The 130,057-nt window shown below is 39.9% G+C and overlaps 3 protein-coding genes across 5 annotated transcripts; 2 read left to right on the plus strand and 1 right to left on the minus strand.

Annotated features, from left to right (window-relative positions):
- The first annotated feature begins 1,183 nt into the window (after nt 1-1,183).
- On the plus strand, nt 1,184-22,199 carry myoz2b (myozenin 2b). Of its 2 annotated transcripts, XM_057843104.1 has the most exons (6): nt 1,184-1,348; nt 3,099-3,221; nt 6,934-7,100; nt 7,334-7,427; nt 15,042-15,204; nt 15,268-22,197. In XM_057843104.1, exons 2-6 carry the CDS (start codon nt 3,140-3,142, stop codon nt 15,491-15,493), a joined length of 732 nt encoding a protein of 243 aa, XP_057699087.1. In that variant the 5' UTR covers nt 1,184-1,348; nt 3,099-3,139; the 3' UTR covers nt 15,494-22,197. The 2 variants fall into 2 exon arrangements, with proteins under 2 accessions (XP_057699087.1, XP_057699088.1); XM_057843105.1 differs by lacking the exon at nt 3,099-3,221 and having other exon boundaries at nt 1,189-1,348; nt 15,268-22,199.
- Nucleotides 22,200-30,059: 7,860 nt separating this feature from the next.
- usp53b (ubiquitin specific peptidase 53b) lies at nt 30,060-98,062 on the plus strand. Of its 2 annotated transcripts, XM_057843102.1 has the most exons (17): nt 30,063-30,386; nt 45,858-46,005; nt 49,623-49,789; nt 57,005-57,097; nt 57,224-57,358; nt 57,505-57,618; nt 57,699-57,781; nt 61,001-61,106; nt 64,184-64,330; nt 64,629-64,778; nt 64,863-65,031; nt 75,077-75,199; nt 78,828-79,530; nt 85,540-85,601; nt 89,026-89,104; nt 89,454-90,241; nt 91,352-98,062. In XM_057843102.1, exons 2-17 carry the CDS (start codon nt 45,921-45,923, stop codon nt 91,426-91,428), a joined length of 3,081 nt encoding a protein of 1,026 aa, XP_057699085.1. In that variant the 5' UTR covers nt 30,063-30,386; nt 45,858-45,920; the 3' UTR covers nt 91,429-98,062. The 2 variants fall into 2 exon arrangements, with proteins under 2 accessions (XP_057699086.1, XP_057699085.1); XM_057843103.1 differs by lacking the exon at nt 75,077-75,199 and having other exon boundaries at nt 30,060-30,386.
- A 5,747-nt stretch (nt 98,063-103,809) lies between these two features.
- On the minus strand, nt 103,810-114,892 carry fabp2 (fatty acid binding protein 2, intestinal). Its single transcript, XM_057843339.1, has 5 exons — nt 114,823-114,892; nt 110,555-110,828; nt 109,347-109,519; nt 104,083-104,190; nt 103,810-104,007 (listed from the first exon to the last, which is right to left on the minus strand). Exons 2-5 carry the CDS (start codon nt 110,619-110,621, stop codon nt 103,957-103,959), a joined length of 399 nt encoding a protein of 132 aa, XP_057699322.1. The 5' UTR covers nt 110,622-110,828; nt 114,823-114,892; the 3' UTR covers nt 103,810-103,956.
- Nucleotides 114,893-130,057: the final 15,165 nt, after the last annotated feature.

Genomic DNA, 130,057 nt, shown 5'->3' on the forward strand with positions numbered 1-130,057 from the left:
TGATCCGCACGGCCCGTTTCTGAAAGGTAACTAAAGGATTTATCGTGCTCTGATAAGTTTTTCCCCAGACTTCAACACAATATGAGAAGTATGGGAGAACCAAAGAGCAGTATAAAGTGCGCAGTGCGTTCTCATCAAGGAACTGTTTAACTTTATCTATAATTGAGAGACTCTTGGAAATTTTTGTTTTTAATATGTCTGATGTGGGGCTTCCATGTCAGTTTACATGTTGGATCATGGTCATGTTGGATGACTTTGCTGGATACTTTATTAACAAAATAATGAAACTAATGGGGGACAGAGCCGATGAACATCGTGGTCTCTGCGCAACTCTCTGCAACACCTGCTCTCGCTCGCCCGCTTCTTCCACACTAAATTGGCAATGCCGGTCATATTCAAATGAGACAGCGGCCCCTTGGGGATGTCGGTGACAAAATGTTGACCGCTCACTTTGTAAAAATTGTTATACTGTGAGCAATTTTACCACAGAAAATGGTGCTAAAATTAGGGTGGGCTTTATACACGAGTATAAGAATTTTCCCTAGATTTTACAGGTAAATTTCAGGTGCGCGTTATACACGGGTGCGCGTTATATCCGGGGAATTACAGTACACTGTGGGCAGTCATTGACCGGAATTGTACTGTTGACCCTTCGGTCCCAGGACAACTCGAGCTACCAATTGCATCACGGCTGCCAGATGGCTGAAGGTACTACTAAAGTTGTCTATTCATATGTTGCCATTAATACATTCCATGCCATTCATGTTCATTTAAACAAGTCCATGTGCCACACAGTATTCATTCATTCATGTTTTGTGATATTCTTGGTGTTGTGCCATGAGATTATGTAAAACAGATGGCTTGGCTCAAAAAAGCTCAGAGAACACTGTGACAACCACAAGTTAAAGGGGATACGGTGATTGTCTGACTGAAGGCCACTTTTAAATGCAGTCTACATATTGATACATTGCCAGATTGCTTTAAGACATGTCCATCAATAAGTTTTAATCCAGTGAAATTTTGACATTGGACATTCCAACCCATGAAAATGTTCTTTATCTCTGGAGGAAGAGGACGTTCTCATCAGAGGACATGTTCTGTTCCATCCTCAAATACTGCCGGATGGTGTTTGAGAGTGCTCTGGAGTGTTTGTCAGGTTATATTTAGCCTATTGATGCAAGTTGCATTCCATGCACAACAGACACAGAGACACCCTGGCAGTGTGGCTTTAGTGTCGACGAGTGTGAAGATCAGCGAAGATCAAACTAGCGAGTGCAGGTTGACCCCTGAGCGTCGCCTACTTTTTCCCGTCAAGGATACAGCTGGCTGGCTCAGGGCACCATTGCAGGTACGCTAAACATTGGATAGACTGTTTTCATTTTACTCATTCATATGTTTTTCATTGTTTTCTAACTTATGAATTTCCCATACATCATGTCTTTCTTGTTTTCTAATCGTGCCTTATTAAGGCAAGGCCAGAAATTTATCTGTAAAATCCTACATTTGAATACTGTAGTCTGCTTGAAAAGAACAAAATACCTAATAGGTAGAAAAAACAACAACCTTTTTTTGCATTGTACTAACAACAGTCAGTTTTGGCAAACATGCAAGGCTTGCATACTGCACATAAATATTAAATGACTTACGGGAGCTGTAGATTTAAAATGTGTGTTTCCAGTCCAGTTACTGTCTAACTGCGCCAATAAATCATGTAAATTGTTGTTGTATTGTAGATTTTAATTATTCATATATAATTAATTAATTAATGCAATTTTAACACAGGAAAAATAGCACGACTAATGTAAGTTTTTCATAGCGAAGAACTGTATAAAAAATATTGTCTTACTGCAGTAGAGTATGTTTTAAGATCTAGCAAAATTATATTTATAATTCATCTGCTATTAAAAGAATATAAATGCAGGAGGTTAAAATGTACACTTTGATAATGTGTCCTGTATAAAAAGTAATAGGACACAAGCGAATCAACATGAGTCAACCTGTCACAGTCTGGATAAAATATGAAAAAAAAAAAAAAAAAATTCAAACCATCTATAAAATATGCCATATTTTTCTGTAAAATATTGTTGGAATGGAAATATAAGACACAAGACGGATATATACATTCAACATACTGTACATAAGTACTGTATTTGTTTGTTATAACAATGAATCAACAAGATGGCATTAACATTAACATTCTGTTAAAGCGATCTATGGATAGAAAGACTTGTAGTTCTTAAAAGATAAATGTTGGTACAAGTTATAAAAATTTTGTATTAAAATGTCTTAATGTTTTCGTTTTAATAAAATTTGTAAAATTTTCAATCAAAAAATAAACTATTAGCTCGCCATTGTTGATGTCAATAATTACACAATGCTCATGAATGCTGAAACCCATAAAATCAGTCGCACCCAAGCCCAGCACAGGGCGAAAAAAACCAAATAACACAAGTAACAAGTGGACATGACGCTGTGCTGTCATTTTAATCTGTTTGAGCGGGGCATGTGCATTAATTGCGTCAAATATTTTAACGTGATTAATTTTAAAAAATTAATTACCGCCCGTTAACGCGATAATTTTGACAATATATATATGTAAATAAAGATAAGAACATGTTGAAAATTTGACGTAATATTTGTAGAAATTCTTAAAATAAAAAATACAAATAATAACTAGTAGATGATAAAGATTTTTAGTGACTGTGTTTCACTGTGTATTTTTAGTTAAATGGGCATGGGCATAACATGGGCATATATATATATATTTTTAAATTTAAACATAATATCATAAATTCTGAAGCATGCAAAGAAAAAACATCACTCTGCAAAACTAGTGCGCTTCAACATCATCGTACAAAAAAATAAAAAAATTCTAAATGTTGAATTATTGTACATATGTTTCTGTGAATACATATACAGTATATTAATTACCAGTAATCAGAAGAGTGGCCATCATTGTGACACTTTCAGTGTCATCATTGCATGACCCATTCAAAGCTTTTACTACTGTTGCTCATTATTACAAATGGCACATGGTCAAAGCTGTCATGTATTCAAAGTCCAGACAACCTCATGGAGTGTTGCGTATGTGTTTCCAGTACTCCCGTTGCACTCCTCAACAACCTTGCCAGGACCTCCAATGTCACAATTCTGTACAATGCCAGCTGGAGAGAAGAAGAAGCACGCAGCAGCTATTTGTCGAGAAGTCCACAGTACCAATGGTATGGGCACACGACACTGCTGCAATAATACAATATCCCGCTGAGGGATACGAGAGAGCAAAATGTCAGGACTCTAACTTGCCATAAATAAGGCAAGGGCTGCCACGCCACCCATAGAAACCAGTGCTTTGTCTTTGCCCTTTTCAAAGCTCTATTTCTGGGTGGGCAAGGCTAGAGGGAGGCAACTTTTGTTGGCCAACTGTGTGGAGCTGTTAGGATAACGTCAAGCTCTGTGACAGCTGGCTGCCTTTCTGTCACATCCAAATTAATTCTGTGCCATGGCCACAACTCCTTTTCCATGATGGGGCTTTAATGACATGCAACTTCAAAGGAAAGATGTTTATAGAAAATGCAAAAAATGCAACTAGAGATAAGACGTACACAGTAACTAATTTTTCATATTGTAAAAAAACAAAAACAAAAACAAAAAAAAACAAGCTAACCCTTTACTTTATTTATTTATTTATTTATTTATTTATTTATTTATTTCATTTTCGGGCGTCGATAGGCAACAATCCAAACGTACAGCATTCATTGTGTTTACATTCAATTAAACCAGAAAAGGGTTGACGGGAGAAGCTGAAGCTTATTAGCGTCCCCAGTATACCATAGGACGCAAATTATCGAATAACAATTTTGACATTTCAGATTGTGTGATATTTACAAGTTTTTTTGTTGTTTTTTTTCCCCTCCCCTTGATTGTGTAAATGTTCATCTTCCCAATAGTCACTGTCGATCACGGCGATTAGTTCGTTTTGTTGATTCGATCCGGTAGATTAGTTCATAGTTCAGTGTGAGTTAGTTCATTTTGTTGATTCGATCCAGTACATAGAGGATAGCTGAGGACAGATGGCAGCCCGCGTCCGCCACCTCCTTTAGTTGATTCATTCCTCGTCGTGGTTTTCATTCCTTGGTGCGTTCCGACGAGCAATCATCGCCTGGTTGCGCAGTTCCGTGGTAATTTTCATTACCATTCTGGTTGTGGCAATGTTGGATGCAGCTAGGTGTCGTTCTTAACCTGTGATATGTCATCACAGGCCTTGTTGAGGCTGGCGAGCACTCCAGTGATAGTGCTTACGGCCGTAGTGGTCAATTCCACTGATTTCCTTTGGCCCTCCAGCACTTTCATGATGATCCAAAGAATTCAGTGGGCTTCGAGCCCTTGCAGACATCACAGTGAAGAACAGGTAGATGTCCTCGACGTCCTCAACTTCGGGTGTGGTCAGACACAGCGGCCGTCATTTTCCCCAGCTATCCTCCATATATCCAGACTTGAAAGTTTTGCCCGGACATGGGCGTTTTCCAGGTTCTGTTCGCATTGTAGAGAAGATCTTATCCAGAGCACTCAGTGACCAATTTGCCAGGGCAGTTATTGAACTAATTGCCAGCCATTTACGGCGCTAGACGTCAAATCCATTTGAACTGTGTGGCTAGCAGCGATTTGCTGAAACATGAGAATTGACGGTCAGTCCTCCTAGTTTAAATGAATTAGATGTTGTCAATGGCAGGCAATGAGTTAAATAGGAGTGTTTTTGATAAAAAGTTAATTAGGTTCTCTTGGAAGGTTCACAACAGCCTACTAGGGAAGTCCTCTGCTTTAAGATGGCGGCTGTTTACTAACGCAACTAGTTTTCAATACTTCAATGTTGCTAACGCAGTCGAGTCTGTCATTTTGCATCTAGTTCTATATACATATGATATCTATTATCTCCAGTAAAACGACGTTGACGTAGTTTGTAGTGGCTGTCAGCAGCAGTCAGGTATTCTCGTGTTTTTTATCCAGCGGCATGAGTTGAGCTAAAGCCGTGAGTCGAGCATTGGCATTACCCGGGTCTATGACAAGCATGCTCTTATCATACTCTCGGGACGCAATGCGGTCAGTTTCTCATTGCGTCCCGAAGACCGCGCTGTGTATTAGTTCAGCTTTACTTGACATATTTCAACAATCGGAATTTGGATGTTTGTGAATCGTTCTCGAATCTTCCACGGCCGAATCGCTCAAGGATGTAATGACGGCTGGGCATATTGTACCGTGGTTCTAAGAGTTGGATGGTGCGTCTTTACTCACGAGAGATAATGGCTCGTCATCCAGAATGAATTCTTCGGCAATGAGTCTAGTTATTCCCTGGCCTTTGGGACGGTCGAGTGCCAGTTTGTCACGCATTGCAAAAGTTTCTGCCAGTGTTAGTTGCGTTGGACCTTTCTTTTTGTCTTCGGTTTTCTTAACATACTCCTCATATTGTTTGTGGTGGTATTTCGCTAAATGCTTGATTAGGTTGGTTGTACTCAAACTTCTTACAGCTTTACCACCACGCTTGACTTTATTGTGGCATATGTTGCACTCTGCCTCTTCGTCTTTGTCGTCCTTTAAGGTGAAATGATCCCACACAGCTGACATTTTTACCAATAAAGTCTCTCGGTAAATTGGGAGACGGTAATGTAAATGTAGTGTGGTGAAGGTGTGCTGTAAAATGCGGACCGGATTTTAGGGAAACCGAAGCAAAAACGGGAATGGATTATGTAAATCGGTGCGCTGGAAAACCTGGACCGGACTTTAAAAAAAAAACTGGATCGGAGTGTGGATCGGAATTTTTCCGTGTTGGCCGATCCGATACCGATGCGCATTTTTTTGCCCATATCGGCGTCCGATCCGATCCAAATATCGGCTCGGACATCTCCACTTATTTATCATATTTAGTTTTATTTGCTGTCATGGGGAGGTTCAGAACATCTTAGCCGTCTATGTGCACTTTGGACTTATATTTGTTCATTTATGTTAGGCTACTTATTCATTTCCTTATAATTTAAAAAAGTCAGTGTTTGCGCAATCTTCAAAATATATTCTATTTCACTCTGCATAATATAAGTCATTTGTATTTTTCTGAATGTATGTTTCTTATATCTTTATTATAAAAAAAAAAAGAAAGCAAAAGTAAGTGTTTACATTGACTTCAGTATTAATATGCATCATTAAAATTGAGATTTGGCATTTAGTATGTGAGGAAATGAGGGAAAATAAAAATTAGGATATGGAGCCTGGGGTTATTGCTGTTTTTGTTAACTTTTATTTAGCAAATCATTGAAAAAATACAATTTTGAATGAAAATCAGTCACACGATCCAAAAAAAAAAAAAAAAAAAAAAAAAATTAAATAAACAAAATTTCTGGCTCCGTGGCGACCTTCACGTCGGGAAGCTCCTGCAAGAAATGCTAGCCACTTTCACCCCTGCCTATACTCGAACAGAAATGGTAGTAACACATGAAATACAACTCTACTCACAGGCATACAGTATATGATTAATATTACTGCAGCTCACTTGTGTGGTCCTGTTTTGTTTTTCATCATCAAATCTGACTAACTCAACAAATGAAATCATGAAATCACCATGCACAAACTATGTAACTCATTCAACACCAAAGACTGCATCGCTGTCAGCCTCTCTGAAGTTTAAATGGATTGAAGGTCTATCGCTGTCAAAGGCCCTGAATTATGGTCATTTATGAATGAATGAATTCTTAATATCCTTTTCAGTTATGTGAATACTCTATCTTTTTAAAAAGTACATTCGTGCAAAGTCTAGTTTCCTTATTCAGTTAAATGGGGGGGGGGGGGGGGGGGGAATGATTCTATAGTCAGAATGAATTAAACCTGTAAATCAATGCATCCCTTTAACTGCACATGTTCATTGTGTATTGTTGGTTGTAATTCCAGGTGACGTGATGGATCTGGGAAAGAAGCATAGCACCCCCAAAGATATCATGTTGGAAGAACTGTCGCTGCTCTCAAACAGAGGTTCACGCCTGTTCAAGATGCGTCAGAGACGCTCGGAAAAGTACACGTTCGAAAGCATACAAAATGAGGCCAATGCGCAGCTTAACGTGAGTTTGCCACTACAGCAACAAACACAGACGTTTGTCATGTTGTGTAATCATGTGACAACACAATGATGATAAGAGAAAGGGGGGCCTTCTTCAAGAGGATCCTCAGATACTTAGCTGACAACCTACTTCCATGTTTATCAGTGTTTGTGGATGTGTGTGTGTCTCTAAGGGCGTAGAAGTCAAGGCTGTCGACTTCAACTTTAGCTGAAAGTCTTTACTGTGTTTTGCAGAATGATATCCTGGCCCAGAGTGCAAACATGATTGAAATTAAAGTGGATGCGCCAACCAATGGCGACGTGCCTGATCCAGATGCGACTGTTCCTGGTAATGATACTGTTTACTCATTCTCAAATGTCAATTATTTACTATCATTGATCCTGATCAATTCAACTAGCATTTAGATGAGACAGTCATGTGATTAGATATGAGTGCCCTGACTTTAGATGATTTGAGTTGAGATCAAAAACTGGGTATATGAAGGTTATGTGAACCATTCTTTAAAAAAAAAAGTATCAGTTAAAACGACTACCATATTGGCCCGAATATAAGACAGCCCTGATTATAAGACGACCCCCTCTTTTTCAAGACTCAAGTTTGAAAAAAGACTTTTTGAACACCAAATTAATTTTTATACAGAAAATAATTACAGTACATCCAAAACAAATGATTATAACAATATATTTGAGAGAAAAAGCATGTTATTTTGCCTCATTTAAATCTTAATATCTGAACATGGAAATATGTTAACTAAAGTGCAATCGCTTTCGTAAATGAATGGCTTCTGGTTTTTGAAATGTAAATAAACCAATCTATTGTGATAAAACAACAAAATTGTAATAACTTCATTAACCATCAAAGTGAAGTCTAACTGTAACTGTAGTCTTGAAACAAATCTGAATAAGGAAAAACATTGCAATAAAATAATGCAAACTGGTTACACTAAAAAGAGTAGCTGAGATCTGTCATGACAGAACATTGCTTCAATGATATCTGGCGCCATCTAGCGTCGTGAATGCGGAGAGTAGCTGAGATTTGTCATGACAGAACATCGCTTCAATGATATTTGGCGCCATCTAGCGTCGTGAATGGGTATAATGACCCCCTCTTTTTCAGTGTTATTTCAATGCAAAAAACACCGTCTTATATTCGGGCCAATACGGTAATATTACATCTGGTTACCTAGCACTGAGGAGTGACCAAGGGGGGCACAGCTGATGGCCGAGTAGCAAGTCTGCCTCACAGCTAAATGTACTAAATTGTTTGTCCATTTGACAGTTATATATATATATATATATATATATATATATATATATTAGTGTTGCACCGATACCATTTTTTGGCCCCGATACCGATACCTGGCTGTGCAGTATCGGCCGATACCGATACCATACCGATACCACCCCGTTTATATATATATATACTTCCCCCAAAGAGCTACATAATTGGATGTGAAATCATAACTATCAAGGCTTTGTCAGGCTGTTGCTTACCTTTGCAAAATAGGAAAAAGACTAGTGCAAAGTATAATACTAGCCCAACAGTAAGACAGTAAAAATAAATTCATAATAATAAACTCTGAATGAACTGAGTAAACTTTTTTAAACCTCTCAAAGGCCAAACAGTGCAACTTTCATGAAATTATTATCACATTCTGCTGCTGGTTAGATTGTGTTTTGTTGCTGGGCTGTTAGTGGGGGCGTTCCTGACGTCGCACCTGAATCCAATGTAGGCTCATCAACGCAGCAACGGGTGATCTCAGAGAAGGCTGCTGAGATATTTGCCTTGCTGATCGCCATTTGACATCTCGCACTATAGTCTCGCTACATTTGCTTGTTACGCCCCTGCATTGGGTTTTTTCTGTTAGTGTGCTGCACTCGTTTGTAACCTCTACCCTGTGCAGGTATTTGAGTGTTTTTATTTTGGCTTTTTGGCTCGCTGCCTATCGTCTTAGTAAACCTTCGAGTTTGTAGTATTGAGCTCCGTCGACCTGCTGTCACGGACTCCTTTTGTTATTACTACTATCCCGCGATCGCGTGTTATTTTTTGTTTGCAATCATTAAACCCTTGTACGTATCCCCCGCTTGTTGTCCGCGTCGAGGTCCAACCTTGTTTCCGCATTTGCGGACGCTAACAATTATAAGTAATAATAATTGACCACAGCATCCCGTCTCTCTACTAGCCTCCTTTTTTCGGGAGGAGGGGGAGTCCCTTATTTCCATTTCTGAAAGGTGGCAACCCTACTTTGGAAACAGTTCCCAAATTACTGCAGCATTTAATAAACGACAAAGTAAAGTTGACGTAGTGAACTGACCAGAGATTGTTGCACCGGTCCAGCGCCCTTCCTCTGGATAGCAGTCCTGCTCTTGCAGGCTCAAACTTGTTGTGTTCGTTCACGTTTCGTCTTCAAATGTTTTATCAGGTTCGAGGTATTGAAACTGGCCGATTTAACTCCACATCTCGAAACTTTCAGGTCGCAAATCTTGCATGCAGCCATTGATTTTAATCGACGGGATTTCTATTTTGAAATATTTCCCGACCGCCGCCATTTCTCCTAGTTTATTTTTCCTTCATATGAAAAAGCGGCCTTGCAATTGGTCAGGAGTGGCTATTGGCCCGTTCTCATTGGTCTGGAGCAGGCCAATAGCGATAGCTGCTTGGTGTTCACGTGTTATCACACAACACAGAGACACAGTGTAGTGAGCGCCAGGAGAAAAAAAAAAGGCCGCGGTCAAATATTATAATAATGGACCGGTAAATGGTATCTGCGCCGTCTTTGTCGGTACTCGCCGATACCAATACCACCATTTCGGGCCGGATCGGCGCCCCCTGATGATACTAGTATCGGTGCATCTTTAATATATATGTATATATATATATATATATATATATATATATTTTTTTTTTTTTTTTGGGCAAAAAAAAAAAAAAAAATCGGGGGCTGGAGTCTTACTATCAGCAGGAATAAATACTCACTTTCTTGGAAACCCTTCTTATGTCCATCCTTCATCCATCGATTCACGCCCTGCTCTGTGTGCGTCGGATGTACACAAACACACATGCTGCTGGTAGTACCGACTGCGGGAAAAAAATAAAAATAAAAATAAAAAAAAGACAGATTTATGATCAAATTTAAGTTAAGAATGACAGGTTATATGATTATTTATTTAAACTGATATTCTGGCAACTTCATAGTGAATATGTCAGTATTTTTCTTTCTTTTTTTTTTTTTTTTTTTTTTAATAAAACAACACCAAATTATTTAAGAGGCTGAATAATATTTTAGGGGGGCTGAATACTTAAATTTTAAACTAGTATTGTGTTAGAATATATGAAAAATCTGTACTACTAATAATACTACCACTAAAAGTATATATATGGCGGAAAACACAGACAAGGCTGAAAAACCAGTTTCTGCTGTTGCACCCTTCTTTTAAATAAACTGCTGTATTTTAAGCCAAAAGAACTATTGTGTTTGATTGAACAATATGCCTATATGCTGCCATAGCAAATTCATGGCGCAATAAGCCCCCGAACTATTTTTAATTTGTCCGTTTAACCCTGGAAACCCACGTTTACAGCCGTCGCGCAACCGCTTTTGTTTCATCCTAGCCATAAAAAGAAGGTAAGTAATTGTACTATTTATTATTCAAAATTTCTGTAATTTCTAGATTAGAATCATTAATTGATGTCTAATATTTAGTTAAAAAAGACTTTAAAACATTATTCACTCGCATATTTTAAACTTTTAAACAAATTATGTCACAATGAAAAAATTGGCGTCTGTATAAAAGTCACGGATATCTACCTCATTAAATATCGCTTAATTGTATTTTTTTCCTTACTGTCACATTTCCCCCAATATTTTAGATGATAAATAATCGATCCAACCAAAGAAAAATGGGGAAAAAAAAAAGTTTAAAAGGGTAAATATATGAAAATGAAAATCTCGATTACTCCTTGGTGTCTGTGATTTCTGCATCGCGACCCTTGTTATATTACCATGTTTCACCCATAAAATCCTCCAAAAATCGAGCTGTGGCCATTCACAGCTGTGTCTTGACACTTGCTGATACATGCTACATGGAGTTTTTGGATCGAAAAGAGGTAGGTACGCGATAATATCTCGTTAAAATCACGCCGTCTTTATTTATGCTTTTGCATAATTATTTTAAATGCCCTCCTGTTCAAATTTATTCTTTCCCCAGAAAAGTGAGATTTTAAGCTTTCCAATGATGTATCACACATTCATATAGGACAATTTTGAAATTTGGCCAAATTGGGGGTCTTAGAGCGGAACTTCAAGTCACCTGAGTTTTTTTCGTCATATATATGTATGTGTATATATATATATATATATATATATTTATATAAAGCATATTGCATGAAAACTAAAGCATACACGGGAAAAAATGACAGATTTCAAATCGGCAACAAAATAATGTACAGAACCAGTATAAACAAAAAACTGCATATAAAAAATTGTTGGCCAATAATCATACAAATTATTCATTCATGTAATGCTATTAAAATACCACCAGGCTACAGTATCACTCCACACACCTTTCAAGTCTGAATCCAATATGTGCCCGAAAGCGTTTAAAAGTGAATACAATAGTTGACTTTATTTTAGCATAATAATTTTTCAAAGAATCCCTGTGCTTCTCAAGCAACTTGGTTTTGAACATCCAACATTTCAGTCTAAATACAGTCACTGAATACTTTTCAAGCATCTAAGGCTTTTGAAATATGACCCACTGTATAGAAATGTGATTTATAGCATGAGCAAAGATTTAAATTTGGTCTCTCATTCCTTCAGTAATATTTGCTCTGTTTTTTTTGTGTGGTGATTTTGTCAAACATATTTCCCCCACTGTTACCGCTTCGCCCTGCGCTAAAAATAAGACCGACTGCCAAACAGTCAAGCATGAGCTCGGGATTATGTAATGTTGTCATGAAAAAAAAAACAACAACAACAGACTGTTGAGTCACAAGAGCGAGCCCTTGGCTGGAAGCGATTTGAAAATTATATTCTCGAGCAGCTGTCTTAGTTTTTTAAAACAATGATTAATGACATGGTTTTTATATCGTGATCCATCAAAAGCAACCAAGCTTAGTCCTGAAGGGGTGCCATCCCATGTGGACATGTTACATGATGAGTGTACACTTCAAGTATGTGCTATTTTAAGACCTAAGATCATAATGATGGACAAGTCAGCCTGCCAAGGCTAAGGACTCTTTGAGCACGCTCTCTGCTCGTAATTCTGCTCATGAACCTCAAATCTTTGCTGTCTGTACACTGAGCTGATAAAATTGTTACGTTAAAAAAAAAAAAAAAACAACTTTTTATAGTCAATTGAATTTTTAATATGATATACAGTCCCTGACAAAAGTCTTGCTGCTTATCCTTTTTGTAGAAATAGTTGCTAATAACCTGACTTTTAATTATTCAAATGGTTTCAGAAATGGCTCATATGAAAGCTAAGACCCTCCCAAATGATGTTGAATGTACAAAAATATGGGGTTACATCCAGTATGGGGGTGTGCGAGAGATCTGCAGGGTGGAAGGCAACATAAATAGTATGAAATATCAACAAATCTTAGCTGCCTCTTACATTCCTAACCATAAAAAGGGACAAATTCTGCAGCAGGATGGTGCTCCGTCGCATACTTCAATCTCTACCTCAAAGTTCCTCAAGGCAAAGAAGATCAAGATCCTCCAGGACTGGCCAGCCCAGTCACCAGACATGAACAGGATGAAAGAGGAAGCATGGAAGACCAAACCCAAGAATGTTGATGAACTCTGGGAGGCATGCAAGACTGCTTTCTTTGATGTTCCTGATGACTTCATCAATAAATTGTATGAATCCTTGCCGAACCGCATGGATGCAGTCCTTCAAGCCCATGGAAGTCATACAAAATATTAAATTTAGATCTCACAGCACCACTACTTATTTCGCTTATGTTATATAACATATTTTTGTATTTAAAGTTCATTTATTGTTCAATTTTCACACTACTTTCTGTAGGCGACAAAACTTTTGTCTTGCCAAAATTTGACCTTTATGTCTTCATTAAATGATAAATCTTTCTTCAGTGAAACAAATATATATATTTGTACATTCTACATAATTTGGGAGGGTCTTAGCTTTCATATGAGCCATTTCTAAAACCAATTGAATAATTAAACGTCAGGTTATTAGCAATTGTTTTTACAAAATGGATAAGCGACAAGACTTTTGTCAGGGACTGTACAGTATATTTTTAAAAAAAAATAGTTTGGGCTTTCCAGAATCTCCTTTGCATTTAATTAAACTACAGACCCCAAGGGGAGATTTTAATAACGATAAAAATAAGAAAAAAACAAACAAAAACCTGACAAAAAATTATTTTTGAACCTGCAAAGATAATTTCCGTTGGCCATTTTGTCAGGCTGAATGAGAAGTCTTTTAATGCTCCTGCCGTAAATTGAAACGAGTTTATCACTGGTAGTGGTACAACCCATTTGAAGTGGGAGGGTGGTTGCCAGTTCTCCCACTTCAACCGGATTGGACGTCGAGTGCTGTCAATGACAGCCAATGAGTTGAGTTGTTTTTGACTAAGCCATGATAGCAGTTACTTTCCTTTCAAGTGAGTAAGGAGGATTGTGTTATTAAAAGAAAAAAAAAAAACGTGGTATCGGTACAGTATCGGCGGCATCAGCCGATACCATATAGACAGGAATTGTGATTTGGGAGCCAAACATTGGTTTCGGTGCAACACTAAAGCCCCTTTCACATACCCCTAAACACCGGTAGAATCCAGGGATTTAAACGGGCAGGCCTTGTACGTGAAAGCAATTACACGTGTTGACTGACACGGAGATTATGCGGACATTTTACGGTTCGCGTCTTAGTATATAATGTCCAGGACTTTCCCGGGACGAGGTGAATGTGAAAGCAAACGGTCACAGCATGATGGCTGATGACGTAAATATTATGGCGGGTCGATCGTCACTTCCTCTTTCTTCGCAGTAAGAAAAAAAAGCAGTAAACAAACATTGCAATTATCAACATAGCAAGCTAAAAATAGCTCAATTAAACTGAAAACATAATGAAATTAAATTGCTACTGGATCGTAGTGCAGAGGAAGAGAGTCCATCGTCCATCTTTGGAAATGTGTGGTTTATTTTGTTGCCGATGTTAGGGTCCGTAACTGCGGAAACAGGTTGTACCTCAAGGCATAAAACAACAGAGGGATGCGTTCAAGGGTTTATTAAATACAAACAAAAATACACGCGATCGCGGAAAAGGGGGAGTAACACAATGGGTCCATGACAGTAGGTTGACAAGGATCAATAATACTAACCTAAGTGGTAGTCAGAGAGCCGATAAGATGACAAAACAAATACGCTCAAATGCCAGCACCAGTTGGGGAACACTCCCACAACCGGTTCTGTAAAAAAAACACAATTTGACCAACATTGTGACAGCCGATGCCGACCCAAAATGACGTAATGTCCGGTTATGTTATGAAATCGCGCCAGCACCCCTCCCCACACAGAGAGTGAAAGTCTGTGAAGGTGTCCAACCCGTGTCATTCCCGGGATATCTCTACATGCGTGAAAGCAATGATGTGAGTAAATCCCCTAAATCAACTTACACGGGAATTTACCGGGATATGTTTCAGAAAGGGGCTTAACTGTCAGGTAGGTAGCAGCCATATCAATATAGCCGTCAGCCTATGTTCTGGGCAGAGTTTACAGTACAGTAATTTACCATACCATGAAGTCCACACAACAACAAGAAGAAAAAACAACACGTCAGTACAAGTCATTTAACGGATGCAGTGTGACCAAAAATCACTCAATTCGTTCTTTTTGAATTACATCATTATTATTATAGTACCGTTTCATTAAATAAAATTAATAAAAATACATGACAAAATGTTTGTTGCTGATAGATACAGACACAGAGAAGCTAAATGCTGCCTCTCTGCCCAAATCCTACCACTCTCCCTGGGAGGAGGCCATCATCAATGATCCAGGCCTCGCTGAAACTTTCAAACTGGGCATGCCTGCGATGGACCCTCCACCAGAACTTCCCGAATACAAAAGCTTCAACCGGTGAGATCTAATTTAGGTGATGGACCTTTAGTGAATTTGTTCAACATTTGGTGCACATTACAGGGTGGCAACCCCATATGGCGGGTTTGACAAAGCACCGAGAGGAATCATATTCAAACTTCCAGAACTGGATCTCAACCTTCCTAAGTACCCAGAGCTCCAGGATCCGGGAATGAAGAGGCCCACCTTCAACAGAAGCGCCCAAGGATGGATATCTGAGGGCACCCACCTCATCTTGCCCACAATCACCCTGGAGTCTATCCAAATCCCAGAGTCCGAAGACCTGTAAGGAGGTCTCGGGATGGCAGTGGTCCAGTGAGTTACAATGCTGCCATTTTGGGTTTCGTCCACACAACTGATGAAGGAATGTTTCACTCAACTATCGCTCCGATGATTAGTGTGTGTGCTGTACACGTCATGTAAATAGAATGGATTGGGATTGTGCTGCAAATCATCCCATAAGAGTTGCCAGTGATTCTGAACTAATGTAAATAAAACAGCTGCATTGTGGATGTCACTTATTCAAAATCGGAAAAAATTAATTAATTAGTAATTGAATGAGTTTCTTAATGCATCTAATCAGAGGTAGGTAGTAACCAGTGTTGTTAATAACGGCGTTACAATATAACGGCGTTACAAACGGCGTTATTTTTTTCAGTAGTGGGTAATCCAATTAATTACTTTTCTCATCTTGGCAACGCCGTTACCGTTACTGAGGACGGAAAGGCATGCGTTACTATGCGTTACTATATTGGTCGAAAAGTCTGAGGGAGACTGACTCACCGAGACAACAGAGCAGAGCAGGAGTGTGGAGGAGGCAAGAAAGTTGTGACGCCGAACAAACGCGATGCTAGGTAGCTCCAATAATAGACCCTACTCACGTGACGTCACAGCCACGCCCCCGCGCCATGATGTCCGCATACTCGCCATAGAAATGCATTAGCGCTTCGTAAATTCTTCCTATTATTGCACGTTTTACTGCTCGTCAACATTAATACTCAAAATGGTGAAGTCGTGTGTGGCGGTCGGTTGCAAAAACAGAGAAGATAGACGGAGAGACTTGAATTTTTACCGTATTCCGAGAGACACGAAGAGGAGGCCGCGATTGACTGCTGCAATTCGACGAGACAACTGGGCTCCAAACGACTACCACAGATTATGTAGTAGTCATTTTATATCTGTTAAGATGCATTTAATATATATTTAGAGGGTTTCGGGCTGACAACCATAATTAAGATCATTGCTAGGCTAATCGCCGACAACATACACGTATGTATGTAGTTAGTGCTATCGCTAAACCATATAAACATTAAAAGCCCTAGCTCCATTGACAAATGACATGAAATACATTAGACTTGACAGTGGATGTTAGCAAGAACAAAAGATTTTCAATTGAAAATTTCGTAACTCACCTTCCCAGCACAAGATTCCTGCCGAATTTTCGTGTACGAGGACGTGTTTCACCTAACCAGCAACGTAGCATTTATAAGCCTCCAAGCTCTTAAAGTTTTTCAAACTTTCGTGAGAATAGGCTGATTTTGTGTGGGTATCAGATGTCAGGCGAAGCCAGCGGGTCGAAAAACATCGATTTAGGCATCAAATACGGATCTGGCGAATGGATAAACTGAAGCTTTTCCACGTAACGCCTTTTATGCAACGGATCCAATGAGTTTACAGCGTCAGATAACACCGGGGCTTCCATGAATTGCTCTATAACTTGCTCGACTAATAGAAAACAATGAGAATAGGTCTGAAAAAGAGGTACAATATGGCGGCCGGAAACAGCGACACGCCCATTTTGTGACGTAGGTGAGTAGGGTCTATACATGTTGTTGCCGATAGCCTTCAAACTACGCCCGCATGTTATGGTAGATATGGTAGACATGGTAGATACCACATGTACTGTATATAGATATAACTAGATGCAAAATGACAGACACTAAATGCGTTAGTAGACAGCCGCCATCTTGAAGCAGTAGACTTTTTAGGATGGCTCTGTTGTAGAGAACCTTCCTAGCAAACCTAACTTTTTATATAAAATACTTCTAAATCGGCAAAATCTTGACCTGAATCTATCTTTAAATGATGAAACAGTTTTAAAACTTTCATATGTCGAAAGTAGAGAGAAGGGAACTAATGCAATAATGGGAGCAATTCTAACAACTTTTAACAGTTGATTAAGGGTAAAGAGTAAATTAGGGTAAAGAATTGGGCTCGGGCCAATTGTACCAAAAACCTTCACAAAAAACTTCACATAGTGTGGCCAATGTTTTTTTTTTTTTTTTTTATTGAGGGAAAAAAAAAAAAAGTAATTATCACCAATTACTTTGCCAAGTAACTAATTACTCTTACATTCAGGTAATTGATTTACTAACGCAATTACTTTTTGGGAGAAGTAATTTGTAACTATAATTAATTACTTTTTTTCAGTAAGATTAACAACACTGGTAGTAACACGTTAAATTTACTCCATTACATTTATTTGAGTAACGTTTTGAGAAAAATGTACTTCTTAGAGTAGTTTTACCACGCAATACTTTTAACTTTTACTTGAGTAGACTTGTGAAGAAGACATTACTCTTAATCCGCTACTCTGGGCTACACTAGAGCCGTTACATTTTTCTTCTTTCTACATTTTTTTAAAACCAATTTTAGTTTCAAAGAGACGTCGCAACAATAAACATGATTCTATTATAACAATCAGAGGATTTTTTTTTCACCACTAGAAGGCACTCATGCTCTTTCGACGGGTGATTTTTGATAGTTTTGTTCTGGTCTGAATTCAATCATTTTTGTGTCATCTTTTTGCTCTAAAATGGTCAAGTTAGAGGTTATAGTACAGTATACTAATAACAGTTCATATAAATGAATTGCTAAGAGAAAAATATATATCACTAATATATATTTTTTAAAATCAGACATTGTAAGCACTTACTCACAATCTTACTCATTGAGTATTCTTTTCAATGAATACTTTTTACTTGTACCTGAGTACATTTTTGGATGACCACCGTATTTTTCAGACTATAAGTCGCACCTGAGTATAAGTCGCACCAGCCATAAAATGTCCAACGAAGAGGAATAAACATATATAAGTTGCACGGGAGAATAAGTCGCATTTTTGGGGGAAATTTACTTGATAAAATCCAACAAATAGAACACATATGTCATCTTGAAAGGCAATTTAACAAAAAAAAAAAAAAAAAAACCCAATAGAGAACAACATGCTGAATAAGTGGACAGTATGATAATGTTACATGATGCATTAACATCGAAATGCGAATATACTGTCCTCACCAGGATGCTATGGCTCGGTCCTGGCTATACAGCGAGCTAAACTACCAAATGACGATGCTGGACGTCCGTATAATTTGCTGACTTTATTTTGGACGTCGTTATGACACCATCATTTGAAGAGTGAATTAAAAATAGAAATAATACAAATCAATTTCGTCCTCAATACCAAACAGGTTCGCATCAACGTAAATAAATGATAATGAGCCGCTATTGCAGCAATGACACAAACGGTTAGCATGCTTTCGCTAGCATTAGCACATCGTTCAAACAACCACACAACTGGCTCTAAGTGTCCGATAGTGGGTGGAAAACACACAACAACAACAAAAAAGATGATACACACAGGTGTTGCCTCTGTAGAGATATTTTACAAGCATAAACAATGAACATCGGTTCGCAGGTCATAGGTTCTCTCTATCGCTCTCTCTCGCCCCCTCGCTCAGACGCTGCGTAGCTGTCAGTCTTCTTCTGGCGTGTGAGCGCTCTTCTTCGCGTAAAGCACCACAAACTAAGAGCATGCATTTCAATATAAAAAAGTCAATAATACAATTGAACTCACATTGCCAAAGGAAAGAACGCGAACGTGGCCATAGCTTTTAAGAGTTTTTCAGATAACTACAGCATAAAGAACATGCTAACAAGTTTACCAAACCATCAGTGTCACTCCAAAACACCAAAATAACATGAGAAATGATATCATAATGTGGTAATAATTTCACACATAAGTCGATCCTGAGTATAAGTCGCACCCCCGGCCAAACTATGAAAAAAACTGCGACTTATAGTCCGAAAAATACGGTACTATTACTTGAGTAATATTATTTAGAAATAACTCTACTCTTACTTGAGTAAAGTTTTTGGCTACTCTGCATCTCATCAACAGCAGGCAATTATGGCTAGGTCTAAACTTAAGGTCCAAGTGATATTTGACTAAATGCGGGCACGCAATTTAGTAAATATATACATATAAGTCAACATTAAGGATGAAGTTAGATGTTTATTTAATGCCACTTCATATATAGCATAAGGTCCATGTTCAAGTTCATGTTCACTTTTTTTCTTCACTAGTAAGACTAAATGCACTATTAGAGCTACTGTCTTTCTTAGTAGTCGTTCAAGAAACACTTTGGTTGACTCAAATACACCTTGCTAGTACACGGTTTTACTGCATTAGTGTGAGTCAACTTGAAGGCATGTGGCACACACGAGTAGCCTTCTTGATATTAGTAGTTGGGGAAAGACCCATATAATAGTTTTTGCTCACTATACATGTAGTTGCCCTAACAGTATGCCAAAAATGCCCTAAATTGCCAAAACATCATTCTGCAACATTGTACAAATTTAAAAAAAAAAACTGTGATGAAGCCATTTACATACGCTCTAATCCTAAATTGTCTTACAAATTAAGAGAAGGCAAATACTATTAAACTGGATATCAAATTGATGCTATAGCACTGAAGTAATGGCAAAACTAAAAGTGAAAATACCTTTTCTTTATCCACAACTTTATTTGGATTGTCACTAAATATTAATAGACCTGCACAAAGATAAGTACTGTTTTGCATGTTCATGCTAAAAAAGCACTCGATTTTTAAAAAGAATATTAAACGACATAATAGTAATGAAGCTCAATTTGCGCAAGCAGTGATGTTGGGATTCTAATTCTGGTGATACAAAAAGAAACAATATAGAGAAGCGCGCCGTCAGTGTGTGCGTCATTTTTCTTTATAGCGCAGAGTCGGGCAGATGGAGGGACATTACAAAGTTGGCGCGGGCTCGTCACAAGAGAGGACGTCCCCGACTGGCTGAGCGGCAATTAAACTAATAAGAGCACAGGAAGAAGACCTCACATGTGTCTGTGGGGACGGCTGATGAGAGACAATGCTATAAACAGACATACACGCTCCACTTTACTTTACCATAGATTTACTGTACATTATTCTTAACTCTCAATGGACATTTCCTCAGATAAACCAAATCCAATGATTGAATACAAGAGTTTATAATAAATTCCACTTTTACACAGACACGTTCTGGACAGAATCCCACAGAGGCCTGTATGAGTGCCAACAGATACTTTGCTTGAATAAAACCAGACGGCTGATATGTGCAGTGCTGATGGGAATACTTGGGATCCAAAATAAACAAGCAACCAGAACCCCTCATAGAACTTCACAATGTGGAAATGACAAAAAAAAAAAAAAAAAAGAAAATACAGAAGAAAAATCATGCAGCCATCCATTTTTTGTGGCACTTCTCATTCGGACTGAGGGTGAGATTGAGCCTATACTGTATAATCTGATTTTGGGCAACCTGGACTGTTCACCGGCAAATCACAGTGCACATTAAGATTAATAATCATTCACACTCAACATAATCTTTAATCTACTTAAATTATAATTAACACTATTGAATGAGAACAAAAACAGATAATTTCAAACAACAGGCAACTCTAAATTACAAGGTCAGCTGAGAAGAGCTGAGATTCAAACTCTTAAAACTGTGAGGCAGATGTGTCAACCATTTGGGCACTATGTTGCCAATACAATTGTGTTTGTGTACACATTGAATCCACACAAATAAAACGGGTTGTGTTTGACCACAGCTGTTTTCCAGAGGAGTGATGCAATATCACGCATGTTTTATTGTTGAAAGTTTTTGCTGACCTGGGCTTGGATGCCCGTAAGGGCCTTCCATCTGGCCGTGTTATTCCACTTTGGGTGCTAACTTGTTCCAAATTCTTTGTTCACAAAAAATAAGGGCTATTGTATGAAATACGTACTATAATACAACGATACCATTTACAATCACCAATTGGCATATTTTTACCGTTCACTGAAAAACCCACTTATTTCTGTTTTTTGTGCTTTCTGAAGATGCTTTTATAAGCCTTTTCAAAATACAGATCGGTGTCAAGGAAGCACGTTAAAGTGATACACCTCGACAGAAAGACGAGCAGTACTTGAGGGAGGAGCTAAATTTTCTACAAGTGGTTAGAAAGAAGTTGATGAAGCAACTAGGACCACCAGGACAAGGCATGAGTGGCTGGGAGGAAGCTGATTGCTTCATAGAATACACAGAAAATGTTTGCAATATATGGTGAGGATAGCGTGGTGCAATACTTTCGTATTGGAGTGCTGGCGATGTCTTCGGGTAATGACGTCATCAGGCGCGTCCCTCGTTGCTAAGGTGCTGCTATGGCAGTAACTCAAAAACTACACGGTCAATTCAAAAAATGTTTTGGGAATGGGAGTTTTGAGACAGCGAATAATGCATTCAATACAATTAAACTGAGCAAAACACTCATGAATTAAAGCCTTCACCTGCACTTTAAACCGGACTGAGACTCATGATTTTTGAGCGGACGACTGTTCGTTTGTTTGGTCCGAAGTAGAATTCGGATGCGCATTCACATTTACAAAACGAAGCAGACTATCTGAGAAAAAGAATTCTGGTCTGTTTAAAAAGGACCAAACAGTGCTAGTGTGAAAGTGCCCTAACAGTTAAAGTAGAAGTGGCATAGATTGAAGCCTATTTTTAAAAAAAAATTGCCAAAACGCTGCTTGTCGTTAAATGACTTCATTTGAATTTGCTGCAACTATTAAGCACAAACTAATTTTGTCAGTTATGGTTTCCCTTGAAAGGGCCATCATGACTGTGAATGCCTCAAATGAATAAATGCACAAATTACATATAAGGTGGTGCACCCAGTGTCATATATTAAGAGGGTTAAGACACCGCCATAGGGATCCATTATACGATTTTATTTCCGGGTTTTTCGGGTAGTGGAGCCACGGGTAGTTCCGAACATGGCTTCGACGAGGGCGAACCGCATTCATACGAATGGCTGGCTGTAAAGGATATTCGGAGGTAAGTTGATGAAAAAACGATCCCTTTTAAATTTTCAACAGTCTGTATTCTATCAGAGGCGCTTTATGATGCATATGTTGAGCTTTATTTGTAGGTGCTTGGCGTAATTATACATATATTTTATATTGGTTGACGAGCGATTTTCTCCTACTTTTTGAGCTGAGTCTGCGAACTAGGAATGTATCGCCGGGGATAAATTCATTAAGTCACTACCTCTTTTAAATTGTCAACTCTTTATATTACCTATATAATTTAAGTCATTATAAAATGCAAATAAGGTTGCGTAAAAGTTGGTGGGGACAATTTAAGCATCCTGAAAAGTTGGTCGTGTTATGTCCCTACCAGAGGTTGCGCTAGACATTTTCGTTGTCTGTCATTTTGACTGACAGGGTCATAAAATTCTGTCATAATCTATTTTTACCCGTCACTTAAATTTTCAAAATGATAATGATGACATATTCAATAGTATTTAGTTTTCATTCATTTTTAATTAATATTGTAACGCTTGCTTGGCGGCGAACAATTAGACACGGAAGGTATTTTTCTCCCTCTTTTTACTCTGCTTACCGCCAACAACACCAACAAAACAACAACTCCGCCCCCCAAAAAAAGAGGCAACTATATAGACCCCAATAACCAACGTCACACAATGATCTTAATTGTGGTTGTCAGCCCAAAATCTTCTAAATATATATTAAATGCATCTTACCAGATATAAAATGACTACTACATAGTCTGTGGTGATCGTTTGGTGCCCAGATTTCTTGTCGAATTACGGCAGTCCATCTCGTTCTCCTCTTCGGGTCTCTCAGAATACGGTAGAACTTCAAGTCTCTCCGTCTGTCTTCTCTGTTACTGCAACCAACCGCCACACACGCCTTCACCATTTTGATTATTAATGTTAACGAGCAGAAAAACACGCCGTAATAGGAGGCATGTACGTAGCGGTAATGTGTAAACACGACAAGCTGACACACAATATGGTGGCTCCAGTCAGGGGGGTGGAGTTGTGACGTCATGTGATTGGGGTCGATACACAGGCGGCAATCTAGTCCACCAATTGGATGACGCGCTGGCACACCGGGTGCACCAATAAGAACCTCGCGTTGATGTGTCAATCACGGTGCCGCCGCCAGACCCCGGCATCTCTCGACCCCGGTGACGCTACAATATTCTGACAGAATAGCCAACGACGTCATGCATTAAGAGAGACAATAGCTAATTAATATGCTCACTCGCCACCCTGTGGTCTGGGGTGTGAATTGCAACCTGTCAAAATGACGGACGGACTTCAGTTTTTTCCGTCACCGTTTTAAAAAACCGGTCAACGACGGAAAATATTCGGTTAACGCGACTCCTGGTCCCTACTGTCCCTATGCAAACCTACGCCCTTGGGTAAGGGCCAGTGCTGATACTGTACTGATTCGTTTTTTGAAAAATCTTTTAAAAAATACTTTTAACATTAAAATACTGCATACTCGAAGGTAAAATGATATCATGGCTTGGTCAGACATGGCTTAACTCATTTTCTGCCATTGACGGTGCCAAACATCCAATCCATTTGAAGTGACAGGGAACAAACCAACGATCATTCGCTTTCACTCTCCCACTTCCAATGGATTGGATATCAACTCGTGATAAATCTATTGCAGGGAGGATGTGTTTTGGCCAGAGGGAGAACAAATTATATATTTTTCTTTACCTCATGGCTGCCATTGACAGTCAAGGCTGCCATTGAGCAGCGTTTGGACGACCGAATGATCGCTGCCAGCTCCGGTGCGGGTCGCTGGTTGCGTGCCGGTGGGTCGGCTAGGTATTGCCTGCTCCGGGTGGGGATCCTGCCCTGCCCTGGGCTCGGTGCGCTGTGCCGGTTGGGGGGCTGCAGCGGTTGCTCATTGGGCGGGTGGGGACGGTGGTGGAAGTGGGGGGTGGTGGTAAGTCCCCTCATCCCATCCCTGAAGGCCGGTTGATAGGGGCGTGTATAGCCTGGGGGACCACCCTGGATCCCGGGGCGATGACAGCGACCCCTTTGCTGGGCTGCTGGAGGAGGGATGGGCTGGGCTGGCTCGCCCCCTTCCCCCGATTGGCTAGGGAAGGGCTGCGGCCCTGGGGCGGCTCCTGCCGGCATTTCCACTCGTCTGCAGAACTATCACATGTCTGATGGGATTCACGCATGACTAAGTGAAATTAGACACACTCAAGTAGAAAAACTCGTTGTCAGGATTAGCGATCAGATAGCATAGAATAGGATGCCAGCATACTCACACTCACAAGGAATTCACACAAATACTGGGTTCTACACCTCACAGGGCCGATTTGTGTACACGCCACTCCTCCCAATCACTTATCTTTCTGACTCCCCTCCTCCTCTTTTTTCCTTGGTCATCAGGCCATGGTGTCAGTTGGAAATACAACTGACTATTGATAGCACCAACATATTCATAATTAGTGTAGGCGTTCAATGTATTTATTGTTGTTGTTTGTACTTCTTCCATACCTGTCAACCCGAGGCCGTTTGCAATCTTACAAATAGTGACCTATGCCCTGACAAATTTGTGACTAATCTTACATTGTTGTATATAGCGTGCAATATGAAACAAAAATAAAACTCAATTTTGAAAAATAATATGAATTTATTGGTAATATTGTAACAAATAACCTGATGCAATCAAAGAACAATCAATATCTTCAGCTACAGCATGATTACTAAAATTTAACAGTGACGTTTGTTATAATAGTATGTAGCACTTTTGGCAATTTCTATCATGTCTTGATGGCTGCACTTCATGGCACTTCAGCTCGCAATTCAGTTTGACTTGAAGGTAGTTTGTTAGTGTGTCCAATTATAATTTAAAAAGGTCAATTGATTAAATTAACTTATCGATGCAATCTTTGAGTCAGGGAACCTTTCTTTTGCTAATACTGAAAAGTGATCAGCAATAGTTGCAGGCAAATTGTGTTCGGCAACAAATTGGCAGAATAAAATCTACGCTTTTGTCATTTTTCATTCTGCAGACTTCTTCTTTATGACCAGTGTTGTTAATCTTACTTTTAAAAATTAATTACAGTTACAAATTACTTCTCCAAAAATTGAGTTAGTAACTCGGTTACCTGAATGTAAGAGTAATTAGTTACTTGGCAAAGTAACTGGTGTTTCCTTTCATGTTTTTTTTCATTTAAAAACAAAACAAAAACAAAAAACAAAAAAAACATAGTAACCTTTGCTATCTTTGAAAGTCATTTAATGTTGTGAATTAACTGTTAATGTTGTTAAAATTGCTCCCGTTTTTACATTAGTTCCCTTCTGTCTACTTTCGACATGTGAAAGTTTTAAAACTTGTTTCATCATTTAAAGATATTCAAGTCAATATTTTGCCGATTTAGGAGTATTTTAGATAAAACGTTACTTAGATTTGCTAGGAAGGTTCACTACAACAGAGCCTTTCTGAGAAGTCCACTGCTTTAAAATGGCGGCTGTTTACTAATGGTGCCGAGTCTGTCATTTCGGATGTAGTTCTATATACATGTGATATCTAGGCGTAGGTTGTAGGCTGTCGGCTACAGTCAGGAAATATTGTAGCCACCTAGCCTAGCATTGCGTTTGCTACAGCGTCACAGCAAACACTCTTCTCTCTCCGCTTCTCTGACTTTTCTCGCGACATTCAACCAACGTAGTAACGCAAAAAAATCAAAATCCGAACGGAGAAAAAAAAAAAACGTAATGCACGAAAAACGTACAGATTTTGAACTTACGCCGTACACATTTAAAAATCACTGCTCACTTGTACAAATTACGCCGCAACCGTACAACTTGACAGGTATGTTCTTCTGTCTCTCTCCTTCTTTTTTTCTGTCCCCCCATTACCCCTTCCTGTTCCCTGCTTTCTACTAATAAAAGAGGCATGTTGAATGATCATAATAGGAGTATGTCATACTCTCATGCGATACATTCATGCTGTTCAGACTAGGGCTGCAGCTATCGAATATTTTAGTAATCGAGTAATCGACTGAAAATTCTATGGATTAATCGAGTAATCGGATAAAACATATTTTTAGGTGAAGAGTAATTATAAATATACATGAGAAAACAAGACATTTCATCTAATATTTAACCATTTTCAGTCAATGAATGTCTTTATTTTCGATGTACATTGTTGAAAACAGCCATTGCATCTTAGATGTAACTAGAATAAAAAAAGACGAATTCACTGCTTTCACTCAAAAAAACTTTTAGATCTTATTAAATATATATATATATTATATAATATATATAATCATATAATTATATATAGTGTATACAGTATATATATATTTCTTACCTAAAAATGCCATTAAGCGTGATAACACACATCACTTAAAAGTTAGGCGTTTTTCCCAAGTGTTTCAATTGAATTTCTATTTGTGTCAAGCTATTTTTAAGTTCTAGTTAAGTTTTAAGTTAGTCTAAACTGTAAGTCCTGATAGGATTTTGAGTTTTTGCAGTGTTCAAAATAAATGTATGATACCTGCTGTATTGGAGCACATTAGGGACCAGTGCTACTTGGTGTTTTATCCAGCAATGACTACTGAGCTAAAGTTGACAGTTAGCACTATTAAGTTTAAATTTAACCCTTCATCACTTGATAGCGCTATGTTTTCACAAATGTATGTAAGACAAATTAGCCACGCATCGACAGTGGTCATAATTAATAGGAACCTCGCCTTCCGTAGGGCTAACGTTACGTGAGCGAGTGACAGTAATGTTAAATTTATTTATTAGCGCTTAGAAGTCTACTGCTTTAAGATAGCAGCTGTTTACTAACGTCGCTGATTCTGTCATTTCGCATATAGTTCAACATACATGTGATCTCTATGAGACGCATCAGACGCTACCTGCTACCACCGTAGCATCATACGGGCTAGTTTTTAGCAACGTCGGTGTCGTGTGTAGCGGCTGTCGGCTACAGTAAGTTAAAAAAATAAAATTAAAAAAATTATTGCTTCTTCCTCTACGCACGTGACATCAGCGCGTTGTCCTGCATTAAAAGTAGTCCGAGATCAAAATGTGATACTTAGAGCTGTCAAAATTAAACGATTACTCGAGGTGAATAAAATTACTCGGATCAGTTTTTAAACTCGAGTTACGCGGGTTGCTCCAGTATTCGTTTCAGCTCTAGTTCAGACCAATCAGACACTCAGATTTACATTATATGTGTCAAGCAGCTGAACAGGAAAGGTTTAAAACAAAAAAGAAAAAAAAAAAAGAAAGAAGGAAAGAAAGAAAGATCGCTGCCACGCCACCGTGGCAAGATGGATTGGATGCTTATAGACCCCAATCACGTGACGTCACAACTCCGCCCCCCTGACTGGTGCCGCCATATTGTCCGTCAGCTCATCGTGTTTACATATTACCGCTACATACATTCCTCCTATTACTACATGTTTTTCTGCTTGTCTAAGGAATCCCCGCCTAGTAAACGAACCCAAAAACCTTCCATACAATCGTTAACACTGATTAATCAAAATGGTGAAGGGATGTGTGGCGGTTGGTTGCAGTAACAGAGAATATATACGGTCATTTTAGTAGTTGCTGTGTGCCCATTTTTGAAAGGGCAAATCTCGAAAGCAGCACGGTTTGTTTATCTTGGTCCATGATGCGTTTGTGTCGACAGCCGTTAGACAGCGGCGAAAACATCAATATGATGCCAACACGATCGCAGACATCATCAGACGGAGACTACGAAGCTCGTCGTGTTGTGTCGAAAAATAGCCGCCCTGCGTGAAATGTCCCCCCTGACGGGAGCGCCCACACGGAAACGACTTTCTTGTACCGTGAATATGTATTATTTTACTCTGCTTGAACTAATAAATGTCATACCTGTGTGATTGTCATTGGGATATGGTTGTGAAAACCTGTAGACAAATACATTTCTGTTCAAAGATGGTTATGTGGCCCAGTCAACGATGTTACTAAAATACAGTGCTAATATTTTGTGTAATTTAATTATTTAAAACCGATGTTACAGTCGTAAATCCATTACTGTAATGCGTCCATGAAAATATTTGATGTTTTCACGTCAAAAAGCGTTATAAATAAGCGCTCCTGTCAGGGGGGACATTTCACGCAGGGCAGCTATTTTTCGGCACACACCGCCCGATGTCGATCAAGTCTCATTTTACAATCGTGACAACGGTGACGCTCAGCTGACCAAATGTCGGTTTATATTTGGGCCGGAGCCGATTTTGGGTACCCGACTCCTCATGGTGACATAAACTGGAGTATGATTGGAAATTTTGTGGTCTCAGGACGAGCTCTGACGCACGGGACGGGACCGGACGGGAGGAAACATCGGTTTGGGCATCAAATATGGATCTGGCGACAGGATCGACCGAAGCCTTTCCAAATAACGGCTTTTATGCAACTCATCCAATGAGTTTACAGCGTCTGAAAGCACCTGGGCTTCCATAATTTGCAAGTGAATCCACCTTTACAAACTACGATCATTGACAATACGACACACAATGACGGACAATATGGCGGCACAATACAGCGATCACGTGATTGTGTGACGTTGGTGATTGCGGTCTATTAGCGCTTAAAAGTCTACTGCTTTAAGATGGCGGCTGTTTACTAACGCCGCTGACGCTGTCATTTCGCATCTAGTTCAACATACATGTGATCTCTATGAGACGCATCAGACACTACCTGCTACCACCGTAGCATCATGCGGGCTAGTTTTTAGCAACGTCGGTGTCGTGTGTAGCGGCTGTCAGCTGCAGTAAGTTTTTTTTTATTTTAATTTTTTTTTTTGCTTCTTCCTCTACGCACGTGACATCAGCGCGTTGTCCTGCATTAAAAGTAGTCCGGGATCAAAACGTGATGCTTAGAGCTGTCAAAATCAAACGATTACTCGAGGTGAATAAAATTACTCGGACCAGTTTTTAAACTCGAGTTATGCGAGTTGCTCTAGTATTCGTTTCAGCTCTAGTTCAGACCAAGCAGACACTCAGATTTACATTCTATGTGTCAAGCAGCTGAACAGGACAGGTTTAAAAAAAAAATAATAATAATAAAAATAAAAATAAAAAAAGAAAGAAGGAAAGAAAGATCGCTGCCACGCCTCCCAGGCAAGATTGGATTGGATTCTTATTGGCGTAAATACCAACCAATGAGTTAACACTTCATAATAAAGTTTTAAAAACCCAATATTTATCCTCTTTATAACAAATGAAAGTAGAAGAATATCAAGTTGGCCCTTGCATCCTTCAATTTTCCTGAAAGTGGCCCTTTGGAAAAAAAAAAAAAAAGCTTGGACACCCTTAGATTACAATTTGATCTCTGTCACTGGCAGCCAATGAGTTAATGGAGGCACAAAAAAAAAAAGAGTCACACGTGCTATTTGACTTGCAATATTCTAAATATAGCATCACGTTACCTGGCGTTTGAGCCTTCACAAAGCACAAGCATGTGGAGAGGGCTTCGTCCCAACACTGCTGCATGATTATGAAACGGGCGCAGTCATGTGATGTCTTCTCTCATCATCATCATGACAAGTTGCAAGTCTGACCTTCCTCCTCCTCCTGCACACAAGAGTCAGTTTGCCATGCAGGGGGGCTTGCGAGGAGTGCACACATAGCGGCAGTGCACTTGAGGCTACACTAGGGGCGGAGTTTGACCTCCCAAGTCTCCAAACATCACTAATCCGCGTCGGACACTGGCCACAAACCATCACTGGCCTCGTTTATCACTCACACACAGAGGGGGGGGAAGAAAAGGGATGGGAGGGGGTCATTTTGAGCGAAATTAAAGTGTCCCGGGCACCAAGCAGAGGGTTGAGGCTGCAGCCCTGCGTGTCGGAGGGATTGCCAATGGTGCACTATGACAGATAGCGCCGCACGTATCTGCAGTAGGCGCCCCTCATACTCCTAGCCCCGTGTTGGATTCGCAGGATTTGGCGCAAAAAAGAAAAATAAACCATTGGATTTTTGCACCGGTATCCATTTTTGGAGTCCTGCATTACCGCTTTGTTTGAAAGGTAAGTCAACACGCCTCTTATTTGGCAGCGAGGAGCTGTCATGCAAGTTGCAGCATGTTTTCACCTCCGTTTGTTTTGTTTTGCCATGCGGCTGCAAGGCAGCAGCTTGTGTTTAACACAAAAACGGTCGTTGCGCATTTTATTTTTCACTGTAAATGCGGCACGGAGAAAGCAAAGCAAAGCAAAGGTTGTTATGTCACTCTTGTGTACCCCCCTTTTCATTTCCCTTAACGGAATCACATGGTGTCACAGAGTGCATGGTGCAAAAACATGTGGGGGGGGGGGGGGGGGGGGCACTGACGCCCAAGGGTGACTGTAATTATGGACGTACATAATGAACATCGTGATTATTCATTTAATAGACGCGTAGGGACACCAATGAGTGGAACTAGCATGTTAATTATGGCATCAATTTGCATGACAAAGTTAAAATGTCGCTTGTTTTGTTAGTTTTTAGATTGTACCCTAGTTTACATTTTGAAATCTGAGCTATATTTTATTTTACTGTTCAATTTTAGTTTTTTAAATAGGTTTGAATGTAAAACCTGGCCCCCTCTTATGTGGACATCACATTTTGGGTCACGTATAGACCACAATATTAACATTTGATATACAAGTGTGGTCTAGATCAGTGTTTTTCAACCTTTTCTGTGTCACGGCACGTTTTTACATTGGAAAAAATCTCGCGGCACACCAAAAACCAAAAATGTTCCAAGATGACTTTCTGTACAGCATATTTAATCATAAAATAATTTCACAATATTTATACTTACTCAGTGTGAAACGAGCCTGTATAGATGAACACAAAGCCGATATCCTGGCAGGAATCTTCGTCAACAGCTTTTAGTCTCTCTGTTTAATTAAAAAATTTTTTTTTATAGCAGTTAGGCTTGAAAAGTTCAAAATTGTCAGACAGGGTCACTTTAGTCTTTCATCGCATCAGGGGCAAGCATCTCGCTGACAATGGCTTTGCAGGCAAGTAGTTCAGTTCAATTCAATTTTATTTGTATAGCCCTATATCACAACAGGTTTGTCTCAGAGGGCTTTACAGAGTCATTTTGAGTCAGTAGATGAATGAGATGAGTCCATGTCTTGGGCAGTAGTGTTGACTCTGCCACAGTATGGGACTTTTTGGATTTAGCAACAAGTTCAGCAACAAGGTAACTGGCTTTGAGGGCTTTCTCATTTACCTTTGTAGTTTTTCTCAAAAAAGTTTCTCTGTGTTTTCACAGAGGCGAACAAAATAGTCCATCGGCTTGTTTTGACATGAGGGCAAATGCAACCGCTCGTGTCACGTTCAAGAACTGCTCGGATTTCTGGCCATCAGCTACCTTGCTGTCCTCAACAATGTGTCGGAATAAAACACAGGGGGAGGATTGACGGTCCCACATATGGATCAAATGGAAAGGACACTTTTGTGTATATTGACACTTGACGACTCCAATCAAATAATGTACAGTAGACGTGCTGGGGTCCACATTGTCGCGGACAGCAAGGTGGCTGATGGCTAGAAATCTGAGCAGTTCTTGAACGCGACACGAGCAATACCTTGCTAATTTCCGCACGACCGCACCCTTCTACCTACTTCTTGTTTCCTACCGCAATTCCGCCTGACGACGTTAAAAAAAAACAAAAAAAAAAACAAAAAAAAAACCAATGCGATATTGGATAACTTCTCGCGTCACACCTGACGATCTCTCACGGCACACAAGTGTGCCGCGGCACGCAGGTTGAAAAACACTGGCCTAGATGACCCAATTGTGATGTCCGCATAGGTGGACGCCAGGTCTTAACTATAACATTTTTATCTTTAATCATATATTATTATTAGGGTTGTTCCGATCATGTTTTTTGCTCCCGATCCGATCCTGATCGTTTTAGTTTGAGTATCTGCCGATCCCGATATTTCCCGATCCGATTGCTTTTTTTTTGCTCCCGATTCAATTCCAATCATTCCCGATAATTTTTCCCGATCATATACATTTTGGCAATGCATTAAGAAAAAAATGAATAAAACTCGGACGAATATATACATTCAACATATAGTACATAAGTACTGTATTTATTTATTGTGACAATAAATCCTCAAGATGGCATTTACAATATTAACATTCTGTCTGTGAGAGGGATCCACGGATAGAAAGACTTGTGACTTTGTATATTGTGACTAAATATTGCCATCTAGTGTATTTGTTGAGCTTTTAGTAAATGATACTGTAGCCATGCCCAAATGCATGATGGGAGGTGGAACCATGACTGTGCGTAGTGCTACCAATTGATATATCTTCTCTGCGTTGGGAAATAACATAAGGTGTTAAGAAAAAGATCAATTGCTTCCCATGATATTTCTAATCATAGGGAGAGGGATTGTAAGGCTTTAGCCAATTAAAAAAAGGTTCCAAAGGCTGCTAAAATTCACTCTACTCATTTTACGCTGCCTTTTATCTCTCTATATAGATAAGACGGCGCCATTACAGATTGAGCGCGAAAATGCTTCGGTAGGTCGTGCAGCGCATGCATTAATTGCGTTAAATATTTTAACGTGATACATTTTTTAAAAAATTAATTACTGCCGTTATTGGGATAAATTTGATAACCCTACCTTAAGCCTAAACTAAAGACTCTGGATGAGTGTAACAAATCATGTTTGTAACGTTAAATACAATTAGAAAACGAGTTAATTAAAAAATTTATATATATAAAAAAGGCATGGCCGATATTTTTTTGCCGATTCCGATACTTTGAAAATGACGTGATCGGACCTGATCGATCGGCATCCCGACATCTCTAATTATTATATATATATTTTTTATATGAATACTGTAAATAGAATGAAAAATAGAATACTCATTATTCATTAAGACAGAAATAGATTCGTTATGCCCCCCAATACCACTCTAATGTTTATTTATTGTAATATTTTATAATTTTTTTGTCAATTTCATTTAATTAACTGTTTGCCTCCCATTGACAACGATAGATGTCCAATACTTTTAAAGTAGGAGGATTGGCTGTGAATGTTCCGGTTTCAGTACTATTGACGGCACCAGATGTCCAATCAATTTTGACTGGGAGAGGCAAGAAAAACAAATTTGATTGCCGCCGTCAATTGCAGCCAATGAGTTAAATAAGTGCGCCATAAAGGGTTAAATTTACATTAGTGGTTTCATTTGTATGTTAAAAAATATTGATAAGTATAGTCATGTGAAAAAATTTGGACACTCCATTAGGGCTGCAGCTATCGAATATTTTAGTAATCGAGTAATCGACTGAAAATCCTATCGATTAATCGAGTTAAAGATAAAACTTTTTTTTTTTTAGGTAAAGAGCAATTATAAATATACATGACAAAACAAGACATTTCATCTATCATTTCTTACCTAAAAATGCCATTACGCTTGATATCACACATCACTTAAACGTTAGGTGTGTTTCCTACGTGTTTCAATTGAATTTGTGTCAAGCCATTTTTAAGTTCTAGTTAAGTTTTAAGTTAGTTTAAACTGTAGGTTCTGATAGGATTTTTAGTTTTTGCAGTGTTCAAAATAAATGTATAGACCCTACTCACGTGACGTCACAGCCACGCCCCCGCGCCATGTTGTCCGTATACACGTCATGTTAATGCATTAGTGCTTCGTAAATTCCTCCTATTTGTTATGTTACAATATGGATCCAAACACAGACTTTGAAATTAGAAGTATTTATTACAAAAAACGAGAACAAAGGGAGCACGCCAAAGTAACGCGAGTAAGAAAATACAACTGAGAGAGCACGCTAAGTAACGCGGGTAAGAAAATACAACAGAGAGCACGCTAGAAAACGCGGGTCAGAAAATACAACTGAGAGAGCACGCTAGAAAACGCGAGTAAGAAAATACAACTGAGAGAGCACGCCAAAATGGCGTGAATATAACAGTACAAAATTATAATTACAAAATCCCAATAAAACACAAAGGTAAATGAGATCAAACCAGAACACGATCGAAGAATGTCGGGAAGCACCAAGGGTGACGATGAGCACACAGCGGTAAGCAAAGCAGGTAACAAGCAAATGCAATAGTCCGACACTCGCAGACGGTGACAGGAGTCCTTAAATAATGAGCGCTCCAAATGTGCCACAGGTGTGCAGCACAGCCCCGCCCATCCAGCTGCATAATGTGCTGGAAAGGAAAGAAAAGAACTGAGAAGGCACATAAACATGACAGAACCCCCCCCTCAACGGACGCCCCCTGGCGGACCACCTGGTTTCAACGGATGGAGGGAGTGGAAATCCCGCAGAAGTGACGGGTCGAGAATCCAGGAGCGGGGTACCCAGGAACGTTCCTCAGGGCCATAACCTTCCCAGTCGACCAGGTACTGCACCCCCCTACCCCTCTTCCTGGAATCGAGAATGACACGCACCGTGTACACTGGTCCACCGTCGACTATGCGAGGAGCAGGAGGAGGCACTGGCGGAGGGTTCAGAGGACAGGTGGAGACAGGCTTGAGCAGCGAGACGTGGAAAACGGGGTGAATCTTCATCGAGCTGGGAAGCTTCAGCCTGACTGCGACAGGGTTCACCACAGAGTCCACCGCGAAAGGGCCCACGAATCTAGGGCCTAGCTTCTTAGAAGTCCCAGCAAGGCGTAAATCCCGCGCCGACAGCCAGACCATCTGGCCCGGACGATAAGCTGGAGCGGGTCTCCTATGGCGATCAGCAATCAGACGGTTGCGGGCTGCCGTGCGGACAAGTGCCGCCCTAGTGTCTCTCCAGACCCTATGGGCTCTCCGCAGGTGCACCTGGACAGATGGCACAACGACCTCGGCCTCCTGAGACGGGAATAGCGGCGGCTGGAACCCATATGCGGTCATGAAAGGTGACCTCCCGGTGGCTGAGCAAACGAGGGTGTTGTGAGCGTACTCCACCCAAGGGAGGTGTGAAGACCAGGAAGCTGGGTGCAGGTGACAGACGCAACGGAGGGCGGCCTCCAGCTCCTGGTTGACCCGTTCAGTCTGCCCGTTGGACTGTGGGTGGTAACCAGAAGACAAACTTGACGTGGCCCCCAAGGCTTTGCAGAACGCTGCCCAAACCCGGGAGACAAACTGGGGGCCCCTGTCGGAGACGAGGTCACACGGGATGCCATGAGTCCGAAACACGTGCGTTACCAGCAAGTCAGCGGTTTCCAGAGCCGAAGGCAACTTTGGGAGAGCGACGAAGTGTACCATCTTGGAGAATCTGTCCACCACTGTCAAGATGACGGAATGACCCCTGGAGCGTGGAAGGCCAGTGATGAAGTCAAGTGCAACATGGGACCAAGGGCGAGATGGAACAGGCAAGGGACGCAAGAGTCCTGCTGGAGCACGGTGGACTGCCTTGCCCCGAGCGCAGACGGAGCAAGCAGAAACATAGTCCATGACGTCCTTTCTCATACCTGGCCACCAAAATTTTTGGGAAAGTAGGAAGAATGTGCGGGACACACCCGGGTGGCAGGCGAACTTTGAAGTGTGACTCCACTTCAGCACTGCTGCACGCTGAGCAACCGGAACAAATAGCCTGCCAGCAGGACAGCCTCCAGGCACCTTAACGCCTTGCAGGGCCTCTTCCACAAGCCGTTCGACCTCCCAGCGTAGCGCGCCGACTATCAGGTTTCCAGGAACAACAGGCTCCTCCGAAGGCTCCTCCCCCGCTGGCTCATGAAGCCTTGAAAGTGCATCGGGCTTCCCGTTTCTTGAACCTGGACGGTAAGTGATCACGTAGTTGAATCGCGTCAGGAGTAATGCCCAACGGGCCTGGCGTGAGTTGAGACGCTTGGCGGCCCGAAGGTATTGCAGGTTCTTGTGGTCGGTAAGTATTTGGAACGGTACCTCTGTGCCCTCCAACCAGTGCCTCCATTCCTGCAAAGCCTGGACTATAGCGAGCAGCTCCCTGTTGCCCACATCGTAATTCGCCTCGGCAGGGGTGAGGCGGCGGGAGTAGAAGGCACAGGGGTGCAGTTTCTGGTCGACTGAAGACCTCTGGGACAGGATTGCCCCCACTCCGGAACTCGACGCGTCAACCTCGACCACAAAAGGAAGATCTGGGTCAGCATGGACAAGGACGGGCGAGCTCGTGAATGACCGTTTAAGACTTACGAATGCGGCCTCTGCCACTGGAGACCACACAAAGGGGCGTTTGTTAGAGGTCAGCCTGGTCAGGGGCTCAGCCCTCATACTATAATTTTGGATAAAACGCCTATAAAAATTGGCAAACCCAAGGAATCTTTGTAATTGCTTACGTGAAGTGGGAGTCGGCCATTCTGCTACTGCCTTAATTTTAGCTGGGTCAGGTCGTAGCTGCCCTTTTTCCACAATAAAACCAAGAAACTGGATTGACCCTTGGTGGAACTCACACTTTTCAGCTTTGACAAACAGTTTATTTTCTAGTAGTCTTTGCAGAACCATGCGGACATGTTGGTGATGTTCCTGCAGGCTTCTAGAAAATATCAGAATGTCATCTAAATAAACAAAACAGAACACATTTAGCATGTCACGCAATATATCATTTATGAGGCTCTGAAAAACAGCAGGTGCGTTAGTTAGGCCGAAAGGCATGACCAGGTACTCGAAATGCCCGAGCGGGGTTTTGAAAGCGGTTTTCCACTCGTCTCCCTCACGAATCCTGACTAAGTGGTAAGCGCTGCGCAAGTCTAATTTGGTGAATACTGTGGCTGATTTCAACGGAGCAAAAGCCGAATCCAACAACGGCAGCGGATATTTATTTTTGATAGTGATCTCGTTGAGACCCCGATAGTCGATACACGGCCTAAGACCCCCATCTTTTTTGCCGACGAAGAAAAACCCCGCCCCCAAAGGAGAAGATGACGGGCGAATAAGGCCAGCAGCCAAGGAAGAGGAGATGTATTCCCTCATTGCCTCTTGTTCCGGTTTAGAGACCTGGTATAATCTAGAGCTAGGCAACGCGGCATTAGGCAATAATTCAATTGCACAGTCGTACGGACGGTGCGGTGGCAGGGTCTTGGCACGCTCTTCGCTAAAAACGTGCTGGAGGTCATGATATTCGGCCGGAACATTCTCCAAATTGACCGGCTCGATGGCCGCCTGCGTTTGACCAGGAAGTAAACATGCAGAACGTAAGCAGTGCGCATAACAAAATGAGCTCCACGTCACTACTTGTGTCTTGGCCCAATCAATATTAGGGTTATGCACTTTTAACCAGGGGAGCCCAAGTACAACTGGAGCCGACTTGCACGGCATCACTAAAAAACTACGGATCTCAAAATGATTACCGGAAAGCTTTGTTTTGAGCGGAGGCGTAATAAATCTCACGTCCGCCAGGGGTCGCCCATCGAGATCTAAAACCTTTTTAGGCCGAGCTAGTTTTATCAACGGACATTTAAGAGCGTCAACAACACTTCGGTCTATAAAGCAGTCATCCGCCCCCGAATCAACTAAAGCAGTAAACCTAAAATTAATCCCACTATATGACACCTCTCCCGGCAGTTGCAGTCTCAAATCACCTCGAGGGTGTATTGGTTCATTTAATTTGTCGCGAGGCAACTCGTTCGATGGACTGCGGTCATGCCTGAATCTCGTTCCCCCTCGGGCGAGGGGAGCCCCAGCGGCCGAAGATCCGAGGCGACCTGAAGGGATCGCGTCACAGGCGGCGACATGGTGCCCCGGCAAGCCGCAGTACAGACACAAACCCGTTGTCATCCGTCTCCGTCGCTCCGCTGCAGAAAGACGACCGCCACCGAGTCGCATAGGCTCCACTCCTGTCGAGCCTGGACCCCGCGTCGGCGTGGAGACAAATGACGGCTCGACGAAGCCATCTGCACGGTCCGCTGTCGGGCCGCCCCGCGGCGAAGGCCAACGACGTCCCCGAGTCTCCATGGCTCGTTCCCTCTCGCGCTCCTTCAGACGATTGTCCAAAAGCACGGACAGAGAAATCAGGTCCTCCAGACCCGATGAATCATCCCGGGCCGCCAACTCATCTTTGACAGCAGGCGACAGCCCCCGCCGAAAAATACCACACAGAGCCGTTTCGCCATAACCGCACTCCGCGGCCAAAATGCGGAACTGAATGGAGTAGTCCGCCACAGACAGATCGCCTTGAAAAAAATCCAGCAGGCGGCTGCCTGCCTCCTTGCCTTTAACCGGATGGTCAAAAACCCTCATAAACTCAGTCTTAAAAGTCTCGTATGACTGACGGATCGTGGGTGTAGAGTTGCTTACCGCCATGGCCCACGTAGCAGCTTTACCGGCGAGGAGACTCATGGCATATGCTACACGGGAGCTATCACTCGCAAATGTGTATGGCTGTTGGTCAAAAACAAGGGAGCACTGGTGCAAAAATTGTCGGCAAGCACCGGGTTCTCCCTCATATCGATGGGGGTGTGGCAACACCGGCTCCCGAAAGGACGCCGGCGGACCCATCGAAGAGGGAGGGAGCTGATCGGGCGCCACCGCAGCGTCAACTATGCCACAAGACTGTGAAGGTGACGTCATCTTTTCTACTCGTGTAATTAGCGAGCCGATCGCGTTTGCTAGTTCACGCAGTGACTGTTCGTGCTGGCTGATCACGTGACCGTGACAGGCGATTACAAGACGAGTACTTTCAGAATCTGTGGGATCCATGGTCGGACTATTCTGTTATGTTACAATATGGATCCAAACACAGACTTTGAAATTAGAAGTATTTATTACAAAAAACGAGAACAAAGGGAGCACGCCAAAGTAACGCGAGTAAGAAAATACAACTGAGAGAGCACGCTAAGTAACGCGGGTAAGAAAATACAACAGAGAGCACGCTAGAAAACGCGGGTCAGAAAATACAACTGAGAGAGCACGCTAGAAAACGCGAGTAAGAAAATACAACTGAGAGAGCACGCCAAAATGGCGTGAATATAACAGTACAAAATTATAATTACAAAATCCCAATAAAACACAAAGGTAAATGAGATCAAACCAGAACACGATCGAAGAATGTCGGGAAGCACCAAGGGTGACGATGAGCACACAGCGGTAAGCAAAGCAGGTAACAAGCAAATGCAATAGTCCGACACTCGCAGACGGTGACAGGAGTCCTTAAATAATGAGCGCTCCAAATGTGCCACAGGTGTGCAGCACAGCCCCGCCCATCCAGCTGCATAATGTGCTGGAAAGGAAAGAAAAGAACTGAGAAGGCACATAAACATGACACTATTATGGCGTGTTTTTCTGCTCGTTAACATTAATAATCAAAATGGTGAAGTCGTGTGTGGCGGTCGGTTGCAAAAACAGAGAAGATAGACAGAGAGACTTGAAATTTACCGTATTCCGAGAGACCCGGAGAGGAGACCGAGATTGACTGCTGCAATTCGACGAGAAAACTGGGCTCCAAACGACTACCACAAATTATGTAGTAGTCATTTTATATCTGGTAAGATGCATTTAATATATATTTAGAGGGTTTTGGGCTGACAACCACAATTAAGATCATTGCTAGGCTAATCGCCGACAACATACACTCAGACGTTGTGAATGAACTACCTGAAAATATATAATTATAAGGGGATAATCAGACAGTTGTCATACAACTAATTTACAATTTCACTATTGAGGTCAAAAGCCAAAAAATAAATTCAACTAGGGACAATCTGGAGTAGTGCTATCGCACTTCATATTTATTACATATTATATATGTATGTAGTGAGAGTGCTATCACTAAACCATATAAACATTAAAAGCCCTAGCTCCATTGACAAATGACATGAAATACATTAGAATTGACAGTGGATGTTAGCAAGAACAAAAGATTTTGAATTGAACATTTCGTAACTCACCTTCCCGAGCACACGATAGATTCCTGCCGAATTTTCGTAGACGAGGACCTGTTTCACCCAACCAGCAACGAAGTATTTATAAGCCTCCAAGCTCTTAAAGTTTTTCAAACTTTCGTGAGAATAGGCTGATTTTGTGTGGACAAGATAGTTGTAAATATCAGGGTAGCTAGCAGATGTCAGGCAAAGACGGCGAAGACAGCAGGTCGAAAAACATCGATTTAGGCATCAAATATGGATCTGGCAAATAGATAAACTGAAGCTTTTCCACATAACGCCTTTTATGCAACGCATCCAATGAGTTTACAGCGTCAGATAACACCGGGGCTTCCATGAATTGCTCTATAACTTGCACGACTAATTGAAAACAATGAGAATAAGTCTAAAAAATACGGACAATATGGCGGCCGGATACAGCGACACGTCATTTTGTGACGTAGGTGAGTTGGGTCTATTGTAACATACCAGGTTATAATATGGCGGGGATATTTGCATGCGTTCCTGAATGCACCGCGTGACGTGCGGGGGTGAGGGAGGTGCGGTAGAGCGAGAGACGTGCCTTCCAGTTGTTGTTGTCATTCCACAAGTTCCCATTTCTCTCTACAATGCTATGTTTTCACAGATTAAATAAAGCCTGTATGTAAGACACGTTTGCCACGCATAGACAGTGGTCATAATCAATAGAAACCTAGCCCTCCGCAGGGCTAACATTACGTGAGCGAGTGACAGTAACGTTAATCGTATTTATTAGCGCTGAGAAGTGTACTGCTTTAAGATGGCGACTGTTTACCAACACCGCTGACTCTGTCATTTCGCATCTAGTTCAACATACATGTGATATCTATGAGACGCATCAGATGCTACCTGCTACCACCATAGCATCTTGCGGGCTAGTTTTTACTTTTTAGCAATGTCTGCGTACTAGTTTGTAGCGGCTGTCGGCTGCAGAAAGGTTTTTTATATTTTTTTATTGTTTCTTCCTCTACGCACGTGACATCAGCGCATTGTCACGGAATAAAAGTAGTCCGGGCAAAACGTGATGCTTAGAGCTGGCAAAATTAAACGATTCCTCGAGGTGAATAAAATTACTCGGATCAGTTTTTAAACTCGAGTTACACGAGTTGCTCGAGTATTCGTTTCAGCTCTACACTCCATTAAATATTCAGTTCTTTATTAAGAAATGTTTACATATCAATGTCTGATCTTGTTTTTCTTTATCTCTGGAAAAGAAAGTGATTTAATAGCAGGTAAACAACAAAAATTAACATTGTTTTACTCATTAAACTAAATTTATCCCCCCAAAAAAATGCATTATCTAACTGAGGAAAAAGTTAGGATACCTGATAGGCTGAAATAACTTCTGTAGACGCTTTTTGTAGTCATCTACCAGTCATCGGTCTTTGACATCGGTCTGAAGAAAGTTTGCCCCACTCCTCAACGCAGAATACTTTCAACAGTGACTGACTGTTGAAGTGAGTGAAAACACCATGGTGAGATCAAAGGAGCCATCTGAGGCTTTCAGAAAGAAGATTGTAGATGCTTAGGAGTCTGGTAAGGGATTTCAAAAAATCTCAAAAGAATATAAAATCGGCCATTCCACTGTCCGGAAAATAGTCTACATTCAAAACATTCAATGCAACGGCCAACATGCCCAGGTCTGGGCGTCCAAGCAAGTTCACCCCGAGAGCAGACCGCAAGATGATAAAAGAAGTTCCCAAAAACGCTAAAACGTCATCACAGGACCTACAGCAGGCTTTTGCTATTGTTGATGTGAAAGGGCATGCTTCTACAATCAGAAAGAGACTTCACAAGTTTAACCTTCATGGGAGGTGTGCAAGGAGGAAACCTTTTCTCTCCAATAAAAACATGAAAGCCAGACTGTTTGCCAGAGTAAACGTAGACAAAGACCAGGACTTCTGGAACAATGTTCTTTGGACAAATGAATCTAAAATTGGAACAGAGGACATGTTTAGTGTAAAAACTAGGACTGTCAAAATTATCGTGTTAACGAGCGGTAATTAATTTTTAAAATTAATCCTGTTAAAATATTTGACGCAATTAACGCACAAATGCCCCGCTCAAACATATTAAAAGGACAGCAAAGTGAAAGGTGTACTTGTTGTGTTTTTCAGAGTTTTACCCCCCTCTGCTGGCGCTTGGGTGCGACTGATTTTATAGGTTTCAGCACCCATGAGCATTGTGTAAGTAATTATTGACATCAACAATGGCGAGCTACTAGTTTATTTTTTGATTGAAAATTTTACAAATTTGATTAAAACGAAAACATGAAGAGGGGTTTTAATATAAAATTTCTATAACTAGTTATTATCTTTTATTTATTTTCTATACATTTTTATAAATATTTATATATTTTATTTATTTATATATTTATGTATTTTATTTATTATTTTTATTTATCTTTTAAGAACTACAAGTCTTTCTATCCATGGATCGCTTTAACAGAATGTTAATAATGGTAATGCCATCTTGTTGATTTATTGTTATAATAAAGAAATACAGTACTTATGTACCGTATGTTAAATGAATATATCCATCTCGGTCTTATCTTTCCATTCCAACAATAATTTACAGAAAAATATGGCATATTTTATAGATGGTTTGAAATGCGATTAATTACGATTAATTGATTTTTGAGCTGTAATTAACTCGATTAAAAATTTCAATCGTTTGACACCTTTAGTAAAAACACAATACAGCATTCTAGGAACAGAACCTCATACCAACTCTGAAGCATGGAGGTGAAGTGTCATGCTTTGGGGATGATTTGATGCAGCAGGACCTGGCCAGCTCACCATCATAGAATCCACCATGAATTCTATTGTGTGTCAGAGGGTGCTTGAGGAACATGTGAGATCATCTGTGAAAAAAATTGAAGCTGAAGCGAAACTGGACCCAGCAACACGGCAATGACCCAAAACATACCAGTAAATCCACCAAGGACTAGCTGAAAAGGAGGAAATGAGTCCTGAAATGGCCGCGTCAAAGACCAGATCTTAATCCCATTGAGATGCTGTGGGGTGACTTGAAACAGGCTGTACATGCAAGAAGCCCCTCAAACATCTCACATCTGGAAGTATTCTGCGTTGAGTAGTGGGCAAACTTTTTTCAGACCAATGTCAAAGACATGGCTACAAAAAACGTCTCACTGGTTATTTCAGCCAAAGGGGGTAACACTAGCTATTAGGTGGCAGGGTTTGCTAATTTTTTCCTCAGTTAGAATATGCATTTTTGTTGATAAATTTGGTTTAATGAGTAAAACAATAATAAAATGTTAATTTTCTTTGTTTACCTGCTATTAAATCACTTTCTTTTCCGGAGATAAAGCAAAACTAGATCGGACATTGATATGTGAACATTTCTTAATAAAGAACTGAATATTTAATGGCGTGTCCTAATTTTTTCACACATATATATATACATACATACATACATACATATGTACAGTATATCTTCTTTCATCATTGATTTCAATCTTTCAATCTTTTTGCATTTATTACACCCCAGACTGCCATAAGTCAAAAGTGTCATTTGGAATAGAAGAGCTTTCTATTATTATTGATGGGAGCTCCCCTTCCTCATCCCATCAAACTGATAATTCATTATGGCCATAAAAGATTAATGTTCCAGTGCAAAGCTTGTTAAAATTTTTAAATGTGCTCTTCCTCACCGGATCGTATGGCACCACTGACTCACTGGCTGATTTTAGATGAATGATCCATTTAAAAATCTTCATTTCAATGCACTGTTTGAATTCCGGTCATTTGTGCGATTGCTGATATTGTTTGAAACAGTCACTAGTCACTTTATTGGGTACACCTGCACTGTCGAATCGATTGTTGGCTGTTCATAATTCCCGTATCTGTTTTTCTTGTCCCAGAGGAAATTTAACAGTATGTTTATGATGGTGGTTGCTTTAATACTTCTCATAGGTAACAAAATCAAAACCTTAAAATTAGGTGTAATACAGGTTTTGTCCCTCTGCATTACTACTTGTTGTAGTTAGCGGGGGTTAGCATTTGCAAAGAATATTTTGTGACCATCTGGCCGTTAGAATACATGTTTCATTTCACAATGTGCACGCCGTTGATATTTTATGCTACAGTCACAGGCACAATTGACAGCGTCTAATAGGATCCAATACAAGTGCTGTGTCAACAATTTTGCAGGTGACAGAAATTCTGGAATCGGCCCTCAGAGTGAAGCGTAGACGCACATAAAGGCAACTTTAAAAAAAAAGTTGTTATGTGGCCTTACGATCCGCCAACTTGTTGTCTCCTGTCATGATATTATTTTTTATCCAAGTATTTTTCCCCAATAGCTACAAAATGGCATGGTCATGACAAATAACAGTCTTGTGCTAAATGGAATGTGAAATAATAAAAATCCATTTATCCAAGACGACATGGCAAAATGACTCCATAATGGTCAAAACTGTCGACTTCACCCCGGCTTCGGAGAATGTAAACAAACCAAGAGGTGTGACAGCTAGCCAACATGCTAACCCGAACCGAATGATGTTTCAAAGTCTTTGAAGCGGAAAATCACACATAACTAGCCCGGATAATTTCACATGACGACTGGGTTGTCGATTGTCTTTGTCGATGGGCAAACCGCCCGGCGGAGAGCAATTTACAGCTAGTTCCTAGCTACTACGGACAGGGGATCTCGCCAGGGAAGCAGCTGGACAATAACCGCTGCTAATCAATGACAATGGCATGCCAATCCATGAGCAAACGTAAGTAGTCCTTTATTAAAGTTTGTACTGTTTACTTTGTAATCGCTGTATTCGGGGCTATTTTTAACTCAAAGTTGCAATTTCTGATCGGTCGGAAAATTTGACAGAACGCCGGGCACATGAAGAGGGGAAAAAGCCGAGTATAATGCTCTCCCGGCGGGGGGATGTGCGAGAAGCCGCCGGTCGTCGGCCGAGGGGGCAAGGACCATATCAGCCACAAAATGCAAGCCACCTACATGTTAAAATGATCTCAGTATTTGACATAATACAAAACACGATGTTTACTCACTTCCTCGTAAGTCCTATGGTCCCAAAGTAGTAGGGCTTGTTTTGGCCAAAATACACCGGTGAATGGGAACCTTTTGAAACCCCAAAAAGGCGCACACGCCTCTCCCTCCTACAACAAGATTTTTCTGCAGCCGTTTGGCTGGCGTGATGCGAAAAATAAACATATTAATCCGCAAAATCAGCTGAATCCTTAGTCCTTCTCATACAACAGTACGGCTGTAGAGTGAAGAGGACTCCTTCCTCCGTACACGTCACAGCGCCCTCTTTCTCAACTTGAGACTGTTGCCGGAAGTCACTCATTTTCATGGCGCGGTATTCAAAAAAACTAAATAAATATAGCGATCGCTACCACAAACATCCAAGCGGTCCATTTCATTCAAGAGCATAAAATACAGCGTGTATTATGAACTAAATATGCTTTTTCGTGTCACAGGCACTTTAATGTTGAAAGGCGAAATTGTTAGCGGTCAGAGAACTTCTATTTACGCAAAAAATACACAAGGATATTACACAAAAAAACAAAATCATCTTTTGAAAGGCAATTTTGGTGTGTAATACAAGAGGGTACTGTATACAAGAAAATTTCTGTATGTCTTGAATGTAACGTTCAAACAATTGTTCTACCTTTCAGCCCAGTTGCCTTTCAATGCATAGAGGCGTGTATATGAAGATGCCCTGTGGCTGAAGCGTGGTGATGAGATGGATGGAGCCAAAGACCAACCAGCTCCCACATCCCATCATGTCCAACGGCAGCAAGTCCCCCCCACAGTCGGGAGAAGGTAGAGGTCATGATGATTCACGTGGCATGCGTCCAATTCAGTCATTTGGATTAGTGATGTCATGAAATAAACTGTGTCCAACATGAATTTATATCCACTTCTACTTATGGTGCCATGCAGTAACGATAATAATAATCCTTCTGAGTGTAGCATGTGTGCTCCCTTATACAACATGGAATACACTGACAATATTGGACAACAATACATTCAGCACCGTATTGGGTGGGCAGCACAGGTTTTAAGAAAATAAAAACATAATAATTTGTCGAATTCATCATGTCCCGAGGCTACTGATGCAAATATAATGAAGAGGAAAAATTTGAATCTTGAAATAATCGAGAATGTAAAAGCTGTGATATTTAAGGCACTGCTGACTCAGTCACATATAGTTGAGGCATTCATAATTTCTTTCTTTGCTGCAAAACATTACATTTTTAGATTTTAAAATGATGTCAGATAATAGAAGATATTCTTTTGGAACAATATAAAATAAGCAAAATAATGGTGACTATGAGGGTGTGATTGATTGAATCTCACTCAGTAAATATTTTGAATTAACAAGATTAGCCATACAAAAAAAAAGTAATTAGCGCTGCATCTGCTATTTTAGTAGTCGATTAATCGATGAACTAGTTGGTTCGACTAATCGAGTAATCAGGTAAGGAACATAAAAAATTAAAATCCCTGAGCTGAGCCTAAAACGGTATAAAAAAATAAATAAATGAGGAAATGAGGAACTAAGTACAACAAAAGAACAATTGGCTAATTTACATAGCTAAAATATGCTAGCTTAAATGCTATAAAATGCATTTTTTTATTTTTTATTTTTTTTTACAATGCTCTAAACAAATGGTTCAAACACATATTCCCACAAAAAAACGGCTATGTATATATATATATATATATATATATATATATATATATATATATATATATATACTAAATTAAGACTGCATTAAAAAAAAAAAAAAAAAACATTAGCTCAAACAAAAAATTTAGCTTATGTTGGTCTTAGCAGGAAGCAGCTGGATTCACCCATTTGAAATGAGTTATGTCGTATTCACTTTTGCCATTAGAAGGCAGTTTATCTGCCCAAATCAATAAAACTAAATGCCAACACTGTCAAAACAAATCATTACAATGCCACTTTAGTTAAACAAATACTCAAATCAGCAAAATTTTAATTAGAATCTTTTTTGTAATCGAATAACTCGAGTTAATCGATTAATCGTTGCAGCAATAAAAGTAATGCATAAAAAGTAACAGTCATGTGTTTATATAATAATAATTTGTCGACAGACCAAATCATGGTATTGTTAAAGTAGTTCTGAAGAATAAGCTGGAATGGACATAAAAAATAGTAATTGTCAGAGAACACCGCAAAACATCTTCACCAATATTACAATTTTACTTACATTTTTTAAATTATTATTATCATACAATTTTTAAAAAAAAAAATCTCTTATGATACAATGTGTAACTACAGTATCTAAGGAGAAAAATAAACGTACACAACAGTATATGCAGTAGAGATTGACGCCGATATTTGGAAATTTGACGTAAATTGGTATCTGCCTTTATTTATTTTTTAAAATCTGACCGGCGGATATGAAAAAATCAATTTAACTGATTCATTTCGGCTCAAATGGATACTCTGAGAACTCCTGCACTTTGTTTGAAGTTAAGACAAAGTTAAATTATTTCAGTTATATTAAAAATTTATTTTATTTATTGTGGAAAAATTCTGGGAGCTCATATCTAAGTTTTTATTCAACTTGACAAGAGGTGCTGCGGAGCCCGAGAACTCCCTATATTTTTGTTGGATTGTATTTTCTGTGGAAAAAATTCCGAGGGCTATTCATTCGACCTTTTATTCAACTTTATAAGCGATATTTATGAGTCTAGGAAATCCAGGCACTTATGGAGCTATTATTTTCCATTTTTGTGATTCAGTAAACAATGCTTTAGGTATTTCAATGAAGTTCAGTAATAGCATTATTCAATTTTTACGCCATTTTTTTACATTTTAACTGCAAATGAATATCGGCTCCAAAAAATCGGTTATCAGCCCCCTCTAACTACTAATAATCGGTATCAGTCCTAAAAAAGACGTTTTGTTTTTAATTTCCTGAAAAAAAAAAGATTCTGGTGATGTGAGGATTCAATCATACAGCACCAAATAATGGATGAGATTCTTCTGAGTTATTATTCATTTTGGGAGTTGCATGGCTCACTGGATCAAATACTGTTATAGGTTTGTATGTGCCCCGTGTGCCCTAGGTTTTTCACTGTTGCTGAAAACATAACTACAAAGAGGACAGAGAATAGCTACTAATATTTCTAAAATGCATACCATCTAAACTCCAGGACAGGTCTGGACGGCATAAGTATGTCAACATTAATAATTCTAAATCATCATACAAACTCATCAAACATGGAGTCCCCCAGGGCTCCATCTTAGGGCCGCTCCTTTTCAACCAGTATATTAATGATTTTGTTAATTCCTCATCCGTTTTACATAAAGTAATATTTGCTGACGATACAAATTTGTTCTTTTCCCATAAAAATCCAACTGCACTTGAGCAAATGATAAATACTTAATTAGAGAAAATAGACACATGGTTAAAATTTAATGAACTATCTCTAAATATCAATAAAACAAATTACATTGTGTTTCGCTCCCATAAAAAACAAGCCACTAAACAAATCTGCCTAAACAGAAACGGAGAAAACATTGAAAGAGTCAACTCTACACAATTCCTGGGGGTCCATATTGATGAGTGCCTTAATTTTAGAAAACATATTGATGATCTTACAAATAAACTGTCAAAATATGCTGCTCTTTTTTTTAAACTGAGACATTATCTCCCACTCTCTGTACTTGTCATTTTGTATAAATCTTTATTTGAAACACATTTACAACACTGTAATATCATATGGTGCAACACATATCCAACTTATCTAAAAAAGCTTGAAATACTAAAAAAAAGTCATACGTGCCCTAACATGGTCTGAGTTTAATGCTCCAACTAAAATAATTTTTCACCATCACCACCTTCTGAGGCTTAAAGACCACAACTACTACTAAAATGCTTTTGTAATGTATCAGATCGTCTATAGACTAAACCATAAATTAGATGACCTCATCCCAATCTGTACTCCTCAGCATACATATACTACCAGAAGAAAAAAATCAAATCACAGGGAAAAAATGAAGGCTAAAGTGTACAAGCTTTGGCATTGTGTGCAAAGGACCACAGATTTGGAATGAACTGGACGAAACACTTAAAATGTCACACTCCATCTTTAAGAAAAAACTCAAAACTCATCTTCTAGCAATGTATAGCTACTATACATAATATGCTGATTCTTTGAATAACACTACTGGTGTCTCATACCAAATCCAATATCACCAGAATTTTGAAATTATCCACTGTTAATTGTGTGTGTGTGTGTTGTCCAACTGTTCCCCTGCTAAAAGCTATGAAAAGCTGGAGTGTCCTATTTGCCCATCTTAGCATGTGAACCGCTAGCGTATGATCATGTACTGTATTTTGATGTGTGAATAAACTGAAACTTTCTATTGTAACATTTACTTACCTTTTCTTCTTCTTTAGCTGCAAGCTCTAACTCCATGGCATGGGTGAAGATGTTTAAGAAGCCCGGAGGAGGAGGAGGCCTGAAGAAGTCCTACCAGCCTGGCAGCATGTTGTCTCTGGCGCTCACCAAAGGTCTCTTGAACGAGCCCGGGCAGAACAGCTGCTTCTTGAACAGTGCTGTTCAGGTGAGCCCTCGTTATTCAACTTATTTACTCCTTAATGCAATGTTTGAAAAGCTACAAAGTAGCTGGATTTAGCATAGCTGGTTTCAAACTAGCTTACTGTTCTTAAGCTGTTTTTGTGACTATGTCTTCTTTTCCTACACTCATCTGCTGTAGGTACAAAACCCTAAAGCATTTTCATTTAGTCCTTACTTCAGTTGCTCTGTCTAATTTTTGACTTTTGAAAAGTAACTGCCTTAATGCATGTTTTACTGTCACTAGTACTACTGTATTTGGCTGAATGTGTCATCGAATGTGTCATCACTTCATTCAGTGATAAGATCAGTGCTCCTCAATTATTTTCTGTTACGCCTTGCTATTATTATAAGTACACCTCTGCATAAAATTGTGTGCTTTTTTTATATTAAAGGAAAAAAGTAATATAGATAAACTTAGAATAAAGTACAACTTTATTAACATTGTTTTGTTTGTAACACAAAAGACTTAAAGCGCATCAATTTGCGCGAATAAAAAATAAGTCACATCAAAACTGTAAAAATCACACTCAAGGTACATTTTTTGACCATTTGATACTGAAAAATAAAATTTGATGAATCAATCAATAATAACGAATTCAAAGTGATTAGCAAAATTAACTTACGAAGACAATATGCCAAACAATTTGACTGAAAAAAAAATAACTAAAACAACTGTGTCATTGGACAACGGGACAGTTTTTAATTTTTGCTGCAGGCAGAATCAGCACCTTTGCTATGGTGTGATGTTATTTTGGACGTAGCATGCTAACAGTGCTTGTGGGTTTTACTGATGTAACATTGACAAAGAGGGACAATTTTTGGCAATATTTGGCACGTTATCGCTGAAAAACAATCAAGTGGCTTATCAATGTGATAATAATCTAATATCTTTAAGTGATGTCTTAATTGATTTGGCCTTCCGCTGTCCGCTGCAAACATTTTTAGACACAGTAAGCAGACTGGTTATTCTATTAAAAGTGAAAGCCAAAAGCCAAACGCTACATACGCTTCGTCATATATCCACGTCTAGCTCTTTGTATCTCCAGTGCTCTTTGCTGTCTGCTCTTGTTTGGTTAAAATATACTTTGCACACTCTGAAAATGAGAGCGCCACTGCCACTCACTGAGTAGGTGTCCAACTATACTTTGGAGTCAAGAATCTGCATTGGACAAGGTGTCAAGAGTCGAGAATCTGCATTGGACAAGGTGATGATGCTGGAACTTTTGTTTGCTGCTGCTCCAGTGAGATTTACAAAGATGACTGCCTGAAGAAGACATTAAAATTCCCTCAGTCCTTGAAGATATGAGGCTGCATGTCAGGCACTGGGGAGATGGCTGTGGTTAAATCTTCGATAAATGCAAAAGTTTACATTGAAATTTTAGACAGCTTTCTTATCCCTTCAATTGAAAATATGTTTGTCATTTTCCAAGATGACAATGCATCATGCCACAGAGCTAAAAGTGTTAAAGCAGCGGTCTCAAACCGACTCCACAAAGGGCCGCAGTGGGTCCTGGTTTTTGTTCCAACAGGTCCAGCACAAACAGTTCAACCAATGAGGTTTCTACTAACATAAGCAGCACCTGATTGCAATCAACTGATTACACTTGTAAGAAACCAGATTGGTGAAAAGGTATTTGTCTCGTTTGGTTGGAATGAAATCCAGTACCCCCTGCGGCCCTTTGAGGACCGGTTTGAGACCACTGTGTTAAAGCATTCCTTGGAGAAAGACTCATCCAGTCAATGCCATGGCCTGCAAATAGCCCAGATCTCAACCCTATTGATAACCTGTGGTGGAAATTGGAAAAAAAGGTCCACAGAAAGGCTCCGAACTGCAAGGATGATCTGGCAACTACAATCAAAGAGAGTTGGCACCAAACTGATTAAGAGTACTCATCAAGTCCATGCCTCAGAGACTGCAAGCTGTCATAAAAGCCAGAGGTGGTGCTACTAAATACTAGAGATGTGTTTTGAGAATTCTTTGCTTGTTTCTCATGATTCCATATTTTTTTTCCTCAGAATGGAGTGATTCCATATATATTTCCATGCACTTGCTCTATAAAATTAACATTTTGCCACGTTTGTGTGCCTTCTCAGTTATTTTCCTTTCATTCCAGCACATGAATCAACTAGATGGGCGGGGCTGCACAACACACCTGCGACGCATCAGGAGCACTTATTATTTAAGGAGTCCTTTCACCATACACAAGTGTCGGACTATTGCATATGCTTGTTACCTGCCTTGCTTACCGCTGTGTGCTCGTCATCCTCGGTGATTCCCGACATTCTTCGTTCGTGTTCTGGTTTGATCTTATTTACTTTTGTGCTCTTTTGGATTTTGTAGTTAGAATTTTGTACTGATATATTCACGCCATCTTGGGTGCTCTCTCAGTTGTACTTTGATATACTCGCGTTTTCTAGCGTGCTCTCTCAGTTGTACTTTGTTATACTCGCGTTTCCTAGAGTGCTCCCTTTGTTGTACTCATTAAAATACAAACATTCGCTCTACTGATCTCCTGGTGTGTGTTTTGGATCCACATTAGCGGCTTGCCGCCATAACACATTTACTGACCACCACAATTTATTTTAGTGTTTCTGAATGCTAAAGAGTTGCACTTTTAAACTAATTATTTTTTTCAAGCTTTTTATCCGAGTTTGTTCTACATGCTAAAATGTCTGAGTGAGTGCTCGTCCGAGACTGGTGATTCTATACTTTTTGCTAGGGGTTGTAGTAGAGCAGGGCGGTAAACCAAAAATTTACCGGCACCGAAATTCTTCACGATGACCGAGGTAATTTTGACCATGTCGGTAAATTCGGTTATTTAATAAAACAAGAAAATATAGTCTTTTCATCCCGCTTTGACTCTGTGTTGTTCGGCTATGTTCATTCCCCTTTAAGAAAGCAGACAGTGTGCTTACGTATGGAGTCACGTGGTTTTCAGGAAGCCAAACAAACAGAAGCCCGGTAGGCTAACGCTAGCGGCTAACGCTACATGTAAACGGGATGGAGTCGGGTTTAAGTTAGCTTCGCCAAACTTTCACCTGACATTAAGTAAACTCTTGTCGGATTCCAGACGGGCTTTCACCTGCTGTCCTCCCTGGTTCTGACGATATCAGGAGAAGATGCTTTCAGTGCTCACTTCTGGTAGCCAAGCCACAGGCTAACGCTAGCGGCTAACAGCGGCTACAAATTAACGTGAAAGAGTCGGATAGCGGCTCTAACCTTGTCGAAATGGCTGAAATTAATGAGTGGACTGGGCACGGACTTCATGAAGCAATCATCATGTCGCGTTATTTGGCATCTCTGTGTGATTTCTCTGAAAGCTTTCATGATGGTAACGCACTGCCACTCAGCATAAAGTATAATCCAACAGTGAAGCCTATATATAATATGACATTTTAATGGCCACAGCTATTTTTCTGTATGTGTTTGCTTTATTCTGCCATCATAGAACCTTAAATGTTTCATTGGCATCAGCGCAATACAGCTTTAATCTGGTTGTGTCTGTGTGGGGGTGCATGTATTAAAAAATGTTTCGGAAAAAAAAAAAAAAACCTGAAACCTTGACGTAAACACTTGTGTTGAATATTATGTCACAGCAGCCATTACCAATAAGTTGTCTGAAGTGTACTGTTAAAGCTGCAAGTCATTTGTGTTAGAATGACATGTTTGCACAGTCGTCATATTGATTTTTATAATGTACATTTTTCAAGTCATACAAGCTGTTATAAATGTTCACACTAGAATTCTTATTGTTTACAAGATTTTTTTAATACTTAATGTTTAGACTGCATGTGCAATTGTTAAATTGAAAGCTGGTTAAATAAATTTAACGAGACACGGTTAATTTGTATTCCATGCATTGATTCAAATTTTTTAAATTATATAACAGTCCGCTTGGGCGAATTTATCGTCATTTATCGTTATCGAGGTAAATCTGCTCAATTTATCGTGATACGTACTTAATGCCATATCGCCCAGCCCTAGGTTGTAGTACGGCAAAGAAGTATGTTTCCCTTAGGTCACATGCGCCACCATGGGTGCCCCACTCTCTGAGAAGTAGTGGATTAGATGGTGTACATGCCTGTCATTCTACCAAGCACCATTTGTTAGATTTGACACACACGTATTAAGTACAAGGATTGAGCATAGTCATTCTACATATATTTCAGATTAAGGAATTGTGTTTTTGTCTTTCCTTGATTATACAACACTGCATTTCAGGTTTCCTATCTTCAGAAAAGAACAGAAATCAATAAATTAAAAACATCTGAATTCAACAAAGTATCAAGGCTGTTGGATTTATTTAAGTACATGTGTGGCCATCGGTTGCGCATGATTCTGTTCAGTGTCATTAGTGAGCTGGAGCCTATCCCAGCCGACAACTTCGATCAATCGATCGATCGATTTTTCTACAGGCCCATCGGTTTGTTGATTGGTCTGTCCATCAGCCAGTTTATCCGTCCGTTGTTCATACAAAATGTTAAATTACGAAAATCGTTGTAGTGCTGTCATACCATTGATTCCACCTTTCGAAGATAAATTGATAACATTGCTGCCAAATAACATTCTCAAACCCTCACAGTATAGTGAGAATTCAATAAAATGGGTTTCTAAGTAAAGATGAACTTGCCTTCAAAATTGTTTGATATCATTAGTATTCTATGCTGAGTCTTATCATTTTTTCCAAACACAGCAAAAAGGCTGCTTGATTGCTTGATAGTGGGATCGGGAATACCGTAATTTCCCGAATATAACGTGCACTTTTTTTCCCCAAAATCAAAATCATGGTGTTCATTATAAACGGGTACATGGACGGAGACAGAAATATATATATATATTACATATATATATAAACCGATTTTTTTTTAATTGACACGGCCACGTTGTGTTGAAGAAACGTATGCGGCGACCCGTTGCCGACCATTACGGTACGTGACGTCACCATTTTGTTTCGGTAATACTTCACTCTAATCGGCCGAATGATTTCGTCTGTGTTAAATTCTGCTTTTTTTACTCTTCATAAAGCACAGAATTTAGTTTCTTGAACTCATTTGAGTCAACGTTTATTGCAGCTCCGCAACTCTGACCATAACAAATGTAAGCACACAGACTTCCTGTGTCCGTCAACTATATCTGTCCCTCAGGAAACTCAATCCCAAATAACAATAGTTCCTATTACTGTCGTGGTCACAGCGATGAGCTCTCACGGATTTCCGACTTACGTCCTCACTTTCATTTTGCCGTATCAATCCATGGAAGAAACATTTATTCATCATGATGAAACGAGCAAGTTATACAGCAGCCTTTAAAAGAAAAGTCACATCTGTTTTGTTTTCTCCTAGATTCTGGTAAGCTGGAGAAGTTGTCAAATCGTATTATTACCGTAAATATTGTCAGTTTATGGTAATGTTTTGAACTACCAATATGCTATGCTTGTGCTGTGTTTCACCAGTCAGTAAAATGACATTTCTGTATCTGTACACGAGCTCTGTTTTCTTGTATTCTTGTATTTATTGGTGCTAAAATTAGGGTGCGCGTTATAAACGGGTACAATATTTTTCCCTAGATTTTACAAGTAAATTTGGGGTGCGCATTATACACGGGTGCGCCTTATATTCGGGAAATTACGGTAGTTTTATTGGCTGTGGGCGCTGAAATTCAAAGCCCTAACTCAGCATTGTATGTTGTATCTGTGAGGCCCAACCGCGCATGACAATCTATGGCTATGGCAGAAATAAACACATCCGTTTTACCAATCATTAAGTTTACTCTTTATATTTCTCATCTAAAAAAATTAAGTACTTTCCTTTGAAAGTGCTTTTATATCAATATTTTATTAGAATTTGTACTATTTTATCTCCCATCACTTTTAAAACGGCACTCATTTAACTCATTGGCTGCCATTGACAAGGTGCAAGGTGTCCAATAAATTTTGAATTCAGTCAAAATGAATTGGATGTCAATAGCAATGTCAGTGGCACTGAAAAAGACCATTCACAGCCGGTTAAATTGGACCTCTATCGCCGTCATTAGCATGCATATTAGTTCATTTTGCCTACACTTATATTTTCGTCAAACCCTTTCTTTTATCCCAGGCAATAGTAGGTAGTTTTATTTACTTGACATGTTTCGGCGGGCACTTCCGCCTTTGTCAGAGGGTCACTGATGTTGGTGTGACGCGTCTTTATCAGCTGATGGATGAAGGTGTGACTTACCTGCCAGAATGACAGGCGAGTCACGCCATTGAGATCCGCAAGCGGGGCCCAAGGACCATCAACAGGGACGAGGGGGCATACATGCTCTCTACGACCTGGAACAGCATCTTGGAAGAGTGAATGGGCAGCAGAGGGCGTGACTTGCCTGTCATTCTGGCAGGTGAGTCACGCCTTCATCCATCAGCTGATAAAGACGCGTCACACCAACATCAGTGACCCTCTGACGAAGGCGGAAGTGCCCGCCGAAACATGTCAGGTAAATAAAACTACCTACTATTGCCTGGGATAAAAGAAAGGGTTTGACGAAAGCATGCATATTTATTACTTTGAAAAAAGCAAACATAGAATGTTACTTGAGTCCGTAACCAGTGTACAGTATATCAGTTTTTATTTATTTTAATTTCATTAATTTAGTTATTTATCGTTATATTTAAAAAAAGAAGAAAAAAAAAAGAATAATAATTTAAAAAAATATATACATTACTCATTGCTGATATTTAATTATTTTTCAATAATCAGAAATAGTCACTTGCCCTGTAAAGGGTTGAAGGTCTTAGTGTTAGTGTCATATAGCAAAAAGCTACTTTTGAATAGTGAGTAATGTGATTGATCTTGTGCTATTTGACTTGCTTGAGAACTACAACACGCTGTTATAAAACATCTGATCATTTTGTGTTTTGCTTACTTTTGCTTTACTTTTGCTACACAAAGAATGATGTGATCAAGTCAAAATCATCACAAATGGAACTTCATCGGGCAGTGATTAAATGTATTTTTTTCGTACAAAATATTTTGAAAAATACCAATAAAGTGATTGTACATCCAATCGGTAAATCTGTAGGTTTCTGTTAATCTTAGGTGATTTTGTCAATTGCATTTTTCGGAGCGCTTGAACGGTATTCAACTGACAACCAATTTCTTAGGCATTTGCACTTAAAATATTAAAAATGTAATGGCGTATTTGATTTTTTTCCTATCTTTCCAGGTGCTTTGGCAGCTGGACATTTTCAGGAGAAGTCTCAGGCACCTTTCAGGCCACTTTTGTCTAGGCGATTCCTGCATTTTCTGTGCATTGAAGGTTTGCCACAGTTATTTTGCGTTTTAAGACGAAGTCTTTTTCTGGATCCTAAATGATTACTTTTTTTTTTTTTGTGGGGTTTCTGGATCCTAAATGATTACTTTTTTTTTTTTTGTGGGGTTGAAGAACATATTCAGCCAGTTCCAACAGAGCCGGGAGCGCGTGCTGCCCTCAGATAGCCTGCGTAACGCGCTTGCTGAAACTTTCAAAGATGAGCAACGCTTCCAGCTCGGACTTATGGACGACGCTGCCGAGTGCTTTGTATGTTGACTTTTTCTTTCTATTCTAAAATCATATACTGGAAACAGTACACAGCAATTGTTTCAAGGCATTCATCAGTACAAATTACTGAATGGGATTAACGACCTATCAGCTAGAATCAACCATGTATTGGGTTGTGTTTTTAGGAGAATATCCTGGAACGCATTCATCTGCACATTGTCTCAGACACGGCCAACGATTCTTGCTGCTCAAAATCCTGCATCACTCATCAGAAATTTGCCATGATGCTTTACGAGCAGGTACTTCTTCAACATTTCCCTCCCCTACATTTGGCTCTAAATTTGTTACTGAAAATGCGTGTTCATGTTTTATGTTGCAGTTTGTGTGTCGCTGCTGTGGCGCGTCATCAGACCCCCACCCTTTCACAGAGTTGGTACACTATGTCTCAACCACTGCTCTATGGTGGGTACTTGACTACAGTAGATTTGATTCTATTCAAAGTTTGTCGTTAGCTAACTCATCCACTGCCAGCCTAGGTTACAGAGTATGTGTTGTGGTAGTTAGTAAAAGAGGGGAAATTGATATTGAAAACACCTATTGACTACAGTAGATGTCCGATCCATTTCAACCAGCAGGGACTGGAAGCCATTATTCGATGGCTTCCAGCCCCTCCTAGTTAAAATGGATTTGACGTCTATTGCCGTCAATAGCAGCCAAAGCTATGTTAGGCCATAATAATAAAATAAAAACAATAAAATTCAAGTAAAGCAAAGTACACATACTAGTAGGCCACACAAATTTGAATTTGTCTTTTTTTTCTTTTTTTTCTGCTTACCACAATTTTTTTTGTTTTGGGATTTTTTTAAAAGTTTTTTTTTATTCTTAAATTAGTTATCAGTTATCCCTCGTTTTTCGCGGTTAATGGGGACCAGAACCCGACGCGATAAGTGAAAAACCGTAGCCCCCCTCCAAAAAAAAACTTTTTTTGTGTGTGTGTTCAATGTATTTAATCAGATTTAGCATTGGAAGGAGATGCATATAATACTTATTTTCGCTTTTTTGTTTTTTTAACTTAATACATTATTTACAAATTATGAAAAAAAAAAAAAAAAAAACTTTCACTTATATATATTTTAATAAATTGTTTTTAAGCACTTCAAATGTAATAAATATGTTGTTTTAAACATGTTACTGTGCCACCGAATTATTTTTAAACAAGAATAAATTAAAAAAATGTTTGTCTTTATTAAATGCTCTTTTGAGTTTTATACTCAAATCCGCTCAAGCTGCTCATTTAAACACAATGAGTTGCCACAGCAACTGTTTAACAAGCTAAATGATGATTGACACATGCGGCGCTTAGAAGTTTTGGCTTTCAAGCTTCTCTAGCAAGATCAAACCTTAACGTCTGTCAACCATCGTTAACTTTAATAAGCAACTCCAGTACACTGCCAGACCAAGAAAAGCAGCAGGAGGAAAAGGGAGACTACGTGGTCGGATCGGGACAGCTCATCTGTATTTTATTATTTTTTTTAATTGAAAAAAAAATCTGCGATTGACTGAGGGCCCAAAATATGAAGCGTGAATTAGCGAGGAATCACTGTATTTTTATTACTCATTCATTTTAATTAAAATGCTCTCTATATTTTTTATTGTCTATTTTATTATTATTATTATTATTATTTTTCTTTTATTGTATTGAAGTTGCCCATCGCAAAATACGTGGTGGCAACCCTTATACAGTACTACGATTGGATGTCAAATGGGGGCCACAAAATAATGTCCTGCTGGCCACAATTGGCCCCTGTGTCGCAAGTCTGAGACCCCTGTCCTATATAAATGTAATAAAAATATTTAATAAAGAAAAAAATAAATCATAATTTGTTCATGAAAGGATGCATATGCTTGTGCATGTTGCTCCTTTAGAGGTATTTGAAGGTCTTGGGAGTCTTTGTTCACATACATTACAACAGGTACAGTATTCAATGGTTGGCTTTGTTTAGGCAAATTAAACTGATGGCTTAGCTTTAGAGGGGTTGTAGGCAGTGATACTGTCAGATGCTGAGGAATACATTCTCAGTCCTACTACCAATTGCAAGCAAGTTGGTGTTACATCCTCTCAGGTAATGTCAGTTTTAGTTGCGTCTCCCTACATCCCTAGTTTTCTCATCTCAGCAATGACGGTAATTATAGTTATAGGTATTTTTAAAACATTTTCCCGTGCGTTCATGGGAATCACAGAAAGCCCATTACTTATCCTAAACCGTTAAATTGATACCACCTCTCTGAGCATATGTCAAAGCAATGCATCGCATTTCCTACTTAAATGTGTGGGTCCAAAATGGGAGTATGAACTCACATTTTTATTTTTATTTTTTATTTTTAAAAAATTAAATGATTGCACGAAAGTAATTTTGCATGCAGAAAACAAATTTGGCACTCAAGTCTGGCTGTCATTTACAATTTCTTACTAATTCCGTCAAAAATAATGCATCAGGGAACATCCATTTTTTTCAGCAATTACCGTAATTTTTGGACTATAAGCCGCTACTTTTTCCTCTCATTTTGAATCGTGCTGCTTATAGTCCAGTGCGGCTTACTTATTGATTTATTTAAGTTAATAGGTAACACTTTGACATAGGCGTTATAAGACTGCCATTAGATCGACATGACATGATACTATCATGGGCATTAATGAATGCTTATGACAGATGTCATTAAGTGTCATCTGGTAAATTATGTCACTAACTCCATTTACGTCCAGCTCGGATCTTTTAGGGCCATTCAAAAGTAAGATAATTTGCCGGATGACACAAAATGACATCTGTCATAAGCATTCATTAATTATAATGGCAATTTCATGTCATAAGTATGATGGTTTTATGACAGTCTTATGATGGCACTATCAAATAAAGTGTTACCATAATCATAACTAGCTTATAATGAAACAAATGGAACAGTAACTGAAGAAATAATTTGCGCAGAACAAAATTTTTGGTTGTTTTTTTACATCTGTAGCGCCACAATGCATGCTAGGAGGCATGTTGGATGACCACAGTGTTGACAGCAGGTGGCAGCAGAGGTTGATTGTTTTCCCCAAGGGAGCAGTGATGGCCAATTGAAACTTTTTGAAGCGATGAAGCTTTGCAACCAATTGGTTCAAAGCTTCATGGTGGTTCATTTGGTCTTATGACAATCTTATGGGCCGCTATCAAATAAAGTGTTACCGGTTAATATCTTTTGGTGTAAACATCCCATAATACAGTGAGTACAGCTGCGGCTTATACTCCGTTGCAGCTTATCTATGAACAAATGTTGTTTTCGTGTCAAATTTGATGGGTGGTGGCTTTTAGTCAGGTGCGCCTTATAGTCTGGAAATTACGGTATACTTGTGATATCATAACCGTAATTGATGATCATGCCTAGCTTTCTAGTACTGTGCTAGCTCGTACACGTTGCCAGGATGACAGAACGGTGACACAGCAACAACAGAACAAGAAGGCTTACTGATAGCATGGATAGTATTAGTATCTAATTTCAAGCCTTTTCTTGATGGATTTGTGTCAAAAATATTGTCTGCTATTATTTTACACTCACTTGCTGTAGTATTTCAGAGCTCCTCTAAAAATGATTGAAAGATCATGGTTGTAATGTAGGCCTACACTGTGTGTCTATGCACAGCCAACAGGTGGACCGTACAATGGCGAGGACTGAGCGTCTCAGGTCGGACATGTTTGGAGAATTGCTGCAGGCGGCAAACAACACAGGCGACCTGCGCAACTGCCCTGTACGTCATTTGTTGCTTTCATGGTATCACACCATTTCATTTGCAACAGTAGCATCAGTTATTCGTTTGCACCTCCATTTTTTAACACTTCATGCCAAGATGGAGTAAACTTTTAGGAGTACATACTGTCCTCTGAGCTCTTGAAGGAAGAAAACCGTGCCAGACTGGTGTTAGGATATAAATAGTAAGAAGGGCTTAGCCTCTGTTTTCTCTTTCATCTGTATTTGCTGCTGCTGCTGTTGCAACTGTCTTCCATGTTTTAGTGGTGCTAAAATGTTTTTCTTGTTCCCTAAACTGCTATTCTTGGAATAGATTTACTGTACTTTCCATTGATATCTCTCTTGTTGTAAAGCTGACATTGTAATTCAAGAGTTAAGGTTCCCCAATTTCTTAATCTGTGCTAAAACATGCTAATTATCTTCCACAAACAACAGCAATTGAATCCCCTCCAAGTTGATAGCATATCAGATGCTAAGGTAAAATAGCACTTGTCTAAGTGTGTAGTGTTGCCTTCCTATTGCTGCTCTTAATGCAGCAAACACTGACAAACACACTGGAGTGGGTTGCGTTCAGGTCCAATTCTAAAAGAAGGAAAAATGTGTCCTGGTTGAGGCTGTGCAGGACGCAGGATGAAACAATTAAAGTAACACTAGGTAACTTTTCAACCTTTATAAACTATTTTCATAACATTTGTGATAATATGTCGACTGGCAACTGGTTGAATGATACCTCTTTTATTTCTTGAGGGGGTCTGTATCGCTTTCGCCGGCATTAATTAGCTTTGAGGAGGGTGGCAGGAACCACACAAAAAACCTACACATGCCCTGACACCAGGGGTTGCGTTAACCGAATATTTTCCGTCGTTGACCGATTTTTTAGAACGGTGACGGAAAAAACTGAAGTCCAGCCGTCATTTTGACCGGTTGCAATTCACACCCCAGACCATAGGGTGGCGAGTGAGCTTATTAATTAGCTATTGTCTCTCTTGATGCATGACGTCGTTGGCCTTACTCTGAAAAATGTCAAGGCAACTGAGTGTCCGAAGTTTCTTCAAAAAGCCCCAAAACGACGATGGTGTTGATAAAAGAGGTGAAAAAACAGGGACTGCACAAGCGGGCACGCAATTCAAGTCCATGCGCACCAGGAGGAAAGTGTGAGACTACGTTCAGGCCACAGCAGGTGAACTGTTAATTTCATTGTTCCATATGCTACATATGGTAGGCTACCTAACTACTGCGGCCACAGTCAGCTGTTTTTGTCACTGCGGAGAAAAAGTTACATATTCATCTGCTTGATGTGTGATGGCACGGTGTGGATTCTCTGTTAAGCTTGTTCGGACAGAATATTAAGTTAAAATGAATGAAAACTAAATACTATTGAATATGTTGAAGCGGTATGCAATGTTAAGAGTCTTGTTAGCTGTAGGCGCACTATCCTAGACCCCTCACTATCCACTCGCGGGGGCCTGCGCTTGTCAGTGACGTTCCTTATTCTCGCTATATGATTATACAACTTTAACATTTGTTAATAATACGCTCTGTGTGTAGTATCATCCATCGCTTTTCCTTTTTAAATGGGCACTTATAAGCGAACGCAAGAAGTAACAACGGGAACATTTTTAAACAGGCATTTCACGGGAGAGCATTTCGACTCTTCGGCCAATCATATAGCGAGAGCGAGTGGATAGAGAGGGGACCGCGCGCGGCTCTTAATTAAGTGTCTCTGTCACGTGACTGTCGTAGCCGGTAACGTGCTCGGCCAAATGGACACACAAGTACGGAAGGTGAATTATGCCAAACAAAGGGTCACCACAATGTCATTATCATCATTTTAAAAATTTAAGTGACGGGTAAAAATAGATTATGACCGGATTTTTATGACCCTGTCAGTCAAAATGACAGACAACGAAAAAGTCTAGCGCAACCTCTGCCTGACACGCTTTACTTCCCCCTTTCCCCATTCATTATAAAGACGGAAGTCGATGCGAACGCTTTAGCGCGAATACTGCAAAGATGGCAGAGCAACAAGAGACAAAATGTTTTGTCCTAGGAGGAAAAAAGAGAGGCTACCAGGATATACAGAATAAACATTGGCCCAGCTTTCAGTCGCTGGCGTGACGCCCCCAAAATGAACTCGTCAGCGCTGACGAAGTGGGGTGGTGGGGTTTGCCACACCAAGCCACATGGTTGCTTACGATCATATGCTGTTGTTTAGCCACAACTGGATTTATTACCTTATTACTATTCGTCCTTGACATAGCCGCTGGAAACAGAAATGTTGTTTAATCCATCTGCAGGCGACCAGATATTGATTTTTGATTCACTGACGATTTTTTGACACTGTTCGGGTGTGCGCTGGTCCTCATGGAAAAGTCGTCTTCCTTAAGGCAAAACACTACCGCCTTTGTCCACCAGCATCGCTAAAATCGACCAAAACCGAAAAGTAGCAAAGTGTTGCTTTAAATTCCGGACTGTCCTTGTTAATCCTACTTTAAAAAGGGTATTAGGTACAGTTACAAATTACTTCTCCCAAAAAGTAATTGGTTATTACATTATACATTCCATAACATCTTTCACATCAAAGATGTTTATATTAACTAACTGAAGAATAAAAACACTATATACAGTATTTTAGAGCATTTGGTATTTATTTGGATCAAATATACAGTATGAGTTTGTCAAGAAAACACAAATGTAAACTTCTGAGAATTAACCAGTGCAAATCTCTAAAACTGTATCTTAGGGCTACTGCACAATAAGCAGAACAGTATCCTAAAATATTCCGTGGAGTAACAATATTAAATATTGAAAATAATAACATTGCAAACGCTACCTTTGAAATACCCTGGCCTGCTATTATCGCTGTCTTGTTGTAATTGCCAGAGTGTTCAGTAAAGCAGGGCATTATCTGCCCACCTAGCCAATCATCATCGCGTTTGCAACAGCGTCACCACGGCCATGCCTCCTACCCCACTCATGCGCTGCTCTCACCCTCTTTTTTTAAATTTTACTTATTTTTTTTTAGATTTTTTGGCTCTTCAAATTCCTATTTTGCTTATTGTAACAATCTTTTTACAGCGAGACTGCGGCCAAAGCATCAAGATCCGTCGAGTGCTGATGAACTGTCCTGAGATTGTGACCATCGGATTTGTTTGGGATGCAGAGCAATCTGATCTGACGGATGATGTCATCCGGTCACTTGGCCCCCGCTTGAATTTATGTGGAGTAAGTAAATCTGACTAAAGAGGTTGATATAATTTTGAATACAGGCTAAATAATAATCTTAGTCTACCTGTAAATATTTCACCACCTTTCTGAGCAATTTATTCTTTATTATTTCTTCTCGAATGTGCGACCGTTTTTTGTTCTTCCTCCCAGATTCCAAAAACAATTGTCTAAAGAGAGTGTGAATACTTATTTTTTCTGTGATTTGGAATTAGCAGACGTCCAGTCTAGTGTGTGTGCACCCTGGATTTTGCCCAAAGTCAGCTTCAAATAAGTCCATATATTTGCCTTTGTTTAGCTTTTCAACCGTGTCACTGATGAAAATGCCAAACAGAGCGAGCTCCACCTGGTGGGAATGATTTGTTTCTCCAGCAAACACTATTCGGCCTTTGCTTATCACACCAAATCTTCCAAATGGATGTTTTTTGATGACGCCACTGTAAAGGAGGTGAGTGCCTGCGCAGTGTGTTTTATCTACCCATCATCACTGAGTGAGTTAATTGCTTTTAAAGCCGAGCATTCTTATTCCCAGATTGGCTCCAAATGGAAAGACGTGACTACCAAATGTGTCAGGGGACATTTTCAACCACTTCTTCTGTTTTATACTAATCCTGAGGGGACGCCAGTGTCTAACGAGGATGCGCCACGGCAGACCACTATGTGTCCCCGATATAAAGGCCAAGTCAACGGCGAAGTGACAGGTAAGGACGATACTAGCAAATTTCATAAAATTGTGTTGAATTATTTTAGCACTTATAAAACAGGTGGGTGAATCCTCCAGTTTCTGATTTCTAATAGTAAAGAAAACATTCATAAAAGCTACTTTTCCAGGAAATTAGTTTTTCATCATTTTATCAATGTCAGAACTACTGTATTTTAGCCAATCAAATACGAGCAAGCCTAGTAGCCTGCCATTCCACATGACGTCAAAAATATTTATTGTCCCTGCACCTGTGTTAGAGTGAATCAATGTTTATGTGCATGGGTACAGCTAATGTCACGAAATGGCTCCGACCGTAAGCAGTGTTGTTTATGTGTTTAAGCATTTTCTCAATTATCAGTTGTCTAAGAAACTTGCAATTAGGACTGCAGCTATCGATTATTTTAGTAGTCGATTAATCTATGAACTAGTTATTTTGAATAATCGAGTAATCAGATAAGGAACATAAAAAATTAAAATACCTGAGCTCAGCATAAAAAGGTATAAAATAAATAAATAAATGAGAATCTAAGTATAACAAAAGAACAACTAGCTAACTCACATAGCAAAAGAATGCTAGCTTAACTCATTCACTCCCAGCCATTTTCACCGGAGCGAGGCCCTTCGCTCCCGGCCGTTTTACTGGATTTTGACTGATTTTGCAAGGCCCACAGAAAATTCTGTTCTATTGCTACTGTATATAAACATGGAACCCATCAAAAGAAAGATTAGACTCTCTTCTTTCAGCAGAAAAAAAGTAAGTTCATATCTTTTTCCATTCTTTAGAAATCAGCATTAGAAAATAGCTTACCGTAATTTCCCGAATATAGCGCGCACTTTTTTCCCCCAAAATCAACTTGTAAAATCATGGTGCGCATTATAAACGAGTACATGGATGGAGACAGAAATATATATATATATATATTACATATAAACCGATTTTTTTTAATTGACACGGCCACGTTGTGTTGAAGAAACGTATGCGGCGACCCGTTGCCGACCATTACGGTATGTGACGTCACCATTTTGTTTCGGTAATACTTCACTCTAATCGGCCAAATGATTTCGTCTGTGTTAAATTCTGCTTTTTTCACTCTTCATAAAGCACAGAATTTAGTTTGTTGAACTCATTTGAGTCAATGTTTATTGCAGCTTCGCAACTCGGACCATAACAAACGTAAGCACACAGACTTCCTGTGTTCGTCAACTATATCTGTCCCTCGGGAAACTCAAACCCAAAAAACAATAGTTCCTATTGTTGCTGTCGTGTTGACAGCGATGAGCTCTCACGGATTTCCGACTTACGTTCTCACTTTCATTTTACCGTATCAATCCATGGAAGAAACATTTATTCATCATCATGAAACGAGCAAGTTATACAGCAGCCTTTAAAAGAAAAGTGTTTTGTTTTCTCCTAGATTCTGGTAAGTTGGAGAAGTTGTCAAATCATATTATTACCATAAATATTGTCAGTTTATGGTAAGGTTTTGAACTACCAATGTGCTATGTTTGTGCTGTGTTTCACCAGTCAGTAAAATGACATTTCTGTATCTGTACACGAGCTCTGTTTTCTTGTATTCTTCTATTTATTGGTGCTAAAATTAGGGTGCGCGGTATAAACGGGTACAATAATTTCCCCTAGATTTTACAAGTAAATTTGGGGTGCGCATTATACACGGGTGCGCCTTATATTTGGGAAATTACGGTAGTTTTGAGCAATTTTCCAATTTTTGATGAAAAAAACGGAGAAATTGAGCTTTTGTGAAAGCATACATTTCAAACATAACTTTGACTTTAACACAGCTGTTTTTTGCTTTAGTTACATCCCAAACATCTGAATAATGTTTTCCTTTTATAAAATAACAGAAACAACAAGACAAATATAGCTTTTGATAGCCAAGTAACAATTTATTTACACATAACTAACTGAGAGATGACGCTATTGTGGCCGCGACAGCCGGTTAAAATTTTCCTTCATCGTTGCTTATCTCAAAAAGATGAATTTTTTTTAGTCTCTGCGGGCTCTGCTCGCGAGCAGCACGGACTCAACGGCATCTAGTGGTCCCGGTCGTTCTGCTCGGTCGTCCGCCACCAGGCATCCATTCGGTCGTCTTCTGCCAGCGCCTCGGCTTTGTGGCTTGGCATTCATTGCCGTTGAATAGGGCTGCGGGTCGTACCAAATGCGCTACTGCCCTCCAGTGGCCAGTTTTATTGCTTTAAAATGCATTTTCAGCTTTGTGCTTTGGAGCTAAATTGAATCAGAACTCAGAGATGTCTCTTTTGAAAAAAAAAAAAAAAAAACGTAAAAGACGTATAAATATGTCTTTGGGACAGTGAAACAATTAAAAATAGAATATTTTTGGGAGCAAATGAGTTAAATGCGAAAAAATGCTAACTTTTTTTCTCTTAACAAATGGTTCAAACACATAAAAAACCAACAACAGCTAAATATACCTATAAACTAAATTACGAATGTCTTAAAAAAAACATTAGCGCAAACAAAAACTTAGATCATGCTAGTCTTAACAGGGAGCAGCTGGATTCAGCCATGTCAAAAGTTATGTCATATTCACTAAAGGGCAGTGTATCCACCCAAATCAATAAAACTAAATGCAAACACTTTCAAAACAAACCATTTCAATGCCACTTTAATTAAATGAATACTCGAAACAGCAAAATTTAATTTGAATCTTTTTTCTAATCGAATTACTCGAGTTAATCGATTAATTGTTGTAGCACTACTTGCAATTTGCATTTTAAAATACTGTATTTTCTGGACTATTAAGTCACACTTTTTTCATAGTGCCTGCGACTTATAAGGAGCAGTGACATGCCGTGAGGTTCATGACGAGTGAGGCGCTGACTTCTAATTAGATTTACAAACACACAAAAATGAATTAATTCCAATTTAACTTATTTCAAGCCAAAAATAAATAACTTTATTTTCTAGGTTTTACCTTACTTGTTCATTAAATCCCTGAGATGATTCTTCTGGACAAAAATGAAGAGGTCAACCTTGTTGTCCTTCAGTTTTAAAGTCCTTCTGTTTCAAATAAAGATCATTTCCTGGGATGAAAGCCGTCCTTGACGAGTCCTCTTCCAACTTTATGTTTGGATTTTTTTTCAGTCTTCAGTGCTGACTTTTAACGTGAGTGGCTGATTGTTCGTGCTTCTTTCGGCTTCTAGGCAAATCCTTCATATCGCAATATCCATTTTGTGTCCAGACACTGCCACTTGTGGAAAACCGAAGACAGGAATCAGAAAAGGCAGTTTCTCTTAGGACATCCACATAGTCAAATTTTTCACGTGTACCACTGAAAAAGTACGATTGATGTTTTTTCTTCTTTCTTTTGTCTTCTTCGTTAAAGGTAGCGCCTTAGTTGACAGGCTCATAGTCCGCCTATGATAGGCGGCCTCTGCCGGGAATGAATTATTTACATCTGTTTTATAATTGATCCAGGAGTTTTAAAAACGTTTCAGAAAAACATTTCATGCACTACCTAGATTATGGAAATACAGGGCCTATCATCACAGTGTTTTATTTATTATATGTAGAGGAACAGAGCAATACAAATACAGCTCCTTATAAACTTATATCCTGGTAAATTTCCATGTACACGGGATATGGCCGTGTCATGTCTTTCACACATGAGGAAATGTCCCGGGAATAAAACCGGCTTGTTTGTGTGAAAGTGGCTTGATTTATCCAGGGTTGGCATTTCGGCGCTTTCTGTGCGGGGAGGGTGGCTGGCGCTATTTTATAACCCGGACATTACGTCTTTTTTTTGTCGGCATTGGCTGTCACATTTTGTTGGTCGGATCATGTTTTGTTACAGAGCCGGTTGTGGGAGCGTTCCCGACGTCGTACCTGCAGTCGATTCAAGCTCATCAAGACTGTATTTAAGTCCAGCCGATTCGAGATATTAACTAGCTAGTAGGCATGTGCCGGTATGAGATTTTGATGGTACGATAACCGTGAGCAAAAATACCGCGGTTTCACGGTATCACGGTATTGCAATTATAGCTCCAAAATTTTGAGATGTATGGTTTAAAAAAAAAAAAAAAACTTTTTTCCCTTGAACAGGTATTTTTTTAGAACATATTTGCAAATTGGAACATGAATATAATGTGAAAATAAATTAATGTGAAAATAAATAAATTAACAAAAAATAACAAATATTTTATATAAAATTAAAATAAATAGAACCTAGACTATACCCACAGCCACAGCTCAAGTTGCTCTATATTAGAGCAAGAACAAAATAATTGCTATAAAAAAGTAAAAACCCTTCTAAATAAAATTAAAAATATATACTGTATGACTTTTTTTGAGGGGGAGAAGCTAAAGTTTTACCATTTTCAGCCACTGTGTCAACTCTCTTCTACATGATGTCATGCCTTTGTGTTAAAAAGAACAAAGCATTCATAAGTTAATAAGTTAGTTATAGATGTAGAAGTTAGTTTTATAAGTTAGTTAAAATGTAAATATTGTTGAGGAAAGGTTTCATCTAAAACAAAAAGTGAGGAGTGAGACCTCTTTCCGCAATTAGCGATCTTTGACGCGATCCCTTTTTTTTTTTTTTTTTTCTCCTCCCTCCTTCCTTTAAGCTTGTTTCTCACTCAGCGGCTGTGAGACATAAAACGTTGACGAAGCTGCCCTCCAAGCTTAGCCTAGGCTAACATTCGTCTTTGTAAGTTTTAGTTAGTTTGTATATTGAATTTGAAAGGAAAATGTGTGTTTTGTTTTTGGCGACCTTTTTCATGGTGCTACTGCTATCCTGTTGAACCTACTCACATGTGGAAAAATACAATTGTATAACGTTTTAAATGTATTCCTTTGTATATTTCACCACGATTTAAGAGCTCAATAAATTGAAGAAAAGTACGCCTTGTGTTTGGAGGATTTGTTTTTGGGTTTGCTGGGTGTTTAGCTGAATAGCGTCACTGACACTCACGGCAACTAACAGGGGAAGGGTGAGCGCTGCCGCACCAAGCCACTTCGGCTGCATTTTGGCACATGAAAAACAGCGAATACCGTACTAAGGTATGACGGAAAATTTTAGTGGTTTTGAAACCGCGATGTTTTCACACCACGGTAAACCGTGAAACCGGTAACCGGCACATGTCTACTAGCTAGGCATTATTCGAACCATTGTACTCTTGAATTTCGTGGATTTGATAGCTTGTTCGTCTGCCACCCTTGTTTTGAAATCCTCTGCGTTGTGCTGGCATTTCAGTGTATTTATTTTGTTGTCTTATTGGCTCTCTGCCTACCGCTTAGGTTAGTATTATTGATCCCTGTCGACATGCTGTCACGGACCCATTGTGTTATTCCCCCTTTTCCGCGATCGCGTGTATTCTTGTTTGTATTTAATAAATCCTGGCTTGAACGCATCCATCCGTTGTTTTCTGCTTTGAGGTACAACCTTGATTCCGCAGTTGCGGACCCGAACATTGGCAACAAAATAAACCACACTTTTCCAAAGACGGACGATCGACTCTCTTCCTCGGCTATACGATCCAGTAGCAATTTAATTTCGTTATGTTTTCAGTTTAATTTTGCCATTTCCCGTTGGTGATGTTTATAATTGTGATGTTTGTTTACCGCTTTTCGTCTTACTGCGAAGAAAGAGGAAATGACGATCGGCCCGCCATGATATTTAGGTCATCAGCCCTCGTGCTGTGACCCAGGAATCAAACGCGTGCTTTCATACATGCCTCGTCCCGGGAAAGTCCCGGACATAATACTAAGATGCGACCCGTTAAATGTCCGTGTAATCTCCATGTCAGTCGACCCTGGAAATTGCTTTCACAGATAAGTGCTACTTGTTAAATCCCGTGATTTTAACGGTGTTCAGGTATATGTGAAAGGGGCTTATTTCACATGCATACATACAGGGTTACTGACGGTTTACACCGCGTGCCAAGCGGCACAGCAAGGACCGGCCTCACAGCGCATCTCCTTTCTGTTTTGAACAAGAGTTATGGAGCAAATTAGGGAAAAAAAGTTTTCCTCTAGGATTTGAATGGAAAACTTTATAAATACTTACCAAATGACAAAAATTAAAATATACTATATGATTCCAATTTTGTTTTTTCCATGACGGACTGGTGAGGCTATGCCTCCCCTGAATGCATATCACTGCTCAGTTTTTTTTTTTTTTTGCACATTTTTTTTTTTTTTTGCACTATGGCAGCCGCAACATTGTTATGTTATGTTGTGTTGTTTAGGCTACAGTTATCCGTAAAACTGTTAATATGTTAGGTTAAAAGATGCTTATTTAGTCAGTTATTCTCTATTTGACCATTACTTTATTGTATGATATTCATGGTTTCTGATAAATTGAAAAATTGCCCCCGTAAAATGCGACTCATACTCTAGTGCGACTTATGTTTTTTATTTTTACCTCTTCATTGTGAATTCTTTGGCTGATGCGAGTTTTATATAAACTTAACAAGTGTTGTCGGTCCCTTTAGGCAAATATATCCCTCCCCCTTGAAGGGGGATACTTCTCTCTCGCTCCACTCCTTATTGTCACACAAATGTAAAGGCAAATACATCAGGTAATCATGATGAGTGATAAATACAGTAGATGTAGTTCAGTGATCCCTCGTTTTTCGCGGTTAATGGGGAACAGAACCCGCCGTGATAAGTGAAAAACTGCGAAGTAGCACCCCCCCCCCACCCCATTTAAAAAAAAAAAAAAAAGTTTTTTTTTTTTGTTTCTGCGTGTGTTCAATGTATTTACTCAGATATAGCATTGGGAAGAGATGCATATAAGATACATATCACATGTGTCCCCCAAAAGTATCATTTAAAAAAATAACTTTTATGTATATGTAGTGGTATATTTTAATAAATGGTTTAAAGCACTTGAAATGTAAGAATTATACGTTTTAAGCATGTTAATGTCACACCGAATTATTTTAAAACAATAAAGTATAAAAATGCTTGTCTTTATTAAACGCTTCAAGTGCATCCACTCAAAGCCGCTCCATCTCCTCACTTACACACAGCAACTGTTTAATAAGTTAAACAATGATTCACGCATGCGGCACTTTGATGCTGAGGCTTCCAGGGATCCGTGGCAAGATCAAACAGAAGACGTCTATCAGTCAACGTTAACTTTAATGAGCAACTCCTGTGCATTGCCTAAACAACAGAGAGCAGGGAGGGGGAGGAATGGATGGGGAAGGGAGAGTGAGACTACGCGATCGGCTCGGGACAGCTCATCTGTATTTTTTATTTTTTTTTAATTGAAAAAAAATTCCGCGATGGACTGAGGGCGCGAAGTTTGAAGCGCAAAGTACCGAGGGATCACTGTACGATATAATTATATTCTTGGGATGCACTTTCTTTTACACACACACGCACCCACACACGCACACACACACACACACACACACACACAAAGAGAAAAGGCTGAAAACACATGCCGATTTAACTCTTTATGGAATTCTTCATTGGGGAGAGAGGGTTACATTATTTTTTTATTTTTTCTGCCAAAGAACATCTGAAAATGCCCTAAAATCAACAGGAGGTGACCTAGATTTGCTCAAAAATAAAAAGTATATGACCTAAATTTGCCCCCAAATTAACAGGAAGTGACCCGGATTTGCCCCAAAATTACCACGGGGTAGCCATAAATCCCTCAAACCCACAGGGTGCTACCTGAAAGCAATAGAAAGGGACCTGGATTTGCTGTAAAATAAGTAGGAAATGACCCATAAATGTCCAAAAACCCAACAGGAAGTGACCTGAAATCAATAGGAAATGACACCATAATTAATAAGAAATGACCCATAGATGCTCCAAAATCAACAGGACGTGACCCAGATTTGATGCAAAACTAACAGGAAGTGACCTTTTAATGCCCCCAAATCAAGAGGAAGTTACCAGGATTTGCCACAAATGAACAGAAGGTGACCAGTAAATGCCCCAGAATCGACAGGAAGTGACCTGAAATGAACAAGACATCACAAAAATGCCCCTCAATCATCATGAAGTGACCTGCGGAAGTTTACTGACCAACATGAAAGCATTCCCACATATCATCTCCATAAATTTCATTTTTTAGTGCTTGCTAATAAAATAGTGATGCAGATGAGTAAATGGAAGTGAAGAATATTCATCCATAATACATCTTGACAGCAGAGGGTGGGTGTAATTCCCAGAAAATTGAAGCCAAATGATGATTTGAAAGCATCACTGAAATTATTATTATTGTAAGAAAATTCAGATGGGACAAATGTGAGTTCTGGCTGTTCTCAGGATTTGGGTGAATGTGTATGTGTGTGTGTGAGTGAGTGTGTGTGTGCTGGTTTGAATTTGACATGAGGATGATGCCTCTGTTGCACGCAGATTACCACCCACGCCTTCCTGCCTAATCCCTGCTCCTATGGCCCTGCAGCGTACTACTCATGCGCTCTCACTCTTTTTAGTCCACTGAATGGACATTTCACATGTTTGGCCACGCTTTATTTCACCGCTCCTTTTGTTTGACGATGGAGTTGCGCCAGTTCCGATGGATTGTTTTGCTTTAGTGTGCTGCCCGGACGATTTGACTGGCATGGGACTGAAGTCCTGTTTTAGCGAGAGTGTATGTAAGTTGTGTGTTCCTTTTTTCTTATATAGTATATGTGCTGTTTACGTTTTGAAATAGACTTATAGTATCATTGGGTACACCGATACATCTAATGAGATCCAACACAAGAAGTGTATCAAATATTCTATCATTAGAAATATGATGATGCTCAGTTTTGACTTGTTTTGTCAGAGGGGCATCGATTTAACATTGATTTATTACTGTGGTCAGAGTTTGCTTAATGCTATAGCACTTGAGAGGGGTAAGACAGAAGCACCTGAAATATTCTCAGTTTATATAATTGTTGTTGTTCATGCTGCACATGGGAGACAAAAAACACCATAGGCATGTTAGTGAAAGTGTCAGTACATTTAGCAGAGATAATGATGCTCATGCATTTTTCACTTTCCTAATGAGGCTCCTGCATTATGCAATCATTCTGCATAGCACAAAGGAAGGTGAGTGTGTTGTATTGTGTGTTCCTAATAGTGAAAAATTACAATGGAAGAACAGGCTTTAGGCTACCTTTGTGACTCACTTTGCAGTCATTATTTCTATTATGTGGCTCTAGTTTATGCATTGAAATTCAAATACTGTTCACTCAAAGGGTAAAGATGTATGTGCATTGGTTACACTGATTTGTTCCACTAGGTATTCCAAAGAACAAATCATAGACATAAAAGTCTTTGTTTTCACAATGATATGTAATGATGGGTGGCACAGTGGTCAAATAGTTACCACACGGGACCTTAAAATTCTGAGTTTTGAATCTTTTGGGGTTTGCATGTTCCCACTTTGCTAGGATGGCTTTTCTCTTGGTTCCTCCACCACTCTAAAAACACGATTATTGTGAAAATTTAAACATCTAAGATGACCTTAGGTGTGAATGTGAATTCAAATGGTTGTTTGTCTGTGTTTCATCTACGATGCACTACGATTCTCGTACGGTCTTACCATGATCTGCCTGGTATTTGGGTCGATGACTGGGTGGTTTGGCTGGATGGATATTTAATTATATTTAAAATAAATTTAAATAAAGCTAGCAGTGAATTCAACACAAAAAAAAACAAGGATTCCAAATTTTAATGACTAGCACTAGCAAGGACTATAAAAATGGATAAAAACCAATGGCATTTGTGACTACTTAAAGTCAATCTGAAATACCACGAAGTGGATCTTGAAATGTCCCTGGAAGTTGCATTTGCACTGTGCTAATCTTTTTTGTGATGCCATCTCCTATGAATGAACTAGTTTGACATACTGCCCGAAGCATTTTGCTGGCTTTGACTTCTGTTATTTTCCAGTAGTTGAGCTGTACAAATTTAACAATGGATCTGATTAAAAATACACGTACTGCCCTCTCTGACATATATGTGATTATGTATTTGCAATTTCTAATAATTCAATCCTAATTTAATCCATCGGACGAGCTCTTATCACTTGAATCACTTTTTTTCTCAGTGAAACATCCCCTCGGCAGTCCAAACAGATTCCAGGAAGCTTTTATGGATAATTTTCAGAGGGTCAGTGAAACCACAAAAAAGGACAGAGGGCATACAAGAATAGACGGCTCCCAACTCAAAGGTACAGTGTGCTTTCTTTTTGAGTTGATGTCTCCACTAAGGACAATGTACAATGGAATCCTCAGTCAGTACACAAAATAGCGGTGTCTTTTACATCTCCGGCCACCCCTTAAAAGTTACACAAACAAATATTTGTAAACGACCAAATGTAGACATGTGCCGATTAATGAAAATGTCAAGGTTTCAAAACCGCAAAAAATTTCCACCATTCCGTCCCGAACATATTAGCGATTTTTTATGTCCCAAAAATGCATTGAGATCCCTCGCAAGTCTCAACCCTCCCCCACCGGTTGTTGCTCAGTGTCAGTGAGTCAGCTGTGCTACACGATGGCTGGAGGAGGTGAAAATCCTGAACTTTTTTTCCCCGTCGAAGAAAAAGAAATCGCTGGTATGGGAATACTTCAGCTACAAAAAAGTTACAGACGCCGCGGCTTAGAGGAGGCGAGCCAACCAACATGTAAAACATGTTTGTAGAGGGTGGCTGCCGAGGAGGCAATACCTCCAATATGATTTCGCATTTATACAAAATTAAAGGTTAGTAAATACTGTCATGAACGTTTCCCATTAACGACGAGAGTTAACTCCAGCGTGTTTACTGCGTCTAGCAGTGGTAAAACATGTTTTTTTTTCCTCTCTGCCAACTGTCTGTGTTGAGAAAGAGTGTGTATAATATAAACATGATACGAGTCACACACATGTGCTTTTTATGGAAAATAATTCAATTATTTTTGTTCTGATGATAATAATGTTGAGCTGTGGCTGTGGGTTTAGGCTCACTTAAAGGACTGCATTTATTTCAATTATATTTATAATATTTCAGGTATTATTGGTATTATTAGTAACCATTATACTTTTGTTCCAATTTGCTAATATATTTTGAAAAATAAAAATCCTGCCAATGGAAAAAAGTTTTTTTTTTTTTTTTAAAACACAAAAATGTCAAAGTAACACATTTTACAGCTGCAATTTCAATACCGTGAAACCGGGAAGTTTGGGCTTTAGGTTATCATACCGTCAGAATCTCATACCGGCACAAGCTTACTGCCAATGTTAGAAGAGGTGTCTTAAAGCCAAAACCTTCCATTTTTGGCCATCATTTGTGCTAACTTAAATCATACAATTCGTATGCTATTCCTTCACCCATATTTTGTCATCCATCAACAATGGATGACAATACGATACAACATTGATTCTTTAAACAATAATACAAGATTTACTTATATATCAAAGTCTTTCATGATTCGATTTCAATTAAATTCAAGGGCTTTTTGTTGATTTTCAGACAGTTTTTTGTACACATTTAACACAAACCGTTACATTTCATATACAGCAATAAAAAACAAAACAAAGTAATTTTGACATTTTTGTCAGTTTTGCTGCTGAAATTTAATTCCATTCTTTTTATCGAAACAGCACAAAATAGGACGATGTTGGGTTTTGATTAATTTGAAAAAAACGATATATTGACCCAGATCTGTAGAGCTGGACAATATTATCGATGTATCGGAATATATTAAGTGACACATTACACACATCACTATGTGACGTTCAGTTTCCAATATATTGCGTAAATATTTTTTTGAGAAAAAAAAAGTTATACCTGTATTTTCTCCATCAAATAGTCTCACAGAGGCCATTTTACCATGTGACGTCAAAGGTCAAGGTCACGCTCATGTGTGATTTTGTTTGAAGCTAGCAGCGACACTAGACAATGGATACTAGACTCTATAGCTAGCTAGCTATAATTCCTGAAAATGGTTTGCAGTAGCATGTAATAGCTAGAATTAATTTTACATTGTTTTCTTTTTTTTCATTCATCTGTAAAGATTAAAATAACTTTGACAAGCATAACCCAATATATTGCAATGTGTATTGCAATATTGTTTTGCCCATTTGGATCATATTGCAATGCGCTACAAGCCACAATACCCATTATTATTTGCATACGTATACTACATGCGAAGGGCAAAAGGTAAAAAACTGTTTACAGTGGGATGAAAAAGTTTCTGAACCTTTTGGAATTTCTGCATAAAATCGCCATCAAATGTGATCTGATCTTTGTCAAAACAGCATAGATGTAAAAACTGTCTGATTTAACTAAAACCATCCAAACATTAATAGGTTTTCATATTTTAATAAGGATAGCATGCAAACAATGATAGAAAAAATAAGTAAGTGAACCCTTTGCCGGAGACTTAAAGAGCAATTAAAACCAATTTCTACCAAACAATTTAAGTCAGGTGTGTGCCCAATCACTGATGAGGGGTTTAAAGCTGCCCTGCCCACTATAAAACACACTCCTGGTAAGAATTGTCTTGATGAGAAGCATTGCCTGAAAAGATACAAAACCATCTCTAAAAGTCTGGATGTTCATCAATCGACAGTCATAGATGTTGTCTACAAATGTAGAGAGTTTGGCACTGTTGCTTCCCTCCCAAGGAGTGGCCGTCCACCAAAGATGACGCCAAGAGTTCAGCGCAGAATACTCAGAGAGGTAAAAAAGAACCCTGGAGTGTCTGCTAAAGACTTACAGAAATCACTGTCACAGTCCTATATGTCTGTGCACACATCAACTATATGTAAAACTATGGCCAAGAAAGGTGTTCATGGGAGGACTCCACAGAGGAAGCCACTGCTGTGTAAAAAAAAAAAACATTGTTGCTCTTTTGATGTTCAGAAAAAGGCACTTGTACGCTCCACAGAAGTTTTGGCGAAATATTTTCTGGACTGATGAAACCTAAGCTGAATTGTTTGGGAGTAACACACAATGTCATGTGTTCAAAATGGAACAGCTCATCAACATCAACACCTTATTCCCACTGTGAAGCATGGTGGAGGGAGCATCATTATTCGGGGCTGTTTTGCTACCTCAGGGCCTGGACAACTTGCAATCATGAATGGAAGAACGAATTCAAAAGTTTATTAGAATGTTTTGCAGGAAAACCTGAGGCCGTCTGCCAGACAGTTGAAGCTAAAAAGAGGATGGATGCTGCAACCAGGCAAGGATACAAAACACAGAAGTAAATCAACTTCAGAATGGTTTCAGAAGAACAAAATACATGTTCTGGAGTGGCCAAGTCAAAGTCCAGACTTGAACCTCATTGATATGCTGTGGCATGACCTAAAGACAGTGATGCATGCCAGACATCTCAGGAATCTGACTGAACTACAGCAGTTTTTTTAGAGAGGTATGGGCCAAGATTAGTCCTGATCGCTGTCCCAGACTGATCTGCAGCTGCAGGAAGTGTCTGGTTGAAGTTATTGCTGCCAAAGGGGGGGGGGGGGGGGGACATTATTAAATGTGATGGTTCACTTACTTATTTCCCCCCCTCTGTCATAGTTTGCATACTATTCTCATTAAAATACGAAAACCTGTAACGGTTTGGGTGGTTTTAGTTAAGGCAGACACTATTTTTTCATCTGTGTGATTTTGACAAAGATCAGATTTGATTATCACATTTGATGGTGATTTTATGCAGAAATGTGAGAAATTACAAAAGGTTCAGATGCTTTTTCATACCACTGTGGTGACATATTGGTAATGTGCCGCAATATTACATATTGATTGACAAGTGGAAATGGGCATCCTTCATGAGTGAAAACCTTTAAATATTGTGTGTATTCTTTAGACATGACCCACACAAGATCCACATCTCCTCCTGAGAACGGACCGAGGGAGCAAAAATGTAAAAGTTATCCCCGCAATGAGAAGTCAGCGACTCATTCGAGCAGAGCATCTCAGGAAGCACGTGGGCAATTCCGACCCACGCAAGCTAGCGGGTACAGTAGGAAGAACCATCTATCGCCCAGTCGTTCCGATCAGGACGGCTCCCAGGATCAATGGGAAAACAGCGGGAACGGAGGAAGCCGAAACAAATTCAAATCCACCTGGAGACCAGTTCGTGAGGTGCTAAACGTGGACACTGTACTCAATGAACTTGAGCAGCGTCGTCAGCAGCAACACGACAGCCCTCGACGATCCAAGACCGAACGGGCGCAGGCCGAGCAAAGTCATGAACGTGAGCACGCAAGAAGCAGGGAGGATCGCAAGCAGAAATGTTTGATGACCATTTACGAAGATGAGCAGCGTCACGAGACGGAGAGCCACAGCTCGGTGGAATCGGATAGCAGGGCCACCCAGCAGAGGGGCTGCAGGCTGACGGGCGGTGCCAAAACGTTGCTAAGGAGTGACACCTGGACCATCCAGAGGACTGAGTCGGGATACGAGAGCAGTGACCGGCTCAGCAGCGGCTCCACAAATCCTGACTCGCCAGGGGTCGACGGATTTGCCATCAAAGAGCAGAGGTCTTCAACGGAAACCCAGTTCCAAAAGTAAGAAACCACCTGGTTGCACTGTTAGGAATCACTTTTTAACCACTGCTTCAAACACATCATACAAATGACAAATTTCCCCACACCACCTTGGTCCCGCATGCTTTTCAAGCATAACCCTGGTACTGGTTTTGCTGTTAGAGGCACTAGCAAACTGTATGCTGTCACAGCTGCCACTGCCCAAAGTTTTTACTGAATGCAGTACACAGTTTTATTTTTGTATCACACTGAAATCTTGTTTTTAGAACAGTGCTTGATCTCAGCACGGCTTGAAATAGCATTGCTTTTTTTCCCCCAATTATGATGACATAGATTCAATGTCATTCAAAAGCTGCTAAGTGTTTGAAGTAAGCTGACTTCCAAATTAAACCCTGGTAGTTTCATTGAACATCCTTTAAAACTTTTATGCATGAATTATGATTTTTCCTCCCTTGATTGTTTTAATTACATTCATATAGGACAAGAGGTGGGTAGAATAGCCAAAAATTTTACTCAAGTTAGAGTAGCGTTACTTCACATTAATATCACTCAAGTAAAAATAGTCGTCCAAAAATGTACTCAAGTAGAAGTAAAAAAGTATTTGGTGAAAAAAATACTCAAGTAATGAGTAACATTGTGAGTAACTGCTTATATTTTGTATGAATTTTTTTTTTTAACAATATTTTTTTCAGAGCACAAAAATATGGACTGTTGTTATAATGATACTGTACAATAACCCATCACACAACCACATTAAGATAAAGAAATACAAACAAAATAAAATATAATTATCTGAGTGACTCAAACCTTTGAACAGTAGTCAATTAGAGTTAGACAGTTCTTTGCTTTGACTTATCTGAGTGACTCAAACCTTTGAACAGTAGTCAATTAGAGTTAGACAGTTCTTTGTTTTGACTTATATATGATTTAACTTAACTGAGTTCTATAGTCCTTATCCTCTGTAAGGAACTGAGACAATGATGATGGGCAGACATCCATAGACAATATATCGGTCTGCCTGTGTCTGTCTGTCTTATATTACCACTGAGGTGTCCAAGGCATGCAAAAACACAATGGCTACACATTTTTAATTATGTCATTATTTTACGTAGTTTTTTAGTACAATATTAGACATCTGTTGTTTAAAAATAAATTGTTTTCAACATTGCTGGAGCAGAGGATTGGCATTGCAATTCATATTAAATGAGATATGAGTTACACGTATGGTCAGAGAAGGAATTAAACAGGGGTGGGTAGAGTAGCCAACATTTTTAATCAAGTAAGAGTAGCGTTACTTCAAAATAATATTACTAAAGTACAAGTAAAAGTAGTCATCCAAAAAAATGTACTCAGGTACAGGTAAAAAAGTATCTAGTGAAAATACTCAAGTAATGAGTAACATTGTGAGTAACTGTTATTTTTTTTTTTTTCCAAACAATGATACCGGTATATATTTTTTCTCTCATCACAAACTTATCTATGTGAACTGCTGTTATAATGATACTGTACAATAACTCATTAAATAACCACATTAAGCCAAAGAAATACAAAGAAAATCATTGAATTCTGATGAGAGAAAAAAAAATACATCAATGAAGCATTATTCGTCCAGAGAGCATGACTGCGCTCTGGTGGAGAAAATAGTTCCGGGTTTGAATAGTGAATAGTGATAGTTCCTTCATAATTACTATTTTGAAATTAAAGGGATCATATCCCCGGTTTTCCGTGGTCAATCTGTGCCAAATAAAAACTGGAAGAGAGGTTAAATTCCGCGCTTTCGAGTCATGTTGAGGGGAGCGCTCTATATCAAATACTTCATTTTTTATGGTGCTTTAAAGACACCACATGATTGAACAGGCTGGCGTGAAGACAGAACGGCAAGCTTGCGTCTGATTGGTAACATGGAGTCATGTGATTATTGTTGCGACATTTCATTGGTGAAATTGGTAGAGCTAACCCAGTAATGCACCAGGCATGTCTCAACTCTTGGCATCGCTGGCAAAAAAAACAAACTTAATCTAATATGTAGAATAAATAGAAAAGATGTAACGACTCTTGTGTAGCCCAAAGTTGCAGAGTAAGAGTAACGTTTTTTTCTTCACAAATCTACTCAAGTAAAAGTATAAAGTATAGCTTAGTAAAATACTCTTAGAAGTACATTCTTCTCAAAAAGTTACTCAAGTAAATGTAACGGAGTACATGTGACGCGTTACTCCGCACCTCTGTATAGGACGGGGATCTCAAATTTACGGCACAGGGGCCTATTGCTACCAGAAGTAGAAAGTAACGCGTTAAATTTACTCAGTTACATTTACTTGAGTAACTTTCTGAGAAAAATGTACTTATAAGCGTAGTTTTACCACGCCATACTTTCTACTTTTACTTGACTAGATTTGTGAAGAAAAACACAACTCTTATTCTTTCTTTATTTCCTTTTCAGGCGTGACAGATCCAATCGTACAGCATTCATTTGTGTTTACATTCACTTCAACCTGAAAAGAAAAGGGCTGATGGGAGAAGCCGAAGCTTATTAAATCCCGCCCCCAGTATACCATAGGAAGCAAATTATCGAATAACAATTTTGACATTTTAGATGATCTTACTCCGCTACTGTACTAGTCGCTCCTTTTTTTCTCTATTTTTACCAGCACAGTGGCTCACTCAGTTTCACCAATTACGACGTACTCGACTTAAGCGATTTTGACTTTACGACGCCGGACTTTCGTCCGCCATTTTGTCTCCATTTTGTTTTTTGTTTTTTTTTTAAGTCGCACAAACCGTACCTAATTGTGCCTCACAGTATCTTAGTTTTTCCTTACTTTATTAACATGACTTGTTCTGTCCTCACTAAACGTAAATTTATTCAGCTTGACAGACAGCAAAGCAATTGTGCTTTTTACTTCCTTCACTTTTGACAATTAGTAAAGCTTTAACACGCATATGTACACATCTGTTCAAAACCACACGCATTTTGAAAATAAAGCACTCGACACAAAACGATTGGTGTTCAAACGTCCATCTGATCTGATCAATATGTACATTTAGTAGATTAAATTAGTTTAATATGCTTCACAAAAGTCTGCCATCTTAAATGCTAAGAAACTAATGCATTTACACAAACTTCAGCTCTAAACTTAATTACAACTTCGTACACAAACATATATTAACTGAAGCCACTTACAGCCTCATGTGGGCCAAACCAGAGCGCCGCTATCCTTTATCCATGTGAGAAGTCTGAGTGCTCCTGTGTGGAAGCATTATTGAACGACAGTCCAGCCAGACCCATCGCGGCCACCAGAGGGCATTAAACAAAATATTTTAGATAGTTATTAGAACTTTTTAAGGGTTAATTCCGACTAACGCGGAAATTCGGGTTACATTGCCAGCGTAGGAACGGAACTCCCGGGGACTACCTGTAATGGCATGACTCCATTATACCAATTAGACGTAACAATACAGATACATGACCACATACGACACAAGCTTGCAGTCTGTTCTTATGATCACGTTGGTGTAACATCACAAAAAGTGGTGTCTTTAAAGCGCCGTTAAAACAAAATCAAGTATTTCAGATAGAACTCTGCTGTCAAAAACAAAAGTGTGGATTTCAAACTCTCTCTTAGTTTTTATTTGGGATCAATAGACCATGGAAAAACAGAGCGAACTAGAGAACTAGAGTCATGCTCTGGGGACGAGTGATTTTCATTTCTATTTTTTCAGTCGTAGTTGCGGATTATAAAGCATACAAATTTTTGTTTCTTTTGGCAATGCTATTGTATTTCTGGATTATTTTATTGTTTTATTCCTTAAAAAAATTAAATTCTTTTTTTTTAATTACATGAAAAACAAACTTTTTCACCCGATTTCAGTCCTCTGAAAATGGCGCGTTTGGCCCGATTTCCAATCACGTGATCGGATCGTGGACATCCTTAGGTAGCAGGATACGTCATAATTTTCTTGCCTCATTTATTAGTAGAAAGCAGCAAACAGGAAGTTATGGGGGGACAGAAGAAAAGCAGGAGAGAGAGACAGAAGTAGTACAAACAACAAGAAATATGCATAGACTAACTATGAATATGTCGGTGCTATCGTTAGCCAGTTGTATTTCCAGTTGACACCATGTGGAGGACCCGATGACCAAGGAAAAAAGAAGAGGTAGGGGAGAGTCAGAAAGATAAGTGATTGTTAGGGGTGGAGTCTACACAAATCGGCCATGTGAGGCTAGAACCCAGTATTTGTGTGAATCCCTTGTGAGTCTGAGTATGCGGAGTATCCTGACACCGAGTTTTACTACTTGAGTGTGTCTAATTACACCTAGTCATGCGTGAATCCCATGAGACACGTGATAGTCCTGCAGACGAGAGGAAAAGTGGCGGCGGGAGCGGCCCCAGGGTCGCGGCCCTTCCCCAGCCAATCGGGGGGAGGCTGGGGAGCCAGCACAGCCCATCTCTCCTCCCGCAGCCCAGCAAGGGGGCCACCGTCATCCCCCCAAGATCCAGGGTGGTCCCCCAAGCAGTCCGCGCCCCCATCAACCAGCCTTCAGGAATGGCACGAGGGGATGCGCCACCACCACCCTTGCCCACCACCACCTCTGCCCGCTAAATATAAGTTTCTTTACCTGTGTTTTCCTAGTTTTTTTTTTTTTTTTTTTTTTGTGTGTTTGGGCGTGGGGGGAGTTCATATAAATTGTCATGCATACACATCATGCTATATTAACTCATTTACTGCCAGCACAGACCAATGTTCAAAATTATTTACCATAATGCTCTGTTGTTGTTTTTTGTTTTGTTTTGTTTTGTTTTTTGACTCACAGTCAATCTTAGGCTACGTTCATACTACAGGTCTTAATGCACGAATCCGATTTTTTGTCATATCTGTTTTTTTGGCGTGCCCGTTCAGACTGCTTTTATCCATTGAGACCGTTCAAGTAATACGCATGCGCACTAATTCGCAGTCCGACACGCGTTAAGCAAGAAGACCCGCATGCGCAGAAGCATCAAAACAAATGACACACGTTATCCGTCATTCCAGGGATATCATGTTTTGCTTTTCAAAAGGAGGACACAAATAACAGACATAAATAATCCCCGTTTAGGCTTATATTCAAAGTTTATATGGATCGATAGCATGCACGCACTGTCCGTGCACGTCACACACATATGGGCAGTTTGCCCCGACGCTCTCTCGGCCGTGTAAGCAATGTTGAAATATTGCTCACTTGTAACAGAGAAAACTGAGCATTCTCAGGCTTATCCTCAACCCATTTTTATTTTTTATGACTGTCGTGAAGCCCAGCCCTTCCCCGAAAGTCGTGTTCACTGCAAGCTAGGCGCTAATAACGCACAGGTGCATCGCTACGGTAACGATTCTCTCACTATTTGATGATGTAATTGCTGCATGAAATCCGATTTGCGGGACTGGACAGTACAGACCGCCGCGACAGTCTGGAAAAATGTGGCCCAGATCGGATTTAGACCACATACGAAAGTGACCCAGATCGGATTTGAAATGGTCCCGTTCTATGCGTCTTGTCACGTTCAGACCGTCAAGTTAATGCCTCACTCGAGTCGGAAAAACACGAAAAAATCGGATTCGTGCATTAAGACCTGTAGTATGAACGTAGCCTTATTAATCACAATCCAACAATAGTCACAATCACTTTTGGTTTGGTTAAACCAGTGGTGCCTGTGTCCGGTCCTCGAGAGCACTTATCCAGCTTTTTCCCATGTCTCCCTCCTCCAACACACCTGAATCAAATAATCAGGGTCGTTATCAGGCTCCTGCAGAGCTTGCTGATGAGCTAATCATTTGATTCAGTTGTGTTAGAGGAAAGAGACATGGAAAACAAGATGGATTGGGGCCCTCGAGGAGCGGACTTGGGCACTCCCACTCCTGGGTTAAACTATAACCCCATCGAGAAAATTTTGGGGTGTTTGGCATCATCTCCACAAATTCTTTGTGAACTTGTGTTATGTCCTCTTCTTGGAAACATGTTGAAGTAAATTATGTATATATTTTTTTATCTTTCAGCCAGCTGCACCCAAAACCAGGCGATGCAAAATCAAGTGTAGCGTCCTCACCGTCACACAATGGTATGTTCTTAGTATTCATTTCAAGGCATCTTCCTCTTTTCCTGGCACCACCAAACTCTTCAGTGCCCATAAAGTGAAAATAAATGTGTGTGTGCGCGCGCTAGCTCAGCAGTATTTGAGTCCTGTAGTCAAAGGGATTTCTAAGATGATAATCTGCAGAAGAACAAAGGGTTAGGTGTTATCTTGAGCTTCTAATGACAGTGAGTGTGTGTAAATGTAAATGCATCAAACATCAGAGGTTGGCATCTCATCTTTGACTGTCTTTCTCTAACCTCCTCACCCGGCAGCCTTTAATCTGATGATAATCCCACAGAGCTCATGCAGAAGGCACAGCTGGACGAGGCCACTGGCACCATCACAAATATATTTCCCGTTGCTACGCCGGGAGGCCGAGCAACAGTTTTTATCCTGCCAAGGGCCTCTGCAGGGCAACAGTCGGGGGGGGGATAACACACCTATTTTTAAAAGGAGTTGGAACTCCTCGCCTGCTGCTGATGCTTGCATCTAGCTCTGTGCTCGTGAAGTGAGATTGACACCAAGCTGATACTGCCATCTTGTGTCTGCAAATCTTTATGAGCATATAAAATGTGCTATGATACTGTATTATGTATGCATTTCCCCCACATAATTCCTGGTGGGATCCAAGAATTCTATTGTGCCATTATAAGGAGAAAATCTGAATACAGTGCTGCCTTTGTTGTGTCACAAGACAACACTCAAAATACCCACGTATTCCCCATTGAAATGAATGAAAATGTCAGTTATTTATGACCTTTATAGTGTTTATAATGATATATTACAGCATTTGCATGGGGTAATTTGTCACTTGAAATTCCCCAAATGTGCTAATGTGACTGCTGGGATAATCTGTAGCTCACCCCTTACCTTATTAAGGAAAAGCACAGACAATAGTAAATAATGATGATGAATCCCAAAATATGTTTGTATTATGTGCTGTTTGGTAAATTGTAAATGTAAGTAGTGTGTACAGTATAAAAAACCCCACAATGTTTTCTATACAATTTAAGACTATCCAGTTTTACAAAGTGCAGCATATATTTTTTTAATAGCCAACACCAGCGGTATCCAAACTGGTCCTCAATGGCTGCTGTGTGCTGGTGTCCTACTGATCGAGCAAAGACAGTTTAACCAATGAGGTTTCTGCTAAAACAAGCAGCACCTGACTACAATCAACTGATTACACTTGTAGACACCAGATTGTTGCAAAGGTGTTGTCCTGTTTTGTTAGATAGAAATCCAGCACCCACTGCGGCCTGATGTGGAATAGTCTGAAGGCCCCCGGGGGCCCCAGGCAACATGGGGCCCTTCGAGCGTGTGCAAGTAAAGCGGACAGTTGGACTTGGAGCAATAGCATATTTATAAAAGTATAATAACGCCTCGGTCTCATAGAGAGCTTTTTAGGACACTCAAAATGCCCGGCTTCTACTACATTAGGACATAAAACTACAGTAACATAATACATTCACCGCTGTCTTGCTTCCTTTTCTCCTCTTTTACTTTTTTTTTCTTTCTTTTGTCGCTTCCAGAAGGATAACTTCTCTTCATTTTGGATATACGTCAATTAAAAAAAAGCCAAATTGCCGCTCACTCTTACTCTGAATCACGTGAGGGAGGGTTGGGGGGAGTGTAGAGCGAGTGTAGGGTCCCCTTCAAGGCTTTCACTGGCAGTAAAGCTGCGTGTGCTAAATCTGTTGGCCCTCTGGGGGCCCCTGCTGGCCGGGGGGCCTAGGCAATTGCCTGGTTTGCCTAATGGGATGCGACGCCTCTGCACATACCTTTACATATAATGCATTGTCTTGGACTAGTGATTTGGAAAATTTGTAGTGCTTAAGCACTGCAACAATATTTTATATAGAGTTGGCTGACATGATCAAGTGGCTGATAATATCGTGTTAAACTTTTTTTTTTTTTTAATCAATGATTTCAGCTAACATTGACATTGGTGTTTTATTATCGACCTTGGCACAAGACATTCATAGGCGGAGTTTGACTTTTGGGGCAGGGGGGAGCACAACTTGTTGATGACCCCGAAACACAGTGTCAGTAATAAAATTAACTTTTAGAATATTTATAATAATAAATTGAAAATGAGCGTTTTTTTTTTTGTTTCCCATCATTTTTGAGGGGAATTCTAAATCAGCCTGCTTAGGACAGCTACGATTTTCACCAAGATCGTCATCCATTGAATATGGTACACCCGCCGATGGTGGGTCTATTGTACAATTAGCATCTTTAGTGGGGCAAATTGAAACTCCGCTCACCATTTTGGCGGTGCTCTCTGGCGTTTCATGGTCCACATTTTCAATCCTTGGTTCTTGCTCAGTAGTTGTTGTCACTTTTGAGCCTTGAAAAAATTACGTATATCCATCTTGCCTCTTTGGTCCTCAGGTGGTTTTGGCCAAGCAAAGCAAATGACGTTCTAATGTGCTAGTCACATGATCTGTTCCGACAATAATTTAGAACCATTATGAACAATTTTTTTTTTGTTAATTTCATTCATTTTTGTTGTTTTTTTGTTGTTTTACAACTTTTAATGACAACATGTTACTGGGAAACGCTTAATTTTAAAATTATGTATAGGAAAGTCAATTACATGCAATGCAACATTTTGGCCTCTAGGGCTACCCCTTGGACTCAGCATATTAGGACAGCTACTGTAGTTAGATAGAATTGTTTGGTTGGACATATCTTAGCATAGGAAATATCTTTACTGAACAATTGATGTTTTTATAGAAAGATGCTTGGGATGTCTTATGTGAGCTAACCATTTGCATTCATGGTGCAAAAATTAAATGAACAATAAATGATTGAAAAATAATTAATTATAAACTCGTTAAGTATTAGTACTGAATTACCAGAAAGAAATAGTCAGTTAGAAAAGTAATAAAATACAAAGATCTGTGCAAAAGCTCAGCAAAATGCATCTTGGGAATTGCCTTTGCATTGGCACGTCCTATGATTGCCTGCCTATATTTGTAATGCTTTGGTCGCCCCCTAGTGGCTCTTTGGGGTTACTACTTTAAACGTGTAAATGATTCCTTTTATTTAATTATGGCATTGTGCACCATGACATTTTGGGTCATTTCAATTTATATCATTTATATGGGACATTTATTATCTATAACTTTAGTTTTTCTCTTATTTTTCACGGAATATCTATTTTATTTAGAAAACCTTGAAGTTGTTACATTTATCATTATTAAAGTCCATCCAGTGTGGCATCACAATACAATTATTAATGACATGTTAAGTGTACGACCGCACATATCGGTATCGGTTGGATCTTGGTGTCAGATTTTTGGAGTTCCGCAACTTCGGGATATCGGTTATTGGTTAAAAAGTCATTATCAGACAACTCAAATTTTATAGTTTCTTTTCTCATTTTCGCTTTCCTCTGTTACAGGTAAACATCAGGCAAAACCTCAGGGAAAGAACCATGACCAGGTTTCACATTCACATCTTAAATGCAGTCCAGGTTCAAGGTCTGTTTTTAGTGAATTACAGTGTCATAAACCATGTCTGTGTAGCTTTTAGAGTATCCAGCATATTTGAAATTTAATCTTAAATGCTTTACAGTGAATACGTGTGGTACAATCATAAAACTTAATAAGATGTTTGAAAATTCTGTTGTAAAGGTCACTTTTTGGTGGAAAAAGATTTTAATTAATTAATCTTTGTGTCATTTTTCATCACAAAAACCTGGCATTTGACAAGAGGCGCCGTAAACTGCTTTTCTCCAAGCGGAAAACTGGGCCAAGTTGTCTTTGTGGATTCTCACGGCATTCTCTCTTAATTGGTAACATGATTTCATTGTTTGTGACTCTGGTGCAGGCGCAAATGCAAGTACACGTCCAATACTTGCAGAAAGACTTGCGAGCGGGAGTGCGTGGCTGCAGATAACAGGCAGAGCGAGCAGCAGGAGCTGACAAGCGGTCGAGGCCACACGGGGGAGTGCGCGGCCTCCAGGCACGTCACCAAGACCAGCAGCTCAGAGTGGAACAGCTCAGATGACCTCGCCCTCTCAGAGCCCGAGGACAGAGACGCTTACCGATCCGGCGATGCTGCCATCCCCGGGCCGCAGTGTCCTCGCGTCCCCCTGGCGTACCGCCAACCGTCTGGCAACGCTGCAGCGGAATCTCAGCGCCAGCTGGGCACGCCGGGCACGGGTTCGCCTCACCTCCGACCCGGCCAGCGGCTCACCCCTCATCAAGGCGAAAGCAGTGATAACCTGTTCCGCCCCAGGACACTTCAAGAGCCCTTCCAGGTCAGCCCGCGCCACCGGAAGCCCGACATCTCCGGCCTGCGGACCTTCTCGGATGCCAGTTCCAAGTCTGGTTCGGACCCGGAGAGGAGCACGCCATCGTCGTGCGAGAGCGATGACAAGCTGGGGGCGGAGTGCGGCGCGGAACAGGCTCTCACAACTCAGGAGGTTTCTCTCACCACGTATTTCAACGTGGACAACTGCATGACGGAAACGTACCGCCTCAAGTACCACAATCAGAGGCCTCTGTTGCTGTCGGCCACTGTGCCCCGAGCCACGGGCCTACCTGAGCGCAGGGAACCCCTGCACACGCTCTCTTCAGACACACAAGATGTGTCAAAAGCAAAACCTGAAACAAGTAAGTAGTTCTTCTCACACTATTTATCAGCAGGGCCGAGAACAAAAGTGGTATTTGGTATGTGGCAAAATTGATTTGCCCATATGGCTTTTTTTTTTTTTTTTTTTTTTTTTTTTTTGTATGTGGCAAAATGGATTTTGGCATTAGCATTTTTTTTGCCATGTTGCAAAATGTATTTTGGCATGTGGCTTTTTTTTGCCATGTGGCATTTGTTGGTATGTGGCAAAATAGATGTTGGCATGTTGCATTTTTTGCCATGTGGCATTTTTGTTTTGGTATGTGGCAAAATGGATTTTGGCATGTGGCATTTTTTGGGGGTATATGCCATTTTGGCCATACACGTCCATGCCATTGATGGTTATGCACATCCAAATTTTCCATTCATTTTAAATGGCAGAAAAACGTGTTGCTATGATTTATGACTATACACTTACCATTGCAGCGCATTAACATTCAACTGGCACCCAAGTCAGGCTATGCCATTGACGACTATGAATGTCCAAATTATCAATTCATTTTAGATGGCAGAAAAATGTGTGGTTGTCTCTCTTATTTATCCAGTGGTCCTTTGAAATAGAAGTGGTGCTGATGAGCCACCAAAGATTTTGGTCTCTCACTTGAGCTGTGTCACTTCAGTAAACTTCCTTGACACCATTTACTACTTTCATTTTAGCTACGGCTTTGGTGGTATCTTGCGGTATCTTACAGTGTTATGGTGGGAGCACAAACAAGTGAATGCTCCATTTGCAGCAATTACAGCATAGCAGACCTTTGCCATTATAGTAGTTAATTTGTCGGGTTAATCTGGATAAATTTCAAGTAAAAGTAAAATGTTTGGCTTAGAAAAGTACTCATATAAGTACATTTTTCTCAAAAAGTTATGCAAGTAAATGTAACGGAGTACATGTAACGCGTTACTACCCACCTCTGGAATTAAACTCATATTTCAAGACGGCACTGTAGTCTTTTAGTGGAAGTCTTCCCTACGGTGACAAAATCTTGCTGAAACTCCAAATGATATAACTTTTTATTGCTTTGGAACGTCAAGGTATCGCTGTGGTCCTGCCATGGCTTTGCAATGTTTACATACTTTCCTTGGTTTCTTTTCAGGCAATACAAGCAATAAGCCCACTGCGAAATGGAACCCAGTGACAGCCAAAGGCCTGGATGAACGAGGCTTTTTATGAGTCTACCTTTCTTTTTGTTTGTTTTGTTTACATGCATCAACTGTGCGGTCAAATGAGATTGAAAATGGATGCCAAAGAGATAACAGAGGTGGAAGTGCACTATGTGGACAAAAGTGTCAGGACACTGTGCTTTAACACTTGCTCTTGAGTGAAAATGTGCTGCTATTATGATGAGATGTAGGAATATGACTGTTTGAATGTTGACCCTGATTACATCTTCATTTGGATGTGTCGCGTATATTGCTCTGTTGCTATGCTAATGTAGCATCCGAGACAGTTACAACAACACTTGCTTCTCTGTAACATCACTGTTGTGCTTCACTCTCTTAGCATGATTTATAGATTCACTCTCAACAGTTGGATTAAACAAGATGAGCGCTAACAGCCAGTCCTCCCAGTTAAAAAGAATTGGGCATCTAACACTGTCAATGGCAGGCCATAGACTTCACTATCAGTTGACGGGACACGGGGCTCGGGGCCGATCTGTAAGGGGCCTATTTTCTAAAACTATTTTCAAAAATTCTAATGTTTTCAAAAGCAAGGCTGCTAGTGACCTAAAACCAAAACAAGCACCTCCCTTAGGCATATATGAGTCTCCCAGAGCAGCGACATAAAAAAATTCAAAGATGTTCCCTAATAAAATCCTGATTATTTTTTATACAAGTATAACAAAACTTAAAATGTCTATAAAATTCTCAAATTTTACGGCAGATGCACAAAAATCCCCAAATACAGAGATAATCACCTATATTTTCAGGATCAATAGCAATATTTAACATATCATATAAGATTTTGCCCAAAATAGCATAATTTTTTTTTTTTTTTTTAGTTTTCAACAGCTAATAAATCAATTTTCACATCAGACACTTAATACTTGAGGAAAGCATGCAGAATCATCTTAATACTACTCAACAAAAGCAAAATTTGCATTTAATATTTTAGGTTAAATTCCGATTTTACTATTGCCCCAGCACATCTTGCCGGCTATCATGCCCTCGTCGTTTTTAGATTGAAATGTTACATAAAATAAAACACGTAAAAGGCGAGTTTTTTTTGTATGGACGCAGAAATGTCTAAATTACTAGTTTTTTGCCAAAAGACGGGCAGCTGGCGGAAAATTACCTGATCATTTAACTGTAAAGTTACGCTACTGTGTATGTATACAACATGGTGGCTATCACAAAACAAAGAGCTTTTTAAGTTGAAAATTCGAGCTTTTTAAGTTGAAAATTCTTGTAAATAAATGCGTACATCTCGTAATTTCTATAGATATGAACATAGAACAATAGATTCTTGGTTAAAAGGGAAAAAAATGGGCAGTTATCATTCATTTTATATAAATATTTCAAGCTAAAGTTGCGCAATTTTTTTCTATGCATTTTTGTCCACAATGTTTCAAAGTTGGGATATTTGATACAATTACCTTGAATCTTCGACAAATCACTCTTGAGACTCTTGACTCTTGCCTTCTTGTATGCAGTAAAACCTTTGTCCTGTTTCCACCTAAATCCGCAGCGTGTGTTTGAGTTTATCAACGGGAAGGTGTAGTGCAATGTTTGTGGGAGCTGTCTTGTCAACTGATGGTGAAGTTTATGGGTAGGCAATGAATTAAATACTATAAAAAAAAAAAGGAATATAATAATAGTAATTTAGTTTTGTTTATTGGCCATAGCATAATTGTTTTTATTCATTTTAAATGCATAATTTCTGTTTTTATTATTATTTGTATTGTAAATGTAGTATTTTTTTCATTCATTAAAACATGTAATATTTATTTGAATATACAGTATGTAAATTAATTATTAAAAATTATAAACAATCATAAAAGCAGTCCCTGGCCCTATGAAGAGTTTAAGCATGCCTTGAAAGTGAGGCACTAAGATGATGTGATATAATTGTTGTTTAATGTGCTGTTTTGGTGTTCTCATTGCGTGTGGGGTGTTGAAATTGTTACTTCACTTATTTTCAACAATTGCTAACCCACTTAAAATGAATTAAGATTCAGGGCAATAGCAACAACACCTGAGTGGTCAGTTAATAATTCATTCGTGTGTCCCCAAATTTTGTCCATATAGTGTGACACTTTCACATTGAGTGGAATTTATTTATGCAAGCTTGTCACTTGTAAGTGAGGCCTCGTTTAAATATGAAAGATGTTCTTTGTTTTATGCATTAACACTTTTTTCGCACACGCCCTTGTCTTCCACTATTCCTATTACACCAACACAAGGACAGTTTTGCACTGATTCTTTTAAACATATTCCTTTTTTTTTTTATTTTTATTTTTTAGTAACATTACATTACGTTTGTTTTGCATAGCAGAAATGTTGCAGTGCGATGGCACACTGCTTCGCTCCAATTAGATGTGGACTTCCGACTTGTTATACAATTGTCTTGACACAGCTGTGTGAGGTCATATGTTCCCACTGAAGAGGCTTACATCATCATTTCTGAAGGCAGTTGGTTTACCTTGCGAGTGAATACTACACTATGCTGTCTTCCTGCAGGTTTAATGTTATTCAAAAACTGTTACACATAGGTTTTTATGGTCTTGTTTTTATACTCTATCAAATCGGAGTGTGATTAAATTGTTCATTTTGCCACAAAAAAATGTGACTGGACGTATAGTCAGTTTTTGTAGAGTGCCTCTATTAACTCTTTGGTTGGCTCTTTTATCCTTCAGTTGGGAACTTAAAATGAGTGTAGACGGCCAATCCACTTGAAGTAGGAGGTTGGGAGTGAGTGAACGTTCATTCATTCGCTGCCATCCCTCCCACTTCCAATATATCGGACGTCTAGCGCCACAGATGAGTTAACGGGGTGGAAAATATTGCAAATATGACCCTTGTTTTTTTTGGGGGGGGGGAGGGTACTTAAAACAGGCAAGACATTGGCTTTAACTACACGAGCTTTGATATCGAACGTTTCAGGAAAATGCCTACTAGAACATCTGAACTTTGGGGTTTATCAGAAGCACTTTAAATTGTATCAATTGTGTATGACTCGCATTCCACATTACTTTTATGTGATTGGATAAGGGTGTGCACACTTGTGCAATAAAATCTGTTTAATTTTATACCCTGTATATATTTTTAATTGAACCGTATGGGTTATACAGTTTGTGACTATTATGGCGGAAATATCTTGCAAATATTTACTTCACAAAAGCACAACATTTCAACAGTGGTGTGTAGATTTTTGTATTCTCTGTACACATACAGTGGTATGAAAAAGTATCTGAACCTTTTGGAATTTCTCATATTTCTTCATAAAATCACCATCAAATGTGATCTGATCTTTGTCAAAATCACACAGATGAAAAAAGTGTCTGTTTTAATCAAAACCACCCAAACATTTATTGGTTTTCATATTTTAATGAGGATAGTATGCAAACAATGACAGAAGAGGGAAAAATAAGTAAGTGGACCATTACATTTAATATTTTGTGGCCCCCCTTTTGGCAGCAGTAACTTCAACCACACACTTCCTTAAGCTGCAGATCAGTCTGGCACATCGGTAAGGACTAATATTGGCCCATTCTTCGCTACAAAACTGCTGTAGTTCAGTCGGATTCCTGGGATGTCTTTAGATGATGCCACGGCATCTCAATGGGGTTGAAATCTGGACTTTGACTTGGCCACTCCAGAACGTGTTTATTGTTCTTCTGAAATCCTTCTTGAAGTTAATTTACTTCTGTGTTTTGCATCATTGTCTTGTTGCAGCATCCATCCTCTTTTTAGCTTCAACTGTTTAGCAGACGGCCTTAGGTATTCCTGCAAAACGTCCTGATAAACATTTAAATTAGTTCTTCCATTGATGATTGCAAGTTGTCCAGGCCTTGAGTCTGCAAAACAGCCCAAAATCATGATGCTCCCTCCACCGTGCTTCACGGTGGGGATGAGGTGTTGATGTTGGTGAGCTGTTCCATTTTTCCTCCACACATGACGTTGTGTGTTACTCCCCATCAATTCAAATTTGGTTTCATCAGTCCACAAAATATTTTGCCAAAACTTCTGTGGAGTGTCCTCGTGCCTTTTTGCGAACATTAAACGAGCAACATTGTTTTTTTTTTTAGACAGCAGTGGCTTCCTCAGTGGAGTCCTCTTATGAACATCATTATTGGCCATGGTTTTACATATGATTAATGTGTGTACAGAGATATTGGACTGTGCCAGTGATTTCTGTAAGTCTTTAGCAGACACTCTGGGGTTCTTTTTTTTTTTTTAACCTCTATGAGTATTCTGCGCTGAACTCTTGGTGTCATCTTTGTTGGACAGCCACTCCTTGTGAGAGAAGCAACAGTGCCAAACTCTCTCTATTTGTAGACAACTTCTCTGACTGTCGATTGATGAGCATCCAGACTTTTAGAGATGGTTTTGTATCCTTTCCCAGCTTTATACAAATCAACAATCCTTGAACGCAGGTCTTCAGACAGATCTTTTTGACTGAGCCATGATGCACATCAGACAGTGCTTCTCATCAAGACATTTCTTACCAGGTGTGTGTTTTATAGTGGGCAGGGCAGCTTAAAACCACTCATCAGTGATTGGGCACACAACTGACTTAAAATGTTTGATAAAAATTGGTTTCAATTGCTCTGTAAGTCTCCTTAGGCAGAGGGTTCACATACTTATTTTTCCCCCTTCTGTCACTGTTTGCATGCTATCCTCATTAAAATATGAAAACATATAAATGTTTGGGTGGGTTTAGTTAAAGCAGACACTGTATTTTCATCTGTGGGATTTTGACAAGGATCAGATCATGGTTTCATGGTGATTTTTTGCAGAAATTTGACAAATTCCGAAATGTTCAGATACATTTTCATACCACTGTAAATTGGTTAAGCGCAAACAAATCGAAATCGATCCAAACATTGATCAAAAACACTTTCAGTTATGCTATTTTGGATATAAATCAAATGTCTGAAATGTTTCATTAACAAAATATTGGCAAATATTATGTTGTTTTCCCCACAAACTTGGTGATTTACACCCCTAGTATTTGTACTCTATGTTCACATTCAGCCTAACTGATTGGATAGATGACCCTTATTTTGATTGTAATTTAAGACATTTTGAAGCTGAGAATGTCAGTGACCTGATCTAAAGCCAATAGAGGATGCTTTTTTTTCCCATAGTGAAGTCATACCTGTAAGTAAAGAAGGTAGGCTTACACTATATAAACAATAATACTGTAGCATTTAGCTTTAAATACATTTGAATGCCTTGAAATGGAGGTAAGGCATGACATCCTTTTGTGAATCATCTTAAATGTCAACCTTCTAACCACATGTTGATTATTTTTATTTCAAATCATGTATGATGTGATATAAAGGCAACATCGTAAAATCTGGCCAAATAGTTCTGGAGGTCACATTGCGACATTAACTCTTACACCTTAGTCCACAACTGGCGCCACTTATCGCGTCTTTTTATGATCTGCCAGGATTAATGAGTGACAGAGGATCGTAGAAATGTGTCGATGAAGACTTTTTGTGTGTGTTAAAGCAGTTTAATGGCCTCCACGTGGGTGTATGTACAAATAAGTTGCATGCCAACCTACCACAAATGATGTAACCTTTTTGCGTTGTACCCTTCATTGTTCTCTCGTCCCTCACATATTCTATTGTACTATTTATGTTACGGTGTGAAGATGTTTGCTAAATGATATCAATGAAATTCATATGCCAATCTGATGTCATGCTGGGATTCCGGTCCCAAAAATGTCCTCAAAAGTCCCCAAATGTGCATGTGGCCTTTACCAAGTCTTACTAGCTTGCTTGTTACAGCAAAAGCATGAGCATGAAAATAATCCAAAACAACATTAACTATCCAATATTTATTCAAACATACTAATCCGATTGCTGTTTGTAATTTCAAATGTTTTTTTTAAGACTTGAATGTTCTTATTCTCTTATTTATACGAATGAATCTGTTGTAAATATGACCGTATGAAGCAAATAATGGACTTCCAAATTGTCCAAAGTTATGCTATGCATTAGGTTGATAAGGTTATTTTGACATTTGTTGTGTTTTTTTTTTTACATGTTAATCCTCCCCAACCATATGTAAAAATTATACACTCAGTGGACTTCTCATTGGGTACACTTGTACACATTGTTTTTATTAATATTGGGGTTAGTAATTAAAAAAAAAAAAAAAAAAGTAATTATGTTCTTAGCTATAGTTTTGTTTTACGCCTTTCAGTCTCAAGGTCACAGTGAAAAAAAACAAACTAATATTCACATTAAAATATTTAAAATATTTTGGGCGTAAAATCACTTTTTTTTTTCTTACACCGCACTTAATGATAACTCATGGCCAAATTGTGGAGAGTAAAAGAAACCCAATGAAATGCAAGAATGCAAATGCAAAAATAATCCTTTATGAATAGGATTATTCTCGATTTTGGGTCCCACTTACTGAATTCTTTATTTTAAAATATATGTATTTTTGTGGGTTTTTTGCAGGGTTGGTTAACAATGGTCCATCATACTTGACGTTGTGCAAATATGACAAAAGATGATGTTTGTAAACATCAAATGTAATGTGGAAAAATTTTTTAAATTTTAATTCAAATCCAATACTAAAGATATGTATAATACAAAATCATAACATCAGTATTAATTATACAGGGTGGGGCAGAGCAACTTGCTTATTTAAATTTGCCGCCCTGAAGCGATGGTTGCTCTGAGGATGGTAGGGATGGACTTATTTGAGAGGGTGGGGCTTAAAGTTTGGTTCTTAAAGTGCGTTATTTATTTTGTGTGTGTTTTTTTTTTTCCAGGAACCCCAGTGAGCATCATGGAGTGGACGAAGTTGGAATGCGCTTTTGCTCTTGAGGCATTTTTTTTCAAGCGGTTGCTCAACCGTTGCAACGCAACGTGCATTCTGTAGACATTTCAATATTGCCCCCTGTGGTCGTGTTCCTGGCCGGCAGTCGATTGTTTCATGGGCAAACAACTTCAGGGAAACGGGTGATGTAAAGAAAAAGAAACCTGGCCTCACACGAACAGAAAAAACACCCCAAAACATTGATGCGGTGAGACACTGTTTTGAGATCTCCCCGACGGGAGTTGATGTGGGTTGTCTGCTCGTTCTGTGAGAAGAATTCTCCATGAAGAATTGAAATTTCATCCCTACAATTTAGCTATGATGGAGGAACTTCATCCACGCGATTTTATTGCTCGTGAAAATGCATGTGAGGCGCTTTTGGGCTTGCCTGACGACACACTTGTTTTCTTTAGTGATGAGGCTCACTTCCATCTTTCGGGATATGTAAATAAGGAAAACATGCGCCATTGGAGTCCTGAAAACCCCGAGAACTTCATCAACATCCTCTACAGTCTACACGCACTACGTGTGCAGATGGTGGTGTGCACTGTCGCGAGTTGGCATAATTGGCCTATGTTTTTTTTTTTTTTTTTTTAAGAAAATGAACAGGCAGTATCAGTGACATCTGACCGTTATGTCAACATGATCGATGAGTGTTTCCTGCTAACACTGAACCAGATGGGCGTTGAACGGGGGGCAATATTGAAATGTCTACGGAATGCACGTTGCGTTGCAACGATTTAGCGACTGCTTGAAAAAAATGCATCAACAGCGAAAGCACGTTCCAACTTCGTCCACTCCATGATGCTCACTGGGGTTCCTGAAAAATAAACACAAAAAAAAAAACGCACATTAAGAACCAAACTTTAGGCCCCACCCTCTCAAATAAGTCCATCCCTACCATCCTCAGAGCAACCATCGCCTCAGGGCGCCAAATTTAAATAAGCAAGTTGCTCTGCCCCACCCTGTATATTAATTCATTCATACTTATAAACTTAAAGTAACAACACTGCAAACGATAACCACAACAATAAACATGAACTTATTCAGTGCTATTGACACCAAACTACAATCCATTTGAGACTGCAATCAGTTGCTCTTCAAGTCGAAATGGATTGGATGTCTAGCTCCATCGATGGCAGCCAAAGAGTTATTAAAAATAGATGACTTTTATGTCATTAAGCCTGACTCATAGGATTTGTAAGCAAAATACATTTGTGCAGGTGTACCAAATGTTTTGTCCTCTAGAGTGTTTATTTATTCCTTCAAATATCTTAATAGAATCACAAGAACTATTCTAATTGTTTTAATTGTGTATTTTTTTTTATAAGTTTCTATGTCACCCCTTAAATGTGGATTTTTATCCCCTCTTCTTCCCATTGTCCATTCCTTAAAGAGAGTGTACGACATGATACAAGGATGCCTTCAAGCGAGTTGATTGTGCTGTTGTGGTTCTACAAATGGATTGATTGTTCCTTTGTGGTGTTTTAATGAATTATTAGAGCCATCGTTAGACACACTGATGATGATGTAGCACCTTTCTAAAGTTTTTTCTTCTCCTTTCAAAATCCTTTCACTCTCTGTACAGAAGTGTATTGTATTCTGTTGTATTTTACACTCGGCGTGTCTTCCGTTGCATCACGAGTGCCTTGAAATTTTTACGAGTGACACCTAGTTTGTTGGTGGGGAGGCGCACGATACGGGATGTGATGTCAGACTTTTTTCTTTCCCCCCAAATATGCAGCGGCAAAAATGATCATCTGTCCAAACATCGATTTTCTAAAGCGCTTGATCTTCTTAAAATTGTGGGTCTTTGCCAATCACAGGCAAAATTATCGTTATCATGGCAAAGCCATGTCTTAGGTCCGCGATGTGTTTCACAAGATCCTAAAAATTTGCCTTTTTTGTGTTTATTAAAAGACATTCTGCTACTGTATTTCCTGAATTAGTGGAAGGGAACATTTGGTGTGTCTTGTTGGTTCAAGGAGGTGCAAGTGAGACATTTGGTACATGGAGAACTGTTAGGATAGAAAAGGACTTAGTAAATTAGGTATTGCGACAGCCAGTAGTTGAGACATGACTAAAACAGTACATTAGTGCCTTGAGATACATTAATTTGTTCCATGGCCACTCTCATAACAAAACTATCATAGCTCAAATGATGTGTTTGTTTCAAATGCACAAAGAGTAATTCTCTTTAGGTTTAGTTTGACAGAACGTTTACGTTTGCGTTCACAAGTGTCAAAGCAAAAAAAAAAAAAGCATGCGACCATTTTTCAAAAAATTTACAAGTTGGATAGCTCATATTGAAAGGCACTACTAAATCTGTTCTCACATTTTATGAAGGTTTGACATTTGATTTAGTGTAGATTTACTACAACAAATAATGATCATAAATACATTTTGTCCCATTCCCCAAATAAAGATGTACTCTACACACACAAAAAAGTAAAGTACCGGAAGCTGTTGTAGCCTGAATCTTGACGTTAAAGAAATATTGTATTTTTCCAGACTATAAGCCACTACTTTTTTCCCTCATTTTGAATCCTGCGGCATATAGTCCAGTGCGGATTATTTGTTGATTTACAGTGCCCTCCATAATTATTGGCACCCCTGGTTAAGATGTGTTTTTTAGCTTCTAATATATATTTTTTAATTCAAATAATATGGGACCTTAATGGAAAAAAAGAGAAAAATCCAACCTTCAATACAAGTGTATTTATTCAGTGGGTAAAAAAAATACCCGCATAAAGAAATAATTATGTGACATCAAATAATGTGTGTCACAATTATTAGCACCCCTGGTGTCAATACTTTGTACAACCCCCTTTTGCCAACAAAACAAGGTCTGGGGACTGAGATGGCCATGGGGGGAGCTTGATTTTGTGTCTGGTGAACCATTTCTGTGTAGATTTGGCCATATGTTTAGGGCCATTGTTTTGCTGAAAGACCCAGTGACGACCCATCTTCAGCTTTCGGGCAGAGGGGCAACAGATTTTGATTTAAAATGTCCTGGTATTTCAAAGCATTCATGATGCCATGCACCCTAACAAGGTTCCCAGGGCCTTTGGAAGCGAAACAGACCCACAGCATCACTGACCCACCCCCATACTTCACAGTGGGTATGAGGTGCTTTTCAGCATGCGCATCTTTCTTGGCACGCCAGACCCACTTAGAGTGTTTGGTTCCAAAAAGCTCAATCTTTGTCTCATCTGACCAAAGCACACGGTCCCAGTTGAAGCCTGGGACCCAGTTGAAGCCTGCTAATAATTGTGACACACATTATTTGATGTCAAATAATTATTTCTTTATGTGGGATTTTTTCCCCACTGAATAAATGCACTTGTATTGAAGGTTGAATTTTTCTTTTTTTCCCATTAAGGTCCCATATTATTTGAATTAAAAAAAAATATTAGAAGCTAAAAAACACATCTTAACCAGGGGTGCCAATAATTATGGAGGGCACTTGTATTTGGGTTAATAGGTAACACTTTATTTGACAGAGGCGTCATAAAACTGCCGTTCGACCGTCATAATTATGACACAACACTGGGCGTTAATTAATGCTTATGACATATATCAATAAGTGTCATCCGGCAAATTATGTCACCAACTCCATTTATGTCCAGCTCGGATCTTTTATATCCATTCAAAAGTGAAATAATTTGCCGGATGACCCAAAATGACATCCATTATTTACTATAGCGTTGATTGCTAGGAGGCATGTTGGACGATGACAGTGTTGAGAGCAGGAGGCAGCAGAGGTTGAATGTCTCCCCCAAGGGAGCAGTGATGGCCAAATGAAGCTTCTTGAACCAATGAAGCTTTGCAGCCAATTGGTTCAAAGCTTCGCTATGGTTCATTTGTTCTTATGACAGTCTTATGATCCTGCTGTCAAAGTGTTACCGGTTAATATTTTTTGGGTGTAAATATCCCATAATACAGTGAGGACAGCTGTGGTTTAAAGTCCAGTGCTGCTTATCTATGAACAGATGCCATTTTCGTGTCAAATTTGGTGGGTGGTAGCTTATACTCAACTGCCCCTTTTAGTCTGAAAATTACAGTAATGAAAAAAATGTAATTACACGTAAAAACGGTAAAGTGCTTATATAGCTGTAAAATTTTATAGATTTATTTTTAACTGAAAATCATGGTAATTTTTTTTAAATATTGCATTTTTTAAAATACATGATCCAAATGTGACTGTTCTTGATAGTGACACATTGCACTCCTTTTCTCATTCTCATTTTGGCACTCGAGCGTGCTGACTACTGAGCTGTTCGCTCATGAGAAATTGATTCCAGTGACATCATCACCCTTATAAGGCTGTTTGCACACAATTGGCTTTTACAGTCATTTGCTGTAAAACAACAATTAAAATGTGCAGTAGTTGCTTTTACGGTAGTTTGTTGTTAATTTGGCAGTAAAACGTTTTGTTTTTTATAACAGTACAGCTCTGGGAACCACAGCTGCTATTATTTTACTGTAAATTCAGAACTTTTTTCTGTTTGTTTTTACAATTACTGTACATCTATGATTTTTAACGAGTAACTATCCCGTTGCAATTGCATCAAAGAAAAATTCAATGAAATTACAATTTTTTAAAAATTTCTCCAAAATCTTGAATAAGTGAGGAAAACAAGCATCTATAAGTGTTTTCTCCAGTGTGTTTCCTTAACCCTTTCATGCACTTTTTTTTTTTTTTTTTACCGTTACGGGGCACTCATTTAACTCAGCTGCTTTTGAGGGTGGTAGACGTCCAATCCATTTTTGACTCTAGAGTGTTACTGGGCGCCATGTATTTAATTTACCATTGCGTATTTGTTTTTAGTCGTTTTAATTTGATTTAGCTTTTATTCACATTCTAGTCATGTACAAATACATATATATATATTATAAAAATAATATAAAAATACAGTAGTGATTAATCATTTATATGAATTAATAATAATAATTTTTAATATTTTAGTTTTTTTTTTTTTTTTTTCAAATAAGGGAAAATTAGTCACTTGCTCTATAAAGGGTTAAAGGTCCTAAGTGTCAACTTTTGAATACCTATCCACTGAAGTGAGCACTGTCCCTGAAAGAAAAGAAAAAAAGATGTACGTACGTATATACATTTCTAATTATTTTAAAATAATCAACTTCAGGAAATAGGTAAATCAGTGTCGATTTTCAGAGCAAAGGGGCCACTATTTGAGGAAATACGGTAATTCAATTTTTGTTAAAATGGTCGGAGACATTGTTTTCATCCCCACACACAAACCTTGTGTACGTGCGGTTGTTCTTGTACGTGGTAGCGGCCGACGCTACCTTGTATTGTCTGTACATGTGGATCACATCTCTGTGCGAGTAGCATCAACAACGTCCAGAATCTGTCTGCACTTTATATTTTTGTAGATAATATATATTTATTTTTTATTTATTACTGTTGAATAAATTATTGTATCACTCTGACAATGCGTCACTTTTCCTCTTCCTTTGTGTCCGGAATTGCTACTTTACAATGAAAATGCCACCAAGTATTTTGTTATAATGTCATTATTTATTATGACAAAGTCAAAATCCAGTGCAATTCAAATCTTTTTTTAAACATACCCGAGGCATGACCAGACAGTACACTTTGTACAGGTTATGCAGCAATGCAGTAAGTCATACAATACTGTTTGTAATCTCCACACATGGTTGCTGAAACCTAAGCTCTCTTGAAAATCCTTTTGGCGTCCACGCCATCATAGTTGTAGCTCTGTTGGCAGAGGGCAAAAACTCATGACACTTCAGTACTAGGCTGTGAAGGGTGTATGTGTTTAACGTGGCCCACCTGTATGAGCTCATCTCCTTGTACAATTCTTGTGGTTGTCAGTGGCTTGCCGTTGTCTTTCCTGGTAAAGGTGCCCTTCAAAGTGTCGCCCTCCAGTGCCCATGAGCCCTGCGGTGAGATTTACTTTTGTTATGTTCATAGAAAGAAACTTATTTCGAATCATTTAACATACAGTGGGGCAAATAAGTATTTAGTCAACCACAAATTGTGCAAATTCTCCTACTTGAAAAGATTAGAGAGGCCTGTAATTGTCAACATGGGTAAACCTCAACCGTGAGAGACAGAATGTGAAAAAAAAAAAAAAGAAAATCACATTGTTTGATTTTTAAATAATTCATTTCCAAATTAGAGTGGAAAATAAGTATTTGGTCACCTACAAACAAGCAAGATTTCTGGCTTTCAAAGAGGTCTAACTTCTTCTAATCAGGTCTAACGAGGCTCCACTCGTTACCTGTATTAATGGCACCTGTTTTAACTCATTATCGGTATAAAAGACACCTGTCCACAAACTCAGTCAGTCACACTCCAAACTCCACTATGGCCAAGACCAAAGAGCTGTCGAAGGACACCAGAGACAAAATTGTAGACCTGCACCAGATTGGGAAGACTGAATCTGCAATAGGTAAAACGCTTGGTGTAAAGAAATCAACTGTTCGGAGCAATTATTAGAAAATGGAAAACATAGAAGACCACTGATAATGTCGCTCGATCTGGGGCTCCATGGAAGATCTCACCCCTGGCGTCAAAATGATACCAAGAAAGGTGAGCAAAAATCCCTGAACCACACGGGGGGACCTAGTGAATGACCTACAGAGAGCTGGGACCACAGTAACAAAGGCTACTATCGGTAACACATTGCGCCGCCAGGGACTCAAATCCTGCACTGCCAGACGTGTCCCCCTGCTGAAGAAACTACACGTCCAGGCCCGTCTGTGGTTCGCTAGAGAGCATTTGGATGATCCAGAAGAGGACTGGGAGAATGTGTTGTGGTCAGATGAAACCAAAATAGAACTTTTTGGTAGGAACACAGGTTCTCGTGTTTGGAGGAGAAAGAATACTGAATTGTATCCAAAGAACACCATACCCACTGTGAAGCATGGCGGTGGAAACATCATGCTTTGGGGCTGTTTTTCTGCAAAGGGACCAGGACGACTGATCTGTGTAAAGGAAAGAATGAATTGGGCCATATGCAGTATGCATCGCAACTGTACAGCTTTATTGCTTTCCATCCCAACTGTACAACTTTATTGCTTTCCATCGTAAGAGTGGTTATTGAAACGCCAATCCTTAAATGCTCTTTGGTAAGCATTGACAGTACTTGTTTTTATGATGTTGGTTATAGAAAATGCTATCATTCACAGGTGTCTGCTTATCCATCATTACTCATCACTTTATTACTGAACCGTCAGTAAATGTTTGCTTACAATCAGCCCAAAAACTACAATGAGATGAACATTTATTTGCTTTATGATGGGTTGTAAAAGGTAAGTGTTTTCGCCTCCGACTACAGTTAATGTGGTGTTATCTGTGTTTCATTGGGATTTTTAACATTTTCAACGGACAGACAACACCTTAATCATGTGTATCCCAGCAGAAAGAAACTTCTTTAATAAGTTGATTAAGTAGATAATTTATAAAACTGTAAATAAAAAAACAGCATTTCCGCAGCAAGTGAATTGTATTAGAATGGGTGAATTTGTCCATCTTCAAACTATTTTTAACTCATTGGCTGCCAGTGATAGGCGTCCAATCCAAGTGGGAGGTTTGGCTGCCACCCTCCCAGTTCAAATAGATTGGACTAGTGATAACCTAAGAGTTAAGTAGACTTTCCCCCAATTTTTAAAAACATTATATTGACACATTTAGGTATTATTTACTCAGAAAGGGTCAAATTTACACAATCAAAGTGAGTGCAAATTTTTACCTCAAATCTAGTGAGTAGATGCTATAGGTTGGTTTCGTTGTTGCTCTTGTGGACACCAACTTTGAGGTCCTACTCCTTCGTGATTCCTGAACCGATCGTATTGAAACTTGGTAGCTATGTAGCATGAGCCAGTATCTATCGATCCTTGGAGCCTGATTTTTAATTTGTGTATCAGGGCTGATTAATTAGTTGTGAAATTAAAGTGCTTTTATGTCTTGTTCAAACAATATTCTCTCCATTATCAGAAGTCTAAGAAAATCATCATTTGAATACATACAGTAAATACTGTGAGTAACTGTCTTTCATATGAAGGTAATTTATACTAGGTGTTGACTGTTCCGAGATTTCAAACTTTTTTGAGTATTGGGCCGGTCAGTCATTTATTTATCACGTGAAAGTTTGCTCACTCGCTGATTGGTAAATTTTGTCTGATTAATTTGCGCAATGTTGCATCATGACAACAAATAGCCGCCGAAACATAATACTTCAAAGACACAACATTCTGACTCGTCAAGCAGAACACTAGAGGATATCTTTGATTCATTGGATGTGATTGACAACTACATATAAAAGTCCAAATTCAGTTGAAGTGGGAGGGATGGCAGCGAATGAACGAATGTTTTCTGGTAGATTTCCAGTTCAAATGGGTTGGACGTCTACTAGTGATAGATCCAGTAACTACTGCTAAATCCGGGGTCGGGTTGCGGGGGCAGCAGCTTTAGCAGGGGAGCCCAGATTTCCCTCTCCCGAGCCACTTCAACCAGCTCCTCCTGCAGGATCCCAAGGCGATCCCAGGATAGCCAAGAGACATAGCCTCTCCAGCGTGCCCTGTGTCATCCCGCTGGTGGGACATGCCTGGAACACCTCTCCCGGAAGGCGTCCAGGAGGCATCCGAAACAGATGCCCGAGCCACCTCAGCTGGCTCCTCTAAACGTGTAGGAGTAGCGGAGTCCTCCAGGATCTCTGAGAAAGAGCCCGGACACCCTGCAGAGGAAACTAATTTCAGCCGTTTGTATCCAGGATCTTGTTCTTTTGGTCACGACCCACAGCTCGTGACCATACTGTAGGTGAGGGCAGGAACGCAGATCAATTGGTAAATCGAGAGATTCGCCTTTTGGCTCAGCTCCTTTTTCACCACAACGGACCGGTACACAGTCTGCATCACTGCAGATACTTCACCGATCTGCCTGTCGATCTCCCACTCAATCCTACCCTCACTCGTGAGCAAGACCCCAAAATACTTAAACTCTTCCACTTGGGGCAGGATCTCATCCCTGATCCGGGGTTGGCACGCCACCCTTTTGTGACTGAGGACCATGATCTCAAATTTGGAGGTGCTGCTCTTCATCCCAACCACTTCACACTTGGCTGTGAACCGCTCCAGCGAGAGTTCACAGCTTGATGAAGCCAACAGCACCACATCAAAAAGCAGAGATACAATGCTGAGGCCATCAAAACGGACTTCCTCAACGCCTTGGCAGCGCCTACAAATTCTGGCCGTAAAAGTTATGAACAGAATCGGAGACAAAGGGCAACCTTGAGTCCAACCCTCAATGGATCACCCATGGCAAGGTCCGAGGTGAGGGACCAGTCAAAGCATGGCTCCAAAGACTCCTTATGATGACGAATATAAATGGAGTCAGTTTTCCCTTGCCTGGAGCCTTACAGGGTTCTCCCGCTGGCGCCAGGCCTGGAGATGGGGCTCAAAAGCAAGCGTCTGGTGGCTGGGCCTGTATCCATGGGGCCCGGCCAGGCACAGTCCGAAAAGGAAACGTGGGTCCGCCTTCCCATGGGCTCACCACCTGTGGGAGGGGCCAAAGGGGTCGGGTGCGCAGTGAGTTGGGTGGCGGCCAAAGACAGGGGCCTTGGCAGTCCGACCCCCAGCTACGGAAGCTAACTCTTGGGAGATTGAATGTCACCTTTCTGGCGGGGAAGGAGCCTCAGCTAGTGTATGAGGCAAATTCGCATCAGAAGGATAAAAATAGCCACATGACTGGATGTCTATTATCGTCAAAGGCAGAACAGTGATCATTCAAATGCTGCTAACCCTCCCGGTTCAAATTAGATTGGACGTCTGCTGGCCTGGAACTGCTTTGGGACAATTAAGAATGATCAATGAGTTTTTCCAGTCAAACAAATTTGCCAAGTTGGCCAAAATCAGTTCTTTCTTTTGTTGGATTCTCTCTTTTTTTTTTTTTTTTTTTTTTCTTTAAACTTGTCCTGTTCAGCTGTTTGACACGGAGAATGGATGTCTAAGTGCCCGGATAGTCTGAACAGTTTTAATGTTTCACATTAAGAGTCTGACATACTCCCGTTGTGATCACTCAACATACCTTGTGCATTATGACAAAGCAGCGAACAGGAAGGAGTTATGGGGGAACAGAAGAAAAGAAACACAAGAGAAGAAAGAAAAACACAAACTACAACAAGAAATACATTGAACATCCAGACCAATTACTAATATATTGGTGCTATCGTCAGCTAGATGTATTTCCGGTTGACACCATGTGGGGGGCCTAATGACCAGAGAAAGTGGGGGACGGGGATGGGGGAGTCTATAAGCTAAACGACTGAAATGGGTAGAGTGTACACAAATCAGCGTGTGAATCCTTTGTGAGTGTAAGCCTGTTGGCGACCAACCCTACGCCGCCCCATCGCCAATCCCAGCACCGGGACCCCCCACCCGAGCGCACCCGATCACATCCAGCCGCACGCGAGCCCCACCAGGCGCACGACAGCCACGCAGATGAGCGGAGACACCATGCGGGCGCCAACCCAGGGCCACGGCCCACCCACCCAGCCAGCCCGGTGGGGGAGGGAGGGAGGGAGGGCGGGCGAGGGCTGGGGGTCAAGCTTAGCCCATCCCTCCTCCCGCAGCCCAGCAAAGGAGCCTTCACCCCCCCCGGATCCAGGGTGGTCCCCCGGGCCACCTGCGCACCCATCAACCGGCCTTCAGGGATGGCAAGAGGGGACGCACCACCAACTCCACCCAAGGCCCCGCGGGCCCCAAGAGGCCCCGTCGACAACCCCGCCAGCAGGCTTTTATTGGATTCTCATTAATACCAGTGGTAAAACTAAAAAACCCTAAAACATCTAATATGCCCTTCCGACAAAACGTCCTGGAAATTTTCTGCCCTTTGCATCTGGTGTTGAGCAGCTACAGTATGGCCTAAGGCCGAGCAGAATAAAGGCTCATTGCTTTGTTTTGTACACATTCTTCTGCAAACACGTCAAATCTTGCAGCCCTCGAGGTTCAAAGTCTGAGGTGACTGATTCAGAGCAAGAGTAGCAGCAACATAAATGTCATTGGTAGCATTTGGTGTCCTGTTTGTTTACTCACAGATACTTCGGTGCCATCAGCCAGGCTGTAATCGAAGTTGACCCCCAGTGTGAAGTCGATGTCCAGGGTGCGGAAATTGCTGCTCTCCTTCACGTGGAACTTTTCTCCGTTCTGCTCGATGGTGATTTTCAGGTTGTCGTGAGCGGCTAGCTTTCTCTTCACCATGTTGATACCTGTCAACACATAAACACACACCACGTTAGAAGTTTGGCATTTACTGTATAAGCGGTACTTAGACTGCCCGTCAAAGTAGGTGTGTTGACTTTGCATCCTTGAACTAATATTTACTCTAGCATTGATAATCGGGTGAACTTATAAACGTGATTTGACATTACAAGGCACACCCACCTGTTTGGTGCAGTAGATCAGTGGTTATTTAATGTTTTAGAATTACAGTAAAATTGTCTAGTAGGCCCAAGAATTCAAAGATAACAAGGCAAAGGTTTTTTTTTTTTTTTAAGAAAATACAATGTTTGTTAGCCGCAATAACATTATGTGGAATGAACCAGAAAAAGCATATTTTACTTAAATTAATATTTGAAAGCAATACAGCGCACATTTAATACAACTGAATGAATCCACTGTATTCATTGATTCATCTTCCGAGCTGCTTTTCCTCAAGAGGGTTGTGGGGGTGCTGGAGCCTATCCCAGCTATTTATGAGCAGTAGGCAGGGTATACTCTAAATTGGTTGCCAGCCAATCTTAGGCACATCTACTATACTGGAATGAAAAATTGAAAGTTTCTTTCAATTTTATTACAAACAACTAAAGCAAGCTCACAATAAAACAAGGTAGTTAGCCCTTAATAAAAAATATTTTGCTAACTTCAATCAAAATGAATGTTTTTGCGATATTATTTTTCGAAATAGAGGATATGCTGGATTCTGTGCCAACAAAACCAGTACTAAAACACAGCAAATCCAGCAGTGTTCTGTGAGATTTGCTGTGTTTTGTGCTGGTTTTGCGGGCACAAAAGCCGGGAAGACACACAGATTTACCATTCTTCGTGTCTAACCAGCTAACATGCTCTCTTTTCATCTTCCTCTCATCATTATGACTTTAAATGTACCAAGAAATAACTTGTATTATTACTATTTCCACATCTGCTTCTAGCACTAATATGGTTCTTTGGTTAAAATAGCACCCAAAAGTATAAGCTAGCTGATTACAAGAATTCCAGTAGTATCCTTCAGTTTGTTCACATACCCATTTGCTCCATGAACTTGTCATAGTTGTCATTGCGGTCTACTTTCCAGGTGCCGTTGAAAGTCATGTTGGTGTGCTGATGGTGATGAGGGCGAACACAGGTGGTGAGGGGGGGGGCGGGAAATTTGACACTGCAGCAAAGCAGAGCGCCGTAAGCGTGCCTTCTTTTAAAAGCACCCTTATCTACTCATCTATCAGAGTGCTGATGTGGCTGTGTAAAGCTCAAGCTTTCTCAGGTCCCATCCCACGGCCGCCTCTCATTGGACCACTTCACCTGGCAGTGAAAAGTCAGAGAAGCAGTTCCTACATGCAAAGTGTGTTTACCTAAAGGGGGCTGGTCCTTGTGTCAATATACAACTTTACGGTTTTACTCTTTACACAGTGCTTTACTTCTCTGTAAGATATTTCTAAATCATTATGAATGGATTTTACTGATGTCATTTCCATTTCTGTTTTGACCCTTTGAGGGACAGTGGTCACTGCAGTTGACAGGTATTCAAAAGTTGGCACTTAAGACCTTTTACACTTCAAATGGCAAGTGATTATTTTTGGTCATTTTAAAAAATATATAGAATATTTGAATATTATTATTTTTTAAATGAATCATTATTGTATTCTTCATAGTTTTGTCTAATTATAAGCATGTATAAATTAATACAACGTTAACTTAAGAAAAAAAAAAAATGAAATTGTAATGAGTAAAAACAGAAGTACACACTAGTTAGTTTTTATCCTTTTTCGTATTGAACTAATTACATGCTATTGATGGGCATAGACATCCAATGTCTGTTCATTCCCCGTCCCAGTCAAAATGGATTTGACATCTCGTGCCGTCAATGGCAGCCAATGAGATAAATGAATGCCCTATCAGGTTAAAAATGTTTATAATAGTGGAATCTCCGTTTACAAATGGCCCAGCTAAAAACAATTTGGTCACTGAAAAAATGTTGAAGATGAAATTACTTTCACACAAATAATTTTACTGCTGTCTTCTATAACTTGCTGTTATTTTACGATATTGACATGCTATATAAAGTATGTTTGGGGTCAGTATTTCTTTTTCTTCTTTAGACAATGATGTAAGAGCATATAATGCTACTTATTAATACAGTGGGGCAAATAAGTATTTAGTCAACCACCAATTGTGCAAGTTCTTCTACTTGAAAAGCTTTGAGAGGCCTGTAATTGTCAACATGGGTAAACCTTCAACATTGAGACAGAATGTGGAAAAAAAAAAAGAAAAGAAAATCACATTGTTTGATTTTTAAAGAATTTGTTTCCAAATTAGAGTGGAAAATGAGTATTTGGTTACCTACTAACAAGCAAGATTTCTGGCTGTCAAAGAAGTCTTAACTTCTAACGAGGTCTAACGAGGCTCCACTCGTTACCTGTATTAATGGCACCTGGTTGAGTTGGGACCACAGTAACAAAGGCTATCAGTAACCAGGGGCGGACTGGTAATCTGTGGGTTCTGGAGGATCACAGAACGGCCGGTGCCCTGGACGGCCGGCGGCCGCCATTCATTATGCATCACTGTTTTTATCCCCCCATCCTCTGATTATCTACAGTTCGCATCCAATCCGACAGGTGGCAGCAATGCGCCTGGCTTTTCACCGCCAATCTGATAGACTAGGAACGACGAAAGCACAGAGTAGCCTTCATTGGTTCCTTCCTTGTGGAAGCAAAATAGCGACGAGTGTTAATGCACAATATGGATGGTGGTGGCAAAAAAACTGAAAAGAGCAGGGTGGCGCGGAGAAGGTTAGAGAGAAAAAATTAAAGAAACTGGAGAGTGAAGCATTAAAATGTTATAAATCGACAAATATTTTCGCAAGCAGCAGTCTGGCTGCAACGGCCACGTCGGGTAACAACAGCTCAGCTCCCGGCGATGGTGAGAGGGAGCTGCAGCCGCTCTGACGTGCAGACGGTGCTGGGAGAGAGAAAAGAAGAGGGAGGGGGCAACGATAAACTGTTGGAAGTTCCCCAGACAAGCGCAGGGCAAGTAAATTGGTATGAAGAGGGTTACTTGCTCTGTAAACTGGCAATTGTTATCCATCAGGTAGCTACATTTTAAATCAAATAAATGACAATTAAAGGGTTAGTGCCAGCTAGTCGATGTACCCGTTTGCAATCGTGTCAAGTTACAGTATGCTAGTCCTACTATCCCTCTCCTAAGAAAAAATATTTTAGCCGTAAAACAATGTATGCACACGCAGCATAGCAATATTAATTCAGAAGAAATATAACAAAATATTAATAAAATGAATGGTTTTACTTTAAAGTTTAGGTAGTTAAATTGATGTTATATACATTATTAATCATTTATATATCGTTTTGTTGTCTGGTTAATACTTTCCAATGAAGTTTATGTATACAGGATTTGTCTTGAAATGTGTATTGTATTTTCATTGAAATTTATTATTTGTATGGCAAGATTAATTATGGCAGGGGTCTCCAAACCGGTCCTCAAGGGCCGCTGTGGGGCCTGGTTTTTGTTTTAACCGATCGAGTACCGACAGTTTAACCAATGAAGTTTCTGCTAAAACAAGCAGCACCTGACTGCAATCAACTGATTACACTTGTAAGACACCAGATTGGTGCAGAGGTTTTGTCTTGTTTTGTTGGAATGAAATCCTGCGCCCGCCGCAGCCCTATGTGGAATAGTTTGGAGACCACTGAATTATGGCATAAACAATGAAGTCATTTTATAGACAGAGATCTATAGAGATATATTATAATCAATTGGATACGTAAAACTTGCTTTGAAAAATAAATTCTTTCATTTGTTTATTCAGGTTGATCATAGAGCTAGTACAGAAAATGAATCCAACTCCAGTTCAGCCTTGCAGTACTTTGAGCGCCCGTAGTCAGACAGTCACAGTCTAGACACATTTTCTTCATTTTTCTCTCAAAGTGCACGAAATTGGTGCATTTTACAATAAAATGTAAAAAAAAAAAAAAAAAAATTCTCCCGGGAGGGGCATGTTCCCGGACCCCCCTATGGGGTCTGTGTTTCCCTTCGTATAGCGATTCTTATGGGCTGGGCTGAGTCAAAGTCCAGGGCTGCTTTTTAGTCCCAGTCCGCCCCTGTCAGTAACTATCAGTAACACAATGCGCCGCCAGGGACTCAAATCCTGCACGGCCAGACGTGTCCCCCTGCTGAAGCCAGTACACGTCCAGGCCCGTCTGCGGTTCGCTAGAGAGCATTTGGATGATCCAGAAGAGGACTGGGAGAATGTGTTATGGTCAGATGAAAACAAAATAGAACTTTTTGGTAGAAACACAGGTTCTCATGTTTGGAGGAGAAAGAATACTGAATTGCATCCGAAGAACACCATACCCACTGTAAAGCATGGGGGTGGAAACATCATACTTTGGGGCTGTTTTTCTGCAAAAGGACCAGGACGACTGATCTGTGTAAAGGAAAGAATGAATGGGGCCATGTATCGAGAGATTTTGAATGAAAATCTCCTTCCATCAGCAAGGGCATTGAAGATGAGACGTGGCTGGGTCTTTCAGCATGACAATGATCCCAAACACACAGCCGGGGCATCAAAGTAGTGGCTTTGTAAGAAGCATTTCAAGGTCCTGGAGTGGCCGAGCCACTCTCCAGATCTCAACCCCACAGAAAATCTGTGGAGGGAGTTGAAAGTCCGTGTTGCCCAACGACAGCCCCAAAACATCACTGCTCTAGAGGAGATCTGCATGGAGGAATGGGGCAAAATATTAGCAACAGTGTGTGAAAAGCATGTGAAGAGTTAGAGAAAACGTTTGGCCTCCGTTATTGCCAACAAAGGGTACATAACAAAGTATTGAGATGAACTTTTGGTATTGACCAAAAACTTATTGTCCACCATGATTTGCAAATAACTTCTTTAAAAATCAAACAATTTGATTTTCTGTTTTTTTTTCCCCCACATTCTGTCTTTCATGGTTGAGGTATACCATTAGACAAGTTAGGCCGTTCTAATATTTTCAAGTGGGAGAACTTGCACAATTAGTGGTTGACTAAATACTTATTTGCCCCACTGTATATTTATTGAATCACTTTTCCCTTTGTCCTCCTCATCTGGGACGTTATGTTTACCAATTTGAAACTTTTCCTTAAATCCTCATCTGTCACGGACCCGACAGAGGAGGACCACAAATGCGTCACGTTTTCAACAATTTATTGACAGGACCAGCAGGGCAGGTGAAAAGATGGCAGCAGTAAAGACAAGGGCTAGGCAGAAGTCAGGTTTCCAAAAGCAAAAGGCAGGTCGAGTTACCAGGGCAGGAGAGAAGGCAGCAGTCAGGCAGGTTCAGATTCGGCAACGAGAGTCAGATTCAGAGAGCTAGGCAGGCAGGTAACAGGCAGGCTTCGCAGACGGTCTGACAGAGTGGAACTGAGAAGCAAGGCTTTAAATACACAGGTTGATTGATGAATGAGGCAGTGCTATTGGCTGGGCTGTGAGTAGGTGAATTGAAGACAGGTGGGGATAATTGAAGGCAATTAGGCCATGCTGCAGGAGGGAATCAGGTCATGACATCATCTATGAAATTTTTGTTAGTTTTTGGTCAGCTAGATAAGACTAATGGAATTTTTAATGTTGCAAAGCAAGAGTTTTTTTTTTTAAGTTGCGATATGGTAAAGAGAAATTGTTAAACTTGAGTTTCAAGACCAGTGTACCTTTGACTTTTGTTCTAAATTAATATGACTTCAAAAAAAGTGATACATGCTAACTATAGTGCTTCTGCCCTCAGCTGAGCATGTGGCTACTCAACTTTGACAGCGAGCTAAACACCAAAGAAATGAGAGTTCCAAACAAAGACAGCAGACTTGGTCTTTTTCTACAGTTTCATTTGTTTCCTTTTCCTTTATTTAACTTTACCTTCTTTGCTTTTGTAGAACTGCAAAAATACAAAAAACACAAGTGTTATACACATAATAAATTGTTCTTCACAACAAAAATGTGTTAAAGTAAATAACAGAAAACTGGCTCCATTAAAATAAAATAAAATGAAGTCCTCAGGTAGTTCAGCCATGATCTGTTCCTGTTGCCTGCCCCTTAATTTGCAGCATGTGATGCACTTGAAAATCACACTGCTTACTGCTCTTTTTCCTGCCACAATCCAAAAGCCCCCCTGCTATTTCCCTCTGTAAAAATGTCTTCCCTGATGACATAATTTTTTCATGAAAGTGTCTTATTAGGAGCTGAGCAAGATGATGCTTTCCAGGGATGAGTATGGGATCTGTTTCTTCTGTCGACAACTGTGCTTTCTTTAGTCGCCCTCCAATTCTAAGGATCCCACACGTGACAACAAATGGATTCAGTTTGCTGAGTGTACTTGCGCTATTTAGACCTGCGCCTTTTTCAATGCATCCAATATCTTCTGCGAAGATCTCTCTTTGAACGGTGTGAATGATCATGGTCTTGGCTAGTTATAGCGACTTTTCAGTTAAATGTTCGTTGCAGAAAATCACATTGTTTGATTTTTAAAGAATTTATTTCCAAATTAGAGTGGAAAATAAGTATTTGGTCACCTACAAACAAGCAAGATTTCTGGCTGTCAAAGAGGTCTAACTTCTAACGAGTTCTAACGAGGCTCCACTCGTTACCTTTATTAATGGCACCTGTTTTAACTCATTATCGGTATAAAAGACACCTGTCCACAAACTTCGTCAGTCACACTCAAAACTCCACTATGCCCAAGACCAAAGAGCAGTCGAAGGACACCAGAGACAAAATTGTAGACCTGCACCAGGCTGGGAAGACTGAATCTGCAATAGGTAAAACACTTGGTGTAAAGAAATCCACTGTGGGAGCAATTATTAGAAAATAGAAGACATACAAGACCACTGATAATCTCCCTCGATCTGGGGCTCCATGCAAGATCTCACCCTGTGGCATCAAAATAACAAGAACAGTGAGCAAAAATCCCAGAACCACACAGGGGGACCTAGTGAATGACCTACAGAGAGCTGGGACTGCAGTAACAAAGGCTACTATCAGTAACACAATGCGCCGCCAGGGACTCAAATCCTGACCTGCCAGATGTGTCCCCCAGCTGAAGAAAGTACACGTCCAGGCCCATCTGCGGTCCGCTAGAGAGCATTTGGATGATCCAGAAGAGGACTGGGAGAATGCGTTATGGTCAGATGAAGCCAAAATAGAACTTTTTGGTAGAAACACAGGTTCTCGTGTTTGGAGGAGAAAGAATACTGAATTGCATCCGAAGAACACTGTTCCCACTGTGAAGCATGGAGGTGGGAACATCATGCATTTGGGCTGTTTTTCTGCAAAAGCACCAGGACGACTGAAGAATGAATGGGGCCATGTATCAAGAGATTTTGATTGGAAATCTCCTTCCATCAGCAAGGGCATTGAAGATTAGATGTGGCTGGGTCTTTCAGCATGAAAATGATCCCAAACACCCAGCCAGGGAAACAAAGGAGTGGCTTCGTAAGAAGCATTTCAAGGTCTTGGAGTGGCCTAGCCAGTGTCAGATCTCAACCCCATAGAAAATCTGTGGAGGGAGTTGAAAGTCTGTGTTGCCCAAAGACAGCCCCCCCAAAAAAATCACTGCTCCAGAGGAGATATGCCAAAATACCAGCAACAGTGTGTGAAAAGCTTGTGAAGAGTTACAGAAAACGTTTGGCCTCCATTATTGCCAACAAAGGCAAAGTATTGAGATGAACTTTTGGTATTGACCAAATACTTATTTTCCACCATGATTTGCAAACAAATTCTTTAAAAATCAAACAATGTGATTTTCTATGGTTTTTTTTTTCCACATTCTGTCTCTCATGGTTGAGGTTTACCAATGTTGACAATTACAGGCCTCTCTCATATTTTCAAGTGGGAGAACTTTTAACAATTAGTGGTTGACTAAATACTTATTTGCCCCACTGTATATAACTGAACTCATTATATAAAGCAAATAAGGTTCCTTAAAAGTTGGTGGGGACAATTTCAGAATCCTGAAAAGTTGGTAGTGTTATATCCCTACAGTCCCTATGCAAACCTACCCCCTTGGTGTGAGGGGCGAATGAACATTCATTACCCTCTCCCAGCAAAAATAGATTTGACGAATGAGTGTCCCCCAAGGGTTAAAAATAATAATAATAATAGTTTATGTAAGAAAGATTTTAAAAAGTTTCCAATTAAACTAAAGTAAGAGTTGGCAGTGCAGACTACAAGAATAATTTTGCTGCAATTAAAATGAAAAAAAAAAGAGAAATAGTGGGGTGGTGTTACTTATCATGTAGAGATATGATGACATGATGGCCTGCAATTGAAGTTTGGTGATAACAGCACTTCACTGATACCTGATCGACCTTCATCTGATCATACAAGAGACCTTTGATATAGGCCCACGCACGCACGCGCGCGTGTCCTTTCATACCGTGTCAACATTAAGAATAACACCCAGTGGAAGGTGCCCAAGAAAAAGCCTGCATGCCTGTTTACCTTATGATTCAAGAGTTTTGATTTTTTTGCAGAGAAAATATAAATCACTGGAAACTTGCACATTTGGTGAAAAAATATTTATGTATATAGTTATACATGATCAAAAAAAAAGGATAGGCCTTTTTGATTTTGGATTTATACACTGTATATATTTGTATTTTAAACTATTCTAGAATGCAGGATAAAAAAATATATATATATACGTACCATATTCTCCCGAATATAAGACAGTGTTTTTTGGATTGAAATAAGACTGAAAAAGTGGGGGTCGTCTTATATTTGCGGTCTAGGCATTATACCCATTCATGACGCTACATGACGCCAGATATCATTGAAGCGATGTTCTGTCATAACAGATCTCAGCTACTCTCAAGTTTAACCAGTTTGCATTAATTTATTGCATGTTTTTCCTTATTCGGATTTGTTTCAAGACTACAGTTAGTTAGACTTCACTTTGACGGTTAATGCAGTTCTTGCAATTTTGTTGTTTCATCACAATATAGATTGGTTTATTTACATTTCAAAAACCATAAGTCATTCATTTACGAATGTGATTGGACTTTAGTTTACGTATTTAAATGTTCAGATATTAAGATTTGAATGAGGCAAAATAACATGCTTTTTCTCTCAAATATATTGTTATAATCATTTGTTTCAGATTTTCTGTAATTACTTTCTGTATAAAGATTAATTTGGTGTTCAAAAAGTCTTTTTTCAAACTTGAGTCTTGAAAAAGAGGGGGTCGTTTTATAATCAGGGCCATCTTATATTCGGGCCAATACAGTATATGGCAGAAAACACAGACAAGGCTGAAAAAGCAGTTTCTGCTCTAGCACCCCTCTTTAAAATAAACTGCTGTATTTTAAGCCAAAAGGACTTTGAAAGAACAATACATCTATATGCTGCCATAGCAGACTCATGGCTCATTAAGCCCCCGAACTATTTTTAATTTGTCCGTTTTACCCTGCAGACCCCCTTTTACAGACGTCGCGCAACCGCTTTTGTTTGAACCCAGCCATAATTATATTTATTATTCGAAATGGCTGTCATTTTTATCTTATAATCCTTAATTGATGTCTAATCTTTAGTTTAAAAAAAAAAAATCGACTTTAAAAAATGATTCACTTGCATATTTTAAACTTTTAAACAAATGACGTCACAATGAAAAAAATAGTGTCTGTAAATAAGTCATGGATATCTACCTCGTAACAATCACTTAATTGTATGGTTTTTTTTGTTACTGTCGCATTTTCCCCAATATTTTAGATGATAAATAATCAATTCAAACAAAGAAAAAAAGAAAAGAAAACAAAAAAACGTTTAAGAGGGTAATTATATGAAAAATAAAATCTCGACCTCTCCTTGATGTCTGCGATTTCTGCATCGCGACCCTTGTTTTATTACCATGTTTCACCCAAGCCTTTTATTGTTTTGATATAGATGATTTCGGCAAAAAAAAATCAAGAAAAAACAAAAATCCCTATCTAAAAAAATTAGCATATTTCATCCGACCAATACAAAAAAAACAAAAAAGTGTCATGTTTGTGTGTTCTCAGCTCTTTTTTCTTTATTCAGCTCCTGATTGAGCCAGACTGGCGGGGTAACACAACACACCTGTGCTTGATTGGGAAAGCTCAATATTTAAGGAAGCCTGTCACCATCTGCTAGTGTCGGACTATTGCTTGCTACCTGCCTTGCTTACCGCTGTGTTCTCATCGTCGTTCTTCGTGCTTCCCGACATTCTACGGTCATGGTCTGGTTTGATCATTTTTACGTTTGTGCTCTTTTGGACTTTGTAGTTAGGATTTTGTACTCTGTTATATTCGCGCCTTTCTTGCGTGCTCTCTTAGTTGTAAATTGTTACACTCGCGTTTTCCAGCGTGCCCTCTTAGTTGTAATTTGTTACACTCGCGTTTTCCAGCGTGCTCCCTTTGTTGTACTTATTAAATACAAGCATTCACTCTACCTGATCTTCTGGTCTGTGTTTGGGATCCACATCAACGGCTTGCCGTTCATAACAGAATAGTCCGACCACATGGATCCCACGGACTCAGAAGGTCTTTGCCGTGCTCTAGCTGACATGATTAGTCAACACGAGCAATCGTTACGCAATTTAGTGGATGTGATAGGCTCGCTCACCACAAGAGTTGCGAATATGCCTTTACCTGTAAAGCCCGGTGGTACAATTGACACTGCCGCGGCGCCCGATCTACCCGCCCCTCCTCCGATGAGTTCGCTGGCGTCTTTTCGGGAGCCGATGTTGCCACACCCTCATCGTTATGAGGGAGAGCCAGGTGCCTGCCGACAGTTTTTACACCAGTGCTCCCTTATTTTTGACCAGCAGCCTTTTACATTTGCGAGTGATAGATCCCGTGTAGCTTATGTCATGAGTCTCCTCGCCGGTAAAGCGGCTACATGGGCCATGGCGGTGAGCAACACAAGGCCCGCGGTCCGTGATTGTTTTGAAAATTTCGAGACGGAGTTCGTCAAAGTTTTTGATCATCCGGTTAGAGGCAAGGAGGCAGCCAGCCGCCTGTTGGATTTTTTTCAGGGCGATCTGACTGTAGCAGACTACTCTGTTCAATTTCGCATTTTGGCCGCGGAGTGCGGTTTTGGAGAAGCGGCGCTGTGTGGGATTTTTCGGCGTGGGCTGTCTTCTGCGGTGAAGGACGAGTTGGCGGCCCGGGATGATTCGTCGAACCTGGAAGACCTGATTTCCTCGTCCGTGCTTTTGGACAATCGTCTGAGGGAGCGTGAGAGGGAACGAGCCATGGAGCCTCGGGGTCGTCGTTCGTCATCGCCGCGGAGCGGCCCGACTGCGGTCCGCGCAGATGGCTTCGTCGAGCCGCCGTTCGTCTCTACGCCGACGCGGAGTCCAGTCCCGACGGGAGGGGAGCCTACACAACTCGGTGGCGGGTGCCTTTCTGCTGCAGAGCAACGGAAGCGGTTGGAGGCAGGCTTGTGTCTATATTGTGGCTCGCCGGGACACCATATCGCCGCCTGTGACGCTGTTCCTTCGCGTCGACCTGGATCTTCGGTTCCTGGTGTTCCCCTCGCCCGAGGGGGGCCGAGGTTCGTACATGACAGCAATCCGTCGAGTGAGTTGCCCCGCGACGAGACAACAGAACCCAGAGACCCCCAAGGTGTTATGAGACTGCAACTGCCGGGTGAATTGTCATATGGTGGGGTTAATTTTAAGTTTACTGCTCTGATCGATTCGGGGGCAGATGATTGTTTTGTAGACCAGAGTGTTGTGGACGCTCTTGACTGTACATTAATAAGACTTGCTAGACCGAAACGGGTTTTAGATCTCGATGGGCGACCCCTGGCGGATGTTAGGTTTATTACGCCTCCGCTCAAAACAAAACTATCGGGCAATCATTTTTAGGGCCGAAGCTTTTTGGTTATGCCGTGTAAATCTGCTCCAGTCGTACTGGGGCTCCCCTGGTTGAAAGTACATAACCTCAATATTGACTGGGCTAAGATGAAAGTTGTAACCTGGAGTACTTTCTGTTATGCACACTGTTTAAGGTCTGCGTGTCTACTTCCCGCTCAAGCACACGCGGCTACCGAGCCAGTTAATTTGGTCAATGTCCCTTCTGATTATCACGATCTCAAACACGTTTTTAGTAAAGAACATGCTATGACCCTGCCGCCGCACCGTCCCTACGACTGTGCCATTAACTTGCTGCCCAATGCCCCACTGCCCAATTCAAGGTTATATCAGGTCTCTAAACTGGAGCAGGAGGCAATGAGGGAATACATCTCCTCTTCCTTAGCTGCTGGCCTTATTCACCCTTCGTCTTCTCCTTTGGGGGCGGGGTTTTTCTTTGTCGGCAAAAAAGATGGGGGTCTTCGGCCGTGCGTTGACTACTGGGGTCTCAATGAGATTACTATTAAAAACAAATACCCCCTACCGTTATTGGATTCGGCTTTCGCCCCATTGCAGTCAGCCACCATTTTCACAAAATTAGATTTGCGCAGTGCTTACCACCTGGTCAGAATTCGTGAAGGAGACGAGTGGAAAACCGCTTTCAAAACACCGCTCGGGCATTTTGAATACCTGGTCATGCCTTTCGGGCTGACTAACGCACCTGCGGTATTCCAGAGCCTCATAAATGATGTGTTACGCGACATGTTGAACGTATTCTGTTTTGTGTATCTGGATGATATTTTAATATTTTCAAGAAGCCTGCAGGAACATCAGCAACATGTCCGCCTGGTTTTGCAAAGACTTCTGGAGAACAAACTGTTTGTCAAAGCAGAGAAGTGCGAGTTTCACCGGGATTCAATACAATTTCTGGGGTTCATTGTGGAAAAGGGACAGCTCCGGCCTGATCCCGCTAAAATTCAGGCAGTAGCCGAGTGGCCGACTCCAACATCGCGTAAGCAACTCCAAAAGTTTCTCGGGTTTGCCAACTTTTACAGACGTTTCATTCGGAATTATAGTATGAGGGCCGAGCCCCTTACTAGATTGACCTCCAACAAAAGGCCGTTTACGTGGTCTTCGGTGGCAGAAGCCGCATTTGTAGGCCTTAAACGGGCATTTACGAGTTCCCCTGTCCTAGTCCATGCTGATACTGATCTTCCTTTTGTGGTCGAGGTTGACGCATCGAGTTCTGGAGTGGGGGCCATCCTGTCCCAGAGGTCTACGGTCGGCCAGAGACTGCACCCATGCGCATTCTACTCCCGCCGCCTCAGACCAGCGGAAGCAAACTATGATGTCGGCAACCGGGAGCTACTCGCCATTGTGCAGGCTTTGCAGGAATGGAGGCACTGGTTGGAGGGGACGGAAAAGCCGTTCCAGATACTCACGGACCACAAAAACTTGGAGTACCTTCGGGCTGCCAGACGCCTCAACTCTCGCCAGGCCCGTTGGTCATTGTTCCTGACCCGCTTTAACTTTGTAATTACTTACCGTCCAGGGTCAAGGAATGGAAAGGCTGACGCACTATCAAGGATCCATGAACCGGTGGAGGAGGGTGCTTCAGAGGAGCCAGTCGTACCTGACAACCTGATTGTTGGGGCGCTACGGTGGGAGGTTGAGCGTCTGGTGGAGGAGGCCTTGCGGGGTGTAACGGTGCCTGGAGGCTGCCCCGCTGGCAAGTTATTCGTTCCAGATGCTCAACGTGCAGGAGTGCTGAAGTGGGGTCACACTTCCAAGTTCGCCTGCCACCCAGGTGTGTCCCGCACGTTCTTCCTCATTTCCCAGAGGTTTTGGTGGCCGGGTGTGCGCAAGGATGTCATGGACTATGTCGTTGCTTGTACCATCTGCGCTCGAGGCAAGGCGGTTCATCGTCCTCCAGCTGGATTGCTGCATCCACTCCCTGTTCCATCTCGCCCTTGGTCTCATGTGGCGCTGGACTTCATCACTGGACTCCCGCGCTCCAAAGGTCGTTCTGTCATCTTGACTGTGGTGGACCGGTTCTCAAAGATGGCACACTTTGTTGCACTCCCCAAGTTGCCCTCAGCTCTGGAGACTGCTGACCTGTTGGTGGCGCACGTATTCCGGGCTCACGGCATTCCTGCTGACCTCGTCTCTGATAGGGGACCACAGTTCGTCTCAAAAGTTTGGGGAGCGTTCTGCAAGGCATTGGGGGCCACGCCGAGCCGGTCTTCGGGTTACCACCCGCAATCGAATGGACAGACAGAACGGGATAACCAAGAGCTAGAGGCCGCTCTCCGCTGTGTTTGTCAACTGCATCCAGCCTCCTGGTCATAACACCTCCCGTGGGTGGAGTATGCCCACAACACCCTCGTTTGCTCAGCCACCGGGAGGTCACCATTCATGACCGCATACGGATTCCAACCTCCATTGTTCCCGTCGCAGGAAGCAGAGGAAGTTGTGCCGTCTGTCCAGGTCCACCTGAGGAGGGCCCATAAAGTCTGGAGGAACACAAGGGCTGCACTGCAACCGCCAGATAGCTGACCGCCACAGAAGGCCTGCTCCGGTCTATCGTCCAGGCCAGATGGTCTGGCTGTCGTCGAGGGATTTGCACCTTGCTGGGACTTCTAGGAAGCTGAGCCCTAGATACGTTGGTCCGTTTGCTGTGGATGCTGTGGTGAATCGGTCTCTGTCAGGCTGAAGCTTCCGAGCTCCATGAGGGTCCACCCAGTTTTCCATGTGTCCCTGCTCAAACCGGTCTCCTCCTGCCCCTTGAACCCTCCGCCAGTGCCTCCTCCTGCTCCTCGCGTGGTCGACGGTGGGCCGGTGTATACGGTGCGTACCATTCTTGATTCTAGGAGGCGGGGTAGAGGGGTGCAGTACCTGGTCGACTGGGAAGGTTATGGCCCTGAGGAACGCCAGTGGGTCCCCCGCTCCTGGATCCTCGATCCGTCGCTTCTGCGGGATTTCCACTCCGTTCATCCCACGAAACCAGGTGGTCCGCCAGGGGGCGTCCGCTGAGGGGGGGGGTTCTGTCATGTTTGTGTGTTCTCAGCTCTTTTTTCTTTATTCAGCTCCTGATTGAGCCAGACTGGTGGGGTAACACAACACACCTGTGCTTGATTGTGAAAGCTCAATATTTAAGGAAGCCTGTCACCATCTGCTAGTGTCGGACTATTGCTTGCTACCTGCCTTGCTTACCGCTGTGTTCTCATCGTCGTTCTTCATGCTTCCCGACATTCTACGGTCATGGTCTGGTTTGATCATTTTTACGTTTGTGCTCTTTTGGACTTTGTAGTTAGGATTTTGTACTCTGTTATATTCGCGCCTTTCTTGCGTGCTCTCTTTGTTGTAAATTGTTACACTCGCGTTTTCCAGCGTGCTCTCTTAGTTGTAAATTGTTACTCGCGTTTTCCAGCGTGCTCCCTTTGTTGTACTTATTAAATACAAGCATTCACTCTACCTGATCTTCTGGTCTGTGTCTGGGATCCACATCAACGGCTTGCCGTTCATAACAAAAAGTGTTTTTTAATACAAAAAAAGTCAACCTTCAATTAATTACATGTATATACTGTAAATTAGGATTAAACTGGTAAATTAGTGGAAATTATCTCATTTAAAAAAAATACATCTACAACTTTTTCCTTAAAATAATAATAATAATAATCTTAAAAAAAAAAAAAAAAAAAAAAAAAGGCTTTAAAAATTAAATTAAATATTGTGATTTTTGTTTTTGTTTTTTTTGTCTACACAATATTTTGATATATTTTAATTTATATATTGTCATTGACATATGGAGTGGGTATAATTTAGTTTGATTTGATTTTTTTATTTAATGATTTTTTTTTTTTTTTTAATTTTAAGATTCCAAATGTATGTATTAGTGTTGCATAATTCTTTATTACATTCATGTGCTATTATCACTTCTCTTATAGTACTTTATTCTTGATTTTTTTTTGTTTTTAAAGATTTCAAATGTATGTATTAGTCTTGCATAATTCTTTATTACAATTATGTGCTATTATCACTTCTCTTTTAGTACGACGCAGTAGTAATGAGATATTATGTAAGAACTGCCTTCACAACAATAACAACGTTAAGTTTTATTTCATGTTGTCATGACACCATCAGCAAAGTCAAGAAAATGAGGACAAATTGCTAGAATTTTGCAAGTACTAAATAACAATATTCACACTGAGCAGTCTTAGCGCCACAGTGTTTCTCCTTTGTATCCCTCTGACTCAACCGTTCTATCAACAGAGTGATGAGCCCAACAAGCTAATCTTTGACACACCTGCACAATCTAAGAATCTAAACACATCCTCTTTGTTATCTTTAGAGAGTAAACCTTGTGCAGGTGTGAGTGGAAACCATTGAACTTTATTCATGTAATATAATCCTACTATGCACATTAAGTCAGACAAACTGTGCATTAGTGGGCTTTTTTGTGTGTGTGCACTCACTCATTCGTGTTGTATTTTGCTGGAAGGCTAAGAAGTTGCCGTATCGTTTCTTTAGAGTAAGGCGGAAAACACAGACAAGACTGAAAAAGCAGTTTATGCTCTTGCACTCCTCTTTAAAATAAACTGCTGTATTTTAAGCCAAAAGAACTGTTGTGTTTGATAGAACAATATGTCTACATGCTGCCATAGCAGATTCATGGCGCATTAAGCCCCCGAACTATTTTTCATTTGTCCGTTTTACCCTGGAAACCCCCGTGTACAGACGTGGCGCAACCATTTTTGTTTCAACACAGCCATAAAACGATGGTAATTCATTATATTTATTATTCAAAATGTCATTTTTAGTTTATAATCATTTATTGATGTCTATTTCATTAAAAACAAACAAAACAAAAAAAAACCCCGACTTTAAAATATTATTCACTCACATATTTTAAACTTTTAAACAAATGACATCACAATGAAAAAAATGGTGTCTTTAAAATTGTCACGGATATCAACCTCGTAACTGTCGCTTAATTGTATTTTTTTTGTTACTGTCGCATTTTCTCCGATGTGTTAGATGTTAAATAATCGATCCAAACAAAGAAAAATTGCAAAAAAACGCTTAAAAGGGTAAATATATGAAAAAGAAAATCTCGACCACTCCTTGATGTCTGCGGTTTCTGCATCGCGACGCTTGTTATATTACCATGTTTCACCCATAAAATCCCCCCCAAATCCAACTGTGGCTATTCACAGCTGTGTCTTGACACTCAGTGATACATGCTACATGGAGTTTTTGGATCAAAACAAGGTAAGCATGCGATAATATCTCGTTATAGTCATGGCGTCTGTAATTCTGCTCTCGCGTGTTCTCACCTCCAGATAGGATTTTGCTGTTTAAAACAATGTTGTTGTTGTTGTTTTTTAAATGCCTTCCTGTTCAAAAAAATTTCCCCCCGGAAAATTTAGATTTTAAGCTTTCCAGTGATGTATCACACATGCATATCGGACAATATTGAAATTTGGCCAAATTTGGGGTCTCAGAGCGGAACTTCAAGTCACCTGTGTGTTTTCCGCCAGTAATTTCTGTGACCTCCACACCTTTTGATGACAGTTAGACACTGCTTTTCTTTCCCCGCAATGCATTTACTTATCTGATACTATTATTAGCACTGCAGATGTGTGCATCTATTTAGTACTGCTTCAGTCATCCGATTAAAGCAACTAAAAATCAAATTTGAACATAAGTAGGTCGTACTAATAATACTAATAGGCAATGAAGTTGTGTGTTTTTTTTTTTTTTTTTTAAATGTACTTCTTTTTGCCCTCAACCTTTTTATTTTCACAAAACCACCACATAGCCTATGGTATCATTTGGTACGTTTGCACTTTTTACCCTACTCAGAATGCCATCTTCTTTTGTCAATAAAGATATTTTATCACCATGTTGAAGTGCTTGTCTATAGTTCACACAGTGTTCTAATCAGAAGATGATATCAGAAATGAGATAAACAATTTTATTGTACTTCTTTTATTATGACAAGCTTAGTGCCTAAATAGGAAGAAAATGCGCCTATGCTCCTTTGTTATATTGATGTGACCTCAGATAAATCAATTTATGTCTTTCTTGGGTCACCAATTCCATAATTCCTTCAAATGAAAGTTAGGCTATTTCCTTTATTGTGGGGCTGTTAGTAAACACTAGAGGGAGCGCTTGACACATAACAGCACCGCATTCGCTGTTCCCAGCCAACTTAGTCACGTTATTTTTGGACCGTTTTTTTGTTGTTGTCTTTTTGAAAATATAAATACCGTAAAATTGTTTTATGCTCACATCAGTGTCGTGTTTTAACCCTTTCAAGGAGAGTGATCACTACTGTGGACAGCTATTCAAAGTTGACACTTAAGACCATTCATCCTTTATAGAGCAAGTGACTATTTTTTGGTAATTAAAAAAAATAATATTAACAATTACATATAAATAAATTATTAGTAATTATTCAGTTTTTATTATATTATTTCTGTAATATAAACACATTTATAAATTAAAATTTTAATAAAAACTAAATTAATGAAATTAAAAAACAAACCTTGCAGAACAAAGATAAAATCGTCAAGAAAAACTCAAGAAAATCACATCAATATAGCTCAATTTATAACACTAGATTTAATTTTTTATAAATTTATTTATGTTAAACAGAATACTGAAATTCCACAATTTCCCACATTGATTTCAACACATCAGGTTTTAACCCCTGAATGGCGTAACGCACGCTTGCTATTTTTAGACTGTGACATCGTATCGTAAAGCGGAAGTAAAGCCGAAGTGGGACATTATAGACCCGCCCTAGCATAGAAACAACGTAATTTATGGTACTTTTCGCCAGTAATCTTTCAAAAACGAACATGCCGATCACACATTGCTTTTTTGGAACTTGTAGAAACGACTCTAGACATTACGACGCATAAAGGATGTTTTCTTCATACGTTTCCGGAAACCAAAAACTCGTGAGGAAAAAATGTGAAGACCGAATCAACTTGCGCAGACTTTAACACCAGCTCGGTGAATCCATTCACATTTCATATGCAGTAAACATTTTGTTGGGTTGGCATGGTCTTTCAGAGGACAAAGTGGTAAGCCATTTTTATATTTTTAACTTATTTTTTTAGCGTAACGTTGTGCCGTACTGCTTCTGTCTGACAATGAATGACCTGAAAAGAATTACAATGGTATCTGACTGCCACTGTTACCGTTTCTGTATATATATATATATATTTATTTTTTAAAATATATATATAAACCAACTTTAGTCAGGGGGAAGTGTAAACAAATTATAGAATTAAGATTTGTTATCAATGAAAAAATTAAAAGTGTTTGTTGGCTGTCACTGAGTAGCATTTGTGATCGCTACACGAAGCTAACTAAATTACCCCCAAGAACGGTAAGAGACAACCAGAGGATATATAAGAAAGACAGGGCTGATGGTAAAGGATAGCTTGTTGAAACAGGAGAATGTCATTGTCAGTCGCGTCGATAAAAGTTAAGGCTATGCTTGGGTAGGCTCGTTTTTTTTGTCTTTTTCAGCCTTCGACACTCAAGCCATCTCTTTAACTGAACATTTTTATGTTCTTCCACATCTTTACCAGTGAATTTGGCACCAGGCACATCATTTTCGGAGAGAATTGGTAGGTTTAGCTCTGTAAACATCTCCTTCGTACACGATTTCCATTCATTTCCTATTAGGGACGAACAGTTTCTTGTCCCTACTTAGCAACAGTAGCTAATGTCATGAATATTAATGAGCGGAAGTGACGTGTTGCTTGCGGTACGCCATTAATGGAGAAACGACTAGCCCCGTCTAGCGTTAACACTGAGAAGTGCAACAGAATGTTGGCTGAATTTAAGCTTTTTGTGCCGTAGTTTGGACACCACGGTTTAATAGGCTGAAAGGCAATATGTCATATGAGAGTTTGGTGTAGTCCCATTGTCAGTATTTATTTTGTGCTGTTTATTCAGAGAAAGCAGCTGGACCGAAAATGTTTTTTTTTCTTTTGTTTTCGGCAGAGACAAAGGAATAACAGACACTACGAATAATCGCTGCCAGTCACTCCCAGTCAAAGTGGAATGGACATCTATTGCCATCAATGGGTGTTTTTAATAGATTTTCTTCTTTTACTAATTACCACACCATATACTAGTACTCTGTGATCAAGGGCATAGGTCTGGTCTCAACATTGGTAGGGATGATATAACAGCATAACCTGCATGTACACTTTTTGCTGGGGACGGGACATTAATAAGACCAAACAGATCGGCTGAATGGGGTCAGGGCTACATTTCTTACGAATATAAACCTAATTAATTGATAGGCTAAATAATCAATGCAAAATGTATCTGTATTGATTTATACTAACTTTCATATGTATTGGTTCAAGTGATACACTGTTCCATTCAAACCTTTGTTTTCAAAAACTACTAAAGAAACAGTTTGAAAACTTCCAGAGTAAATGTTTGGATTTAATTAGTAAATTTATATTTCAATATTTGAACTTAACTCAAATTATATTAAAATACACAATAAATACGAACTTGTTAATAATCTTTTAACTATCCAGGAATGCAAAAAAATAAACATTTGTCTTAAGACCACTCAACATTGTGAAGAAATTAATACAACATATATATCATATAAATATATAAATTAAATATAACTGAAAA

This window comes from Corythoichthys intestinalis, chromosome 8, assembly GCF_030265065.1.
Source record: "Corythoichthys intestinalis isolate RoL2023-P3 chromosome 8, ASM3026506v1, whole genome shotgun sequence".
In the NCBI taxonomy this organism is placed as follows: Eukaryota; Metazoa; Chordata; class Actinopteri; order Syngnathiformes; family Syngnathidae; genus Corythoichthys; species Corythoichthys intestinalis.

Bases quoted from the DNA above. Each gene is read 5' to 3' on its own strand.
- myoz2b (XM_057843104.1), top strand. From the start codon at position 3,140: ATGTCACAATTCTGTACAATGCCAGCTGGAGAGAAGAAGAAGCACGCA. The intron at 3,222-6,933 runs GTATGGGCACAC...TTGTAATTCCAG, and splicing joins AGAAGTCCACAGTACCAATG to GTGACGTGATGGATCTGGGA. The intron at 15,205-15,267 runs GTGAGATCTAAT...TGCACATTACAG, and splicing joins GAATACAAAAGCTTCAACCG to GGTGGCAACCCCATATGGCG.
- fabp2 (XM_057843339.1), bottom strand. From the start codon at position 110,621: ATGACTTTCAACGGCACCTGGAAAGTAGACCGCAATGACAACTATGAC. The intron at 109,520-110,554 runs GTATGTGAACAA...ATGTGTTGACAG, and splicing joins CAAGTTCATGGAGCAAATGG to GTATCAACATGGTGAAGAGA. The intron at 104,008-104,082 runs GTGGGCCACGTT...CTCTGCCAACAG, and splicing joins AAGGAGATGAGCTCATACAG to AGCTACAACTATGATGGCGT.
- usp53b (XM_057843102.1), top strand. From the start codon at position 45,921: ATGAGATGGATGGAGCCAAAGACCAACCAGCTCCCACATCCCATCATG. The intron at 46,006-49,622 runs GTAGAGGTCATG...CTTCTTCTTTAG, and splicing joins CCCCCCACAGTCGGGAGAAG to CTGCAAGCTCTAACTCCATG. The intron at 64,331-64,628 runs GTAAGTAAATCT...GCCTTTGTTTAG, and splicing joins CCCGCTTGAATTTATGTGGA to CTTTTCAACCGTGTCACTGA.